The following is a 144,179-nucleotide window of genomic DNA, read 5'->3' on the forward strand; positions in this document are numbered from 1 at the left end:
GCCGTAAACTTATCCTTCCATGAGCATCTTAATGGACCCAGGACCTTAGCTCTCAATCTTTCACTTCATGGCTCACTTCACCATGGTTCTGTCCTCTGTCACTTCCCCTCCCAGGTGCCTAATACACTCACTTTACTTCCATTCAGACTTACACTCGACCAATTCTGTTTAATCTCCCTTCTGCAAATAATTTTAATTCTTCCTTTTGTACTATTCGCCATTTCCCGCGATAGCGAGGTAGCATTAAGAACAGAGGACTGGGCCTTTGAGAGAATATCCTCACCTGGCCCCCTTCTCTGTTCCTTCTTTTGGAAAATTGAAAAAAAATGAGAGGGGAGGATTTCCAGCCACCCGCTCCCTCCCCTTTTAGTCGCCTTCTACTACACGCATGGAATACGTGGGAAGTATTCTTTCTCCCCTATCCCCAGGGATAATTTTAATTGAGTTCATATTAACTTTCCATTTCCTCATTTCAAACAGTCCCAAACTCTATTGCTAGCTTCTGAAGTTATTGAGTCTGCCACAGAGCAGTGACACCTGCATGCAGCATCTGATTCGATTGCATGCTTCCCTACCTTCAGCATATTGCAGACCTGCCCCTTCCTCTGAAATCCTTGCATTTACCTCCCTTACCACCCTTTCCATAAACAGATTAAACAAAAATATCATATCCCACATTCTTGGTGCAGATGCACCTAAAAAAAAGAAAAAAAAAAAAAGGCCACCCTTTTTCCTTCCAACTCATATGCATGCCTTACTCTTTCAATAAAACCTCCATTTCATTTAGTAACTACCTATTAGCCCCATATACAGTATATGTAGCATCAGGCCTCTCTCTTAGCCTTTTCATGTGCTTTCTTAAAATCCATAAATGCTGCAATTTAATTTTCTTTCAATATTTCTTGTACAAATTCACACACCCTATACCTCTCCAGAGGCCACAGTGCACCTCCCAGTGAAATGTTCTATGTCACAACCTTTTCAATCACCAGCATCCCATACATCTTACCAGATAAACTCAACAAACGTATATTTCTGTAATTTGAGCTATTTTGTCTCCCTTGCCTTTGTGTAAGAACACTAGCGTCAATCCTTGAGCAACTTACCTTGGGCCATAAAAATATCGAACAGCCTATTTAACCAATCAACAATATTGTTATTCCCCAAAACTAAATTATTCTCTGACTTTTATGTAGCAAGCCAAACTTTGTGGCTATATTGTATTGAAGAACTTAATATTTTCTTACCACTGATGATCTACTCAGGCTGTAAGAGATGCATGTGAATAATGTATGTTAAATACTGTAAAATGAATTTTTTTTTTCACACGTACAAATATTGTGAACTTGTCAGTTCATTCAACTTGTAAGAAACTTTTTCAGTTTTTCTCAAAATATCCAATTAAAAACTGAATGTAAATGAGTATAATGAATTAGCTTGCTGTTACAGTGAATTCACTGACTAAATGTGAATCTTAAACTTACTTGGGTATAACAGTTTGTTTCTATTTTACAACTAACACATGGCACATTTACTTATCCAGCAGCTGTGATCCTTGTACAGTTAACATATATCTTTCCTCTTCATCTTTATATTAACATGAGAAATTAAAAACCAGACTCTCCAAAGAATGCAAAATACTTGGGTGAATGTTTCAGCCTTTTTAGCAAAAAATTGCCGCATGTCTCAAATGAAACTTAGTTTGATAGGTTATTAGTACTTGTGTACTTGATAGATATACTAATCACTCCAAGTCTTACAGTTATAGTTACTTATTGACTTTTATCTCCTATTATGTGAAGCACAGATGAGACTTTAGTGGTGACTGTAAATGGCACCATTTGTTGCTTTCACTGTAAAATCATGAAAGCTTCATGATCAACTTGTAAATGATAAGAATAACAGTTTTAATTAGCAGATACAAATTTACTTAAGCAATCTAACAATACACAGAGTTTTGTAAGTAAACTTTCTCTTCATGATCTAATGATGCAGCTGGTGACATCCTCTCCATTCTCAAATTGCATTCTACACTCAGTCAACTCAATTTTGTAGTTTGATGACTTTCATACAGGGAGTTATTAAAAGAAATAAATGTAATTCAAAAATACAGAAAAATAAGACATTCTTGGAATACACTTAGCATTAAGCACTTCCACAACCATTTCCTATGGTTTATGAAGGTTAGAATACTTTCAGGTATCACTGTTGCACACGAAAATACATACTGATATATATTTAACACATTTTGGAAGTTGCAGGCTTCCTCACTTAGCACATCTGGAAAATTTATCTTTATGAAACTGGAAGTAATGGTCATTTATCGTCATATTCAAAAGAAATAGCCTGGCCACTGAAGGCTAATTATTTTGTCATCAAGTGAAGATAAATAACTATTACTGAATTTGAAGAAGTTTGTACTTGAAGACCATCAGAGGATTTCTTCCTCCTAAGTGGTCTAATCTTAATCTAATGTGGCACAGAGAACCAACTGACTTTGAGGCCAGTATGTCCAATGAACTAAGACTTTTTTTAAGCATTCAGAGATTCTTATCATTAGGAACAATATCCCATTAGTTTAATTTTTGTCAGTAAGAATATAAACATCACAAATTAACCTACTACAACCTCCAATATATCTATCACAGGAAGAAAAAGTATATCTGGCTTTCTGGTCACTGAAATATCAGAATAAGCATTACAAGAGATTAGTAATAAATTCAATATAAATCTAACAAAATTATTATCATCTGGAGAAGTTTCTGTATGCATCACTGACTTTGAAAATGGGAAGCAGCTTACTCAACAGTCTGATATCCTCTTTACGACACATCCAGAAACAAATACCTAAACTCAGTGCTAAGTCATGTCGTAAAAATTAACACCTAAAATATCTTTCATGAACTAAAAAGAGCCTTCTATACGAGAAAGGTCAGCTACGCTAGGGCTTAACATTACAAGAGTGACCAGTTTTCATCTTACAAAGTGAATAATGCCCTGCCCATGCTTGAATATAGGTATCATGGGTTCTGAACTTTTGATAAAGATTTGCATAACTGTTTTACATGATATGACCTGCTATGTTCTCCAACTATGTACATACAAAAATCCTCAATCCTCACAAATATTTATACCCTCAGTCACAAGAAGACAGCATTCCCTGATCAAACTGTTGTGTTACAAACTATGGTTTGTATCAATAATAACTAAAATCCCATTATAACAAAATACTTTTGTCAAAATTAACACAAAATTATTGAGAGCTCTATGCTTAAAGCTGCCATAGCTTTTAGACTAGGATAATAAATTCTTGATTTGCAATTGTGTCTATACATGTACATTAATAAGTTAAAAAATATTATTTAAGTTCACCATCTATGAACCTCAAACCCGGGCTGAAAGTAGTAAAAAGCATAGTATCATGCTCTCCATACAAAGACCCAGACAAAACTATACTAAAATATTCTGGAATGTACAATGGTAAGCACAACCCTAATGCTCCACTCTGAAGTAGAAGCTTCATTTTATTTTCCCCATCACATCAAGACGAGATTCAGCACCTAATATTGGCAATTCATCATCAGTAGGAATAACTACTGTGTAAAACTTATGATTTCAATACATGGCACCCAGATTTAATAAAATATAACTATTTTGTCACCTTAACTTAACCCCTAAGCAATTCAAAAAAGTATTCTTGAAGAAACCAATGCCCTGATAAAATCCTACATGACTAAATCCAAGATTACAATCAACATAGATTTCTTTGCTATATGCAAAGTGAACTCTTCTTCCAATGTGGATGCTGGGCAGAAACAACAGATGTTGGTACATATCATAAAAAAAGTTTCATTCACTGCTCCCAAGTTATTTCTTTACTGCTGGAAGAAATTCCTGTTCACCAATGGAAGCTCTTCTGAAATTAATAACAAAATATCTTTATCACAGAAAAAAATCTCTAAATGAGTAACCACTTATGTTGAGACAAGAGTTTCTTATCACTAATTGTTTATACGAGCTTCCTTTTGAAAAGCAAGTATAGAAGCTACCAAATGCAGGCAAACAGAACCATTGTTTGTAAAGACTTTTTCTTCAGTGTCTGTCTAGTATGTTCACTGATGGAAGGTATTTTCTTTCATGCCAGCCATAAAATACGCTGGAGCTTCTAACATCTTCTGGCAGGATGGAATCTGATTCACAGGTGGTGGGGCCATGGACTGGTGAGGTTCTAGGTAGTGACCAGGGAAATATATTTCTCCATTAGGGATGTATGCATGAGGGGGCTCCTGCATGGAAGTAGCGTGAGCAGGTGGAGGGGGAGGGGTACAATGAGGATGGATATGACTCATTGGAGGAGGTGGTGGGGTGTACATGGGCTTATTCTCTAACTTGTTTTGCTTCTTTTTTGCGGAGCGGGGCTTCTTGGTTTTGTTGTCATTGTATGGTTCTGCATTTTGGGAGGGGTTCATCTGGTTGGGTGACTTGACTGGGCGCAAATGTTTCCCTCTTCTGTCTGGCTCAGGTACAAGTGCACCATCCTTAAATACAGCATAAACAAACAAAACGTTACAAAAAGATTGCAGTGTACAAAATGATCATTATTCTATATAACTAACTACCACTAGATACCAAAGAGTCTATCTGCTGAAATACCATATCACTGAAAATAAAAATCAATCACACCCTTCATGGGTAACAATCTGAACATTTGTTGAAATGAGCGTTAAATGTGAATTTATCCTGTGATTCCAGACTTTTGAAACACCCTGTACAATAAGACATTTTTTATTTCAAGACTTTTTATTTCAAAAGACTAACACATCATTAATCAAAGTTAAACTGGATCAAGTATTGTATTCTTTTCTCTAACATGATTTTTTTTATATTTATATATTGTTATTCCTAGGTACAGAAGAATAACACATGACAGGTAGAGAATGAGTGTCAGTGGATGTGGCCCTTCTTCATCTGTTTCCTGACGCCACCTTGTTAACACAAGGGGTGGCAATGCTGTTTCTTGTGGGGTGGGGTGGGGTGGTGCCAGGAATGGATGAAGGTGAACAAGTATGAATATGTATATGTTGCAAGGCATGGGCGATAGATAGAGTTGTGCGGAGGAGGGTGGATGTGCTGGAAATGAGATGTTTGAGGACAATATGTGGTGTGAGGTGGTTTGATCGAGTAAGTAATGAAAGGGTAAGAGAGATGTGTGGTAATAAAATGAGTGTGGTTGAGAGAGCAGAAGAGGGTGTTTTGAAATGGTTTGGTCACATGGAGAGAATGAGTGCGGAAAGATTAACAAAGAGGATATATGTGTCAGAGGTGGAGGGAACAAGAAGTGGGAGACCAAATTGGAGGTGGAAAGATGGAGTGAAAAAGATTTTGAGTGATCGGGGCCTGAACATGCAGGAGGGTGAAAGGCGTGCAAGGAATAGAGTGAATTGGAACGATGTGGTATACTGGGGTCGACGTGCTGTCAGTGGATTGAAGCAGGGCATGTAAAGCATCTGGGGTAAACCATGGAAAGTTTTGTGGGGCCTGGATGTGGAAAGGGAGCAGTGGTTTCAGTGCATTATACATGACAGCTAGAGACTGAGTGTGAACGAACGTGGCCTTGGTTATCTTTTCTTAGCGCTACCTCACGCACATGCGGAGGGAGGGGTTTTTCATTTCATGTGTGGCGGGGTGGCGACGGGAATGAATAGGGGCAGACTATGAATTATGTACATTTGTATATATGTATACGTCTGTGTGTATATGTATATGTATACGTTGAGAGAAGAGAGAGGCATTTGGACGATTTTTGCAGGGAAAAAATGCAATTGAGTGGGAGATGTATAAAAGAAAGAGACAGGAGGTCAAGAGAAAGGTGCAAGAGGTGAAAAAAAGGGCAAATGAGAGTTGGGGTGAGAGAGTATCATTAAACTTTAGGGAGAATAAAAAGATGTTCTGGAAGGAGGTAAATAAAGTGCGTAAGACAAGGGAGCAAATGGGAACTTCAGTGAAGGGCGCAAATGGGGAGGTGATAACAAGTATTGGTGATGTGAGAAGGAGATGGAGTGAGTATTTTGAAGGTTTGTTGAATGTGTTTGATGATAGAGTGGCAGATATAGGGTGTTTTGGTCGAGGTGGTGTGCAAAGTGAGAGGGTTAGGGAAAATGATTTGGTAAACAGAGAAGAGGTAGTGAAAGCTTTGTGGAAGATGAAAGCCGGCAAGGCAGCAGGTTTGGATGGTATTGCAGTGAAATTTATTAAAAAAGGGGGTGACTGTATTGTTGACTGGTTGGTAAGGTTATTTAATGTATGTATGACTCATGGTGAGGTGCCTGAGGATTGGCGGAATGCGTGCATAGTGCCATTGTACAAAGGCAAAGGGGATAAGAATGAGTGCTCAAATTACAGAGGTATAAGTTTGTTGAGTATTCCTGGTAAATTATATGGGAGGGTATTGATTGAGAGGGTGAAGGCATGTACAGAGCATCAGATTGGGGAAGAGCAGTGTGGTTTCAGAAGTGGTAGAGGATGTGTGGATCAGGTGTTTGCTTTGAAGAATGTATGTGAGAAATACTTAGAAAAGCAAATGGATTTGTATGTAGCATTTATGGATCTGGAGAAGGCATATGATAGAGTTGATAGAGATGCTCTGTGGAAGGTATTAAGAATATATGGTGTGGGAGGAAAGTTGTTAGAAGCAGTGAAAAGTTTTTATCGAGGATGTAAGGCATGTGTACGTGTAGGAAGAGAGGAAAGTGATTGGTTCTCAGTGAATGTAGGTTTGCGGCAGGGGTGTGTGATGTCTCCATGGTTGTTTAATTTGTTTATGGATGGGGTTGTTAGGGAGGTAAATGCAAGATTTTTGGAAAGAGGGGCAAGTATGAAGTCTGTTGGGGATGAGAGAGCTTGGGAAGTGAGTCAGTTGTTGTTCGCTGATGATACAGCGCTGGTGGCTGATTCATGTGAGAAACTGCAGAAGCTGGTGACTGAGTTTGGTAAAGTGTGTGGAAGAAGAAAGTTAAGAGTAAATGTGAATAAGAGCAAGGTTATTAGGTACAGTAGGGTTGAGGGTCAAGTCAATTGGGAGGTGAGTTTGAATGGAGAAAAACTGGAGGAAGTGAAGTGTTTTAGATATCTGGGAGTGGATCTGGCAGCGGATGGAACCATGGAAGCGGAAGTGGATCATAGGGTGGGGGAGGGGGCGAAAATTCTGGGGGCCTTGAAGAATGTGTGGAAGTCGAGAACATTATCTCGGAAAGCAAAAATGGGTATGTTTGAAGGAATAGTGGTTCCAACAATGTTGTATGGTTGCAAGGCGTGGGCTATGGATAGAGTTGTGCGCAGGAGGATGGATGTGCTGGAAATGAGAAGTTTGAGGACAATGTGTGGTGTGAGGTGGTTTGATCGAGTGAGTAACGTAAGGGTAAGAGAGATGTGTGGAAATAAAAAGAGCGTGGTTGAGAGAGCAGAAGAGGGTGTTTTGAAGTGGTTTGGGCACATGGAGAGGATGAGTGAGGAAAGATTGACCAAGAGGATATATGTGTCGGAGGTGGAGGGAGCATGGAGAAGAGGGAGACCAAATTGGAGGTGGAAAGATGGAGTGAAAAAGATTTTGTGTGATCGGGGCCTGAACATGCAGGAGGGTGAAAGGAGGGCAAGGAATAGAGTGAATTGGAGCGATGTGGTATACCGGGGTTGACGTGCTGTCAGTGGATTGAATCAAGGCATGTGAAGCGTCTGGGGTAAACCATGGAAAGCTGTGTAGGTATGTATATTTGCGTGTGTGGACGTATGTATATATATGTGTATGGGGGGGGTTGGGCCATTTCTTTCGTCTGTTTCCTTGCGCTACCTCGCAAACGCGGGAGACAGCGACAAAGTATAAAAAAAAAAAAAAAAATACGTTGAGATGTATAGGTATATATGTGTGCATGTGTGGATGTGTATGTATAAACATATGGATGTGGGTGGGTTGGGCCATTCTTTCGTCTGTTTCCTTATGGTACCTCGCTAACGCGAGAGACAGCGACAAAGTAAAATAATAATAATAAAAAATGAATTTATTTATTTATTATATTTTGTTGCTGCCTCCAGCGTCAGCAAGGCAGCGCAAGGAAACAGACGAAAGAATGGCCCAACCTACCCACATACACATGTATATACATGTTGAAAGTTGCTCACAGACAAACAAACAATCGCCGGTAAAAACGTAATCTCCTTGGTGGAGGTATCAAAAATAAAAAATATTGGTGTCATAAGTTTGGACGGGTGCAATTTCAGTGTTTGCCATAGGCACTGTTTCCCATAGATAAGCCCGTTTGAATCCTGTGGGGTTGTCTTTGTCTTCTGTTGTTAGTGTTTTTCTAGGTGTGCACCACCAGAATAATGCAGTTTCATATGCATTATACACCTGATCAGGACTGAGGTGCTTGTCAGCTACGAGTTTTGCAAATTCGTCCACATACTCAGCAGCTCCTTCATGTTTTGCAGACCGCTTTTTTCTAAACACTTTATTCATGGAAATTCCAATGATGCTTCTTGAATCTTTGAAGCCATCCTTCACTATAGTCATGGTCATTGTAATTTATGTTCTTTATGGAACAATTTAGCCTGTCCATTATCATGTTACATGACAAGTCCACTCCATCGCTCTAATGCTGTCGAAACCATTCCATCATCACTTGATCGTGCTCAGTGCTCTTACCATCTTTCATAGTTTTTATAATCATCATTTGCTTCTTGGAATTGCTGTCTGCATAGAATTTTAATATTTTCTCCCTTTGCTTCTTTATATCATAAACAGTTGATGAACCAGTGCTATAGATGTCACACAGCTTACCACAGTCCATTTTTTCAACAGTTCTACTTTATCTTGGATAGATATGGACCAGTGTTTACGTTTGACACCACGAATGACACTCATATGTCTAGGAAGCCATAGCTAGAGTTAGATTTAAGCAAAATAAGCTAAGAATCTCAGAATTGTGGTATCACCACCAGCAAGTGCAGTGTAAAGAACATAAATACGCATGCCCTACACACAACGCCATCTGTGGTCGCCCAGTAAACTAGTCTGGTGGCTGCGGTAATTTCAAGTTCCCTAACATAATTTCGTCCGGACCAAAGGAGGTGCCGAACCATCAGTTGCTGGAAAATCAGTGGTGTACTTGTAATAATAATAATAAAATAATTTGTGTGACATAGAAGGAGACTAAGAAGGGTGAGAGTGGGGGACTGGAAATTCTCCCCACCCATAAGTGGAGACATCGAAAACAGCCAAATGATTCTTTTTTTCTGTTCTGGATGCTATCTCATTTATGTAGGATATAGCAAACATATTTGAAAGAAAAGACTTGTTCGTCATTTCCTGCCAAGTGAGGTAATGCCAGAAGTGCACAAAGAATGGCCTCATTTGCTCACATACACTCTCTAATTGGAATGATAATGCACCAGAAACTCCTCCTATCCATAGTCATGCCTCAGAGACATATCTGTGGTTTCCCATGACTGCCATGGTTCAGCCTAGTGACAGCACATTATCCCATGTATACCACACTGTTCCATTTTGTTCTATTACATACACACTACATTTCTCCCCTGTATTTTCATGCCTCAATCACATACTATCCTTCACTCTATCCCTCCACATCTTCCTTGGTTTTCCCCTTCTCCTTGTTCCCTGTACTTCTCACATCTACATCCTCTTAGTCAGTCTCTCCTCAATTGTCCTTTCCAAAGCAATATACTATTTTGTCAATCTGAAAGCAGGCTCATTGACTAGCAACTTAGCTAACTGACTTTTCTCTGTAGTTACAGGAGCTGCTGCTCCTCTCGGAAGAAATAACATAATGGGTTAAAATGGAACCTGGTTGTGGCAGTCGTTCCTCAAGCCTCTGTAAAAAGGAAAAAGTGAGTGGGAAACTCATGGTAAGTATTCATTTCAGTCAAAAGTAACAATGTCACCCCAAGCTACATTTGAGCTTAGAATGCAAGGTAGTAGTTGGTAGGCAGCCACCCACCGTGGAAGTATATTACAGGTACTACCTGCCTGGGAATGGGGATGGTTAGTGCTTGCTTGAGCAATATGCTAGCACTTCAGTGGTTGTCAAGCTGCACTCAAATGACCTAGATAGCTGTCTTTTCTTTCTGCCTCACCCACAAGTGGACTGCTCACATTCTGTCTCCAAATATACAATCTCTCCTTGTCACACAAAACACTTGACAACTCACACAACTCATTCTTTGTAACTCTAGATTTCCCTGTGGTGAGTGCTATGCACTAGCCCTGCCTTTTGGCAAAATGGCAGGAGCAGTAATAGATAGAAGTAGGTAGGAACATTAGGCTGGAGCATTAGGTAACAGGAGTAGGTAGGAAAATTAAGCAGGAGCATCAGGTAGTAGTAGTTAGTAGGAACATTAGGTAGAAGTAGTCAGTAGGAGCATTTGGAAGCACTGCACTATAGTTGCTATCTTCAAGTGGCCTGTGAAGGGTGAGGTACTAATGGCTATGAAGCGGCACTGGAATTCACCAGTTATGGAGGCTTTTGCCATGGCCACCTACTTGAGGGAGTTCCAGGAGGGAACTGGTGTCAGAGATATAGATAGATGTTTAGATAGATTCACCTCCTACCTGAACAATAATTGCAAAACCTTTGTATAGATTTTTGTCATTTGTTTGAAGCTTCAGATGTTTCTGATCAGGTTTTACAGAGATATGGAAACTGTATTTTCTGGGCCATTTTAAAAGAAACTAGATATTGTAATGTTTTAGCAGTCTGTATTTAGACTTTAGGGTGGTCCAGAGAAGATAAGCATGCTCTCAGGGCAAGGATAATGTGCAAAATCTTGACATTTTTTCCACTCGAGAAATCACTAAATTCCTTCCTTGTACTTTCCCTTATGGAACCTCAGTTGTGTTTCGGTTGTATGATAGTATCTCACCTTTTTGCTAGGTTTCACAGATCCTCAGGTTTACTGACCCACACTGGAATTGTAATAGAGCTTTGGCTGTCTGTTGTGAACAACTTTATGGGTAGAACTAAAGAGGGAGGCATTGCCCAATTAAGTCAGGGCAATAGTTTTAGATCTGGACAAACACCTGTGGTGTACTGTTACTTTTAGTTTTGACAACTTTGGAGCCTCAGTGCCTCTGGAAACACTGTGCTGGCATTGCCCTCTGCCAGTGACCTGTCAAGGGTGAGGCACAAAAGGCTAAGAAGTGGCACTGGAGTCTATCAGGTATGCCAAGGGTTAAAAGGAATGCGCAAATGAAGGTGATGGTGCTAAATGTGAATGGAATGACTGGGAAGAATAAATGAAGGGAGATTGGGGAGACATTTAAAAGTTGTAGCAAAGATGTGCTAGGAAACCCATATCCTCAGGCAGGGTGTGTGGTGTGAAAATGGAAATGATGAATGCAAGTTATGGGATGGAATGGAAGGAGGTGTGGTATGCATGGGAATGAGTGAAAATTATGAGGGAAGAGAAAAAGAAGGATGTGCAATTCTGCTATCACCAAGAGTATGGGAAGGTGTTACATGTCATGTATGGAGTGGATCAAGAATATTGTGAGTGAAAGATTGGGATTGTAAAATATGCATGGGTATGTGTATATGCACCTGTGTATATGAAGACTATGAGGTAGGGATGAAATGAAACTTTTTTGGAGGAACTTGAATGACTGTATAAACGGTTTTGAGAAAGAGAGAAACATGGTCGTACAGGGTGATATGGATGCAAAAGTGGGATGTGATGGAATTGGTGAGATAGTTGGTAAATGGGGAGTTCCTGGAGTAAATGAGAATGGAAGCTATCTTGTGGATATTGGGGCTGAGAGAGGGGTTTATTCCTTGCAAACACCTTTTATCAGCACAAGATGATCCACAGATATACATGGATGAGGAATAATGAGAGAGAAGAGCAAAAGGCTTTGATTGACTACGTGGCACTGAATGAAAGACTGAGAAGGCTGACTTTGTGGCTGTGAATGAAAGATTGAGATGGGCTATACTGGATGCTAGAGACGTGAGAGGATTCTTTGGAGACTGTCCATTTTGTGGTTCTTGTGGGGATCAGGGAGAAGTGGATGGATAGAGTAAGGAAGAATGGAGAGGTAAAAGTATTGGCAAGGGAGAAGATGAATCAGGAAAAATACAGGGAAGATTATGAGAGGAAGGTAATTGAAAGCTCAGATGGAAGTGCATTGAATGTAGGAATGCAGTCATGTGAATGAGGTGTTTTAAAATGTTTAGAGAATTACTAGCAAATGTTGTAGAATCAGTCATTGGATACAAGGTAGTGAGATACAGGAGTAAATAAAAAGGGCAGTTCATGGTGGACAGAAGAGGTTAGAAATGCTGTGTCAGAGAAGAAAAAGGCATATGGTAGATTTCTCAATTGGAATGTACCAGTGGAAGTTCAGCAAAGGAGGAGGGAAGAATACAAAATATTTAAGCAGAATGTTGAGAAGCTGATAGAGGAAAGCAAAGAAAGAGTAGATGAAGATTTTGTGAAAAGTTAAGTGAAAAGTTTTGGGATAATAAGAAACTACACTGGAAGGAGGTAAAAATGGAAAAAGGTGGATGTAAGAGTTGAAAAGTTGATGTGAGAAGGAAGGAAGGGGAATTGCTGAATCAAAAGGAGGAAGTGAAAGGAAGACGGAAAGAGTATTTTGAAGTACTGAAGACCATGGGAGAAGGGGAGGCAGCAGTTGTTACATACATCGGTATGGAGGAAGGAAGGAAGAGGATATAAATGCAAGGGCCTATAGAAAAGAGGGAGGTAAGAAGAGCAATAATAAGGCTGAAGGTAGGAAAGGCACCTGGAGTGGATGGGATTACGGTTCAAATGCTACAGTATGGAAAAGAAAGTGTGATAGAGTGGATGCATCTTAAATGTAATTTAGCATGGAAAAAGAAAGTTGTGCCTGAGGATTGAGTGAAAGCTATTATTGCTCCTGTATACAAAGGAAAAGGTGCTAAGGATGTATGTAGCAATTATAGGGGAATGAGTCTGTTAAGTCTGCTGTGGTTTCGGAGCATTATTACTTGACAGCTAGAGACTGAGTGTGAACAAAAGTGGCCTTTGTTGTCTTTTCCTAGCGCTACCTCGTGCACATGAGGGGGGAGGGGGGTTGTTATTTCATGTGTGGCGGGGTGGCGATGGGAATGAATAAAAGCAGACAGTATGAATTATGTACATGTGTATATATGTATATGTCTGTGCGTGTATATATATGTATACGTTGAGATGTATAGATATGTATATTTGCGTGTGTGGACGGACGTGTATGTATATACATGTGTATGTGGGTGGGATGGGCCATTCTTTCGTCTGTTTCTTTGCGCTACCTCGCTAATGCGGGAGACAGCAACAAAGCAAAATAAATAAATGAAAATAAATGTCTGTTAAGTACACCATGAGAAGTGTATGCAAGAATATAAATTGACAGAGTGATGGATGAGACTGAATTCAGAATAAGTGAAGATCAAGGAGGTTTTAAGAAAGGTGGGGGATGTGTGGATCAGATTTTTGTCATAAATATGACTGAAAAAGTACTTAGCAAAAGGTGAGAAGTTGTATGCAGCTTTTATTGGTGAGGATAAAGCATATGACAGAGCCGAGTGGAAAGCTTTGTGGGATGTGTTAAGGATATGTGGTACAGGGGGAAAACTGTTGGATGGTGTAATAACCTTACATAGAGAAGCAAATGCATGTGTAAGAGTGGTTGGAGAGCTGAGCGAAAATTTTGGGATGCATGCAGGTGTGAGGCAATGCTGTGTGATGTCACAGTGGGGGGTAGTGATGCTATTTCCTGTGGGGCAAGGTAGCGACAGGAATGGTTGAAGGCAAGCAAATATGAATATGTGCATGTGTATATATGTGTGTGTCTCTCCTGCGTTAGCAAGGTAGTGCAAAGAAACACATGCAAGAATGGCCCAACCCACCCACATACACATGTATATACATACACGTCCTTACACATGCATATATACATACCTATACATCTCAACGTATACATATATATACGCACACAGACATATACATATATACAAATGTACATAATTCATACTGTTTGCCTTTGCCACCCCGCCACACATGAAATGACAACTCCCTCCCCCCCGCATGTGCGCGAGGTAGCGCTAGGAAAAGACAACAAAGGACACATTCGTTCACACTCAGTCTCTAGCTGTCATGTATAATGCACCAAAAGCACAGATCCCTTTCCACATCCAGGCCCCACAGAACTTTCCATGGTTTACCCCAAACGCTTCACATGCACTGGTTCAATCCAATGATAGCACGTCGACCCTGGTATACCACATCATTCCAGTTCACTCAATTCCTTGCACGCCTTTCACCCTCCGGCATGTTCAGGCCCCGATCACTCAAAATCTTTTTCACTCCATCTTTCCACCTCCAGTTTGGTCTCCCACTTCTCTTCGTTCCCTCCACCTCTGAAACATATATCCTCTTTGTCAATCTTTCCTCTCATTCTCTCCATGTGACCAAACCATTTCAAAACACCCTCTTCTGCTCTCTCAACCACACTCTTTTTATTACCACACATCTCTCTTACCCTATTATTACTTACTCGATTAAACCACCTCACACCACAAATTGTCCTCAAACATCTCATTTCCAGCACATTCACCCTCCTCCGCGCAACTCTATATATAGCCCACGCCTCGCAACCATATAACATTGTTGGAACCACTATTCCTTCAGACATACCCATTTTTGCTTACCAAGGTAATGTTCTAGATTTCCACACATTCTTCAACACTCCCAGAACTTTCGCCCCCTCCCCGACCCTATGATTCACTTCCGCTTCCATGGTTCCATCCGCTGCCAAATCCACTTCCAGATATCTAAAACACTTCACTTCCTCCAGTTTTTCTCCATTCAAACTTACCTCCCAATCGACTTGTCCCTCAACCCTACTGTATCTAATAACCTTGCTCTTATTCATATTTACTCTCAGCTTTCTTCTTTCACACTTACCTCCCAACTGACATGTCCCTCAATCCTACTGTACCTAATAACCTTGCTCTTATTCACATTTACTTTCAGCTTTCTCCTTCCACACACTTTACCAAACTCAGTCGCCTGCTTCTGCAGTTTCTCACCCGAATCAGCCACCAGTGCTGTATCATCAGCGAACAACAACTGACTCACTTCCCAAGCTCTCTCATCCACAACTGACTGCATGCTTGCCCCTCTTTCCAAAACTCTTGCATTCACCTCCCTAACAACGCCATCCATAAACAAATTAAACAACAATGGAGACATCACGCACCCCTTCTGCAAACCAACATTCACTGAGAACCAATCACTTTCCTCTCTACCTACATGTACACATGCCTTACATCCTCAATAAAAACTTTTCACTGCCTTTAACAACTTGCCTTCCACACCATATATTCTTAAAACCTTCCACGGAGCACCTCTATCAACTCTTATCATATTCCTTCTCCAGATCCATAAATGCTACATACAAATCCATTTGCTTTTCCAAGTATTTCTCACATACATTCTTCAAAGCAAACACTTGATCCAGACATCCTCAACCACTTCTGAAACCACACAGCTCTTCCCCAAGCTGATGCTCTGTACATGCCTTCACCCTCGCAGTCAATACCCTCCCATATAATTTCCCAGGAATACTCAGCGAACTTATACCTCTGTAATTTAAGCATTCACTTTTATCCCCTTTGCTTTTGTAAAATGGCACTATGCAAGCATTCCGCCAATCGTCAGGCACCTCACCATGAGTCATACATACATTAATTAACCTTACCAACTAGTCAACAATACATTCACTCCCTTTTTTAATAAATTCCACTGCAATACTATCCAAACCCGCTGCCTTGCTGGTTTTCATCTTCCGCAAAGCTTTTACTATTTTCTCTGTAAACCAAATCCTTCTCCCTAACCCTCTCACTTTGCACACCATCTCGACCAAAACACCCTATCTCTGCCACTCTATCATCAAACACATTCAACACACCTTCAAAATACTCACTCCATCTCCTTCTTACATCACCACTACTTGTTATCACCTCCCCATTTGCCCCCTTCACTGATGTTCCCATTTGTTCCCTTGTCTTATGCACTTTATTTACCTCCTTCCAAAACATCTTATTCTCCCTAAAATTTAATGATACTCTCACACCCCAGCTCTCATTTGCCCTCTTTTTTACCTCTTGCACCTTTCTCTTGACCTCTGCCTCTTTCTTTTATACCTCTTCTCCCAGTCATTTGCATTATTCCCCTGCAAAAATTGTCCAAATGCCTCTCTCTTCTCTTTCACTATTATTACTTCTTCATCCCACCACTCACTACCCTTTCTAATCTACCCACCTCCCACGCTTCTCATGCCACAAGCATCTTTTGCGCAATCCATCACTGCTTCCCTAAATACATCCCATTCTTCCTCCACTCCCCTTACGTCCTTTGTTCTCATCTTTTTCCATTCTGTATATTGTGTGTGTGTGTATATATATATATATATATATATATATATATATATATATATATATATATATATATATATATATATATATATATATATTTTTTTTTTTTTTTTTTTTTTTTTATACTTTGTCGCTGTCTCCCGCGTTTGCGAGGTAGCGCAAGGAAACAGACGAGAGAAATGGCCCACCCCCCCCCCCATACACATGTACATACACACGTCCACACACGCAAATATACATACCTACACAGCTTTCCATGGTTTACCCCAGACGCTTCACATGCCTTGATTCACTCCACTGACAGCACGTCAACCCCTGTATACCACATCGCTCCAATTCACTCTATTCCTTGCCCTCCTTTCACCCTCCTGCATGTTCAGGCCCCGATCACACAAAATCTTTTTCACTCCATCTTTCCACCTCCAATTTGGTCTCCCTCTTCTCCTCGTTCCCTCCACCTCCGACACATATATCCTCTTGGTCAATCTTTCCTCACTCATTCTCTCCATGTGCCCAAACCATTTCAAAACACCCTCTTCTGCTCTCTCAACCACGCTCTCTTTATTTCCACACATCTCTCTTACCCTTACGTTACTTACTCGATCAAACCACCTCACACCACACATTGTCCTCAAACATCTCATTTCCAGCACATCCATCCTCCTGCGCACAACTCTATCCATAGCCCATGCCTCGCAACCATACAACATTGTTGGAACCACTATTCCTTCAAACATACCCATTTTTGCTTTCCGAGATAATGTTCTCGACTTCCACACATTTTTCAAGGCTCCCAAAATTTTCGCCCCCTCCCCCACCCTATGATCCACTTCCGCTTCCATGGTTCCATCCGCTGACAGATCCACTCCCAGATATCTAAAACACTTCACTTCCTCCAGTTTTTCTCCATTCAAACTCACCTCCCAATTGACTTGACCCTCAACCCTACTGTACCTAATAACCTTGCTCTTATTCACATTCACTCTTAACTTTCTTCTTCCACACACTTTACCAAACTCAGTCACCAGCTTCTGCAGTTTCTCACATGAATCAGCCACCAGCGCTGTATCATCAGCGAACAACAACTGACTCACTTCCCAAGCTCTCTCATCCCCAACAGACTTCATACTTGCCCCTCTTTCCAGGACTCTTGCATTTACCTCCCTAACAACTCCATCCATAAACAAATTAAACAACCATGGAGACATCACACACCCCTGCCGCAAACCTACATTCACTGAGAACCAATCACTTTCCTCTCTTCCTACACGTACACATGCCTTACATCCTCGATAAAAACTTTTCACTGCTTCTAACAACTTGCCTCCCACACCATATATTCTTAATACCTTCCACAGAGCATCTCTGTCAACTCTATCATATGCCTTCTCCAGATCCATAAATGCTACATACAAATCCATTTGCTTTTCTAAGTATTTCTCACATACATTCTTCAAAGCAAACACCTGATCCACACATCCTCTACCACTTCTGAAACCACACTGCTCTTCCCCAATCTGATGCTCTGTACATGCCTTCACCCTCTCAATCAATACCCTCCCATATAATTTACCAGGAATACTCAACAAACTTATACCTCTGTAATTTGAGCACTCACTCTTATCCCCTTTGCCTTTGTACAATGGCGTGCGAAAGAGAGACTTTGGATGTTAATGTGCTGAGAGGTGCAACTGGAGGGATGTCTGATCATTATCTTGTGGAGGCTAAGGTGAAGATTAGTATGGGTTTTCAGAAAAGAGGAGTGAATGTTGGGGTGAAGAAGGTGGTGAGAGTAAGTGAGCTTGGGAAGGAGACCTGTGTGGGGAAGTACCAGGAGAGACTGTGTACAGAATGGAAAAAGGTGAGAACAATGGAAGTAAGGGGAGTGGGGGAGGAATGGGATGTATTTAGGGAATCAGTGATGGATTGCGCAAAAGATGCTTGTGGCATGAGAAGAGTGGGAGGTGGGCTGTTTAGAAAGGGTAGTGAGTGGTGGGATGAAGAAGTAAGAGTATTAGTGAAAGAGAAGAGAGAGGCATTTGGACGATTTTTGCAGGGAAAAAATGCAGTTGAGTGGGAGAAGTATAAAAGAAAGAGACAGGAGGTCAAGAGAAAGGTGCAAGAGGTGAAAAAAAGGGCAAATGAGAGTTGGGGTGAGAGACTATCAGTAAATTTTAGGGAGAATAAAAAGATGTTCTGGAAGGAGGTAAATAGGGTGCGTAAGACAAGGGAGCAAATGGGAACTTCAGTGAAGGGCGTAAATGGGGAGGTGATAACAAGTAGTGGTGATGTGAGAAGGAGATGGAATGAGTATTTTGAAGGTTTGTTGAATGTGTCTGATGACAGAGTGGCAGATATAGGGTGTTTTGGTCGAGGTGGAGTGCAAAGTGAGAGGGTTAGGGAAAATGATTTGGTAAACAGAGAAGAGGTAGTAAAAGCTTTGCGGAAGATGAAAGCCGGCAAGGCAGCAGGTTTGGATGATATTGCAGTGGAATTTATTAAAAAAGGGGGTGACTGTATTGTTGACTGGTTGGTAAGGTTATTTAATGTATGTATGACTCATGGTGAGGTGCCTGAGGATATATATATATATATATATATATATATATATATATATATATATATATATATATATATATATATATGGGATGTACTTCCCTAAGTACATCCCATTCCTCCCCCACTCCCCTTACCTCCTTTGTTCTCACCTTTTTCCATTCTGTACTCAGTCTCTCCTGGTACTTCCTCATACAAGTCTCCTTCCCAAGCTCACTTACTCTCACCACTCTCTCCACCACAACATTCTCTCTTCTTTTCTGAAAACTCTACAAATCTTCACCTTCACCTCCACAAGATAATGATCAGACATCCCTCCAGTTGCACCTCTCAGCACATTAACATTCAAAAGTCTCTCTTTCGCGCACCTATCAATTAACACGTAATCCAGTAATGCTCTCTGGCCATCTCTCCTACTTACATACGTAAACTTATGTATATCTCGCTTTTTAAACCAGGTATTCCCAATCACCAGTCCTTTTTCAGCACACAAATCTACAAGCTCTTCACCATTTCCATTTACAACACTAAACACCCCATGTATACCAATTATTCCCTCAACTGCCACATTACTCACCTTTGCATTCAAATCACCCATCACTATAACCCGTTCTTGTGCATCAAAACCACTAACACACTCATTCAGCTGCTCCCAAAACACTTGCCTCTCATGATCTTTCTTCTCATGCCCAGGTGCATATGCACCAATAATCACCCATCTCTCTCCATCCACTTTCAGTTTTACCCATATCAATCTAGAGTTTACTTTCTTACACTCTATCACATACTCTCACCACTCCTGTTTCAGGAGTAGTGCTACTCCTTCCCTTGCTCTTGTCCTTTCACTAACCCCTGACTTTACTCCCAAGACATTCCCAAACCACTCTTCCCCTTTACCCTTGAGCTTCGTTTCACTCAGAGCCAAAACATCCAGCTTCCTTTCCTCAAACATACCACCTATCTCTCCTTTTTACTCATCTTGGCTGCATCCACACACATTTAGAAACCCCACTCTGAGCCTTTGAGGAGGATGAGCACTCCCCGCATGATTCCTTCTTCTGTTTCCTCTTTTAGAAAATTAGAATACAAGGAGGGGGGCTGGAAATCCTCCCCTCTTGTTTTTTCAGTTCTCCAAAAGAAGGGACAGAGAAGAGGCCTAGTGAGGATATTACCTCAAAGGCTCAGTCCTCTGTTCTTAATGCTACCTTGCTAGTGTGCCCAAACCATTTCAAAACACCCTCTTCTGCTCTCTCAACCACGCTCTTTTTATTTCCACACATCTCTCTTACCCTTACGTTACTTACTCGATCAAACCACCTCACACCACACATTGTCCTCAAACATCTTATTTCCAGCACATCCACCCTCCTGCGCACAACTCTATCCATAGCCCACGCCTCGCAACCATACAACATTGTTGGAACCACTATTCCTTCAAACATACCCATTTTTGCTTTCCGAGATAATGTTCTCGACTTCCACACATTCTTCAAGGCTCCCAGGATTTTCGCCCCCTCCCCCACCCTATGATCCACTTCCGCTTCCATGGTTCCATCCGCTGCCAGATCCACTCCCAGATATCTAAAACACTTCACTTCCTCCAGTTTTTCTCCATTCAAACTCACCTCCCAATTGACTTGACCCTCAACCCTACTGTACCTAATAACCTTGCTCTTATTCACATTTACTCTTAACTTTCTTCTTTCACACACTTTACCAAACTCAGTCACCAGCTTCTGCAGTTTCTCACATGAATCAGCCACCAGTGCTGTATCATCAGCGAACAACAACTGACTCACTTCCCAAGCTCTCTCATCCACAACAGACTTCATACTTGCCCCTCTTTCCAAAACTCTTGCATTCACCTCCCTAACAACCCCATCCATAAACAAATTAAACAACCATGGAGACATCACACACCCCTGCCGCAAACCTACATTCACTGAGAACCAATCACTTTCCTCTCTCCCTACACGTACACATGCCTTACATCCTCGAGAAAAACTTTTCACTGCTTCTAAGAACTTGCCTCCCACACCATATATTCTTAATACCTTCCACAGAGCATCTCTATCAACTCTATCATATGCCTTCTCCAGATCCATAAATGCTACATACAAATCCATTTGCTTTTCTTAGTATTTCTCACATACATTCTTCAAAGCAAACACCTGATCCACACATCCTCTACCACTTCTGAAACCACACTGCTCTTCCCCAATCTGATGCTCTGTACATGCCTTCACCCTCTCAATCAATACCCTCCCATATAATTTACCAGGAATACTCAACAAACTTATACCTCTGTAATTTGAGCACTCACTCTTATCCCCTTTGCCTTTGTACAATGGCACTATGCACGCATTCCGCCAATCCTCAGGCACCTCACCATGAGTCATACATACATTAAATAACCTTACCAACCAGTCAACAATACAGTCACCCCCTTTTTTAATAAATTCCACTCCAGTACCATCCAAACCTGCTGCCTTGCCGGCTTTCATCTTCCGCAAAGCTTTTACTACCTCTTCTCTGTTTACCAAATCATTTTCCCTAACCCTCTCACTTTGCACACCACCTCGACCAAAACATCCTATATCTGCCACTCTGTCATCAAACACATTCAACAAACCTTCAAAATACTCACTCCATCTCCTTCTCACATCACCACTACTTGTTATCACCTCCCCATTTGCGCCCTTCACTGAAGTTCCCATTTGCTCCCTTGTCTTACGCACTTTATTTACCTCCTTCCAGAACATCTTTTTATTCTCCCTAAAATTTAATGATGCTCTCTCACCCCAACTCTCATTTGTCCTCTTTTTCACCTCTTGCACCTTTCTCTTGACCTCCTGTCTCTTTCTTTTATACATCTCCCACTCAATTGCATTTTTTCCCTGCAAAAATCGTCCAAATGCCTCTCTCTTCTCTTTCACTAATAATCTTACTTCTTCATCCCACCACTCACTACCCTTTCTATAGTCAACCCACCTCCCACTCTTCTCATGCCACAAGCATCTTTTGCGCAATCCATCACTGATTCCCTAAATACATCCCAATCCTCCCCCACTCCCCTTACTTCCATTGTTCTCACCTTTTTCCATTCTGTACTCAGTCTCTCCTGGTACTTCCTTACACAAGTCTCCTTCCCAAGCTCACTTACTCTCACCACCCTCTTCACCCCAACATTCACTCTTCTTTTCTGAAAACCCATACAAATCTTCACCTTAGCCTCCACAAGATAATGATCAGACATCCCTCCAGTTGCACCTCTCAGCACATTAACATCCAAAAGTCTCTCTTTCGCGCGCCTGTCAATTAACACATAATCCAATAACGCTCTCTGGCCATCTCTTCTACTTACATACGTATACTTATGTATATCTCGCTTTTTAAACCAGGTATTCCCAATCACCAGTCCTTTTTCAGCACATAAATCTACAAGCTCCTCACCATTTCCATTTACAATACTGAACACCCCATGTATACCAATTATTCCCTCAACTGCCACATTACTCACCTTTGCATTCAAATCACCCATCACTTACATTTTTCATATGTATATATATGTATATGTGTGTGTGTGTGTATATGTGCATATGTATGTGTTTATATATATATATATATATATATATATATATATATATATATATATATATATATATAATATATATATATATGGGTATATATGGGTAAAACTGAAAGTTGATGGAGAGAGGTGGGTGATTATTGGTGCATATGCACCTGGGCATGAGAAGAAAGATCAAGAGAGGCAAGTGTTTTGGGAGCAGCTGAATGAGTGTGTTAGTGGTTTTGATGCACGAGACCGGGTTATAGTGATGGGTGATTTGAATGCAAAGGTGAGTAATGTGGCAGTTGAGGGAATAATTGGTATACATGGGGTGTTCAGTGTTGTAAATGGAAATGGTGAAGAGCTTGTAGATTTATGTGCTGAAAAAGGACTGATGATTGGGAATACCTGGTTTAAAAAGTGAGATATACATAAGTATACTTATGTAAGTAGGAGAGATGGCCAGAGAGCGTTATTGGATTACGTGTTAATTGACAGGCGTGCGAAAGAGAGACTTTTGGATGTTAATGTGCTGAGAGGTGCAACTGGAGGGATGTCTGATCATTATCTTGTGGAGGCTAAGGTGAAGATTTGTATGGGTTTTCAGAAAAGAAGAGTGAATGTTGGGGTGAAGAGGGTGGTGAGAGTAAGTGAGCTTGAGAAGGAGACCTGTGTGAGGAAGTACCAGGAGAGACTGAGTACAGAATGGAAAAAGGTGAGAACAATGGAAGCAAGGGGAGTGGGGGAGGAATGGGATGTATTTAGGGAATCAGTGATGGATTGCGCAAAAGATGCTTGTGGCATGAGAAGAGTGGGAGGTGGGTTGATTAGAAAGGGTAGTGAGTGGTGGGATGAAGAAGTAAGAGTATTAGTGAAAGAGAAGAGAGAGGCATTTGGACGATTTTTGCAGGGAAAAAATGCAGTTGAGTGGGAGATGTATAAAAGAAAGAGACAGGAGGTCAAGAGAAAGGTGCAAGAGGTGAAAAAAAGGGCAAATGAGAGTTGGGGTGAGAGAGTATCATTAAATTTTAGGGAGAATAAAAAGATGTTCTGGAAGGAGGTAAATAAAGTGCGTAAGACAAGGGAGCAAATGGGAACTTCAGTGAAGGGCGCAAATGGGGAGGTGATAACAAGTAGTGGTGATGTGAGAAGGAGATGGAGTGAGTATTTTGAAGGTTTGTTGAATGTGTTTGATGATAGAGTGGCAGATATAGGGTGTTTTGGTCGAGGTGGTGTGCAAAGTGAGAGGGTTAGGGAAAATGATTTGGTAAACAGAGAAGAGGTAGTGAAAGCTTTGAGGAAGATGAAAGCCGGCAAGGCAGCAGGTTTGGATGGTATTGCAGTGGAATTTATTAAAAAAGGGGGTGACTGTATTGTTGACTGGTTGGTAAGGTTATTTAATGTATGTATGACTCATGGTGAGGTGCCTGAGGATTGGCGGAATGCGTGCATAGTGCCATTGTACAAAGGCAAAGGGGATAAGAGTGAGTGCTCAAATTACAGAGGTATAAGTTTGTTGAGTATTCCTGGTAAATTATATGGGAGGGTATTGATTGAGAGGGTGAAGGCATGTACAGAGCATCAGATTGGGGAAGAGCAGTGTGGTTTCAGAAGTGGTAGAGGATGTGTGGATCAGGTGTTTGCTTTGAAGAATGTATATGAGAAATACTTAGAAAAGCAAATGGATTTGTATGTAGCATTTATGGATCTGGAGAAGGCATATGATAGAGTGGATAGAGATGCTCTGTGGAAGGTATTAAGAATATATGGTGTGGGAGGAAAGTTGTTAGAAGCAGTGAAAAGTTTTTATCGAGGATGTAAGGCATGTGTACGTGTAGGAAGAGAGGAAAGTGATTGGTTCTCAGTGAATGTAGGTTTGCGGCAGGGGTGTGTGATGTCTCCATGGTTGTTTAATTTGTTTATGGATGGGGTTGTTAGGGAGGTAAATGCAAGAGTTTTGGAAAGAGGTGCAAGTATGAAGTCTGTTGGGGATGAGAGAGCTTGGGAAGTGAGTCAGTTGTTGTTCGCTGATGATACAGCACTGGTGGCTGATTCATGTGAGAAACTGCAGAAGCTGGTGACTGAGTTTGGTAAAGTGTGTGGAAGAAGAAAGTTAAGAGTGAATGTGAATAAGAGCAAGGTTATTAGGTACAGTAGGGTTGAGGGTCAAGTCAATTGGGAGGTGAGTTTGAATAGAGAAAAACTGGAGGAAGTGAAGTGTTTTAGATATCTGGGAGTGGATCTGGCAGCGGATGGAACCATGGAAGCGGAAGTGGATCATAGGGTGGGGGAGGGGGCGAAAATTCTGGGAGCCTTGAAGAATGTGTGGAAGTCGAGAACATTATCTCGGAAAGCAAAAATGGGTATGTTTGAAGGAATAGTGGTTCCAACAATGTTGTATGGTTGCGAGGCGTGGGCTATGGATAGAGTTGTGCGCAGGAGGATGGATGTGCTGGAAATGAGATGTTTGAGGACAATGTGTGGTGTGAGGTGGTTTGATCGAGTGAGTAACGTAAGGGTAAGAGAGATGTGTGGAAATAAAAAGAGCGTGGTTGAGAGAGCAGAAGAGGGTGTTTTGAAGTGGTTTGGGCACATGGAGAGGATGAGTGAGGAAAGATTGACCAAGAGGATATATGTGTCGGAGGTGGAGGGAGCAAGGAGAAGAGGGAGACCAAATTGGAGGTGGAAAGATGGAGTGAAAAAGATTTTGTGTGATCGGGGCCTGAACATGCAGGAGGGTGAAAGGAGGGCAAGGAATAGAGTGAATTGGAGCGATGTGGTATACCGGGGTTGACGTGCTGTCAGTGGATTGAATCAAGGCATGTGAAGCGTCTGGGGTAAACCATGGAAAGCTGTGTAGGTATGTGTATTTGCGTGTGTGGACGTGTGTATATGCATGTGTATGGGGGGGGGGCATTTCTTTCGTCTGTTTCCTTGCGCTACCGCGCAAACGCGGGAGACAGCGACAAAGAATAAAAAAAAATATATATATATATATATATATATATATATATATATATATATATATTGACGTTTGTGTAAATAAAATTAAACATTTCCTTTTTCCATAGCCAGAGGTTGAACCATTATGTGACATTCATTTTTTCATTTCATTTCAAGCTAGAAGTTTCAGTTTTCTAAATTGTTTCTTACATTTTTCATATGTATATATATGTATGTGTGTGTGTGTGTATATGTGCGTGTGTGTGTGTATGTGTATATATATATGTATATTATCCCTGGAGATAGGGGTGAAAGAATACTTACCACGCATTCCTCGCATGTCGTAGAAAGCGACTAGAGGGCACGGGAGCGGGGGGCCAGAAATCCTCCCCTCCTTGTATTTTTTTAACTTTCTAAAATGGGAAACAGAAGAAGGAGTCACGCGGGGAGTGCTCATCCTCCTCGAAGGCTCAGATTGGGGTGCCTAAATGTGTGTGGATGTAACCAAGATGTGAAAAAAGGAGAGATAGGTAGTATGTTTGAGGAAAGGAACCTGGATGTTTTGGCTCTGAGTGAAACAAAGCTCAAGGGTAAAGGGGAAGAGTGGTTTGGGAATGTCTTGGGAGTAAAGTCAGGGGTTAGTGAGAGGACAAGACCAAGGGAAGGAGTAGCACTACTCATGAAACAGGAGTTGTAGGAGTATGTGATAGAATGTAAGAAAGTAAATTCTCGATTAATATGGGTAAAACTGAAAGGTGATGGAGAGAGATGGGTGATTATTGGTGCATATGCACCTGGGCATGAGAAGAAAGATCATGAGAGGCAAGTGTTTTGGGAGCAGCTGAATGAGTGTGTTAGTGGTTTTGATGCACGAGACCGGGTTATAGTGATGGGTGATTTGAATGCAAAGGTGAGTAATGTGGCAGTTGAGGGAATAATTGGTATACATGGGGTGTTCAGTGTTGTAAATGGAAATGGTGAAGAGCTTGTAGATTTATGTGCTGAAAAAGGACTGATGATTGGGAATACCTGGTTTAAAAAGCGAGATATACATAAGTATACTTATGTAAGTAGGAGAGATAGCCAGAGAGCGTTATTGGATTACGTGTTTATTGACAGGCGCGCGAAAGAGAGACTTTTGGATGTTAATGTGCTGAGAGGTGCAACTGGAGGGATGTCTGATCATTATCCTGTGGAGGCTAAGGTGAAGATTTGTATGGGTTTTCAGAAAAGAAGAGTGAATGTTGGGGTGAAGAGGGTGGTGAGAGTAAGTGAGCTTGGGAAGGAGACTTGTGTGAGGAAGTACCAGGAGAGACTGAGTACAGAATGGAAAAAGGTAAGAACAATGGAAGTAAGGGGAGTGGGGGAGGAATGTGATGTATTTAGGGAATCAGTGATGGATTGCGCAAAAGATGCTTGTGGCATGAGAAGAGTGGGAGGTGGGTTGATTAGAAAGGGTAGTGAGTGGTGGGATGAAGAAGTAAGAGTATTAGTGAAAGAGAAGAGAGAGGCATTTGGACGATTTTTGCAGGGAAAAAATGCAATTGAGTGGGAGACGTATAAAAGAAAGAGACAGGAGGTCAAGAGAAAGGTGCAAGAGGTGAAAAAAAGGGCAAATGAGAGTTGGGGTGAGAGAGTATCATTAAATTTTAGGGAGAATAAAAAGATGTTCTGGAAGGAGGTAAATAAAGTGCGTAAGACAAGGGAGCAAATGGGAACTTCAGTGAAGGGCGCAAATGGGAAGGTGATAACAAGTAGTGGTGATGTGAGAAGGAGATGGAGTGAGTATTTTGAAGGTTTGTTGAATGTGTTTGATGATAGAGTGGCAGATATAGGGTGTTTTGGTCGAGGTGGTGTGCAAAGTGAGAGGGTTAGGGAAAATGATTTGGTAAACAGAGAAGAGGTAGTAAAAGCTTTGCGGAAGATGAAAGCCGGCAAGGCAGCAGGTTTGGATGGTATTGCAGTGGAATTTATTAAAAAAGGGGGTGACTGTATTGTTGACTGGTTGGTAAGGTTATTTAATGTATGTATGACTCATGGTGAGGTGCCTGAGGATTGGCGGAATGCGTGCATAGTGCCATTGTACAAAGGCAAAGGGGATAAGAGTGAGTGCTCAAATTACAGAGGTATAAGTTTGTTGAGTATTCCTGGTAAATTATATGGGAGGGTATTGATTGAGAGGGTACAGAGCATCAGATTGGGGAAGAGCAGTGTGGTTTCAGAAGTGGTAGAGGATGTGTGGATCAGGTGTTTGCTCTGAAGAATGTATGTGAGAAATACTTAGAAAAGCAAATGTATTTGTATGTAGTATTTATGGATCTGGACAAGGCATATGATAGAGTTGATAGAGATGCTCTGTGGAAGGTATTAAGAATATATGGTGTGGGAGGCAAGTTGTTAGAAGCAGTGAAAAGTTTTTATCGAGGATGTAAGGCATGTGTACGTGTAGGAAGAGAGGAAAGTGATTGGTTCTCAGTGAATGTAGGTTTGCGGCAGGGGTGTGTGATTTCTCCATGGTTGTTTAATTTGTTTATGGATGGGGTTGTTAGGGAGGTGAATGCAAGAGTTTTGGAAAGAGGGGCAAGTATGAAGTCTGTTGGGGATGAGAGAGCTTGGGAAGTGAGTCAGTTGTTGTTCGCTGATGATACAGTGCTGGTGGCTGATTCATGTGAGAAACTGCAGAAGCTGGTGACTGAGTTTGGTAAAGTGTGTGAAAGAAGAAAGTTAAGAGTAAATGTGAATAAGAGCAAGGTTATTAGGTACAGTAGGGTTAAGGGTCAAGTCAATTGGGAGGTGAGTTTGAATGGAGAAAAACTGGAGGAAGTGAAGTGTTTTAGATATCTGGGAGTGGATCTGGCAGCGGATGGAACCATGGAAGCGGAAGTGGAACATAGGGTGGGGGAGGGGGCGAAAATTCTGGGAGCCTTGAAAAATGTGTGGAAGTCGAGAACATTATCTCGGAAAGCAAAAATGGGTATGTTTGAAGGAATAGTGGTTCCAACAATGTTGTATGGTTGCGAGGCGTGGACTATGGATGGAGTTGTGCGCAGGAGGATGGATGTGCTGGAAATGAGATGTTTGAGGACAATGTGTGGTGTGAGGTGGTTTGATCGAGTGAGTAACGTAAGGGTAAGAGAGATGTGTGGAAATAAAAAGAGCGTGGTTGATAGAGCAGAAGAGGGTGTTTTGAAATGGTTTGGGCACATGGAGAGAATGAGTGAGGAAAGATTGACCAAGAGGATATATGTGTCGGAGGTGGAGGGAACGAGGAGAAGAGGGAGACCAAATTGGAGGTGGAAAGATGGAGTGAAAAAGATTTTGTGTGATCGGGGCCTGAACATGCAGGAGGGTGAAAGGAGGGCAAGGAATAGAGTGAATTGGAGCGATGTGGTATACCGGGGTTGACGTGCTGTCAGTGGATTGAATCAAGGCATGTGAAGCGTCTGGGGTAAACCATGGAAAGCTGTGTAGGTATGTATATTTGCGTGTGTGGACGTATGTATATACATGTGTATGGGGGGGGGGGGGGATTGGGCCATTTCTTTCGTCTGTTTCCTTGCGCTACCTCGCAAACACGGGAGACAGCGACAAAGTATAATAAAAAAATAATAATATAAAATATATATATATATATATATATTATCCCTGGGGATAGGGGTGAAAGAATACTTCCCACGCATTCTTCGCGTGTCGTAGAAGGCGACTAGAGGGGATGGGAGCGGGGGGCCAGAAATCCTCCCCTCCTTGTATTTTTTAATTTTCTGAAATGGGAAACAGAAGAAGGAGTCACGCGGGGAGTGCTCATCCTCCTCGAAGGCTCAGACTGGGGTGTCTAAATGTGTGTGGATGTAACCAAGATGTGAAAAAAGGGGGTGACTGTATTGTTGACTGGTTGGTAAGGTTATTTAATGTATGTATGACTCATGGTGAGGTGCCTGAGGATTGGCGGAATGCGTGCATAGTGCCATTGTACAAAGGCAAAGGGGATAAGAGTGAGTGCTCAAATTACAGAGGTATAAGTTTGTTGAGTATTCCTGGTAAATTATATGGGAGGATATTGATTGAGAGGGTGAAGGCATGTACAGAGCATCAGATTGGGGAAGAGCAGTGTGGTTTCAGAAGTGGTAGAGGATGTGTGGATCAGGTGTTTGCTTTGAAGAATGTATGCGAGAAATACTTAGAAAAGCAAATGGATTTGTATGTAGCATTTATGGATCTGGAGAAGGCATATGATAGAGTTGATAGAGATGCTCTGTGGAAGGTATTAAGAATATATGGTGTGGGAGGCAAGTTGTTAGAAGCAGTGAAAAGTTTTTATCGAGGATGTAAGGCATGTGTACGTGTAGGAAGAGAAGAAAGTGATTGGTTCTCAGTGAATGTAGGTTTGCGGCAGGGGTGTGTGATGTCTCCATGGTTGTTTAATTTGTTTATGGATGGGGTTGTTAGGGAGGTGAATGCAAGAGTTTTGGAAAGAGGGGCAAGTATGAAGTCTGTTGGGGATGAGAGAGCTTGGGAAGTGAGTCAGTTGTTGTTCGCTCATGATACAGCGCTGGTGGCTGATTCATGTAAGAAACTGCAGAAGCTGGTGACTGAGTTTGGTAAAGTGTGTGAAAGAAGAAAGTTAAGAGTAAATGTGAATAAGAGCAAGGTTATTAGGTACAGTAGGGTTGAGGGTTAAGTCAATTGGGAGGTGAGTTTGAATGGAGAAAAACTGGAGGAAGTGAAGTGTTTTAGATATCTGGGAGTGGATCTGGCAGCGGATGGAACCATGGAAGCGGAAGTGGATCATAGGGTGGGGGGAGGGGGCGAAAATTCTGGGAGCCTTGAAGAATGTGTGGAAGTCGAGAACATTATCTCGGAAAGCAAAAATGGGTATGTTTGAAGGAATAGTGGTTCCAACAATGTTGTATGGTTGCGAGGCGTGGGCTATGGATAGAGTTGTGCAGAGGAGGGTGGATGTGCTGGAAATGAGATGTTTGAGGACAATATGTGGTGTGAGGTGGTTTGATCGAGTAGGTAATGTAAGGGTGAGAGAGATGTGTGGAAATAAAAAGAGTGTGGTTGAGAGAGCAGAAGATGGTGTTTTGAAATGGTTTGGTCACATGGAGAGAATGAGTGGGGAAAGATTGACCAAGAGGATATATGTGTCAGAGGTGGAGGGAACGAGAAGTGGGAGACCAAATTGGAGGTGGAAAGATGGGGTGAAAAAGATTTTGAGTGATCGGGGCCTGAACATGCAGGAGGGTGAAAGGCGTGGAAGGAATAGAGTGAATTGGAATGATGTGGTATACCGGGGTCGACGTGCTGTCAGTGGATTGAACCAGGGCATGTGAAGCGTCTGGGGTAAACCATGCAAAGTGTGTGGGGCCTGGATGTGGAAAGGGAGCTGTGGTTTCGGTGCATTATTACATGACAGCTAGAGACTGAGTGTGAACGAATGGGGCCTTTGGTGTTTTTCCTAGCGCTACCTCGCACACATGAGGGGGGAGGGGGTTGTTATTCCATGTGTGGTGAGGTGGCATTGGGAACAAATAAAGGCAGACAGTATGAATTATGTACATGTGTATATATGTATATGTCTGTGTGTGTATATATATGTGTACATTGAGATGTATAGGTATATATATTGTGCATGGGTGGACATGTATGTATATACATGTGTATGTGGGCGGGTTGGGGCCATTCTTTCGTCTGTTTCCTTGCGCTGATTTTCCAAAAGAAGGAACAGAGGGGGCCAGGTGAGGATATTCCAAAAAAGTCCTCTGTTCTTAACGCTACCTCGCTAACGCGGGAAATGGCGAATAGTTTAAAAGAAAGAAATATATGTATATATATCTTTCTTTTTTTCATACTATTCGCCATTTCCCGCATTAGCGAGGTAGCGTTAAGAACAGAGGACTGGGCCTTTTAGGGAATATCCTCACCTGGCCCCCTTCTCTGTTCCTTCTTTTGAAAAAAAAAAAAAAAAAAAATATATAAATTGGTATCTAGCAGGAGTATGGATTCCTGCTGGGCCAGTACAGAGTATTTGAGTATTCCACCTCAGTGCCGTGTGTCAGTGATCGTGTCTGCGTCGATGTGTTCCGGATAGTGGCCTTATGGTCGGAGAAACGTCCTCGTAAAGAAAGTTGTGTCCTGTGCCACGGCATGTTTCATCGGTCAAGCAGAGGAGATGGAAAAATACTCCAAAGTAAGAACAGAACTTAGTTGATAATAGAAGCATCCTCCTCGAAGGCTCAGAGTGGGGTGCCTAAATGTGTGTGGATGTAACCAAGATGTGAAGACCCTTACTGGAAAAACAATCACTCTTGAAGTAGAACCTTCAGACACAATTGAAAATGTGAAGGAAAATAGTGAAATTGGAGAAAAATGTAGCTTAGACATTGAAGCTTATTGATACAGTGGTTAAATTGATGAGAACTGCTATTGATGTTTGTGTAAATAAATTATACATTTCCTATTTTTCCATAGCCAGAGGTTGAACCATTGTGTGACATTCATTTTTTTCATTCATTTCAAGCTAGAAGTTTCAGTTTTCTACATTTTTTCATATGTATATATATGTATGTGTGTGTGTGTGTATATGTGCGTATGTATGTGTATGTGTGTGTATGTGTATATGTATATATATATGTATATTATCCCTGGGGATAGGGGTGAAAGAATACTTCCCACGTATTCCTCGCGTGTCGTAGAAAGCGACTAGAGGGGACGGGAGCGGGGGGCCAGAAATCCTCCCCTCCTTGTATTAACTTTCTAAAATGGGAAACAGAAGAAGGAGTCACGCGGGGAGTGCTCATCCTCCTCGAAGGCTCAGAGTGGGGTGCCTAAATGTGTGTGGATGTAACCAAGATGTGAAAAAAGGAGAGATAGGTAGTATGTTTGAGGAAAGGAACCTGGATGTTTTGGCTCTGAGTGAAACGAAGCTCAAGGGTAAAGGGGAAGAGTGGTTTGGGAATGTCTGGGGAGTAAAGTCAGGGGTTAGTGAGAGGACAAGAGCAAGGGAAGGAGTAGCAATACTCCTGAAACAGGAGTTGTGGGAGTATGTGATAGAGTGTAAGAAAGTAAATTCTCGATTAATATGGGTAAAACTGAAAGTTGATGGAGAGAGGTGGGTGATTATTGGTGCATATGCACCTGGGCATGAGAAGAAAGATCAAGAGAGGCAAGTGTTTTGGGAGCAGCTGAATGAGTGTGTTGGTGGTTTTGATGCACGAGACCGGGTTATAGTGATGGGTGATTTGAATGCAAAGGTGAGTAATGTGGCAGTTGAGGGAATAATTGGTATACATGGGGTGTTCAGTGTTGTAAATGGAAATGGTGAAGAGCTTGTAGATTTATGTGCTGAAAAAGGACTGATGATTGGGAATACCTGGTTTAAAAAGCGAGATATACATAAGTATACTTATGTAAGTAGGAGAGATGGCCAGAGAGCGTTATTGGATTACGTGTTAATTGACAGGCGTGCGAAAGAGAGACTTTTGGATGTTAATGTGCTGAGAGGTGCAACTGGAGGGATGTCTGATCATTATCTTGTGGAGGCTAAGGTGAAGATTTGTATGGGTTTTCAGAAAAAAAGAGTGAATGTTGGGGTGAAGAGGGTGGTGAGAGTAAGTGAGCTTGGGAAGGAGACCTGTGTGAGGAAGTACCAGGAGAGACTGAGTACAGAATGGAAAAAGGTGAGAACAATGGAAGTAAGGGGAGTGGGGGAGGAATGGGATGTATTTAGGGAATCAGTGATGGATTGCGCAAAAGATGCTTGTGGCATGAGAAGAGTGGGAGGTGGGTTGATTAGAAAGGGTAGTGAAAGGTGGGATGAAGAAGTAAGAGTATTAGTGAAAGAGAAGAGAGAGGCATTTGGACGATTTTTGCAGGGAAAAAATGCAATTGAGTGGGAGATGTATAAAAGAAAGAGACAGGAGGTCAAGAGAAAGGTGCAAGAGGTGAAAAAGGGCAAATGAGAGTTGGGGTGAGGGAGTATCATTAAATTTTAGGGAGAATAAAAAGATGTTCTAGGAGGAGGTAAATAAAGTGCGTAAGACAAGGGAGCAAATGGGAACTTCAGTGAAGGGCGCAAATGGGGAGGTGATAACAAGTAGTGGTGATGTGAGAAGGAGATGGAGTGAGTATTTTGAAGGTTTGTTGAATGTGTTTGATGATAGAGTGGCAGATATTGGGTGTCTTGGTCGAGGTGGTGTGCAAAGTGAGAGGGTTAGGGAAAATGATTTGGTAAACAGAGAAGAGGTAGTGAAAGCTTTGCGGAAGATGAAAGCCGGCAAGGCAGCAGGTTTGGATGGTATTGCAGTGGAATTTATTAAAAAAGGGGGTGACTGTATTGTTGACTGGTTGGTAAGGTTATTTAATGTATGTATGACTCATGGTGAGGTGCCTGAGGATTGGCGGAATGTGTGCATAGTGCCATTGTACAAAGGCAAAGGGGATAAGAGTGAGTGCTCAAATTACAGAGGTATAAGTTTGTTGAGTATTCCTGGTAAATTATATGGGAGGGTATTGATTGAGAGGGTGAAGGCATGTACAGAGCATCAGATTGGGGAAGAGCAGTGTGGTTTCAGAAGTGGTAGAGGATGTGTGGATCAGGTGTTTGCTTTGAAGAATGTATGTGAGAAATACTTAGAAAAGCAAATGGATTTGTATGTAGCATTTATGGATCTGGAGAAGGCATATGATAGAGTTGATAGAGATGCTCTGTGGAAGGTATTAAGAATATATGGTGTGGGAGGAAAGTTGTTAGAAGCAGTGAAAAGTTTTTATCGAGGATGTAAGGCATGTGTACGTGTAGGAAGAGAGGAAAGTGATTGGTTCTCAGTGAATGTAGGTTTGCGGCAGGGGTGTGTGATGTCTCCATGGTTGTTTAATTTGTTTATGGATGGGGTTGTTAGGGAGGTAAATGCAAGAGTTTTGGAAAGAGGGGCAAGTATGAAGTCTGTTGGGGATGAGAGAGCTTGGGAAGTGAGTCAGTTGTTGTTCGCTGATGATACAGCGCTGGTGGCTGATTCATGTGAGAAACTGCAGAAGCTGGTGACTGAGTTTGGTAAAGTGTGTGGAAGAAGAAAGTTAAGAGTAAATGTGAATAAGAGCAAGGTTATTAGGTACAGTAGGGTTGAGGGTCAAGTCAATTGGGAGGTGAGTTTGAATGGAGAAAAACTGGAGGAAGTGAAGTGTTTTAGATATCTGGGAGTGGATCTGGCAGCGGATGGAACCATGGAAGCGGAAGTGGAACATAGGGTGGGGGAGGGGGCGAAAATTCTGGGAGCCTTGAAGAATGTGTGGAAGTCGAGAACATTATCTCGGAAAGCAAAAATGGGTATGTTTGAAGGAATAGTGGTTCCAACAATGTTGTATGGTTGCGAGGCGTGGGCTATGGATAGAGTTGTGCGCAGGAGGTTGGATGTGCTGGAAATGAGATGTTTGAGGACAATGTGTGGTGTGAGGTGGTTTGATCGAGTGAGTAACGTAAGGGTAAGAGAGATGTGTGGAAATAAAAAGAGCGTGGTTGAGAGAGCAGAAGAGGGTGTTTTGAAGTGGTTTGGGCACATGGAGAGGATGAGTGAGGAAAGATTGACCAAGAGGATATATGTGTCGGAGGTGGAGGGAACGAGGAGAAGAGGGAGACCAAATTGGAGGTGGAAAGATGGAGTGAAAAAGATTTTGTGTGATCGGGGCCTGAACATGCAGGAGGGTGAAAGGAGGGCAAGGAATAGAGTGAATTGGAGCGATGTGGTATACCGGGGTTGACGTGCTGTCAGTGGATTGAATCAAGGCATGTGAAGCGTCTGGGGTAAACCATGGAAAGCTGTGTAGGTTTGTATATTTGCGTGTGTGGACGTATGTATATACATGTGTATGGGGGGGGGTTGGGCCATTTCTTTCGTCTGTTTCCTTGCGCTACCTCGCAAACGCGGGAGACAGCGACAAATTATAATAAAAAAAATAATATAAAAAATATATATATATTATATCATACTTTGTCGCTGTCGCCCGCATTAGCGAGGTAGCACAAGGAAACAGATGAAGAAAGGCCAAACCCATCCACATACACATGTATATACATAAACATAAACATCCACACACGCACTTATACATACCTAAACATTTCAAAATATACATATATATACACATATATATATATATATATATATATATATATATATATATATATATATATATATATATATATATATATATATATATATTTTTTGCTTTGTCGCTGTCTCCCACGTTTGCGAGGTAGCGCAAGGAAACAGACGAAAGAAATGGCCCAACCCACCCCCATACACATGTATATACATACGTCCACACACGCAAATATACATACCTACACAGCTTTCTATGGTTTACCCCAGACGCTTCACATGCCTTGATTCAATCCACTGACAGCACGTCAACCCCGGTATACCACATCGCTCCAATTCACTCTATTCCTTGCCCTCCTTTCACCCTCCTGCATGTTCAGGCCCCGATCACACAAAATCTTTTTCACTCCATCTTTCCACCTCCAATTTGGTCTCCCTCTTCTCCTCGTTCCCTCCACCTCCGACACATATATCCTCTTGGTCAATCTTTCCTCACTCATTCTCTCCATGAGACCAAACCATTTCAAAACACCCTCTTCTGCTCTCTCAACCACGCTCTTTTTATTTCCACACATCTCTCTTACCCTTACGTTACTTACTTGATCAAACCACCTCACACCACACATTGTCCTCAAACATCTCATTTCCAGCACATCCATCCTCCTGCACACAACTCTATCCATAGTCCACGCCTCGCAACCATACAACATTGTTGGAACCACTATTCCTTCAAACATACCCATTTTTGCTTTCCGAGATAATGTTCTCGACTTCCACACATTCTTCAAGGCTCCCAGAATTTTCGCCCTCTCCCCCACCCTATGATCCACTTCCGCTTCCATGTTTCCATCCGCTGCCAGATCCACTCCCAGATATCTAAAACACTTCACTTCCTCCAGTTTTTCTCCATTCAAACTCATCTCCCAATTGACTTGACCCTCAACCCTACTGTACCTAATAACCTTGCTCTTATTCACATTTACTCTTAACTTTCTTCTTTCACACACTTTACCAAACTCAGTCACCAGCTTCTGCAGTTTCTCACATGAATCAGCCACCAGCGCTGTATCATCAGCGAACAACAACTGACTCACTTCCCAAGCTCTCTCATCCCCAACAGACTTCATCCTTGCCCCTCTTTCCAAAACTCTTGCATTCACCTCCCTAACAACCCCATCCATAAACAAATTAAACAACCATGGAGACATCACACACCCCTGCCGCAAACCTACATTCACTGAGAACCAATCACTTTCCTCTCTTCCTACACATACACATGCCTTACATCCTCGATAAAAACTTTTCACTGCTTCTAACAACTTGCCTCCCACACCATATATTCTTAATACCTTCCACTGAGCATCTCTATCAACTCTATCATATGCCTTCTGCAGATCCATAAATGCTACATACAAATCCATTTGCTTTTCTAAGTATTTCTCACATACATTCTTCAAAGCAAACACCTGATCCACACATCCTCTACCACTTCTGAAACCACACTGCTCTTCCCCAATCTGATGCTCTGTACATGCCTTCACCCTCTCAATCAATACCCTCCCATACAATTTGCCAGGAATACTCAACAAACTTATTTATTTATTTATTTTGCTTTGTCACTGTCTCCCGCATTAGCGAGGTAGCGCAAGGAAACAAAAGAATGCCCAACCCACCCACATACACATGTATATACATACACGTCCACACACGCAAATATACATACCCTTACATCTCAACGTATACATATATATACACACACAGACATATACATATATATACATGTACATAATTTATACTGTCTGCCTTTTTTCATTCCCATCGCCACCCTGCCACACATGAAATAACAACGCCCTCCCCCCTCATGTGCACGAGGTAGCACTAGGAAAAGACAACAAAGGCCACTTTCGTTCACACTCAGTCTCTAGCTGTCATGTAATAATGCACCTAAACCACAGCTTCCTTTCCACATCCAGGCCCCACAGAACTTTCCATGATTTACCCCTCACGCTTCACATGCTCTGGTTCAATCCATTGACAGCACATCTACCCTGGTATACCACATCGTTCCAATTCACTCTATTCCTTGCATGCCTTTCACCCTCCTGCATGTTCAGGCCCCAATCACTCAAAATCTTTTTCACTCCATCTTTCCACCTCCAATTTGGTCTCCCACTTCTCCTCATTCCCTCCACCTCTGACACATATATCCTCTTGGTCAATCTTTCCTCACTCATTCTCTCCATGTGACCAAACCATTTCAAAACACCCTCTTCTGCTCTCTCAACCACACTCTTTTTATTACCACACATCTCTCTTACCCTTACATACAAACTTATACCTCTGTAATTTGAGCACTCACTCTTATCCCCTTTGCCTTTGTACAATGGCACTATGCACGCATTCCGCCAATCCTCAGGCACCTCACCATGAGTCATACATACATTAAATAACCTTACCAACCAGTCAACAATACAGTCACCCCCTTTTTTTTATAAATTCCACTGCAATACCATCCAAACCTGCTGCCTTGCCGGCTTTCATCTTCCGCAAAGCTTTTACTACCTCTTCTCTGTTTACCAAATCATTTTCCCTAACCCTCGCACTTTGCACACCACCTCGACCAAAACACCCTATATCTGCCACTCTATCATCAAACACATTCAACAAACCTTCAAAATACTCACTCCATCTCCTTCTCACATCACCACTACTTGTTATCACCTCCCCATTTGCGCCCTTCACTGAAGTTCCCATTTGCTCCCTTGTCTTACGCACTTTATTTACCTCCTTCCAGAACATCTTTTTATTCTCCCTAAAATTTAATGATACTCTCTCACCCCAACTCTCATTTGCCCTTTTTTTCACCTCTTGCACCTTTCTCTTGACCTCCTGTCTCTTTCTTTTATACGTCTCCCACTCAATTTCATTTGTTCCCTGCAAAAATCGTCCAAATGCCTCTCTCTTCTCTTTCACTAATACTCTTACTTCTTCATCCCACCACTCACTACCCTTTCTAATCAACCCACCTCCCACTCTTCTCATGCCACAAGCATCTTTTGCGCAATCCATCACTGATTCCCTAAATACATCCCATTCCTCCCCCACTCCCCTTACTTCCATTGTTCTCACCTTTTTCCATTCTGTACTCAGTCTCTCCTGGTACTTCCTCACACAAGTCTCCTTCCCAAGCTCACTTACTCTCACCACCCTCTTCACCCCAACATTCACTCTTCTTTTCTGGACACCCATACAAATCTTCACCTTAGCCTCCACAAGATAATGATCAGACATCCCTCCAGTTGCACCTCTCAGCACATTAACATCCAAAAGTCTCTCTTTCGCGCGCCTGTCAATTAACACGTAATCCAATAACGCTCTCTGGCCATCTCTCCTACTTACATAAGTATACTTATGTATATCTCGCTTTTTAAACCAGGTAAACCAGGTATTCCCAATCATCATTCCTTTTTCAGCACATAAATCTACAAGCTCTTCACCATTTCCATTTACAACACTGAACACCCCATGTATACCAATTATTCCCTCAACTGCCACATTACTCACCTTTGCATTCAAATCACCCAACACTATAACCCGGTCTCGTGCATCAAAACCACTAACACACTCATTCAGCTGCTCCCAAAACACTTGCCTCTCATGATCTTTCTTCTCATGCCCAGGTGCATATGCACCAATAATCACCCATCTCTCTCCATCAACTTTCAGTTTTACCCATATTAATCGAGAATTTACTTTCTTACATTCTATCACATACTTCCACAACTCCTGTTTCAGGAGTACTGCTACTCCTTCCCTTGCTCTTGTCCTCTCACTAACCCCTGACTTTACTCCCAAGACATTCCCAAACCACTCTTCCCCTTTACCCTTGAGCTTCGTTTCACTCAGAGCCAAAACATCCAGGTTCCTTTCCTCAAACATACTACCTATCTCTCCTTTTTTCACATCTTGGTTACATCCACACACATTTAGGCATATATATATATATATATATATATATATATATATATATATATATAGTGGTTCCAACAATGTTGTATGGTTGCGAGGCGTGGGCTATGGTTAGAGTTGTGCGCAGGAGGATGGATGTGATGGAAATGAGATGTTTGAGGACAATGTGTGGTGTGAGGTGGTTTGATCGAGTGAGTAACGTAAGGGTAAGAGAGATGTGTGGAAATAAAAAGAGCGTGGTTGAGAGAGCAGAAAAGGGTGTTTTGAAGTGGTTTGGGCACATGGAGAGGATGAGTGAGGAAAGATTGACCAAGAGGATATATGTGTCGGAGGTGGAGGGAACAAGGAGAAGAGGGAGACCAAATTGGAGGTGGAAAGATGGAGTGAAAAAGATTTTGTGTGATCGGGGCCTGAACATGCAGGAGGGTGAAAGGAGGGCAAGGAATAGAGTGAATTGGAGCGATGTGGTATACCGGGGTTGACGTGCTGTCAGTGGATTGAATCAAGGCATGTGAAGCGTCTGGGGTAAGCTATGGAAAGCTGTGTAGGTATGTATATTTGCGTGTGTGGACGTATGTATATACATGTGTATGGGGGGGGGTTGGGTCATTTCTTTCGTCTGTTTCCTTGCGCTACCTCGCAAACGCGGGAGACAGCAACAAAGTATAATAAAGAAAAAAAATAATATATATATATTTTTTTTTTCAAACTATTCGCCATTTCCCGCATTAGCGAGGTTGCGCTAAGAACAGAGGACTGGGCCTTTGAGGGAATATCCTCACCTGGCCCCCCTTCTCTGTTCCTTCTTTTGGAAAAATTTAAAAAAATTAGAGGGGGAGGATTATATATATATATATATATATTATCCCTGGGGATAGGGGAGAAAGAATACTTCCCACATATTCCCTGCGTGTCACAGAAGGCAACTAAAAGGGGAATGAGCGGGTGGCTGGAAATCCTTCCCTCGTTTTTTTTTTTTTTTTTTTTTTTTTAATTTTCCAAAAGAAGGAACAGAGAAGGGGGCCAGGTGAGGATATTCCCTCTAAGGCCCAGTCCTCTGTTCTTAATGCTACCTCGCTAATGCAGGAAATGGCGAATAGTATGAAAGAAAGAAAAGATATATATATATTTGATATTATGCTTAATAACTGTTTCACGTGTCAGCGAGGTAGTGCAAGGAAACAGACAAAGAATGGCCCAACCACTCATATACACAAATATATACATAAATGCCCATACATGCACATATTCATACATATACATTTGTACATATACATACACAGACATATACATATATACACATGTGCATATTCATACTTGCTGCCTTCATCCATTCCTGTTGCCAACATGCCACACAGGAAATAACTATTTCAGAAGAGCATGTGCTTTGACTAGATGGAATGAAGATAAAATGAAAGGGTGTATGAGAGATGTGATATGGCAAGGAATGCAAAAGGAGATAATTGTGGAGTGGTAGAATGTGTGAAACGTAAAACTTTGAGGTGGTATGGACATGTGGAAAGAATGCAACTGGGAGTTTACATGGAGAGTGTATAATAGTACAGTTAAAGGGGTTGGTGTGAGTGTAAGACCACATGTTACATGGGCAAATAGGGTGGAGGAAGAGAAACAAAGGAAGACTGCATGGAATGATGTATGTGGGGAGGTGTGTAATGACAGGGACAAGTGGAGACTCTTTCTCTTGCCTTGGCCTCCCCTTGATGGGAGTTCTTGAAGGGAATGATTGTCAGAGATATGGGCAGATAGGATAGATATCCTCTGACGCTGGAAGGGTTTTTGGAACCTTAAGCCTCAAGGGCTGTCCTTCCCTCATAATAATAAAACAGGATTATGAGATGATCTTGTGCAAATATGAAGCACTAAATAACAACTTTTTATGTATTATGTACTGTAAATGCTATATCAAGATTACTACAATGGAAGAGTCCGATAGAGCATTACATGGACAACCTTTCCTTGTTAGAAACCCTTTAACTTGGCACACTGGCAGGGGCAAAGTAACCTTAGGCTTTGAGGTCTGCCTTTGCTTTCCTTATCAGTGCCAGAGGGTTAGGGGATAATCCTGACATGGAGAACTGAAGCAGTGTACCATCAATTGTTGAGGCTCTGTGTACTGGAAACAAACAGAGCCCCATAGAGATTACATGTAGGAAACTCCTACAAGATATTGGAAGGACTACCCCCAGGTTGACACCCTCTGATTTTCTTTCCCTGGTGTATCAATTGTACACTTGGGACAGGAAACAAAAATCTTGGGGTTTGTCTCCAACTTCAGTGTCAATTATACAAATTTACAAGATAATCTGAAGAAATGTCAAACAGTACACCAACAACTGCTGGTGTTATGTGAACTGAAGAAAATGGGTCTTGTAAAGGTTCCATAAAATAATAATCCCATGATATAAGGACTCCCTGCAGTTAGACAGCACCAACTTCGTCACATTAGTGTTTCATTAGTAAACCAGTCAAAGCATGGGACCTCAAGCCTCCAGGTCTGTCTCCACCTCCTCCATCAATGGACACAGGGTTATATGCTAATCTAGATACAAAAAAATGTAAAGCAGTCACACTAGAAAAGGCAATAAAAACAATGAAACTGGAAAAGGTTGCTGAAGGGTGAACTTTCCAAATGTGAAGCAAACCTATTTTCTGGTTAAGTAAGTGTCCCAACCCCTTACAATGCAGTTCCATATCATTCCCATGGAAACAGAACATCCATAACATGCCTCATCAATGACAATAAGTTTCCTAAATTCATACAAAATACCTTCACAATGACTATCTTCAAATGTCAGATATACTACTCAATTACCTTACTTCCAATAAGACAAGAAGGAAAAATATCCCTAATGAAAGACCAATGTAAAACACATTATACATGATGGGTAGGCTTCCCCAAACCAAACGTTAGTGATCTAATCAAAAACGTCCATGGTCTCCATCACAATTCAGCAATTGCTGTTACTGGTATCCTAATGTGCCCTTACTCTAAAGGACGAAGTATGTATGATTTGCGTCATGAGACATGAATAGAAATGACAAAGTATGTACAATTTGTTTCATGAGACATAAATAAAAGAAGATATAGATTGACATCCCTAGAGGCTGAAACTGAAGGTGAAGACCACATGGAGTCTCAGCCACACTCACATATATTCTAGAATACAAGTGCTCTTTCAGTCACTCAGAGAGCTTGTTCAGTGCTGAGAAAAACTTACCTTCATTTGATGAAAAAGTGTTCGTAATCTCTTATCACTTGTAAGTCCATGACAGCTCATAAATGCTCTTTTGCAAACCCGAAGATGCTTCCCACTGATACGGACAAAGTACTCAAATGTGTTCTGGCGTCGTGATTCTTCTGCAGGCTGGAAAGAAATATCCCAACTTGATACTGGTTTATCTTTATGTATGCTCTTTGATTCCTTTATGAGGGATTATTTTAATAGTTTATCATCAGTTGTGGGGAGAAAATATAAACAGTGGCAGATGTTTTGCTATTCCTTTAAGTGGAGGAATAAATTATTACAGTGCTATGCAAAGATTATCTTTTAATTAAGGCCTTCTTTTGTCTAAAATGTCTTATTCTCTCATTTCAGTACTGTACATATCAAATGAACAACAAAATTCATGCACAATGCAAGATTTCTAAAGATATGTTAAAACTGCTTCTGATCCCATCATCTTACAAACATCTTAACATGTAAGTGGGAGTAGAATTCCTATCATCAATACTCTGGGCATGAGGATATGTGTTTGTAAGTTACATGTACATGCACTTCATCCACTCATTGTAAATGATAAAAAGAGTCAAAGACAAGAGATTGATAAATGAACAGAACTCAGTTAGGCAACTGTGACTGTTAAGCATTTCCTTGCACTTCGGCATTCAACAGTCATGAGGTAAAGCAGTTTAAATGCAGATTATGGATAACATTTAAGAAACATACCTAAGATGAGAGATTTTTAACAGGCCTTGGTTTCATCTAAGAATACTAAGAATGACAAAAATGTATATTTCCTTCAAATGAAGCATATAACCCAAACACCATCAATTATTGTAACTAGAAGTATCACTTTTATAAACTACAGTGAACCCCATTCTAATAGACTATTTTGAACTGTTTTCTGTTAGAAACTGAATTCAGTCCCTTTCCAATATTTCCCAAGGAACATTAATAAATGAAATGTTAACATGTGACTACTGGCATTCTGTCCACACACAAACAGTCTTTCCTTGTCATACTTAACAATTGACAAAACTCAACTCACACTGCTCTTCCTTTGTAACTCTAAATTTTCCTGTAGTGAGCACTATGTGCTACCCCTGCCATTTGATGAAATGATAGGAGCAATAGATAGAATTAGCAGGTAGGAACATTTAAGCAGGAGCATTTAGGAGAAAGAGTATGTAGGAATATTTGGTAGAAGTAATCAGTAGGAACATTAGTAGGAGCCTCTGCAAACACTGTGCTAGAGTTGCCATCTGCCGGTGGCCTATTAAGGGTGAGGCACTACAGGCTAAGAAGTGGCAATGGAGTTCACCAGTTATGGAAACTCTGTTGCTGTGGCCACTCCCTTGTGGGAGTTCTAGCTGGGAAGAGGCATCAGAAATATATAGAGATATCTAACAGGTGCAGTGGAAACCTACCGTATTTCTTTGAGGCTGGAGGTGTTAAGGGAGTAGCAAAGACTACTCTGAATCAGAGGGAAATATTTCCAGGATCACGTGAATCTCATAGTAAGAAAAGGGGCTTCATGAGGCATAAGCTACCCTCCCCAATCTCAATCATTCTCAGTATATCAGCAATGTTGAAGTGTTTCTTGGATCATTTAGCACATGTAACACAGACAGCACTCTTAGCTGTTATGACTTAATACAAAAATACAGGCCTTTGTACCATAATGCAGTAGTTGCATGCGAACACATGCCTTGAGTTTATTTATGTGCCGACTAGCAGGCAGTGACCAAACCATGTCTTCTTTTGTCTTGAAATTTCTACGTATCTTTATAAGTGTGAATATACATAAGATAACACAGACCCATTAAATTATTGTAAATCTGTGTAAAACTGTGTTGTGTACAGAAAAACTGTATGTTATTGTAATAGATAAAAACTTTACTAAGTTAATGCACAACAGGTACATGTTCTGATGAATAGTGTCCCTGAACAAGGTCAGAAACTAATGGATTATGCTTTTAATCTAAAACTTTGTTTGATGGGTCCATTAATTACTAGACTAAATTGACAATTTAAGTTTTATGGAAATGTCCACTAGATCCCAAAGTTGGTCTGTTGAGGTCTGATAGGACTGTTAGAAGCCAAATTCTGACACACTGAAGTCTGTTAGAATGGGGTTTACTGTACATCCACCAATAGGTAGCAAAGAACACATACAGCCCAGAAAAAACTAAGTTCAATATTAATTGACTTTAATGTGTGTGACCAGGGTTTGCGCCCATACCTTGCTGGCTATTCCATGCTTATATTTATATATTCTTAAAGACAACTGCTTCTGCCTTAGCGAGGAAACATCAGGAATGGACAAACAGTAACTTCATTTATACACAATCATTCTCCAATTTTCTTGTATAATGTAACATTTACAATAGTAATCTAGTTAACCTCAATGTGTGGTGCGAGGTGGTTTGATCAAGTAAGTAATGACAGGGTAAGAGAGATGTCTGGAAATAAAAAATGTGTGGTTGAGAGAGCAGAAGAGGGTGTATTGAAATGGTTTGAACAAATGAAGAGCATGAGTGGGGAAAGGCTGACAAAGAGGATATATGTGTCAGAAGAGGAGGGAACAGGGAGAAGAGGGAAACCAAAATGAAGATGGAGGGATGGAGTGTAAAAGATTTTGAGTCATCAGGGCCTGAACATGCAGGAGAGTGAAGGCATGCACAGGATATAGTGTACTGGAACGATGTGGTATACTGGGGACAGTGGACTAAACCAGGGTATATGAAACATCCGGGATAAACCATGGAAAGGTCCATGGGGCCTGGCTGTGGATAAGGAGCTGTGGTTTCGGTGCATTACATGTGACAGCTCGTGTATGGATGGGAGCGGATGTGACCTTTCTTCGTCTGTTTCCTGGTGCTACCTCACTGACACGGGCGATGAATGAGTATGGGGGAGAAGAAAAGAATCTATACATTATCTCTCTTTCTTTTCCTTCATGCATTTGTGCTGTTTCCTGTGGGGCAGGGTGGCGTCAGGAATGGATGAAGGTGAGCAAGTATAAATGTGTACATGTGTATATATGTATGTGTATGTATATATACAGGTATATATACATGTGTTTGGGTATAAGTATATGTTTGTGTATGCTAGTGGATGTGTCTTTCTTCATATTTCCTGGCGCTACCTCGCTGATGCGGGAAACAGTGATCAAGTATGAAAAAAAAGACATGATTATTTACCCATGTATTTCCACTGACCTGATTTCCACATGAAACAGAAATGAAATCAGAATAAAAAATTATTAAACATTGAGTTTTATAGGCAACAATTAGTTTTCCAGAACCAGAACAGATAACATGAGTAATAATTCATCTTAACAGAGCATTCCCAATGTGGTTAAAGTTAAAGTTTATCAGATTCTGCAAACCAGTAGTGCAGATTAAATTTCTAGCCAATGCATATCTAAGATAAATATTAAGATATACTCTAAGAACTATTATATTAATATTCATGGAAGAGAACAGATAAAGAAGAGAACAGATAAAATCACCACAAGTACTAAAAATGTTATACTGTTGCCTTACATTTACCTTCTTGGTGTAACGACGCTTCACATCACAGAGTTTGAGGCAGGTAAAGAGATAGGAATTCTGAAGGTTGAAATCACTAAGATCCCAAAAATTGTTGAAAATTTCTAAGATTTTGGACCCCATTCGCTCCCAGCACTTCAAGGGGCAGTGACATGGTGGGCCAATCACCCTCGCTCCAACCACCTAAAATGAAATAACAATGGATTGCTATCATGAGGGACACCAGGTTCTTTGCATATAGTATGTAAGGGTGAACTGAAGTTCAATTTATCTAATGACCTTACAATAACATGGCATACAAACCAGGTACCCATTTAAGGCAAAGTGAAGTGTGGCAATATTTTTGAAGTAAAACTTAGCAAGTCAAGCCCACACCTCACAGATCAGCATTAGAGAACCCTAACTGACCTCTGTGCTATGATTTAAGAGTATTCCAAAAAATTCAGGTAATCAAAATCATCAAAAAATTCAGTGAGAGAATATGCATTATATCTTGTAACATCATGATGTCAACAAAGAGAGAAAGGAAGATTAGATTAAAGTTTTATATATAAATAAGTTTTTCCCTCTTTACAGCAATCAATGCTAAAATCTCCACTCACCTTTCCTAGGCGATTTACATATTCCCGACCAGAATTACGGTTTAATTTGATACGCTGTCGTTTTTGCTTCAGAGCATTGATAGCTTCCTCTGATTCTCTTTTAATCTGTGTCAATGCAGTGTCAATCTGTGAAAAAATGGACCATATATAATCAGCACATGACTATATAAATGAATTCATCAATAAAAAACAAATAAAATTTGAAATAAAATATGGTAAATTAGGTTTGTTCACTAGATTGGATCTACTTGGAAACTGGGAAGTTTAAGCAATATTTTTTTCTTGACATCAGAATCACTCACAATTAATTTCCAGTTTCCCCCCGTGTAAGCATTATCCTTTTGCAGTCTGTCTGCCCAATGAGTCTTCTACATCTGCTGTCATCCCACTTACTCTCCTCTTAAGGAGCAAAAATCCTTCAAACACAATGGTCAGATAAAATCTGGAGGAATGAATTCAAACAAAATGAGATTCACCTAAACATAACCTCAATATTTATGACATAGAAGTAAGATAAGCAGAAAGCCTTATTTACCTCAAGGAGTGCAATAATATAAGATGAAAACAGTGAAAAATAAGTAGTGAGAGGTATAACTTTGGCTTAAACAGCATTTTTGAAATTGAATACAGTGGGCAACTTCAAGGCAAGCATTTAAACTCGACTCATATTGAGGCATGCAATAATTATCTAATGCATACTCATATCTGAAACAACAATTAGTGCTTTTACTTGGTGCTGAAATCAAGGCAGTCAAATCCAACAAAAAGTTTATTTCAAATTTTCATGAAAACAAGAAATCAGATTACCATAGGCCCATTTCTTGGATCTATATGTACAATACTTTTCTTAGGGACAACAACACGCTTTCTTTTCACTCTCCGTGCTTTCTTTACTGGCTGCTTTTTTTCCCTTTCTTTCTTTTTCTTCCATGGGCGCCTCCAGGTACGCTTTACAGGCACTGGCTTCACCTGTAAATGATAATACTATTCAACTCACACATAATTTGTAACACATATTCTAATCAAACTACACAAGAATTCTTCTAAGTCCTTTAACTAACGGTTTAATGAACAAAGAAACATTCCTACTATACAAATCTCTCAAAAAGACACCTTTTCCACTCTGACAGCAAATCAGTTGATAACCGAAATCACCTGACCGGTGAAAGATTATTAAACTGGGACATGAAATTTATGTGGTGTTGTAATTGCAATACTCACATCTTCTTTATTTATGGTCCCATTTGTACTCGTGGCAGCAGTAGATGTGGTCGACATGCCACCCCTTGTGATAGCTACAGCATTGTTATTATCGGTGGTAACAATGCCAGTAAACACTATAAGTTGGGGAGATTGCGAGGCAGTATTAGCAGTCACTGCTACAGTTGCTGGAGTTTTTGACACACCAGAATGCTGCACTATGGGCATTTGTAACCCATTCACTAGTTGTACACTATTTACTGATGCTAATATTTGCTGCTGCTGCTGCTGCTGCTGTTGTTGTTGTTGTTGTTGTTGTTGTTGTTGTTGTTGTTGTTGTTGTTGTTGTTGTTGTTGTTGCTGCTGCTGCTGCTGCTGCTGCTGCTGCTGCTGTTGTTGTTGTTGTTGTTGAGTTTGACTCTGCTGTACCTGCTGTGTCTGTTGTGCTTGCTGCTGTTGTGTTTGTTGCTGCTGCTGCATTTGTTGTTGCATCTGTTGTTGCTGCTGAGATATCTGTTGCTGTGATGGAGCTTGTTGTAGAGGCTGCAAAGGTGGTGGCGGTGGCTGCTGCTGCTGCTGAAGTTGTTGCTTTGGTTGTTGCTGTTGTTGTTGAGACTGCGTTTGTAGTACTTGTTGTGAAGCCTGTTGTTGCACCTGCTGTTGAGCTTGTTGCTGTACTTGTTGCTGGGCTTGCTGCTGTACTTGTTGCTGTGCCTGTTGTTGGGCTTGTTGCTGGGCTTGCTGCTGAGCCTGCTGCTGTGCCTGTTGTTGGGCTTGTTGCTGAGCTTGTTGTTGGTGTTGATGGAGCAGCTGCTGCGGAGCAATAGGTTGAGGTGGTGTTTGCTGGACAGGCAACTGCTGCTGAAGCATCCTCGGCTGAGTGATGGACTGCTGTTGCTGGTGTTGAACGTGTTGGTGTTGCTGTACATGCTGATGTTGCTGTACCATCTGAGCCATGATTGGTTGTGCTTGAAGGTGTATGTGCTGTGTTGTAGTGGTTGAGGGCACGGATGTTGTTACCCCTGCCATGCTGACCAAAGATGTTACGGGTGCTGTGGATAGTGAGGTTGCCAGCTGTGCAGGCTGTGGTCGAGGGATCTCTTCCTTGACATGGTGGTGGCCTCCTTGACCTTCTTGAACTACTTCACAAAACTGTAGAGGTGAGAAAAGGTCCTGGGCAAAACTAGCTGCCTCTGAAGCTGGCTCAGCCATTTTCTTTGTGTTTCTCCTCTTTCTTCAAATGCTCGCCATACAGAAATCTCCCTGAAAAAGAAAAATTCTTGTAAGTTTCACTAAGATTATCAAACCTCAGGCAACCACTAACAGAAGAGTGGTAAACCAAAGCCAGCCAAAATTACTGGGTAAAAGAGGACAGAAATCACTGCAGAAATGCTAACCTGTCACAAGGTTGGTGGCTAAGTCCAATGTCACCTTCTCAGGTACGAACTTAAACCTTTAGCTTTGCTTTGAAACTCCTGCATGGTGCAAATGGAATGGCAACAAAGCCCACTATCTGCACTTTTTTAAACCAAATTTTATGATTTCTTAAGCAACTAGACATTGTGATATATGTAAAACAACATGCCATTTTTGTTTGAGAGACCTTCCTTGATTTACATAAATTATTTAATATCACAACTTTGATCATGATTTGACATGGTAAGAGTTTAATTTTTTCCCCTTCAGTACACAAAAAAAGTAGTTTTTCAACCCACATTTAAAAAAAAAATTCTTACAAAAACATTTACATTGAAACAAACGATAATATGAAACATCTCATAAGGATTTTTTTTACCTAAAATAAGTTTTGAAAAATATAAACTGTTGCATACCTTGCAGGCTTAATCTTTCTTTTGTCAATTTTAACCTCTTATGCATTGCTTATTTTCTCTAAGTAGTAAGTATTTGGAGACTTCATTGTGCTTACTGCATCATGGGCATGAAAGGTTCTGGGATGTGATGAATTGGAGTTTGTCGCAATGTAGGGATGGGTGATTTACACTGTGCAGATGGGAAAGTGACTTGTGTTTTTCTGGAGAGTGTGGTTTCAGATGGATAAATGTCTAATGGAATGGTTTTTATGATTGAGTTGAGAGGGTATTTGTTTAATGCCTATCAGTTAAGTGCGTATGTGTTTTGCCAGTGTTACATTAGCTAGGGGTGGATGAATGTGTGTCAAGATGTTGCAAAAGTGTGAGGCTGGGGTAGGTTTCTTATTTCTGCTGGGGGTTTAGTGGTTAGTTACGGAATGGTTTTGGGTAGGAGGGGGTCTAGTAACATCGCACAGAATTGTGTGACAAGCAGGAGGAGGCAGGATTGTACTGGAAGGATCTTTGTTTCATTGTGTTAGTGTTAATTGATTGTGGCTGCTAAGAAGAATGTTTTTACTTTGTGTGCTTTGTTTTGTATGATTTGCAGCTTCTTGTATTTGCTTTTGAGGAAGTGGAAGGGCAGGCAGGTGAGGTACAGTTTAGATATAAGTGCATGTATTGTTGTTTAGAATGAAGTGGATGTTTTGTTTGTTGAGGATGCTAAGGGAATCTTTTTCTTGTCCAAATCTAATGCTAATTAGTGATTTGAGAGAACTTAGTTTGTGTGTTGCTTTTGTGTTGATGTTACTGATGCAGGGTGTGAAAGTCATTCTGTTAAATGTGATTCCTAGGACAGTTGGTGTTTTGTTCAGTGGAAGTGATTGCCCATTCAAGGTGACTGGAGGGTATGAGCTGGATTTGTGTCTGTCTGGGGTTAAAAGAGTGATTGAATACCTCTGTGGAGATGCAAACATTCTTTTCACTCATACGCACACACACACACATACCTATTTATTTATTTATTTATTTATTTATTTTGCTTTGTTGCTGTCTCCCGCGTTAGCGAGGTAGCGCAAGGAAACAGACAAAAGAATGGCCCAACCCACGCACATACACATGTATATACACACACGTCCACACACACAAATATACATACCTATACATCTCAACATATACATATACATACACAAACAGACATATACATATATACACATGTACATAGTTCATACTGTCTGCCTTTATTCATTCTCATCGCCACTCCGCCACACATGAAATAACAACCCCCTCCCCCCGCATGTGCGCGAGGTAGTGTTAGGAAAAGACAACAAAGGCCACATTTGTCCACACTCAGTCTCTAGCTGTGATGTATAATGCACCGCAACCACAGCTCCCTTTCCACATCCAGGCCCCACAAAACTTTCCATGGTTTACCCCAGACGCTTCACATGCCCTGGTTCAATCCATTGACAGCACGTCGACCCTGGTATACCACATTGTCCAATTCACTCTGTTCCTTCATGCCTTTCACCCTCCTGCATGTTCAGGCCCCGATCACTCAAAATCTTTTTCACTCCATCTTTCCACCTCCAATTTGGTCTCTCACTTCTCCTCGTTCCCTCAACCTCTTACACATATATCCTCTTTGTCAATCTTTTCTCACTCATTCTCTCCATGTGACCAAACCATTTCAAAAATCCCTCTTCTGCTCTCTCAACCACACTCTATTTATTACCACACATCTCCCTTACCGTTTCATTACTTACTCGATCAAACCACCTCACAACACATATTGTCCTCAAACATCTCATTTCCAGCACATCCACCCTACTCCGCACAACTCTATCTATGGACCACATCTCGCAACCATATAACATTGTTGGAACCACTATTCCTTGAAACATACCCATTTTTGCTTTCCAAGATAAAGTTCTCAAGTTCCACACATTTTTCAACGCTCCCAGAACTTTCACACCCTCCCCCACCCTATGATTCACTTCCGCTTCCATGGTTCCATCCGCTGCCAAATCCACTTCCAGATATCTAAAACACTTCACTTCCTCCAGTTTTTCTCCATTCAAACTTACTTCCCAATTGACTTGTCGCTCAACCCTACTCTACCTAACAACCTTGCTCTTATTCACCTTTACTCTCAGCTTTCTTCTTTCACACACTTTACCAAACTCAGTCACCAGCTTCTGCAGTTTCTCACCTGAATCAGCCATCAGTGCTGTATCATCAGCGAACAACAACTGACTCACTTCCCAAGCTCTTTCATCCACAACAGACTGCATACAAGCCCCTCTTTCCAAAATTCTTGCATTCACCTCCCTAACAACCCATCCACAAACAAATTAAACAACTATGTAGACATCACGCACCCCTGCCGCAAATCAACAGTCACTGAAAACCAATCACTTTCCTCTCTTCCTACTCATACACATTCCTTACCTCCTCAATAAAAACTTTTCACTGCTTCTAACAACTTGCCTCCCACACCATATATTCTTAACACCTTCCATAGAGCATCTCTGTCAACTCTATCATATGCCTTCTCCAGATCCATAAATGCTACATACAAATCCATTTGTTTTCTAAATATTTCTCACATACATTCTTCAAAGCAAACACCTGATCCACACATCCTCCACCACTTCTGAAACCACACTGCTCTTCTCCAGTCTGATGCTCTGTACATGCCTTCACCCTTTCAGTCAATACCCTCCCATATAATTTCCCAGGAATACTCAACAAACTTATACCTCTGTAATTTGAGCACACACTTTTATCCTCTTTGCCTTTGTACAATGGCACTATGCAAGCATTCCGCCAATCCTCAGGCACCTCGCTATATTCATATTTTGTTTTATTTTGTTTTGTCGCTGTCTCCCATGTTAGCGAGGTAGTGCAAGGCAACAGACAAAAGAATGGCCCAACCCACCCACATACACATGTATATACATACATGTCCACACACGCAAATATACATACCTATACATCTCAACGTATACATATATATACACCCAAAGACTTATACATATATATACATGTACATAATTCATACTGTCTGCCTTTATTCATTCCCATCGCCACCCCGCCACACATGAAATAAAAACCCCTCCCCCCTCATGTGTGCGAGGTAGCGTTAGGAAAAGACAACAAAGGCCACATTCGTTCACACTCAGTCTCTAGCTGTCATGTAGTAATGCACCGAAACAACAGCTCCCTTTCCACATCCAGGCCCCACAGAACTTTCCATGGTTTACCCCAGATACTTCACATGCCCTGGTTCAATCCATTGACAGCACGTCTAACCTGGTATACCACATTGTTCCAATTCACTCTATTCCTTGCACGCCCTTTACCCTCCTGCATGTTCAGGCCCCGATCACTCAAAATCTTTTTCACTCCATCTTTCCACCTCCAATTTGGTCTCCCACTTCTCATGCCCTCCACCTCTGACACATATATCCTCTTGGTCAATCTTTCCTCACTCATTCTCTCCATGTGACCAAACCATTTCAAAACACGCTCTTCTGCTCTCTCAACCACACTCTTTTTATTACCACATGTCTCTCTTACCCTATTATTACTTACTCGTTCAAACCACCTCACACCACATATTGTCCTCAAACATTTCATTTCCAGCACATCCACCCTCCGCACAACTCTATCTATAGCCAACGCCTCGCAACCATATAACATTGTTGGAACCACTATCCCTTCAAACATACCCATTTTTGCTTTCCGAGATAATGTTCTCGACTTCCACACATTCTTCAACGCTCCTAGAACTTTCGCCCCCTCCCCAACCCTATGATTCACTTCTGCTTCCATGGTTCCATCCACTGCCAAATCCACTCCCAGATATCTAAAACACTTCACTTCCTCCAGTTTTTCTCCATTCAAACTTACTTCCCAATTGACTTGTCGCTCAACCCTACTGTACCTAATAGCCTTGCTCTTATTCATATTTACTCTCAGCTTTCTTCTTTCACACACTTTACCAAACTCAGTCACCAGCTTCTGCAGTTTCTCACCCGAATCAGCCACCAGTGCTGTATCATCAGCGAACAACAGCTGACTCACTTCCCTAGCTCTCATCCACAACAGACTGCATACTTGCCCCTCTTTCCAAAACTCTTACATTCACCTCCCTAACAACCCCATCCATAAACAAATTAAACAACCATGGAGACATCACACACCCCTGCCGCAAACCTACATTCTCTGAGAACCAATCACTTTCCTCTCTTCCTACACGTACACATGCCTTACATCCTCGATAAAAACTTTTCACGGCTTCTAACAACTTGCCTCCCACACCATATATTCTTAATACCATTCACAGAGCATCTCTATCAACTCTATCATATGCCTTCTCCAGATCCATAAATGCTTCATACAAATCCATTTGCTTTTCTAAGTATTTCTCACATACATTCTTCAAAGCAAACACCTGATCTACTTATCCTCTACCACTTCTGAAATCACACTGCTCTTCCCAAATCTGATGCTCTGTACATGCCTTCACCCTCTCAATCAATACCCTCCCATATAATTTCCCAGGAATACTCAACAAACTTATACCTCTGTAATTTGAGCACTCACTTTTATCCCCTTTGCCTTTGTACAATGGCACTATGCAAGCATTATGCCAATCCTCAGGCACCTCACCATGAGTTATACATATATTAAATAACCTTACCAACCAGTCAACAATACAGTCACCACCTTTTTTAATAAATTCCACTGCAATACCATCCAAACCCGCTGCCTTGCTGGCTTTCATCTTCCGCAAAGCTTTTACTACCTCTTCTCTGTTTACCAAATCATTCTCCCTGACCCTCTCACTTTGCACACCACCTCGACCAAAACACCCTATATCTGCCACTCTATCATCAAACACATTCAACAAACCCCCAAAATACTCACGCCATCTCTGTCTCACATCACCACTACTTGTTATCACCTCCCCATTAGCCCCCTTCACTGATGCTCCCATTTGTTCCCTTGTCTTATGCACTTTATTTACCTCCTTCTGAAACATCTTTTTATTCTCCCTAAAATTTAATGATACTCTCTCACCCCAACTCTCATTTGCCCTCTTTTTCACCTCTTCCACCCTTCTCTTGACCTGATGCCTCTTTCTTTTATACCTCTCCCAGTCATTTGCATTATTTCCCTGCAAAAATCGTCCAAATGCCTCTCTCTTCTCTTTCACTATTATTACTTCTTCATCCCACCACTCACTACCCTTTCTAATCTGCCCACCTCCCACGCTTCTCATGCCACAAGCATCTTTTGCGCAAGCCATCACTGCTTCCTTGAATACATCCCATTCCTCCCCCACTCCCCTTATGCCCTTTGTTCTCACCTTTTTCCACTATACTCAGTCTCTCCTGGTACTTCCTCACACAAGTTTCCTTCCCAAGCTCACTTACTCTCACCACTCTCTTCACCCCAACATTCTCTCTTCTTTTCTGAAAACCTCTACAAATCTTCACCTTCGCCTTCACAAGATAATGATCAGACATCACTCCAATTGCACCTCTCAGCACATTAACATCCAACAGTCTCTCTTTGGCGCTTCTATCAATTAACACATAATTCAATAACGTTCTCTGGCCATACATATACTTATGTATATCTCTCTTTTTAAACCAGGTATTCCTAATCACCAGTCCTTTTTCAGCACATAAATCTACAAGCTCTTCCTCATTTCAATTTACAACATTGAACACCCCATGTACACCAGTTATTCCCTCAACTGCCATATTACTCACCTTTGTATTCAAATCACCCATCTTTATAACCCAGACTCATGCAGCAAAACTACTAACACACTCACTCATCTGCTCCCAAAACACTTGCCTCTCATGATCTTTCTTCTCATGGCCAGGTGCATATGCACCAATAATCACCCATCTCTCTCCATCCACTTTCAGTTTGACTCATATCAATCTAGAATTTACTTTCTTACACTCTATCACATACTCCCACCACTCCTGTTTCAGGGGTAGTGCTACTCCTTCCCTTGCTCTTGTCCTCTCACTAACCCCTGACTTTACTCCCAAGACATTCCCAAACCACTCTTCCCCTTTACCCTTGAGCTTCGTTTCACTCAGAGCCAAAACATCCAGGCTCCTTTCCTCAAACCTACTACCTATCTCTCCTTTTTTCTCACCTTGGTTACATCCACACACATTTAGACACCCCAATCTGAGCCTTCGAGGAGGATGAGCACTCCCCGAGTGACTCCTTCTTCTGTTTCCCCTTTTAGAAAGTTAAAATACAAGGAGGGGAGGGTTTTTAGCCCCCACTCCTGTCCCCTTTAGTCGCCTTCTACGAGAAGTGAGGAATGCGTGGGAAGTATTCTTTCTCCCCTATCCCCAGGGATAATATTTATATACATATACACATACACATATATATATATACACACATACACATATATATATATATACACAGTCATATACATCAATTCATGTGTACCATAAAAATATTCTTAAATTATTGAAAATAAGGAAAATACTTTCATTAAATCAAAACATATGATGTAAATGCCTTACTTCACCAAATGTTAAGCATCAAAGGCAAAGGGGATAAGAGTGACTGGTTTGTAAGGTTATCCATTGTATGTATGATTCATGGTGAGGTGCCTGAGGATTGGCGGAATGCTTGCATTGTGCCATTGTACAGAGGCAAAGGGGATAAAAATGAGTGCTCAAATTACAGAGGTATAAGTTTGTTGAGTATTCCTGGGAAATTATATGGGAGGGTATTGACTGAGAGGGTGAAGGCATGTACAGAGCATCAGATTGGGGAAGAGCAGTGTGGTTTCAGAAGTGGTAGAGGATGTGTGGATCAGGTGTTTGCTTTGAAGAATGTATGTGAGAAATACTTAGAAAAGCAAATGGATTTGTATGTAGCATTTATGGATCTGGAGAAGGCTTATGATAGAGTTGATAGAGATGCTCTGTGGAAGGTATTAAGAATATATGGTGTGGGAGGCAAGTTGTTAGAAGCAGTGGAAAGTTTTTATCGAGGATGTAAGGCATGTGTACGTGTAGGAAGAGAGGAAAGTGATTGGTTCTCAATGAATGTAGGTTTGCGGCAGGGGTGTGTGATGTCTCCATGGTTGTTTAATTTGTTTATGGATGGGGTTGTTAGGGAGGTGAATGCAAGAGTTTTGGAAAGAGGGGCAAGTATGCAGTCTGTTGTGGATGAGAGATCTTGGGAAGTGAGTCAGTTGTTGTTCGCTGATGATACAGTGCTGGTCGCTGATTCATGTGAAAACTGCAGAAGCTGGTGACTGAGTTTGGTAAAGTGTGTGAAAGAAGAAAGTTGAGATTAAATGTGAATCAGAGCAAGGTTAGTAGGTATAGTAGGGTTGAGAATCAAGTCAATTGGGAGGTAAGTTTGAATGGAGAAAAACTGGAGGAAATGAAGTGTTTTAGATATCTGGGAGTGGATCTGGCAGCGGATGGAACCATGGAAGCAGAAGTGAATCATAGGGTGGGGGAGGGGGCGAAAATTCTGGGAGCGTTGAAGAATGTGTGGAAGTCGAGAACATTTTCTCGGAAAGCAAAAATGGGTATGTTTGAAGGAATAGTGGTTCCAACAATGTTGTGTGGTTGCGAGGCGTGGGCTATGGATAGAGTTATGCGCAGGAGGGTGGATGTGCTGGAAATGAGATGTTTGAGGACAATATGTGGTGTGAGGTGGTTTGATCGAGCAAGTAATAATAGGGTTAGAGAGATGTGTGGTAATAAAAAGAGTGTGGTTGAGAGAGCAAAAGAGGGTGTTTTGAAATGGTTTGGGCACATGGAGAGAATGAGTGAGGAAAGATTGACCAAGAGGATATATGTGTCGGAGGTGGAGGGAACGAGGAGAAGTGGGAGCCCAAATTGGAGGTGGAAAGATGGAGTGAAAAAGATTTTGTGTGATTGGGGCCTGAACATGCAGGAGGGTGAAAGGAGGGCAAGGAATAGAGTGAATTGGATCGATGTGGTATACCGGGGTTGACGTGCTGTCAGTGGATTGAATCAGGGCATGTGAAGCGTCTGGGGTAAACCATGGAAAGCTGTGTAGGTATGTATATTTGCGTGTGTGGACGTATGTATATACATGTGTATGGGGGTGGGTTGGGCCATTTCTTTCGTGTTTCCTTGCGCTACCTCGCAAACGTGGGAGACAAAAAAAAAAAAAAAAAAACATTATAAGGGTTATCGTTAAATTTAATACTAAATACACCAACTTTATGAGCTAGTAGCCCTGCCTAACCTTCTGCCAAAACTAAATCAATTTTCATGCTGTCCTCAACTTCCATGTTTTTTTGAAAGTCCTTGTAATTTTGATTTGTTTTGCTATTTCAGTTGATGACAGTACATATGAATTCTTCCGTAAGCTGCAGTGATGGGCATCTACTTAGTTAATTACATTTGACATGCCGGTGAGTGATTAAAGCCGTCTTCATAAACTGCTTTTATTTGCCTCTAATTACTATTATCTGTATAAATAGTAATAGATATTTCAGTTGTATTTACTGTTATCAGTATATATAGTCTTAGATATTTCAATTGTATTATGTTTTTGTAGGTGACCTTAAGAGTATTCATTATGGCTGCATGTTTGTCATTGTCAGTTTATAAATTCCTTTGCATAATATTTCAAATATTTCATTACAAATAAAACACTTAACAGAGATGATATTTCTAGTTATCTTTGTCGTTTCAAACAAATGAATATTCTACAAAAGTTTATTAAGTAACTAGAGTAGGAAGGGTACAACATAAAACATACATCTCTCAGTATCATTAAGCCCTCTTAAATGACAACTCTATAATATACATACAATCTTCATCAAGTAGAATACCACAACACCACACTGGTGTTGGAATATGCATTAAGACCAAAACCACATTCAACACTTCAATTTACTATGTGAACATTTCTTAGGGAGCGGCCTGTCTGTACTGATCAGTTATAAAAGTCGGATGTACATGAACAAACGAAAACAAAACGTCTTGGTGATGAAAGCATGGGCAAGAAATCTTTATATATACCAAAGAGTAAACTAAACTAACTTTAACATTTTTTGTACAGTACTTTGGGGACCCACAATATGAGGGGCCTGTGGTGCACTGACATTACTGCATCAATGTTAAATACATCTCTGATTGAGACGTGAAAGTAATGGATGAGAAAACATTAAAGTGACTGTGAAGGAGTGAAAAGTATGAAGGGGGTGAACAAGTGTACCATAAAAACACTTAAGGGTGCTGGATTTTTTTTTCCAGATTTCTGAGCATATTTTGAAACATACTAGTATATTCAGATAATCTAACTTGCTGTGCACTGAATAAGTTTGGCGTAAATCATCAGATTATCAGACCAGTACAACATTATACTTCTGTTTTGATATCTTTCTCTTACTACATAAAAGCAAAGTGTCACAATAAAGTAAACTTAATAGAAAAATGTCAAATAATGCGTGGAATCTGACATTTTAAGTTGACAACATTTTCCAGAATTCTGATGTCTGGGTATATGATGTGGTACCTCCAGCAAGATGCAATTCTTTCAGTGAAAATGACATTATTTAGTGACCACCTCCATATAAAGAAAAAGAACTCCAGGAAACTTACATGCCTCTACATACTTTGTTAAATTTTAAAAATATATGCATTAAGTCACTTCTTCCTCTTTGCTAAAGAACTTTTCAAGGTACATTCATACATCTGTCTTAATACATCTCATTTTATTTTTATTAAGCTTCAACAGCAATGTATATTCTCTGGGGGATGAGCCTTTTAGATAGGGGGGGGGGAAGGTTATTCATTATAGTTTAATATATCAACATTTTACAAAACATCAGTATGTAATTACACAAAAATAGTACCATGGTTTCAATGTAATCCTTGGGTCATATCACTGCATAATAATCCCATATGTGAGATTATCAGTTCACTATATTCCTATATCATATCACACACACACACACACACACTGCTGAAAACCTCTGTTTAATATGAATTACAATGTGTTAGAGAAATGAATTCTTACTAAGTCCAGTGGTTAGAACGTCCAACTTACACTGGCGTGCTTATTTCGCCCTATCACAGAGCCAATTACATGTGTGTTAAATTGGTAATAGGATTCTTGTGCTTTAATAACATAAAGTTCATTTTGACTCCACTTATTATCTCGGCATCAACCCCCATGATGGCTTAAGCCTCCACCACTAACTACCCAACCACTGCTCGAATTAGACGTCGGGAGGATTGTGTGGCCGTGGTACACAAGGTAATAGGTCCCCTGTGCTCTCTAACCATGGGTAAGGTTATTAACCATGCAAAGAACATTCAAACAAGGGTGATTTGCCGGGCGTCGTCCTTATGCCCTTGTGGTCCGCAAGCACCCCCCGCCATGATGCTTACCACCTTCTGCCGCCTCCCACGTCCCCCACCAACACCACATTATACTCATTTCCTCCCTCACCTCAACGGCCACGCTCACACTGATCCCAGAAATTCAAAATGCCAGCCTCTGCCGTCTTCCCACTCATGTCTAAGGGCCCGTGAGAGTCTTAGTCGGAGCATAATCGCCATTTAAAAAGTTAGTGCGAGTGGCCAGAGGGGCGCGAGCCAGCAGCAGCATCCACCACCACAAGCGGCCTGACCAACATAGTACACAAGCCACAACATTTTTCTCTCCTGCTGTTTGTTTCCTCCTCAAACTTCCCGTGATGGACGCCACCACACATCTCTCTCCGTTCCCACCGGAAAATGGGGATGTACTCGTTTCTTACCGTTTTAAATGGGCAATAATTGGCGGCGGCGAGCTGTGCCTTGACAAGGAACAAGAGGCGCTGGAGGGGATATGAAGATATTAACAAACCTCACGATAGCTATTTAATTTCTGTAACATAAGGAAATACTAACGTAATTTTCCTCATGGTTTCCGTGTGGAGCGAGGCACAAACATGTCCTCTACAGAAGGTGAGATAGTTTTCCACACACTCGCTCTGTTTTCAGAGACTGTAAATTCCTCTCTCTACTTATAACCAATAAACAATAGCCGTTCCAGTATTATATGTAGTGTCACAGGACGAGAGATTCCATAAACTGATTTCCTACACAAATAATGGTGGTCATATGTTATGAATGAACACCTCACCAGACACCACCCTTCCTTCCCTCGTTAATACATATGTATACATGGAATATAGTGATATATGAGCCATTTTCTTATTCCCCATTACCGTCCTTACATTTTTGTCCTTCCCACAGAATACTTAGGAAAGAAATAAATGCTGATGAAGAATAATGCAGGGTGATAACATCAAACACTGACTCTAAAATGAGCCATATATGATCAGATGTACGTGATAATGGCCGGCTCCAGGCTCCTTGATAGCCCTTTATCCTGCCCCCTCCACGTGTGTGTGTGTGTGTGTGTGTGTGTCTGTTCATATAATTATAACTTTACCTGTGGACATGACTTGAATGTATATTTATAGACCTTTTTTTTGGCATGGGTTTCCATTAGCTTCCCAAATAGTTGAACTTTTATCGGATTAAGGAGGAGTGGCTTAAAATAAGGAGGGTAGACCGCGCGTTTTTCTTTTCTTTTTTCTACTCTAGTCAATGTAGATTTATTGAATTCTCAAGGTCATATCTGCTGTGGGTTCGACATACCCCTGGGAATACCAATCAGACTTGAGCTGATGTAATACGTGTTCAGTAGCAGGAAGAACATTATGTATGCACACCTTTTTCAACCATATGTCTAAAGTATTACAAATATGACACCAGGAAACTCCAGCTACTAGATATTTTGTTGGACAGTTTATATATATATATATATATATATACTTTCAAACTATTCGCCATTTCCCGCATTAGCAAGGTAGCGTTAAGAACAGAGGACTGGGCCTCTGAGGAAATATCCTCACCTGGCCCCCTTCTCTGTTCCTTCTCTTGGAAAGTTAAAAAAAAAAAAAAAAAAACAAGAGGGGAGGATTTCCAGCCCCCCCGCTCCCTCCCCTTTTAGTCGCCTTCTACGACACGCAGGGAATACGTGGGAAGTATTCTTTCTCCCCTATCCCCATATATATATATATATATATATATATATATATATATATATATATATATATATATATATATACATATATATTTTGTCGCTATCTCCCGCGTTTGCGAGGTAGCGCAAAGGAAACAGACGAAAGAAATGGCCCAACCCACCCCCATACACATGTATATACATACGCCCACACACGCAAATATACATACCTACACAGCTTTCCATGGTTTACCTCAGACGCTTCACATGCCCTGATTCAATCCACTGACAGCACGTAACCCCGGTATACCACATCGATCCAATTCACTCTATTCCTTGCCCTCCTTTCACCCTCCTGCATGTTCAGGCCCCGATCACACAAAATCTTTTTCACTCCATCTTTCCACCTCCAATTTGGTCTCCCACTTCTCCTCGTTCCCTCCACCTCCGACACATATATCCTCTTGGTCAATCTTTCCTCACTCATTCTCTCCATGTGCCCAAACCATTTCAAAACACCCTATTCTACTCTCTCAACCACGCTCTTTTTATTTCCACACATCTCTCTTACCCTTACGTTACTTACTCGATCAAACCCACCTCACACCACACATTGTCCTCAAACATCTCATTTCCAGCACATCCATCCTCCTGCGCACAACTCTATCCATAGCCCACGCCATACAACATTGTTGGAACCACTATTCCTTCAAACATACCCATTTTTGCTTTCCGAGATAATGTTCTCGACTTCCACACATTCTTCAAGGCTCCCAGAATTTTCGCCCCCTCCCCCACCCTATGATCTACTTCCGCTTCCATGGTTCCATCCGCTGCCAGATCCACTCCCAGATATCAAAAACACTTTACTTCCTCCAATTTTTCTCCATTCAAACTTACCTCCCAATTGACTTGACCCTCAACCTTACTGTACCTAATTACCTTGCTCTTATTCACATTTACTCTTACCTTTCTTCTTTCACACACTTTACCAAACTTAGTCACCAGCTTCTGCAGTTTCTCACATGAGTCAGCCACCAGCGCTGTATCATCAGCGAGCAACAACTGACTCACTTCCCAAGCTCTCTCATCCCCAACAGACTTCATATATATATATATATATATATATATATATATATATATATATATATATATATTTTTTTTTTTTTTTTTTTTTTTTTATACTTTGTCGCTGTCTCCCGCGTTTGCGAGGTAGCGCAAGGAAACAGACGAAAGAAATGGCCCAACCCCCCCCCCCCCCATACACATGTACATACACACGTCCACACACGTAAATATACATACCTACACAGCTTTCCATGGTTTACCCCAGACGCTTCACATGCCTTGCTTCAATCCACTGACAGCACGTCAACCCCTGTATACCACATGACTCCAATTCACTCTATTTCTTGCCCTCCTTTCACCCTCCTGCATGTTCAGGCCCCGATCACACAAAATCTTTTTCACTCCATCTTTCCACCTCCAATTTGGTCTCCCTCTTCTCCTCGTTCCCTCCACCTCCGACACATATATCCTCTTGGTCAATCTCTCCTCACTCATTCTCTCCATGTGCCCAAACCATTTCAAAACACCCTCTTCTGCTCTCTCAACCACGCTCTTTTTATTTCCACACATCTCTCTTACCCTTACGTTACTTACTCGATCAAACCACCTCACACCACACATTGTCCTCAAACATCTCATTTCCAGCACATCCATCCTCCTGCGCACATCTCTATCCATAGCCCACGCCTCGCAACCATACAACATTGTTGGAACCACTATTCCCTCAAACATACCCATTTTTGCTTTCCGAGATAATGTTCTCGACTTCCACACATTTTTCAAGGCTCCCAAAATTTTCGCCCCCTCCCCCATCCTATGATCCACTTCCGCTTCCATGGTTCCATCCGCTGACAGATCCACTCCCAGATATCTAAAACACTTCACTTCCTCCAGTTTTTCTCCATTCAAACTCACCTCCCAATTGACTTGACCCTCACCCCTACTGTACCTAATAACCTTGCTCTTATTCACATTTACTCTCAACTTTCTTCTTCCACACACTTTACCAAACTCAGTCACCAGCTTCTGCAGTTTCTCACATGAATCAGCCACCAGCGCTGTATCATCAGCGAACAACAACTGACTCACTTCCCAAGCTCTCTCATCCCCAACAGACTTCATACTTGCCCCTCTTTCCAGGACTCTTGCATTTACCTCCCTTACAACCCCATCCATAAACAAATTAAACAACCATGGAGACATCACACACCCCTGCCGCAAACCTACATTCACTGAGAACCAATCACTTTCCTCTCTTCCTACACGTACACATGCCTTACATCCTCGATAAAAACTTTTCACTGCTTCCAACAACTTGCCTCCCACACCATATATTCTTAATACCTTCCACAGAGCATCTCTATCAACTCTATCATATGCCTTCTCCAGATCCATAAATGCTACATACAAATCCATTTGCTTTTCTAAGTATTTCTCACATACATTCTTCAAAGCAAACACCTGATCCACACATCCTCTACCACTTCTGAAACCGCACTGCTCTTCCCCAATCTGATGCTCTGTACATGCCTTCACCCTCTCAATCAATACCCTCCCATATAATTTACCAGGAATACTCAACAAACTTATACCTCTGTAATTTGAGCACTCACTCTTATCCCCTTTGCCTTTGTACAATGGCACTATGCACGCATTCCGCCAATCCTCAGGCACCTCACCATGAGTCATACATACATTAAATAACCTTACCAACCAGTCAACAATACAGTCACCCCCTTTCTTAATAAATTCCACTGCAATGCCATCCAAACCTGCTGCCTTGCCGGCTTTCATCTTCCGCAAAGCTTTTACTACCTCTTCTCTGTTTACCAAATCATTTTCCCTAACCCTCTCACTTTGCACACCACCTCGACCAAAACACCCTATATCTGCCACTCTGTCATCAGACACATTCAACAAACCTTCAAAATACTCATTCCATCTCCTTCTCACATCACCGCTACTTGTTATCACCTCCCCATTTACGCCCTTCACTGAATATATATATATATATATATATATATATATATATATATATATATATATATATATTTTTTTTTTTTTTCATACTATTCGCCATTTCCTGCATTAGCAAGGTAGCGTTAGGAACAGAGGACTGGGCCTTTGAGGGAATATCCTCACCTGGCCCCCTTATCTGTTCCTTCTTTTGGAAAATTAAAAAAAAAAACGAGAGGGGAAGATTTCCAGCCACCCGCTCCCTCCCCTTTTAGTCGCCTTCTACAACATGCAGGGAATACATGGGAAGTATTCTTTCTCCCCTATCCCCAAGGATATGTGTGTGTATATATATATATATATATATATATATATATATATATATATATATATATATATATATATATATATATATATATATATATATACTTTCATACATGCTCACCATTTCCCACATAAGCGAGGTGGCATTAAGAACAGATGACAAAGCCTTAGAGGGAAAACTCCTCTCTTGGATCCTTGCTCTGTTCCTCTTTTGGAAATTAATATAGGAAGGGAGGATTTCCAGCCAACTGCTCCTGCCCCTATTAGCAGCATTCTCTTTTTGAACTGTCAGAAAAGCACTTCTTCCCTGGACACAAGCAAAGGATATGGTCCTGATGGCATCCATCCCTGTGTACTGAAAGTGTGCCTCTGAACTTGCACCTGTGCTTGCTCATGTGTTCAGTTTGTTTAAAAACCAAACCTTTTCCTTCTCCTTGTAAGCACGCATTGATACATCCCATCCCTAAGAAGGGTGACTGTTCTGACCCCTTTAAATATCAACTTATTGCTTTGATATCTACCAGTTCCATAGTCTTTGGATCCCTCCTCAACTCCCATATCCTTAAACACCTTGAAAATCACAATATGACTTCCATAAGGTGAGATCCACTGGTGATATTCTTTCCCATCTTAATAATGTCTGGTCATCATACCTGAAAGATTTTAGGGAGTCGCATAGTTGCCCTTGACATAGCCAAAGCTTTTAAAAGGATGTGGCATCAGGGTCTCATCTCTAAAAGCTCCCCTCTTTTGGCTTCCCTCCCTCACTTTGCTCCATGTCAAGCTTCCTCTAGCCCAATCTTCTCTCTGATTGTTGACTAATCAGCCTCCCCATTTTCTCCATCAACAGTGGTGTCCCTCAAGGCTCTGTCCTGTCCCCTACACTTTTTCTGCCTTTTATCAACAATCTCCTACCCTGCACAAATAATCCAATGCAATCATAAAATGACGACTAAACAATGCATTCATCCACATCTTTCAATTCTGCTCCTTCTTCTCTCTCTCAACATGTATGTCTTGACAGAGCTTCTTCAACAAACTCGGACAGGATATCTCAATGGAAGACAAAACCTTGTTAAGTTTAATGCCTCCAAGATCCAGTCTCTACCCATCTGTCAAAAACTCCTCACAACACTCGTATATATATATATATATATATATATATATATATATATATATATATATATATATATATATATATATATATATATATATATATATATATATATATATATATATATATATATATATATATATATATATATATGTGTGTGTGTGTGTGTGATTCTTGATATACACTTCAAGAACTACTCATAATCTTTCAGTAGACCATTGATATTTCACTGGCTTTGTTCATATCTCCATATGTTCTTTCATATTTATTGATTGTCACACGTAGACCTTTTCAAATTGCCTCCAAACCTCACATCTTTTGAATACGGACATTTAATTTGCTCCTTAAACATCTTTTTTTCTTTAGTCTTAAGTCCATTTCTCTCACGATAGGGTTGCCATACTGCATGACTAGCCTCACAAATATTGTATGTAGTATCGGGACATTTTCCTTGTCTGTGTAAGTATAAGGACACATTATTATCCTTCCTTCAACTGAATTCTTCGTATATGTCGTCTTAAAATGTTCAACGTTTCTCTTTTTCAAGTCGAAGATTCTTTTCTTTCTTTGTTTTATCCAGTGGTATGTTATTTGGCGTAGACACACACACACACACACACACACACATATATATATATATATATATATATATATATATATATATATATAGAGAGAGAGAGAGAGAGAGAGAGAGAGAGAGAGAGAGAGAGAGAAATATATATCACGTACTTGCACACTACTAACAGGGCATACATAGGAACTGAAGCAGCATAGTAACTTGTTATGAATCATTTCTGTTCAACTACAGACCTGAAGTGAACACTGTTCTGTTCTTCAGTTTCAGTGTTGCAGCCGTCGGCCGCCAGCGTTACCACTGGCTGTAACAGGGAGGCCAGCTGTTTGATTGGTCAGACCAGACGACGCCCAGTGTGTCTGAAGGGAGAAAGTTGGACCATCAACCCCCCCCCCCCAAAAAAAAAAAAAAAAAAAAAAAATATCAGGTATTGCAGAGACTTGTTGATGACTCTGGTCCAGTCAACAGACCCAGTCCGATATCTGCTGGACAACAGAATAAACATGGAACATTCTTGGTTCCCTCAAAGATCTCTCGCAGGCTCCAGTCATCCATGTGTGTACGTACACAATGAACAACATTAACCTTAGCTTGATGATTTACAAAATGTACAAGATACAGCACGAATACATACACACACTCTTGTCTCCTGAGTGTATTATATAGATAACTCATCAAAAACACGTTGTTGGACGATCACCCAACATGCACCTTAGCTTAGCCTCGCACCATACACACCACAGTCTTCCATTAGAAACGGCCACTTCCTCTGTGCCACATCATCTTCCTCCTCTCTTGTAACCTGACTGTTCACATATGATGGAATGTCCCGTCTCAGAGTGGGTTTAACACATGACAGCGAGTTGGTAGAGGCAGTGGAATGGGGCGGGGAGAAGGTTGTGGGGCGGGGGGGCTACCCAGGAAGGTGTGTGTGTGTGTGTGTGTGTGTGTGTGTGTTGCTGGTGATGGGGAGGTGGGGGAGTGTGATATTGGCTGGGCTGGGCTGGGGAGGAGGCAGCCTTGGGGATTTATCTGTCCCTCTCATGGGAGCGAAGTGTCACATAGATGAAGAGATAGATCGGTGATCATTATTAATCTGTCTGTATTAATGACATAATTAATCATTAGTTTCTATTAATGAGATAATTACCATTCATCAGGGTGGTCCACCGTCTTCCATGGTCTTACACCATTAAGTCTGTCTGGGACGTCCAGACGTCCCTGTGTTCACCTGACGTGACCTGGGTTCACCTGTCGTGACCTGTGTTCACCTGACGTGACCTGGGTTCACCTGACGTGACCTGGGTTCACCTGACGTGACCTGGGTACCAAAGCCCTCGTCCCCCCCCCCTCCCTTCCCCAGCCTGGCCTCACACATAACGTCAGAAGTGAACTATATCGGTTTTCTTCCTCCTTCCCTCCGTCCCTCCCCACGCCCTCCTCCCCACCCCACCCCACGCCCTCCTCCCCACCCCACCCCACGCCCTCCTCCTCACCCCACCCCACGCCCTCCTCCTCACCCCACCCCACGCCCTCCTCCTCACCCTACCACACGCCCTCCTCCCCACACAAGAGCTAACATGGACTGATAGTTTCATTTAACCCCCCCCCCCCACCCCCCACTCCCTCCGGCTGCGGAAGGAGGAGGGGGTTGGTGGCTTTGATGACATGGCGAAGATCTGTATTTATTGATGGCCAGACAAGTGGCATATATGTAAACTATATACATTATGACGACTTGAGGTGTTGAGAGATTATGAATATTTTTTTTTTAACGATTATGTCTATACAGACCCGTAACACAACATGAATGATGACTTTTTTATCTTAGTTTTGTACAGAATTTATGTTTTTCTCGAATTTATTGCGTAATGAAGGGGTAATCAGTCTCCCAGTGGACAGATGATATGTATGTGTATATATATATATATATATATATATATATATATATATATATATATATGGAGAGAATGAGTGAGGAAAGATTGACCAAGAGGATATATGTGTCGGAGGTGGAGGGAACGAGGAGAAGAGGGAGACCAAATTGGAGGTGGAAAGATGGAGTGAAAAAGATTTTGTGTGATCGGGGCCTGAACATGCAGGAGGGTGAAAGGAGGGCAAGGAATAGAGTGAATTGGAGCGATGTGGTATACCGGGGTTGACGTGCTGTCAGTGGATTGAATCAAGGCATGTGAAGCGTCTGGGGTAAACCATGGAAAGCTGTGTAGGTATGTATATATGCGTGTGTGGACGTATGTATATACATGTGTATGGGGGGGGGGTTGGGCCATTTCTTTCGTCTGTTTCCTTGCGCTACCTCGCAAACGCGGGAGACAGCGACAAAGTATAATAAAAAAAATATATATATATATATATATATATATATATATATATATATATATATATATATATATATATATATATATATATATTCCTAGGGATAGGGGAGAAAGAATACTTCCCACGTATTTCCTGCGGGTCGTAGAAGGCGAATAAAAGGGAAGGGAGCGGGGGGGCTGGAAATCCTCCCCTCTCGTTTTTCATTTTCCAAAAGAAGGAACAGAGAAGGGGGCCGGGTGAGGATATTCCCTCAAAGGCCCAGTCCTCTGTTCTTAACGCTACCTCGCTAACGCGGGGAATGGTGAATAGTATAAAGTAAATATATATATATATATATATATATATATATATATATATATATATATATATATATATATATATATATATATATATATATATCAGAGCATACAAACCTCCAACAGCCAGGTTCGAACCAGAGACCCCTCTGTGGCATATGCACTTTGTTCGTGTGTATATATATATATATATATATATATATATATATATATATATATATATATATATATTTATTTATTTATTTATTTAATATCCCTGGGGATAGGGGAGAAAAAATACTTCCCACGCATTCCTCACGTGTCGTAGAAGGCGACTAAAGGGAACGGGAGCGGGGGGCCAGAAACCCTCCCCTCCTTGTATTTTGACTTTCTAAAAGGGGAAACAGAAGAAGGAGTCACGCGGGGAGTGCTCATCCTCCTCGACGGCTTAGATTGGGGTGTCTAAATGTGTGTGGATGCAACCAAGATGAGAAAAAAGGAGAGATAGGTAGTAGGTTTGAGGAAAGGAACCTGGATGTTTTGGCTCAGAGTGAAACGAAGCTCAAGGGTAAAGGGGAAGGAGTGGTTTGGGAATGTCTTGGGAGTAAAGTCAGGGGTTAGTGAGAGGACAAGAGCAAGGGAAGGAGTAGCACTACTCCTGAAACAGGAGTGGTGGGAGTATGTGATAGAGTGTAAGAAAGTAAATTCTAGATTATTATGAGTAAAACTGAAAGTTGATGGAGAGAGATGGGTGATTATTGGTGCATATGCACCTGGGCATGAGAAGAAAGATCATGAGAGGCAAGTGTTTTGGGAGCAGCTGAATGAGTGTATTAGTGGTGTTGATGCACGAGACCGGGTTATAGTGATGGGTGATTTGAATGCAAAGGTGAGTAATGTGGCAGTTGAGGGAATAATTGGTATACATGGGGTGTTCAGTGTTGTAAATGGAAATGGTGATGAGCTTGTGGATTTGTGTGCTGAGAAAGGACTGGTGATTGGGAATACCTGGTTTAAAAAGCGAGATATACATAAGTATACGTATGTAAGTAGGAGAGAAGGCCAGAGAGCGTAATTGGATTACGTGTTCATTGATAGGCGCATGAAAGAGAGACTTCTGGATGTTAATGTGCTGAGAGGTGCAACTAGAGAGATGTCTGATCATTATCTTGTGGAGGCGAAGGTGAAGATTTGTAGGGGTTTTCAGAAAAGAAGAGATAATGTTGGGGTGAAGAGAGTGGTGAGAGTAAGTGAGCTTGGGAAGGAGACTTGTGTGAGGAAGTACCAGGAGAGACTGAGTACAGACTAGAAAAAGGTGAGAACAAAGGAGGTAAGGGGAGTGGGGGAGGGATGGGATGTATTTAGGGAAGCAGGTGATGGCCTTGCGCAAAAGATGCTTGTGGCATGAGAAGCGTGGTAGGTGAGTTGATTAGAAAGGGTAGCGAGTGGTGGGATGAAGAAGTAAGATGATTAGTGAAAGAGAAGAGAGAGGCATTTGGACGATTTTTGCAGGGAAAAAATGCAAATGACTGGGAGATGTATAAAAGAAAGAGGCAGGAGGTCAAGAGAAAGGTGCAAGAGCTGAAAAAGAGAGCAAATGAGAGTTGGGGTGAGAGAGTATCATTAAATTTTAGGGAGAATATAAAGATGTTTTGGAAGGAGGTAAATAAAGTGCGTAAGACAAGGGAGCAAATGGGAACTTCAGTGAAGGGGGCTAATGGGGAGGTGATAACAAGTAATGGTGATGTGAGAAGGAGATGGAGTGAGTATTTTGAAGGTTTGTTGAATGTGTTTGATGATAGAGTGGCAGATATAGGGTGTTTTGGTCGAGGTGGTGTGCAAAGTGAGAGGGTTAGGGAAAATGATTTGGTAAACAGAGAAGAGGTAGTAAAAGCTTTGCGGAAGATGAAAGCCTGCAAGGTAGCAGGTTTGGACGGTATTGCAGTGGAATTTATTAAAAAAAAGGGGGTGACTGTATTGTTGACTGGTTGGTAATGTTATTTAATGTATGTATGATTCATGGTGAGGTGCCTGAGGATTGGCGGAATGCTTGCATAGTGCCATTGTACAAAGGCAAGGGGGATAAGAGTGAGTGCTCAAATTACAGAGGTATAAGTTTGTTGAGTATTCCTGGGAAATTATGTGGGAGGGTATTGATTGAGAGGGTGAAGGCATGTACAGAACATCAGATTGGGGAAGAGCAGTGTGGTTTCAGAAGTGGTAGAGGATGTGTGGATCAGGTGTTTGCTTTGAAGAATGTATGTGAGAAATACTTAGAAAACAAATGGATTTGTATGTAGCATTTATGGATCTGGAGAAGGCATATGATAGAGTTGATAGAGATACTCTGTGGAAGGTATTAAGAATATATGGTGTGGGAGGCAAGTTGTTAGAAGCAGTGAAAAGTTTTTATCGAGGATGTAAGGCATGTGTACGTGTAGGAAGAGAGGAAAGTGATTGGTTCTCAGTGAATGTAGGTTTGCGGCAGGGGTGTGTGATGTCTCCATGGTTGTTTAATTTGTTTATGGATGGGGTTGTTAGGGAGGTGAATGCAAGAGTTTTGGAAAGAGGGGCAAGTATGCAGTCTGTTGTGGATGAGAGAGCTTGGGAAGTGAGTCAGTTGTTGTTCGCTGATGATACATCCCTGGTGGCTGATTCATGTGAGAAACTGCAGAAGCTGGTGACTGAGTTTGGTAAAGTGTGTGAAAGAAGAAAGTTAAGAGTAAATGTGAATAAGAGCAAGGTTATTATGTACAGGGTTGAGGGTCAAGTCAATTGGGAAGTAAGTTTGAATGGAGAAAAACTGGAGGAAGTAAAGTGTTTTAGATATCTGGGAGTGGATCTGGCAGCGGATGGAACCATGGAAGCGGAAGTGAATCATAGGGTGGGGGAGGGGGCGAAAATCCTGAGAGCCTTGAAGTATGTGTGGAAGTCGAGAACATTATCTCGGAAAGCAAAAATGGGTATGTTTGAAGGAATAGTGGTTCCAACATTGTTGTATGGTTGCGAGGCGTGGGCTATGGATAGAGTTGTGCGCAGGAGGGTGGATGTGCTGAAAATGAGATGTTTGAGGACAATGTGTGGGGGAGGGGGCGAAAATCCTGAGAGCCTTGAAGAATGTGTGGAAGTCGATAACATTATCTCGGAAAGCAAAAATGGGTATGTTTGAAGGAATAGTGGTTCCAACAATGTTGTATGGTTGCGAGGCGTGGGCTATGGATAGAGTTGTGCGCAGGAGGGTGGATGTGCTGAAAATGAGATGTTTGAGGACAATGTGTGGTGTCAGGTGGTTTGATTGAGTAAGTAATGTAAGGGTAAAAGAGATGTGTGGAAATAAAAAGAGAGAGAGCAGAAGAGGGTGTTTTGAAATGGTTTGGTCACATGGCGAGAATGAGTGAAGAAAGATTGACCAAGAGGATATATGTGTCAGATGTGGAGGGAATGAGGAGAAGTGGGAGACCAAATTGGAGGTGGAAAGATGGAGTGAAAAAGATTTTGTGTGATCGGGGCCTGAACATGCAGGAGGGTGAATGGCATGCAAGGAATAGAGTGAATTGGAACGATGTAGTATACCGGGGTCGACGTGCTGTCAATGGACTGAACCAGGGCATGTGAAGCGTCTGGGGTAAACCATGGAAAGTTCTGTGGGGCCTGGATGTGGAAAGGGAGCTGTGGTTTCGGTGCATTATTACATGAGAGCTAGAGGCTGAGTGTGAACGAATGGGGCTTTTGTTGTCGTTTGTTGTCTTTTCCTAGCGCTACCTCGCACACATGAGGGGGGAGGGGGTTGTTATTCCATGTGTGGCGAGGTGGCGATGGGAATAGATAAGGGCAGACAGTATGAATTATGTACATGTGTATATATGTATATGTCTGTGTGTGTGTATATATGTGTACATTGAGATGTATAGGTATGTATATTTGCGTGTGTGGACGTGTATGTATATACATGTGTATGTGGGCGGGTTGGGCCATTCTTTCGTCTGTTTCCTTGCGCTACCTCGCTAATGCGGGAGACAGCGACAAAGCAAAATAAAATATATAGATAAATGAATATATATATATATATATATATATATATATATATATATATATATATATATATATATATATATATATATATATATCTTGTGGAGGCTAAGGTGAAGATTTGTATGGGTTTTCAGAAAAGAAGAGTGAATGTTGGGGTGAAGAGGGTGGTGAGAGTAAGTGAGCTTGGGAAGGAGACTTGTGTGAGGAAGTACCAGGAGAGACTGAGTACAGAATGGAAAAAGGTGAGAACAATGGAAGTAAGGGGAGTGGGGGAGGAATGGGATGTATTTAGGGAATCAGTGATGGATTGCGCAAAAGATGCTTGTGGCATGAGAAGAGTGGGAGGTGGGTTGATTAGAAAGGGTAGTGAGTGGTGGGATGAAGAAGTAAGAGTATTAGTGAAAGAGAAGAGAGAGGCATTTGGACGATTTTTGCAGGGAAAAAATGCAATTGAGTGGGAGATGTATAAAAGAAAGAGACAGGAGGTCAAGAGAAAGGTGCAAGAGGTGAAAAAAAGGGCAAATGAGAGTTGGGGTGAGAGAGTATCATTAAATTTTAGGGAGAATAAAAAGATGTTCTGGAAGGAGGTAAATAAAGTGCGTAAGACAAGGGAGCAAATGGGAACTTCAGTGAAGGGCGCAAATGGGGAGGTGATAACAAGTAGTGGTGATGTGAGAAGGAGATGGAATGAGTATTTTGAAGGTTTGTTGAATGTGTTTGATGACAGAGTGGCAGATATAGGGTGTTTTGGTCGAGGTGGTGTGCAAAGTGAGAGGGTTAGGGAAAATGATTTGGTAAACAGAGAAGAGGTAGTAAAAGCTTTGCGGAAGATGAAAGCCGGCAAGGCAGCAGGTTTGGATGGTATTGCAGTGGAATTTATTAAAAAAGGGGGTGACTGTATTGTTGACTGGTTGGTAAGGTTATTTAATGTATGTATGACTCATGGTGAGGTGCCTGAGGATTGGCGGAATGCGTGCATAGTGCCATTGTACAAAGGCAAAGGGGATAAGAGTGAGTGCTCAAATTACAGAGGTATAAGTTTGTTGAGTATTCCTGGTAAATTATATGGGAGGGTATTGATTGAGAGGGTGAAGGCATGTACAGAGCATCAGATTGGGGAAGAGCAGTGTGGTTTCAGAAGTGGTAGAGGATGTGTGGATCAGGTGTTTGCTTTGAAGAATGTATGTGAGAAATACTTAGAAAAGCAAATGGATTTGTATGTAGCATTTATGGATCTGGAGAAGGCATATGATAGAGTTGATAGAGATGCTCTGTGGAAGGTATTAAGAATATATGGTGTGGGAGGCAAGTTGTTAGAAGCAGTGAAAAGTTTTTATCGAGGATGTAAGGCATGTGTACGTGTAGGAAGAGAGGAAAGTGATTGGTTCTCAGTGAATGTAGGTTTGCGGCAGGGGTGTGTGATGTCTCCATGGTTGTTTAATTTGTTTATGGATGGGGTTGTTAGGGAGGTGAATGCAAGAGTTTTGGAAAGAGGGGCAAGTATGAAGTCTGTTGGGGATGAGAGAGCTTGGGAAGTGAGTCAGTTGTTGTTCGCTGATGATACAGCGCTGGTGGCTGATTCATGTGAGAAACTGCAGAAGCTGGTGACTGAGTTTGGTAAAGTGTGTGAAAGAAGAAAGTTAAGAGTAAATGTGAATAAGAGCAAGGTTATTAGGTACAGTAGGGTTGAGGGTCAAGTCAATTGGGAGGTGAGTTTGAATGGAGAAAAACTGGAGGAAGTGAAGTGTTTTAGATATCTGGGAGTGGATCTGTCAGCGGATGGAACCATGGAAGCGGAAGTGGATCATAGGGTGGGGGAGGGGGCGAAAATTCTGGGAGCCTTGAAGAATGTGTGGAAGTCGAGAACATTATCTCGGAAAGCAAAAATGGGTATGTTTGAAGGAATAGTGGTTCCAACAATGTTGTATGGTTGCGAGGCGTGGGCTATGGATAGAGTTGTGCGCAGGAGGATGGATGTGCTGGAAATGAGATGTTTGAGGACAATGTGTGGTGTGAGGTGGTTTGATCGAGTAAGTAACGTAAGGGTAAGAGAGATGTGTGGAAATAAAAAGAGCGTGGTTGAGAGAGCAGAAGAGGGTGTTTTGAAATGGTTTGGGCACATGGAGAGAATGAGTGAGGAAAGATTGACCAAGAGGATATATGTGTCGGAGGTGGAGGGAACGAGGAGAAGAGGGAGACCAAATTGGAGGTGGAAAGATGGAGTGAAAAAGATTTTGTGTGATCGGGGCCTGAACATGCAGGAGGGTGAAAGGAGGGCAAGGAATAGAGTGAATTGGAGCGATGTGGTATACAGGGGTTGACGTGCTGTCAGTGGATTGAATCAAGGCATGTGAAGCGTCTGGGGTAAACCATGGAAAGCTGTGTAGGTATGTATATTTGCGTGTGTGGACGTATGTATATACATGTGTATGGGGGTGGGTTGGGCCATTTCTTTCGTCTGTTTCCTTGCGCTACCTCGCAAACGCGGGAGACAGCGACAAAGCAAAAAAAAAAAAAAAAAATGTATATATATATATATATATATATATATATATATATATATATATATATATATATATATATATATATATAATCGTTTTTTCACTGTCTGGAGGAGGAAAGTAGAGAGGATTAATTCTTTGGGGGAGACGTGATGTGTTATGACATGGTCGTCCCAGGTGAGGTCAGACCGGCCACAAGGGATCATGCGCCCTACCCTGACCCCACCAGGTCTGCACGCCTGGTCAGTTGACCGTACGCTTCCGGATTAGGTCAGAGGCCGTGGGCCTTCATAACCCGGCTGGTGGATATAGAGAGGAGTGAAGAGATTTGTTTCTTTATTAATAACAGTTTTACAGCAGGACTGTGTCTCCATTACCCGTTATATGAGGGGGGCGTAGGGAAAGAGCTTTCTCATTTCCATACGTACATATTTGGTGTCCATGGGAGCCACGCATTATCTACACACACACACACTTGTAATATGTATCTGGTTTGCTCATTCACCTGTGTCTTGTCACACTAAGCGATGTACATTTAGTACAATTAGAATAACAGTCGTTCATGTACACCTGAGCACGAACTGTGGATCACTTGCCGCCACAGATGGAGGTTGTGTACAGACTAGCGGCTCTGTGTTCTCTTGATCCAAGTCTATACGTAAACTTCAGTGTTGTTGGTGACCCAGCGGGTAAGATGAGGGAGGGCGTGGGTGGAGTCATTCCTAGCGTTGTTATTAATGCCGCGGGTGTGGTGAGGGAGGGCGTGGGTGGAGTCGTTCTTAGCGTCGTCATTGATGCCGCGGGTATGGTGAGGGAGGGCGTGGGTGGAGTCGTTCTTAGCGTCGTTATTGATGCCGCGGGTGTGGTGAGGGAGGGCGTGGGTGGAGTCGTTCCTGGCGTCTTTATTGATGCCGCGGGTGTGGTGAGGGAGGGCGTGGGTGAAGTCGTTCCTGGCGTCGTCATTGATGCCTCGGGTATGGTGAGGGAGGGCGTGGGTGAAGTCGTTCCTGGCGTCGTCATTGATGCCTCGGGTATGGTGAGGGAGGGCGTGGGTGAAGTCGTTCCTGGCGTCGTTATTGATGCCGCGGGTATGGTGAGGGAGGGCGTGGGTGGAGGCGTTCCTGGCGTCGTGGACGAGATGTGAGTGTTGAGGAGGCTGGCCCGACACGGCTGCTGAGGGAGGCCCTGATGATCCGCCGTTGGTTTCTCGTGTGTGCGGGGTCTTGCGCCCGTCTCGCGAGGCATGCAGAGGAGGACCAAGATGACAAACGTGGTAGCGGAGGGAGTCCTCCGCGGCCCTCAGGGCGTCACAAACACCGGCGGTATCATCTAGGGCGCCACCCAGGGCATCGCAGGTAATGCCGAGGTCTCTCACGACCCCACCCAGGACATGAGAAGCATTACCGAGGACCTGAAGGACACCACAGAGTTCGGCCGGCCACTGTGGGAGGGCGGGCGTCCACCGCTGGTAGGGAGGAGCCACGTCAGTAGAACAGCTCTGACGGAGGCGCGGGTCGCGGCACTGGGTGGAGGCCTCCGGCGGCGCTGGACGGAGCGGTTCCACCGGGGGATCGTGGGGCATGTGGCGAGGAGCAGCCCCGGGGGGCGGGGCAGGCTGGAGAGGGGGCGCTGCAGACCCACACTCTCCCAAGGATGACGAAGGTGCTGGCGCTGGGGCCTTTTTCTGTAGGAGAACAGAACAACAATATGGTTTAACGGCATCGGAGGACATGTCAGAAACATCATGTCTACCTAAACTGATGAAATGATTATGGATAAACAAGGAATTTGGTTAATGAGTCATTATGGGCAAGTTGACGTAATGACTACGTCACCGATGATTTAGTCAGGGACCAGCCATCACAACGTAGCCTCGCACCTGTACAAACTCCACTTTAATCTAGATTTGTAGAAACTTGATGTCGGCTGGGGACGTACCTCGCTCGTTGTCAAACAAAATGTACAAACCGTGAGTCAGTATAGCAGGTACCGAGGCCGACTTGAAGGGTAGCATCCATGAGCTGGCCAGACTTTATACTCACTGAGGCGAAGCAGGACAGCAGAATTACGATCCCCAGCAACGCCAACACCCCCGGCGCCAGCACCAACCACAGCAGCAGCTCCTCGGACATCACCGAGGTGAGGGGACGGGTTGCAATACAAGCCTCACTGAGTCACTCAGCAAGAGCAATGGACACGGTAACTTCTCACGAACACCGCTGAACACTGCGTTGACCCGCAGCGCTGAACACTGCGTTGACCCGCAACGCTGAACACTGCGTTAACCCGCAGCGCTGAACACTGCGTTAACCCCGCTGAACACTGTGTTAACCCCGCTGAACACTGTGTTAACCCCGCTGAACACTGCGTTGACCCGCAGCGCTGACCCATTAGGTGTGTAGGTAGACGTCTTGCCGCGGGGATGGTGTTACAGCTGGGACGACGCCTGGTGGTGTGTGGTGTAGCAGTCAGTCAGTACCTCACCCTGCGGGATCCCTCCCTCCCTCCCTCCTCACCCCTTGCCGACACTCTCCTCTTAATGCCGTGTGTGACTTTCTGTCTACTTGTTTATATAACGTTCAATATGTCAAGCAAAATGTGACTTGAAGCGATCTTCAGTTGTTTTGCGTACGTGCTAAAGTTTAGTATATGTCTATCTGGTAATAGTAAGAATGGTGATAATAGATGTCTGTCTGCTAATAGTAATTATCTTCATGATAATTACGTGTTAGAGGTGACAAACCAATTACGTTATAATCTGTTTTGTATTTGGTCTAAAACAAAAATGGTTCTTCCCATAATGATTTTATTTTTTATTTCTGATTAAATGATAAACAACTATTAATATTGTAGGTGCATGACACTTAAGGTTCCTGCTCATTATATTTCCATAGTGAAATACACCCGTGTGATGTCTATTTCAGAATTATGATTTGTCGTTGGAAAATTAAAAGTGGGCATAATAGCCAGATATGACCTGGGCTGAGTCTGATTCAGGTCAAGGTCAGGTCAACGGTGGCCTGCGAGACAGGTCATGATGTCATTACAACTGAACCTTACGTTTCTTCAACTGGAATATATATCTATCTATCTATCTATCTATCTATCTATCTATCTATCTATATATATATATATATATATATATATATATATATATATATATATATATATATATATCTTTCAACCTATTCGCCATTTCCCGCATTAGCAAGTTAGTGTTAAGGATATATATTTATTTATTTATTTATTTTGCTTTGTCGCTGTCTCCCGCGTTTGCGAGGTAGCGCAAGGAAACAGACGAAAGAAATGGCCCAACCCACCCCCATACACATGTATATACATACACGTCCACACACGCAAATATACATACCTGTACATCTCAATATACACATATATATATACACACACAGACACATACATATATACCCATCACACAATTCACACTGTCTGCCTTTATTCATTTCCATCGCCACCTCGCCACACATGGAATACCATCCCCCTCCCCCCTCATGTGTGCGAGGTAGCGCTAGGAAAAGACAACAAAGGCCTCATTCGTTCACACTCAGTCTCTAGCTGTCATGCAATAATGCCCGAAACCACAGCTCCCTTTCCACATCCAGGCCCCACACAACTTTCCATGGTTTACACCAGACGCTTCACATGCCCTGATTCAATCCACTGACAGCACATCAACCCCGGTATACCACATCGATCCAATTCACTCTATTCATTGCCCGCCTTTCACCCTCCTGCATGTTCAGGCCCCGATCACACAAAATCTTTTTCACTCCATCTTTCCACCTCCAATTTGGTCTCCCACTTCTCGTTCCCTCCACCTCCGACACATATATCCTCTTGGTCAGTCTTTCCTCACTCATTCTCCATGTGCCCAAACCATTTCAAAACACCCTCTTCTGCTCTCTCAACCACGCTCTTTTTATTTCCACACATCTCTCTTACCCTTACATTACTTACTCGATCAAACCACCTCACACCACACATTGTCCTCAAACATCTCATTTCCAGCACATCCACCCTCTTGCGCTCAACTCTATCCATAGCCCACGCCTCGCAACCATACAACATTGTTGGAACCACTATTCCTTCAAACATAGCCATTTTTGCTTTCCGAGATAATGTTCTCGTCTTCCACACATTCTTCAAGGATCCCCGGATTTTCACCCCCTCCCCCATCCAATGATTCACTTCCGCTTCCATGGTTCCATCCGCTGCCAGATCCACTCCCAGATATCTAAAACACTTTACTTCCTCCAGTTTTTCTCCATTCAAACTCACCTCCCAATTGACTTGACCCTCAACCCTACTGTACCTAATAACCTTGCTCTTATTCACATTTAATCTTAACTTTCTTCTTTCACACACTTTACCAAACTCAGTCACCAGCTTCTGCAGTTTTCACATGAATCAGCGACCAGCACTGTATCATCAGCGAACAACAACTAACTCACTTCCCAAGATCTCTCATCCACAACAGACTGCATACTTGCCCCTCTTTCCAAAACTCTTGCATTCACCTCCCTAACAACCCCATTCATAAACAAATTAAACAACCATGGAGACATCACACACCCCTGCCGCAAACCTACATTCACTGAGAACCAATCACTTTCCTCTCTTCCTACACGTACACATGCCTTACATCCTCGATAAAATCTTTTCACTGCTTCTAACAACTCGCCTCCCACACCATATATTCTTAATACCTTCCACAGAGCATCTCTATCAACTCTATCATATACCTTCTCCAGATCCATAAATGCTACATACAAATCCATTTGCTTTTCTAAGTATTTCTCACATACATTCTTCAAAGCAAACACTTGATCCACACATCCTCTACCACTTCTGAAACCACACTGCTCTTCCCCAATCTGATGCTCTGTACATGCCTTCACCCTCTCAATCAATACCCTCCCATATAATTTACCAGGAATACTCAACAAACTTATACCTCTGTAATTTGAGCACTCACTCTTATCCCCTTTGCCTTTGTACAATGGCACTATGCAGGCATTCCGCCAATCCTCAGGCACCTCACCATGAGTCATACATACATTAAATAACCTTACCAACCAGTCAACAATACAGTCACCCCCTTTTTTAATAGATTCCACTGCAATACCATCCAAACCTGCTGCCTTGCCGGCTTTCATCTTCCGCAAAGCTTTTACTACCTCTTCTCTGTTTACCAAATCATTTTCCCTAACCCTCTCACTTTGCACACCACCTCGACCAAAACACCCTATATCTGCCACTCTATCATCAAACACATTCAACAAACCTTCAAAATACTCACTCCATCTCCTTCTCACATCACCACTACTTGTTATCACCTCCCCATTAGCGCCCTTCATTGAAGTTCCCATTTGCTCCCTTGTCTTACGCACTTTATTTACCTCCTTCCAGAACATCTTTTTATTCTCCCTAAAATTTAATGATACTCTCTCACCCCAACTCTCATTTGCCGTCTTTTTCACCTCTTGCACCTTTCTCTTGACCTCCTGTCTCTTTCTTTTATACATCTCCCACTCATTTGCATTTTTTCCCTGCAAAAATCGTCCAAATGCCTCTCTCTTCTCTTTCACTAATAATCTTACTTCTTCATCCCACCACTCACTACCCTTTCTAATCAACCCACCTCCCACGCTTCTCATGCCACAAGCATCTTTTGCACAATCCATCACTGATTCCCTAAATACATTCCATTCCTCCCCCACTCCCCTTACTTCCATTGTTCTCACCTGTTTCCATTCTGTACTCAGTCTGTCCTCGTACTTCCTCACACAAGTCTCCTTCCCAAGCTCACTTACTCTCACCACCCTCTTCACCCCAACATTGACTCTTCTTTTCTGAAAAACCCCTACAAATCTTCACCTTAGCCTCCACAAGATAATGATCAGACATCCCTCCAGTTGCACCTCTCAGCACATTAACATCCAAAAGTCTCTCTTTCGCGCGCCTGTCAATTAACACGTAATCCAGTAACGCTTTCTGGCCATCTCTCCTACTTACATACGTATACTTATGTATATCTCGCTTTTTAAACCAGGTATTCCCAATCACCAGTCCTTTTTCAGCACATAAATCTACAAGCTCTTCACCATTTCCATTTACAACACTGAACACCCCATGTATACCAATTATTCCCTCAACTGCAACATTAGTCACCTTTGCTTTCAAATCACCCATCACGATAACCTGGTCTTGTGCATCAAAACCACTAACACACTCATTCAACTGCTCCCAAAACACTTGCCTCTCATGATCTTTCTTCTCATGCCCAGGTGCATATGCACCAATAAATACCCATCTCTCTTCATCAACTTTCAGTTTTACTCATATTAATCGAGAATTTACTTTCTTACATTTTATCACATACTCCTACAACTCCTGTTTCATGAGTAGTGCTACTCCTTCCCTTGCTCTTGTCCTCTCACTAACCCCTGACTTTACTCCCAAGACATTCCCAAACCACTCTTCCCCTTTACCCTTGAGCTTCGTTTCACTCTGAGCCAAAACATCCAGGTTCCTTTCCTCAAACCTACTACCTATCTCTCCTTTTTTCACATCTTGGTTACATCCACACACATTTAGACACCCCAATCTGAGTCTACGAGGAGGATGAGCACTCCCCGCGTGACTCCTGTTTCTCATTTTTAGAAAGTTAAAATACAAGGAGGGGAGGATTTCTGGCCCCCCGCTCCCGTCCCCTGTATTTTGCTTTGTCGCTGTCTCCCGCGTTAGCTACGTAGCGTTAAGAACAGAGGACTGAGCCTTAGAGGGAACATCCCTCGCTTGGTCGGCTGTGATGGTTGATACAAGTTCCTCATACTCTTGTAATGAATCATTAAATTATTTACACAACAGAAACTATGAAACCTTTATTTTAATCTGATGTTCGTAAGATTCACAGCAGAGCGCGTGGGAGACAACGCGAGAGATGACTTCACAGAGGTAGGCTATCAGTTCAACGTAATCTGGCAATAATACACATCCACCTTGATAACTTTTTTATCATTAGTTCATAGGTACGGAATATTTGGTAGTGAATAGGTATACATACGTACGATTATCTTAGGTTGAAAAGAGAAATCTGGAATATCACGATAAGACCAGAATATCAATACATTGAACGGGCGTTCTTCTGTGCGGTTCACAGTAATGTACGTCAACTTATGCTTGGGTTTTCTCTTTGATTTTATGTGATTCAATCCACTTTCAGTTCCTTCTCAAATTGACGTTCGAGTGTGTTTAGACTGCTTTTGTAGTGGCGGCTGAAGAGGAAACATTGGCATACAGTGGTGGATTAGGGTATATGATTTTACAGCCGCGGGAATCTGAATCTTCATTAAAAGAGATCATACTCTGTTGGTACCGCTCCCGCCTGCCACATAGGAGCTCTCGTGTGTTGAAGTTTTCCTCCCCTCGTTTTTTAATTTTCCAAAAGAGGAACAGAGAAGGGAGCCAAGTGAGGATGTTTCCTCACACACGTCCATATATATGGACGTCTGTGGACGTGTTCACTCCATCCATATATATATATATATATATATATATATATATATATATATATATATATATATATATATATATATATATATATGGATGGAGTGAAAAAGATTTTGAGTGATCGGGGCCTGAACATGCAAGAGGGTGAAAGGCGGGCAAGGAATAGAGTGAATTGGATCGATGTGGTATACCGGGGTTGACGTGCTGTCAGTGGATTGAATCAGGGCATGTGAAGCGTCTGGGGTAAACCATGGAAAGCTGTGTGGGGCCTGGATGTGGAAAGGGCGCTGTGGTTTCGGGCATTATTGCATGACAGCTAGAGACTGAGTGTGAACGAATGAGGCCTTTGTTGTCTTTTCCTAGCGCTACCCCGCACACATGAGGGGGGGAGGGGGATGGTATTCCATGTGTGGCGAGGTGGCGATGGGAATGAATAAAGGCAGACAGTGTGAATTTTGTGCATGGGTATATATGTATGTGTCTGTGTGTGTATATATATGTGTATATTGAGATGTATAGGTATGTATATTTGCGTGTGTGGACGTGTGTGTATATACATGTGTATGGGGGTGGGTTGGGCCATTTCTTTCTTCTGTTTCCTTGCGCTACCTCCCAAATGCGGGAGACAGCGACAAAGCAAAATAAATAAATAAATATATATATATTATCCCTGGGGATAGGGGAGAAAGAATACTTCCCACGTATTCCCTGCGTGTCGTAGAAGGCGACTAAAAGGGGAGGGAGCGGGGGGCTGGAAATCCTCCCCTCTCATCATTTTTTTTCTTTTTTAATTTTCCAAAAGAAGGAACAGAGAAGGGGGCCAGGTGAGGATATTCCCTCAGAGGCCCAGTCCTCTGTTCTTGACGCTACCTCGCTAACGCGGGAAATGGCGAAGTTTGAAAGAAAGAAATATATATATATATATATATATATATATATATATATATATATATATATATATATATATATATATATATATATACACAGAAGAAAGTATTTTTTTTTTCGTTTTTCTAGTTGGTCTTTTCCTCCTACCATCATTTACGGTACTTATATAAGTTACCTTCTAAGCGTGCACTTGGTTTTTAGTCCTTTACTGTAGTATTGGAAGGAAACATGTAAGAGAATTGTTGAGACATATAAGATTTAGTTTGAAATGCGCGACCAAAGGGACTTTAAGAGTAAAACTTCACTCTGGCACTTGGCTTCTGGATGCCGCCATGCCACTCTAATGGCCTTTGGCGCCGCAAAATGGGCTTTGAAGTAAACCTTTAATTTGGCTAGTTGATTCTGGATGCTGCTACGCCACTCTAATGGCCTATGGTGCCGCCAAAGCTCCTTTCAATTAAACCTTCAATTTGGCACTTTTTCTTTGGTTACCGCCAACGCCCCTATAATGGCCTTTGGCACCAGCAAACTGGCTTTAAAGCGTACCTTTTATTTGGCACTTTGTCTGTGCATCCCTCTTGTGGCCTTTGTTGCCGCGTAAGGGGTTTTAAGGATTCCTTCAATTTGACATTTTGACTCTTGATGCCGCCACGCCACTCAAACAACCTTTGGAGGCGCTAAAGAGTCTTGAAATTAAACCTTCAATTTTCCTCTTCGTATCTGGATGCCGCCACGGACTGTAATCCCCTTTAGCGCCGCCAACGGGTTTTTAGATTAAACCTCCCATTTGCCTCTGTTTTTTTATGCCTCCACGTCACTGTAATGGCCTTTCGCGCCGGTAATGGGGCTTTGAATTAAACCTTCAAGTTGCTTTTTTGGTTCTGGATGCCGATACGCCACTCGAATGGCGTTTGTTGCCGCCAAAGAGGCTTTAGATTAAACCTTCAATTTTCGTGCTTGGTTCTAGATGGCGCCACGCCACTCTGATGGCCTTTGACGCCTCCAGAGGGGCTTTGAATTTAATCTTCAATTTTCGTCTTTGGTTCTGGAAGCTGCCACGCTACTGTAATGGCCTGTAGCGCCGCCAAAGGGCCATTAAATTAAGGAGTGAGCTACCGACGTCTGTCAGTTGGTGAACAGTGTTTTTAGTGTGTCTGGTAGGAAGCCACCGCGGTGTAAGTTAGAGAAAGAATCGAATGTGTTTGCCATGAAGTGAGCTACCGACGTGTGTGAGAGACGAAGCTCATCGATGAGTGTTGGAGAGTGAGCTGAGTTTTCTTTTTGAGTTCGTCGAAGTAATGTGTGGTGAAGTAAGCTACCCAAGTGTATCAGAGACTGAGCCACCGACGGCTGTCGAGAGTGAGTAACGCTTTCTTTTCACCTTTGTAGTGTGTAAGTGAGGCAGGAAGCCGCAATTAGTCGAAGTAGATTGTCGTGGAATGAACCAAGGACGTCAGACTTAAGTATCCCTTTAGGACATTTGTTCTACCTAATACCAGACGAGTATTTTCAGCTTGCATGCTTTATGGATCGTCAAAGTAAAGTTACACTTTGAGAGTTTTCCTGTGGCAAACACTTGTGTAGGGCTACGTGGGTCATCAGGGTAAAACTTCACTTTGGTAACTCTATTCTGGCCGAAGCCAGACGATTTTATTCAGCTTTTGAGGGCTCTACAGGTAATCAAAGTGAAGCTTCCCTCTATGAAGTTTGTTCTGAGAGACGCTAGACGATTTGATGCAGCTTCTGCGGGCTATAAGGTCGTCAGAGTCAAGCTTAAGGTAGTGAAGTATGTTCTGGTCGACGCCACATGACTCTCCTCAGCTTCTGCGGGCTCCACTGGCGGGCCATCACTGTAGTAATTCACGTTAGGGAAATGTATTCCATCTGATGCCAGACGAGTTTATTCAGTTTTTAAGGATTCCAATGTTTATCAAAGTAAAGCTTTACCTTGGGAGTATTATTTAGGCCGACGCCAAACTATTTCATCTAGCTTTAGCTTTAGCTGCTGTACGGGTCATCAGAGTAAAGCTACACTCTCTGAATTTTATCCTGGGGGAAACCTTACCATTGTATTCAGCATATGTTGGCTTCAAAGGTCATCAAAGTATAGCTTCACTGTGGGACTTTTTTTTATTTCAGCGAACGCAAGACAATTTGGTTTAGTTTTGAGGTGTCCATGTGTCGTCAGACTGAAGCTTCACTTTTGGACTTTTCTCCTGGCTGATGCTGGACGACTTTAATTAGATGTTACAGTGTGCACGGGTCATCAAACTTAAAGCTTCCCTTTACGATTTTTCTGTTCTGGCTCACGCCAAACCATTTTAATCTGGTTTCGAAGGGCGCACGGGTCACCAAACTTCAAGCTTCACTCAGGAACTTTATTCTACCTAACCCCAAACTAGTCCAGGGATCGCCAAACTTAATGCTTCAACCTGGAACTTTTCTTCTGGCTAACATCAGACGATTTAGATAAGTGTTTTGCTGGGCCCATGCACGGGTCGTTAAACCTAAAGCTTCACTCTGGGACTTTTAATTCAGCCTAAGAGAACTACGCCATATGAAACTTATGTACTTGTCTACATAAATCAATGTTCCTTGCCTACATACATTTATAGAAGTCAGTTACTTTTTGCATTATAATTTCCTTACCCCCAAGCTTCAAGCTGTTACCTGTAATTATTCGTGGGAAACGAAGAGGGACAATGTGGCTTTATGGATATAAAAATATGATTGATGAGTAATTTGACAGATCACAAAAGTGCCAAGTTAAACCAGAGAGTTACAAGGACGTTTGTGGATGTTATAAAGTTAAATCATTAACTTCACTAATTATTACATCCTTGTATAAATAACACCGCTATCTATTGAGCTGTTCCAGCAGTTGAGAAGCCAATGATCACAGGGTTTCATTCAGTTCCATGTTTACCGTATGTATAGTTTTGGATAATAGATAAAGACTTGTGGTACAAATCTTTTCCGCGCTTGGAACAAACTTGCTCTGTTCCCATGTCATATTGTATGGTGGAAGTCTTGTAATTTGGTGTTTCTCTTCTGAATTTCAGAAAAGCTGTCGGGCAAAATACATCGTCATCTGTTCTCAGATATGCGAGGAGTTGCATTCTAACTTTCACTTGAGAATGAGACATTTCAGCTGCAGTCGTCTGAGGAAAACTTCCTATCCTAGACTTTGTCAATACTGGTGAGAGACGATGTTGAGTTGACTTTCATATATGTGTAGTTAATACTTCACCATTTACTGTGTTTTACACCATTCTCTGGTGTTGTCTCTGGGGATTCTTATTATTAATACTTTTGGTTTTCGATGTTAAATGTAAACATGATTTTATACAGATTTATACTGGAAGAAATGCTCTTTCGCGCATGCTCGGCCAGAGATCCTCTTTTGCGCATGCCGAGTCACTTCACCTCTTGCGCATGGACGGCAAACATTTTCCTTTAGCGCATACTCAGATAAGATTCACCCCTTGCGCATGCTCATCGTAAGTTTTACGTCTTGCACGTGCTCGGCCTGAAGAATTAGTGGCGCGAAATAGCTCAGTGAAAGTGAAGGCGGCTCCTTCAGTGTTCATGATTTGACGGTCAATATCCTTGAAGATCGGTGTGGCGAATATTTCTTCTCATGATGGTGCAGTGCAATACCTGAACTTCAGGTGTCGATGAATACATCATAAATTCCTTAAGACAAAATGATAAAGAAACATTTATTTCTACGGACGATGGCTTCCCTGCCATAGCTCTCGCCTCAGGTTGTGTGGCAACAGTGGGTGAGTGACCGTATCTTCCCTGCAGTAGTCTCAGCTAAGTATGGCCTCTTGCATTGTGACCGGCGAAACCTCACCCAAGAATCTTAAATATTGTTGAAGAGGTGTTAGTTGTATGATTATCGTGTCACTTGACAGCTACCAGCACGCTATGACTACATGGCTGGCTGACTCGGGGTTACAAATATACATATATGATAATAACAGCTCTGAGATACAAACCTTTCCATAAACACTAAAAAGAAAAAAAATATTCTATGAATATATATGTTCAGAGTGGATCTGGCAGCGGATGGAACCATGGAAGCGGAAGTGGATCATAGGGTGGGGGAGGGGGCGAAAATTCTGGGGGCCTTGAAGAATGTGTGGAAGTCGAGAACATTATCTCGGAAAGCAAAAATGGGTATGTTTGAAGGAATAGTGGTTCCAACAATGTTGTATTGTTGCGAGGCGTGGGCTATGGATAGAGTTGTGCGCAGGAGGATGGAAGTGCTGGAAATGAGATGTTTGAGGACAATGTGTGGTGTGAGGTGGTTTGATCGAGTGAGTAACGTAAGGATAAGAGAGATGTGTGGAAATAAAAAGAGCGTGGTTGAGAGAGCAGAAAAGGGTGTTTTGAAGTGGTTTGGGCACATGGAGAGAATGAGTGAGGAAAGATTGACCAAGAGGATATATGTGTCGGAGGTGGAGGGAACGAGGAGAAGAGGGAGACCAAATTGGAGGTGGAAAGATGGAGTGAAAAAGATTTTGTGTGATCGGGGCCTGAACATGCAGGAGGGTGAAAGGAGGGCAAGGAATAGAGTGAATTGGAGCGATGTGGTATACCGGGGTTGACGTGCTGTCAGTGGATTGAATCAAGGCATGTGAAGCGTCTGGGGTAAACCATGGAAAGCTGTGTAGGTATGTATATTTGCGTGTGTGGACGTATGTATACACATGTGTATGGGGGGGGGGGGGTTGGGCCATTTCTTTCGTCTGTTTCCTTGCGCTACCTCGCAAACGCGGGAGACAGCGACAAAGTATAATAAAAAAATAATAATAATAATAATAATATATATATATATATATATATATATTTTTTTTTTTTTTTTTTTTTTTTTTATTTTGTCGCTGTCTCCCGCGTTTGCGAGGTAGCGCGAGGAAACAGACGAAAGAAATGGCCCAACCCCCATACACACGTACATACACACGTCCACACACGCAAATATACATACCTACACAGCTTTCCATGGTTTACCCCAGACGCTTCACATGCCTTGATTCAATCCACTGACAGCACGTCAACCCCTGTATACCACATCGCTCCAATTCACTCTATTCCTTGCCCTCCTTTTCACCCTCCTGCATGTTCAGGCCCCGATCACACAAAATCTTTTTCACTCCATCCTTCCACCTCCAATTTGGTCTCCCTCTTCTCCTCGTTCCCTCCACCTCCGACACATATATCCTCTTGGTCAATCTTTCCTCACTCATTCTCTCCATGTGCCCAAACCATTTCAAAACACCCTCTTCTGCTCTCTCAACCACGCTCTTTTTATTTCCACACATCTCTCTTCCCTTACGTTACTTACTCGATCAAACCACCTCACACCACACATTGTCCTCAAACATCTCATTTCCAGCACATCCATCCTCCTGCGCACAACTCTATCCATAGCCCACGCCTCGCAACCATACAACATTGTTGGAACCACTATTCCTTCAAACATACCCATTTTTGCTTTCCGAGATAATGTTCTCGACTTCCACACATTTTTCAAGGCTCCCAAAATTTTCGCCCCCTCCCCCACCCTATGATCCACTTCCGCTTCCATGGTTCCATCCGCTGACAGATCCACTCCCAGATATCTAAAACACTTCACTTCCTCCAGTTTTTCTCCATTCAAACTCACCTCCCAATTGACTTGACCCTCAACCCTACTGTACCTAATAACCTTGCTCTTATTCACATTTACTCTTAACTTTCTTCTTCCACACACTTTACCAAACTCAGTCACCAGCTTCTGCAGTTTCTCACATGAATCAGCCACCAGCGCTGTATCATCAGCGAACAACAACTGACTCACTTCCCAAGCTCTCTCATCCCCAACAGACTTCATACTTGCCCCTCTTTCCAGGACTCTTGCATTTACCTCCCTAACAACCCCATCCATAAACAAATTAAACAACCATGGAGACATCACACACCCCTGCCGCAAACCTACATTCACTGAGAACCAATCACTTTCCTCTCTTCCTACACGTACACATGCCTTACATCCTCGATAAAAAACTTTTCACTGCTTCTAACAACTTGCCTCCCACACCATATATTCTTAATACCTTCCACAGAGCATCTCTATCAACTCTATCATATGCCTTCTCCAGATCCATAAATGCTACATACAAATCCATTTGCTTTTCTAAGTATTTCTCACATACATTCTTCAAAGCAAACACCTGATCCACACATCCTCTACCACTTCTGAAACCGCACTGCTCTTCCCCAATCTGATGCTCTGTACATGCCTTCACCCTCTCAATCAATACCCTCCCATATAGTTTACCAGGAATACTCAACAAACTTATACCTCTGTAATTTGAGCATTCACTCTTATCCCTTTGCCTTTGTGCAAGCATTCCGCCAATCCTCAGGCACCTCACCATGAGTCATACATACATTAAATAACCTTACCAACCAGTCAACAATACAGTCACCCCCTTTTTAATAAATTCCACTGCAATACCATCCAAACCTGCTGCCTTGCCGGCTTTCATCTTCCGCAAAGCTTTTACTACCTCTTCTCTGTTTACCAAATCATTTTCCCTAACCCTCTCACTTTGCACACCACCTCGACCAAAACACCCTATATCTGCCACTCTGTCATCAGACACATTCAACAAACCTTCAAAATACTTACTCCATCTCCTTCTCACATCACCACTACTTGTTATCACCTCCCCATTTGCACCCTTCACCTATATATATATATTTTTGTTTTGCTTAGTCGCTGTCTCCCGCGTTTGCGAGGTAGCGCAAGGAAACAGACGAATTAAATGGCCTAACCCACCCACATACACATGTATATACATACACGTCTACATACGCAAATATACATACCTATACATCTCAACGTATACATATATATACACAACACAGACACATACATATATACACATGTACATAATTCATACTGTCTGCCTTTATTCATTCCCATCGCCACCTCGCCACACATGAAATAACAACCCCTCCCCCCTCATGTGCGCGAGGCAGAGCTAGGAAAAGACAACAAAGGCCACATTCGTTCACACTCAGTCTCTAGCTGTCATGTACTAATGCACCGAAACCACAGCTCCCTTTCCACATCCAGGCCCCACAGAACTTTCCATGGTTTACCCCAGACGCTTCACATGCCCTGGTTCAATCCATTGACGGTACGTCGACCCCGGTATACCACATCGTTCCAATTCACTCTGTTCCTTGCACGCCTTTCACCCTCCTGCATTTTCAGTCCCCGATCACCCAAAATCTTTTTCACTCCATCTTTCCACCTCCAATTTGGTTTCCCACTTCTCCTCCTTCCCTCCACCTCCGACACATATATCCTCTTGGTCAATCTTTCCTCACTCATTCTCTCCATGTGCCCAAACCATTTCAAAACACCCTCTTCTGCTCTCTCAACCACGCTCTTTTTATTTCCACACATCTCTCTTACCCTTACGTTACTTACTCGATCAAACCACCTCACACCACACATTGTCCTCAAACATCTCATTTCCAGCACATCCATCCTCCTGCGCACAACTCTATCCATAGCCCACGCCTCGCAACCATACAACATTGTTGGAACCACTATTCCTTCAAACATACCCATTTTTGCTTTCCGAGATAATGTTCTCGACTTCCACACATTTTTCAAGGCTCCCAAAATTTTCGCCCCCTCCCCCACCCTATGATCCACTTCCGCTTCCATGGTTCCATCCGCTGACAGATCCACTCCCAGATATCTAAAACACTTCACTTCCTCCAGTTTTTCTCCATTCAAACTCACCTCCCAATTGACTTGACCCTCAACCCTACTGTACCTAATAACCTTGCTCTTATTCACATTTACTCTTAACTTTCTTCTTCCACACACTTTACCAAACTCAGTCACCAGCTTCTGCAGTTTCTCACATGAATCAGCCACCAGCGCTGTATCATCAGCGAACAACAACTGACTCACTTCCCAAGCTCTCTCATCCCCAACAGACTTCATACTTGCCCCTCTTTCCAGGACTCTTGCATTTACCTCCCTAACAACCCCATCCATAAACAAATTAAACAACCATGGAGACATCACACACCCCTGCCGCAAACCTACATTCACTGAGAACCAATCACTTTCCTCTCTTCCTACACGTACACATGCCTTACATCCTCGATAAAAACTTTTCACTGCTTCTAACAACTTGCCTCCCACACCATATATTCTTAATACCTTCCACAGAGCATCTCTATCAACTCTATCATATGCCTTCTCCAGATCCATAAATGCTACATACAAATCCATTTGCTTTTCTAAGTATTTCTCACATACATTCTTCAAAGCAAACACCTGATCCACACATCCTCTACCACTTCTGAAACCGCACTGCTCTTCCCCAATCTGATGCTCTGTACATGCCTTCACCCTCTCAATCAATACCCTCCCATATAGTTTACCAGGAATACTCAACAAACTTATACCTCTGTAATTTGAGCACTCACTCTTATCCCCTTTGCCTTTGTGCAATGGCACTATGCACGCATTCCGCCAATCCTCAGGCACCTCACCATGAGTCATACATACATTAAATAACCTTACCAACCAGTCAACAATACAGTCACCCCCTTTTTTAATAAATTCCACTGCAATACCATCCAAACCTGCTGCCTTGCCGGCTTTCATCTTCCGCAAAGCTTTTACTACCTCTTCTCTGTTTACCAAATCATTTTCCCTAACCCTCTCACTTTGCACACCACCTCGACCAAAACACCCTATATCTGCCACTCTGTCATCAGACACATTCAACAAACCTTCAAAATACTCATTCCATCTCCTTCTCACATCACCACTACTTGTTATCACCTCCCCATTTACGCCCTTCACTATAATATATATATTATTTATTTATTTAGTTTGCTTTGTCGCTGTCTCCCGCGTTAGCGAGGTAGCGCAAGGAAACAGACGAATTAAATGGCCTAACCCACCCACATACACATGTATATACATACACGTCTACATACGCAAATATACATACCTATACATCTCAACGTATACATATATATACACACACACAGACACATACATATATACACATGTACATAATTCATACTGTCTGCCTTTATTCATTCCCATCGCCACCTCGCCACACATGAAATAACAACCCCCTCCCCCCTCATGTGCGCGAGGTAGCGCTAGGAAATGACAACAAAGGCCACATTCGTTCACACTCAGTCTCTAGCTGTCATGTACTAATGCACCGAAACCACAGCTCCCTTTCCACATCCAGGCCCCACAGAACTTTCCATGGTTTACCCCAGACGCTTCACATGCCCTGGTTCAATCCATTGACGGTACGTCGACCCCGGTATACCACATCGTTCCAATTCACTCTGTTCCTTGCACGCCTTTCACCCTCCTGCATTTTCAGTCCCCGATCACCCAAAATCTTTTTCACTCCATCTTTCCACCTCCAATTTGGTTTCCCACTTCTCCTCCTTCCCTCCACCTCTGACACATATATCCTCTTTGTCACTCTTTCCTCACTCATTCTCTCCATGTGACCAAACCATTTCAAAACACTCTGCTCAACCACACCTTTTTTATTACCACACATCTCTCTTACCCTATTATTACTAACTCGATCTAACCACCTCACACCACATATTGTCCTCAAACATCTCATTTCCAGCACATTCACCCTCCTGCGCACAACTCTATCCATAGCCCACACCTCGCAACCATACAACATTGTTGGAACCACTATTCCTTCAAACATACCCATTTTTGCTTTCCGAGGTAATGTTCTCAACTTCCACATATTCTTCAAGGCCCCCAGAATTTTCGCCCCCTCCTCCACCCTATGATTCACTTCCGCTTCCATGGTTACATCCTCTGCCAAATCCACTCCCAGATATCTAAAACACTTTACTTCCTCCAGTTTTTCTCCATTCAAACTTACCTCCCAACTGACTTGACCCTCAACCCTACTGTACCTAATAACCTTGCTCTTATTCACATTTACTCTCAACTTTCTTCTTTCACACACTTTACCAAACTCAGTAACCAGCTTCTGCAGTTTCTCACATTAATCAGCCACCAGCGCTGTATCATCAGCGAACAACAACTGACTCACTTCCCAAGCTCTCTCATCCACAACAGACTGCATACTTGCCCCTCTTTCCAAAACTCTTGCATTCACCTCCCTAACAACCCCATCCATAAACAAATCAAACACCATGGAGGCATCACACACCCCTGCCGCAAACCTACATTCACTGAGAACCAATCACTTTCCTCTCTTCCTCCACGCACACATGCCTTACATCCTCGATAAAATCTTTTCATTGCTTCTAACAACTTGCCTCCCACACCTTATATTCTTAATACCTTCCACAGAGCATCTCTATCAACTCTATCATATGCCTTCTCCAGATCCATAAATGCTACATACAAATCCATTTGCTTTTCTAAGTATTTCTCACATACATTTCTCAAAGCAAACACCTTATCCACACATCCCCTACCACTTCTGAAACCACACTGCTCTTCCCCAATCTGATGTTCTGTACATGCCTTCACCCTCTCAATCAATACCCTCCCATATAATTTCCCAGGAATACTCAACAAACTTATACCTCTGTGATTTGAGCACTCACCTTTGTTCCCTTTGCCTTTGTACAATGGCACTATGCAAGCATTCCGCCAATCCTCAGGCACCTCACCATGAATCATACATACATTAAATAACCTTACCAACCAGTCAACAATACAGTCACCCCCTTTTTTAATAAATTGCACTGCAATACTATCCAAACCCGTTGCCTTGCCGGCTTTCATCTTCCGCAAAGCTTTTACTACCTCCTTTCTGTTTACCAAATCATTTTCCCTAACCCTCTCACTTTGCACACCACCTCGACCAAAACACCCTATATCTGCCACTCTATCATGAAACACATTCAACAAACCTTCAAAATACTCATTCCATCTCCTTCTCACATCACCACTACTTGTTATCACCTCCCCATTAGCCCCCTTCACTGAAGTTCCCATTTGTTCCCTTGTCTTACGCACTTTATTTACCTCCTTCCAAAACATCTTTTTATTCTCCTTAAAATTTAATGATACTCCCTCACCCCAACTTTCATTTGCCCTCTTTTTCACCTCTTGCACCTTTCTCTTGACCTCCTGCCTCTTTCTTTCATACATCTCCCACTCATTTGCATTATTTCCCTGCAAAAATCGTCCAAATGCCTCTCTCTTTTCTTTCACTAATAATCTTACTTCTTCATCCCACCACTCACTACCCTTTCTAATCTGCCCACCTCTCACGCTTCTCATGCCATATATATATATATATATATATATATATATATATATATATATATATATATATATATATATATATATATATCCATCCAGGTAATGTGGGTGATGAAGCTAGTGGTTATTGTATTCTTGTGGATGATCAATACAGCAAGTAGTGAGGGGGGGTTTCAAAAGTCAGTTGGGCTACAGTTGTCATCGAGGCCGGTACGCTGCATATCTTGGTGCCCCTCATCACTTCGTTGTACCTGAAGTATGGAAAGGAAACTTTTTTTTCTGAAAGTCCTTTTAGTTTGTCTTATACATAATGAAGTGTTTACGCTTGGAAGACGAAGTTCGTACGACTGGAAGATGGCGGTTATGTCACAAGTGTTGTCAGGGCCGTTGCGAGGCGGGACGATGGTAGTTTACCTGGACGATGCCATCCCAAGAGTCGTCCAGGAAGCAATAATGACCCTGGAAGCGGTGCAGGAGACGCCTCACGTGACTCTAAGTCTTGGTGCCAACCAGACGTGGTGGCCAGACCAGCAAGCACCGGCCTTCATCCATGGTGGCTCCTTCGTGCTCCATCTTGTGCTCTTTCTCACAAACCCAACCAAGTTCCTCCAGTCGCTGTGGACGAACTGGAAGCCCCGGTACCTCCTGCTCTTCAGCCTGGCGTCGTCGAGCTCCGACGCCACTGTCCTCAACCATGACGTGTTCAACAGCGTTCAGAAGGTGGCATTAATCATGGTACTACCAGATGAGCTACGTGGAAGACCTCGTACAATGGGTGTATATACCCTCCAGCCCTTCTCATCAAGCACTCCCCTGTTCCTTGGTGAGTGGAATAAAGAGCAGTATAGTGAGTGGGACAGTGTATTCATAGACCGATACCCGAACTTTGGCGGCTACAGGTTTGAGCTAGCCACCTGGTACAATAATCCTCCCTTTTTATACCAGAAAGACCCAGCCTCTGATGGCTCCAGGGAGGGGGTCACACTGAAGATGTTGGACGCCATGGCATCAAAGATGAATTTTACATACACCACAACACTGAGGTCTCCTGATCTAAAGTGGGGAGGATTAGAAAACGGCACCTGGGATGGGGTCTTAGGCGTTGTTCAGAGAAAGGAAAAGAACTTCACCGTCAATCACTTTTATCAAACACCAGATCGCTTGAGGGACTTCGATATATCAACCTCTTGTTGGAACGATGGTTTTGGTGTCTTCCTGCTGAGGCCACAGCCGTTGCCACAGTGGGTTAACATATACCGACCCTTCCAACCTCAGGTGTGGGCTGTCCTCCTGGCCACTTCCCTCCTTGCTATGGGACATATGACCTTCATGGTGAGTGATCTTGTTACATCTGGACGTATTCAGTAGACACACACACACACACACACACACACACACACACACACACACACACACACACACACACAAGTACAAATTCAGAAGAAAACGAGGACCAACATTCTCTCTCTCTCTCTCTCTCTCTCTCTCTCTCTCTCTCTCTCTCTCTCTCTCTCTCACACACACACATACATGAATATAAACATGTACACCTTCACATTCTATGTATCATTTACAAATCTGGATGTGACTTGCAATATGCATAGAAGAGACTCCTGTATTTACATCCAACGTGTTATTTCCATCCTTAAATCATAACTCGTGTCAATACCATTGCTCTTTTCGTCATGTGTTATGTTTATGTCATTCATAAATGATCTCATCAAGACCTGCTGCTGGTCCTGTCTAAATGCTACAAACTCAGCAAATCACTTTTATGTCAATTTTTCTGGAATACATTACAATAGCATTAGAAAAGTGTGACTCTGAACCTACAAGGTTGTGTCTACTTGTGCAGGAGCGGGTCCAGAGAGAGCGCTTCCTGGGCGGTTGTGTGGTGGGCACCTGGCTGTATCTGCAGCGTGGAATGTTTGGCCAGGGCGTCCCGGCTCTCCCTCGGGCGCTGTGGCAGAGGATGTTCCTGGCCGTCTGGTACCTCTACTGCCTCCTCGTCAGTATCTACTACACCAGCAACCTCGTAGCCATCTTCACCAGCCCCGCCAACCCGCAACGCATCCACACCCTCCAACAGCTGGCTGATAGTGGCTACAGGTACAGTGTCCACCATCCACACCCTCCAACAGCTGGCTGATAGTGGCTACAGGTACAGTGTCCACCATCCACACCCTCCAGCAGCTGGCTGATACTCCCCAAGGTAAAACATTACCTTGCAGACCTATTTATTTTCATTCATTACCTAATTTTCTGCGAGATTAAAATCTCTTACGTACACTCTCCCTAAAAAGTATCCTTCCCCCTGGCCTCCACTTTCTAATAATGCTCAACTGGCCGACCGAGATTAGACCTTGACTTCTCTGACATCTTGATGCAATTGCAAACTACATCATGGTGGCAGTAAACTCAAGTTGTCATCTCAGTTAACCAGTTGTAGATTATTAGAAGTTTCTGGCCAGGGTGGGAGGCAGATACTTTTTTGGGAGTGTGTACCTCACCAGGGCTTCTGTGGTCCTAGACGCATGAATTACCTTATCAGCTTTACACTCGAACTTTTAATGTCACTAACATATACACCACAGAACAAACCAGACCAATATTGGGCGAACATTTTGAGGTATACTAGACTGGCCAGTTACTTCTGGAATACGACAACAGTTTACCCGGCAGACTTGCCAAGGTTTACATAAAAAAGTAAATTCGAATCTACAAATACCACTTAGAAAGTCTACCTTACTGATGAGGTGTGACATGGATACCTGGCACCTTGTGTTGTGGGTCATAAGGAACCTTTGAAATACCAATTAGATAATACACGAAATTAATGACAGACGTTATACCTATGTATATGAAATTTGATAGACTTAATTATTGAAGTTAAAAACAATGTGCATTTCTTATTTGAACATGAATTATAATGATGATAATAGTAATAATAATGATAATTATAATGATATCCGCTATGTAGTGCCTTAGTAGTTCAGTGGATAAAATGCTTGAAAGCTAAATCAGAACATTGTAGAATGGAATATGGTTCATAAAAGAGTCAGATATACATATAGTTAATTCACTTATCTGGCTCCATTAGGCAAATATTTCTAGCAGGCTGTGTGGGTGGATGTGTCACTATCCTCTGCATGTAACCAAAGGCTGGCGATGGTTGACGACGGTGCAAGTCTACCGTCCGTACTGAGGCGGTCAAGGGACGACGTGTACATGAGGTTGTACACCAAGCTGGACCTGCTCCCGCTGGAGGAGGAAGCTGCAGCATCCATGCTGGCAGGAACCCACGCCTTGGTCCACACTACAGCTTATGTGATCACTCGTTTAACAGGTCACTACAAGGTAAGGTGGCAGGACTCTCTCTCTCTCTCTCTCTCTCTCTCTCTCTCTCTCTCTCTCTCTCTCTCTCTCTCTCTCTCTCTCTCTCTCTCTCTCTCTCTCTCTCTCTCTCATTAATACAAATTATAACTCTAGTTCTGAGTCTGTGGTGCAGATAGACTAGGATTTCTTTGAGAAAGTGTCATGGAACATAATAGCCAGGTACTTAACCAACACTTGCAGGTATTTAACTGGTACTTGGTGAAGGAGCAATTTCAACAAAGCTACATATCATGGTGCTTCCCTAAGCACACTCCCTGGAAGTACAAGTTTGACCAGGACCTCCAGCGGATGGTGGGGGGTGGCCTCGTCCAACACTGGTTCAAGGTGAGGCACCAGGGGTGAGGCACTTACTGTGAGGTACCCAGGATGAGGCACTTATTGTGAGGCATCCAGGGTGAGGCTCTTATTGTGAGGCACCCAGGGTGAGGCACTTATTGTGAGGCATCCAGGGTGAGGCACTTACTGTGAGGTACCCAGGATGAGGCACTTATTGTGAGGCATCCAGGGTGAGGCTCTTATTGTGAGGCACCCAGGGTGAGGCACTTATTGTGAGGCATCCAGGGTGAGGCACTTACTGTGAGACACCCAGGGTGAGGCACTTATTGTGAGGCACCCAGGGTGAGGCACTTACTGTGAGGCACCAGGGGTGAGGCACTTACTGTGAGACACCCAGGGTGAGGCACTTACTGTGAGGCACCAGGGGTGAGGCACTTATTGTGAGGCACCCAGGGTGAGGCACTTACTGTGAGGCACCAGGGGTGAGGCACTTACTGTGAGGCACCCAGGGTGAGGCACTTACTGTGAGACACCCAGGTTGAAGCACTTACTGTGAGACACCCAGGGTGAGGCACTTATTGTGAGGCACCCAGGGTGAGGCACTTACTGTGAGGCACCAGGGGTGAGGCACCCAGGGTGAGGCACTTATTGTGAGGCACTCAGGGTGACGCACTTACTGTGAGGCACCAGGGGTGAGGCACTTACTGTGAGGCACTTATTGTGAGGCATCCAGGGTGAGGCACTTATTGTGAGGCATCCAGGGTGAGGCACTTACTGTGAGGCACCAGGGGTGAGGCACTTACTGTGAGACACCCAGGGTGAGGCACTTATTGTGAGGCACCCAGGGTGAGGCACTTACTGTGAGGCACTAGGGGTGAGGCACTTACTGTGAGGCACCCAGGGTGAGGCACTTATTGTGAGGCACCAGGGGTGAGGCACTTACTGTGAGGCACCCAGGGTGAGGCACTTATTGTGAGGCACCAGGGGTGAGGCACTTATTGTGAGGCACCCAGGGTGAGGCACTTATTGTGAGGCACCAGGGGTGAGGCACTTATTGTGAGGCACCAGGGGTGAGGCACTTACTGTGAGGTACCCAGGGTGAGGCACTTACTGTGAGGTACCCATGGTAAGGCACTTATTGTGAGGCACCCTGGGTGAGGCACTTATTGTGAGGCACCCAGGGTGAGGCACTTACTGTGAGGTACCCAGGGTGAGGCACTTACTGTGAGGTACCCAGGGTGAGGCACTTACTGTGAGGCACCCAGGGTGAGGCACTTACTGTGAGGCACCCAGGGTGAGGCACTTACTGTGAGGTACCCAGGGTGAGGCACCAGGGGTGAGGCACTTACTGTGAGGTACCCAGGGTGAGGCACCCAGGGTGAGGCACTTATTGTGAGGCACCCAGGGTGAGGCACTTATTGTGAGGCACCAGGGGTGAGGCACTTACTGTGAGGTACCCAGGGTGAGGCACCCAGGGTGAGGCACTTAGTGTGAGGCACCCTGGGTGAGGCACTTATTGTGAGGCACCCAGGGTGAAGCACTTATTGTGAGTTTTCCAGTGTGAGGCACTTATTGTGAGGCACCCAGTGTGAGGCATTATTGTGAGGCATCCTGGGTGAGGCACTTATTATGAGGCACCCAGGGTGAGGCACTTATTGTGAGGCACCCAGTGAGGCACTTATTGTGAGGCACCCAGGGTGAGGCACTTATTGTGAGGCACCCAGGGTGAGGCACTTATTGTGAGGCACCCAGGGTGAGGCACTTATTGTGAGGCACCCAGGGTGAGGCACTTATTGTGAGGCACCCAGGGTGAGGCACCCAGGGTGAGGCACTTATTGTAAGGCACCCAGGGTGAGGCGCTTATTGTGATGCTCCCAGGGTGAGGCACTTATTGTGAGGCACCCAGGGTGAGGCACTTATTGTGTTGCACCCAGGGTGAGGCACTTATTGTGAGGCACCCAGGGTGAGGCACTTATTGTGAGGCACCCAGGGTGAGGCACTTATTGTGAGGCACCCAGGGTGAGGCACTTATTGTGAGGTACCCAGGGTGAGGCACTTATTGTGAGGCACCCAGGGTGAGGCACTTATTGTGTTGCACCCAGGGTGAGGCACTTATTGTGAGGCACCCAGGGTGAGGCACTTATTGTGAGGCACCCAGGGTGAGGCACTTATTGTGAGGCACCCAGGGTGAGGCACTTATTGTGAGGCACCCAGGGTGAGGCACTTATTGTGAGGCACCCAGGGTGAGGCACTTATTGTGAGGCACCCAGGGTGAGGCACTTATTGTGAGGTACCCAGGGTGAGGCACTTATTGTGAGGCACCCAGGGTGAGGCACTTATTGTGAGGCACCCAGGGTGAGGCACTTATTGTGAGGTACCCAGGGTGAGGCACTTATTGTGAGGCACCCAGGGTGAGGCACTTATTGTGAGGCACCCAGGGTGAGGCACTTATTGTGATGCACCCAGGGTGAGGCACTTATTGTGAGGTACCCAGGGTGAGGCACTTATTGTGAGGCACCCAGGGTGAGGCACTTATTGTGAGGCACCCAGGGTGAGGCACTTATTGTGAGGCACCCAGGGTGAGGCACTTATTGTGAGGCACCCAGGGTGAGGCACTTATTGTGAGGCACCCAGGGTGAGGCACTTATTGTGAGGTACCCAGGGTGAGGCACTTATTGTGAGGCACCCAGGGTGAGGCACTTATTGTGAGGTACCCAGGGTGAGGCACTTATTGTGAGGCACCCAGGGTGAGGCACTTATTGTGAGGTACCCAGGGTGAGGCACTTATTGTGAGGCACCCAGGGTGAGGCACTTATTGTGAGGCACCCAGGGTGAGGCACTTATTGTGAGGCACCCAGGGTGAGGCACTTATTGTGAGGCACCCAGGGTGAGGCACTTATTGTGAGGTACCCAGGGTGAGGCACTTATTGTGAGGTACCCAGGGTGAGGCACTTATTGTAAGGTACCCAGGGTGAGGCACTTATTGTAAGGTACCCAGGGTGAGGCAATTATTGTAAGGTACCCAGGGTGAGGCACTTATTGTAAGGTACCCAGGGTGAGGCACTTATTGTAAGGTACCCAGGGTGAGGCACTTATTGTGAGGTACCTAGGGTGAGGCACTTATTGTAAGGTACCCAGGGTGAGGCACTTATTGTGAGGTACCCAGGGTGAGGCACTTATTGTAAGGTACCCAGGGTGAGGCAATTATTGTAAGGTACCCAGGGTGAGGCACTTATTGTAAGGTACCCAGGGTGAGGCACTTATTGTGAGGTACCCAGGGTGAGGCACTTATTGTAAGGTACCCAGGGTGAGGCAATTATTGTGAGGTACCTAGGGTGAGGCACTTATTGTAAGGTACCCAGGGTGAGGCACTTATTGTGAGGTACCTAGGGTGAGGCACTTATTGTAAGGTACCCAGGGTGAGGCAATTATTGTAAGGTACCCAGGGTGAGGCACTTATTGTGAGGTACCCAGGGTGAGGCACTTATTGTGAGGCACCCAGGGTGAGGCACTTATTGTGAGGCACCCAGGGTGAGGCACTTATTGTGAGGCACCCAGGGTGAGGCACTTATTGTGAGGCACCCAGGGTGAGGCACTTATTGTGAGGCACCCAGGGTGAGGCACTTATTGTGAGGCACCCAGGGTGAGGCACTTATTGTGAGGCACCCAGGGTGAGGCACTTATTGTGAGGCACCCAGGGTGAGGCACTTATTGTGAGGCACCCAGGGTGAGGCACTTATTGTGAGGCACCCAGGGTGAGGCACTTATTGTGAGGCACCCAGGGTGAGGCACTTATTGTGAGGCACCCAGGGTGAGGCACTTATTGTGAGGCACCCAGGGTGAGGCACTTATTGTGAGGCACCCAGGGTGAGGCACTTATTGTGAGGCACCCAGGGTGAGGCACTTATTGTGAGGCACCCAGGGTGAGGCACTTATTGTGAGGCACCAGGGTGAGGCACTTATTGTGAGGCACCCAGGGTGAGGCACTTATTGTGAGGCTACCCAGGTGAGGCACTTATTGTGTGCACCCTAGGGTGAGGCACTTATTGTGAGGCATCCCATGGTGAGGCACTTTTTTGAGAGGTCACCTGGGTGAGGCACATATTGTGAGGGCACCCAGGTTGAGGCACTTATTGTGTGAGGCTTCCAGGGTGACGGGCACTTATTGTGTTGCACCAGGGTGAGGCACTTATTGTGAGGCACCCAGGGTGAGGCACTATTGTGAGGTACCCTGGTGAGGCACTTATTGGGAGGCACCAAGGGTGAGACACTTATTGTGAGGCACCCAGTGGGAACTTATTGATGTGGCACCCAAGGGTGAGGGCTCTTATGTAGAGGCACCCAGGGTGAGGCACTTATTGTAGAGGCACTCCAGGGGTGAGGCACTTATTGTAATGGGCACCCAGGGTGAGGCACTTATTGTGAGGCACCCAGGGTGAGGCACTTATTGTGAGGCACCCAGGGTGAGGCACTTATTGTGAGGCACCCAGGGTGAGGCACTTATTGTGAGGCACCCAGGGTGAGGCACTTATTGTGAGGCACCCAGGGTGAGGCACTTATTGTGAGGCACCCAGGGTGAGGCACTTATTGTGAGGCACCCAGGGTGAGGCACTTATTGTGAGGCAACCCAGGGTGAGGCACTTATTGTGAGGCACCCAGGGTGAGGCACTTATTGTGAGGCACCCAGGGTGAGGCACTTATTGTGAGGCACCCAGGGTGAGGCACTTATTGTGAGGCACCCAGGGTGAGGCACTTATTGTGAGGCACCCAGGGTGAGGCACTTATTGTGAGGCACCCAGGGTGAGGCACTTATTGTGAGGCACCCAGGGTGAGGCACTTATTGTGAGGCACCCAGGGTGAGGCACTTATTGTGAGGCACCCAGGGTGAGGCACTTATTGTGAGGCACCCAGGGTGAGGACACTTATTGTGAGGCACCCAGGGTGAGGCACTTATTGTGAGGCACCCAGGGTGAGGCACTTATTGTGAGGCACCCAGGGTGAGGCACTTATTGTGAGGCACCCAGGGTGAGGCACTTATTGTGAGGCACCCAGGGTGAGGCACTTATTGTGAGGCACCCAGGGTGAGGCACTTATTGTGAGGCACCCAGGGTGAGGCACTTATTGTGAGGCATCCAGGGTGAGGCACTTATTGTGAGGCACCCAGGGTGAGGCACTTATTGTGAGGCACCCAGGGTGAGGCACTTATTGTGAGGCACCCAGGGTGAGGCACTTATTGTGAGGCACCCAGGGTGAGGCACTTATTGTGAGGCACCCAGGGTGAGGCACTTATTGTGAGGCACCCAGGGTGAGGCACTTATTGTGAGGTACCCAGGGTGAGGCACTTATTGTGAGGCACCCAGGATGAGGCACTTATTGTGAGGCACCCAGGGTGAGGCACTTATTGTGAGGTACCCCATGGCGTGAGGCACTTATTGTGAGGCACCCAGGGTGAGGCACTTATTGTGAGGCACCCAGGTGAGGCACTTATTGTGAGGCACCCAGGGTGAGGCACTTATTGTGAGGCCGGTGAGGCCACTTATGGAGTCCAGTAGGCACTTATTGTGAGGCACCCAGGTGAGCATTATTGTGAGGCACCCAGTGGGTGAGGCACTGATTATTGATGAGGCACCCCAGGGTGAGGCACTTATTTGTGAGGCACTGGTGAGGCACTATTGTGAGGCACCCAGGGTGAGGCACTTATTGTGAGGCACCCAGGGTGAGGCACTTATTGTGAGGCATCCAGGGTGAGGCACTTATTGTGAGGCACCCAGGTTGAGGCACTTATTGTGAGGCATCCAGGGTGAGGCACTTACTGTGAGGCACCCAGGGTGAGGCACTTATTGTGAGGCACCCAGGGTGAGGCACTTATTGTGAGGCATCCAGGGTGAGGCACTTATTGTGAGGCACTGTATTGTGAGGTATCCAGGGTGAGGCACCCAGGGTGAGGCACTTATTGTGAGGCATCCAGGGTGAGGCACTTATTTTGAGGCATCCAGGGTGAGGCACTTATTTTGAGGCATCCAGGGTGAGGCACTTATTGTGAGGCACCCAGGGTGAGGCACTTATTGTGAGGCACCCAGGGTGAGACACTTATTGTGAGGCACCCAGGGTGAGGCACTTATTTTGAGGCGTCCAGGGTGAGGCACTTATTGTGAGGTACCCAGGGTGAGGCACTTATTGTGAGGCACCCAGGGTGAGGCACTTATTGTGAGGTACCCAGGGTGAGGCACTTATTGTGAGGCACCCAGGGTGAGGCACTTATTGTGAGGCATCCAGGGTGAGGCACTTATTGTGAGGCACCCAGGGTGAGGCACTTATTGTGAGGCACCCAGGGTGACCCTAATTACGAAACAGGTGGTCCTCAGAGGTATGGTTGTGTATTTAAAAGGCCTGTGATAAATTCGTGTAGTGTAAATCCACTTTCGGCAATATTTTATATGTAATAGAAAGACAATTATTGTCACCAAATCAGATCTTAATGATTGCTGGAAACCTTCAGTTTACACCAAATCCTAATCAAAGAAGTTAACAAAAGGGAATCACCTATGAAAGATCCACTCACGCCTCTTGAGCTGAAAGGTTCTGCGTTTATAGGTGGAGATGGAGACACTGAAGGACTGGAAGCGGCAGCAACAGGAGTCGTTGGGGCAGCCCACCAACATGTTCCTCACCCTCCAGCACCTCCAGGGGATCTTCTACATCCTCATCCTCGCCTGGGCCGCCAGCGTCGCCGTGTTCCTGCTGGAGCTGCTCAGGCACCGCTGCTCTCGCCGCTAAGAGCCAGGCACTGCTGGAGCTGCTCAGGCACCGCTGCTCTCGCCGCTAAGAGCCAGGCACTGCTGGAGCTGCTCAGGCACCGCTGCTCTCGCCGCTAAGAGCCAGGCACTGCTGGAGCTGCTCAGGCACCGCTGCTCTCGCTGCTAAGAGCCAGGCACTGCTGGAGCTGCTCAGGCACCGCTGCTCTCGCCGCTAAGAGCCAGGCACTGCTGGAGCTGCTCAGGCACCGCTGCTCTCGCTGCTAAGAGCCAGGCACTGCTGGAGCTGCTCAGGCACCGCTGCTCTCGCCGCTAAGAGCCAGGCACTGCTGGAGCTGTTACGGCATAGTTGTGTTGATGCTAAGAGCCAGACACTGGTAGTGTTGCTCAGGCATCACTGTTCTCACTGTAAGAAGGCAGGCACTACTGTACCAGCACCAGTGCTGATAGGATCCTCACACAAAGCTGTATAGGTCATGTTTCTCTCATCTCCAGGTGTCCATCAGTGGTGGAGTTGCTCAGGTACCAGTGCTCTTGCCTCTGCCACCAGCGAGAGGGAGAACATAGGTAGTAGTGTACTGGCTCCTCCCATGACCCCTGCAAATTGAAGGCGTACTAATCTGACTACACTTTATTGTGTGACTCTGCCACCAGTGAGAGGGAGGGCTCAGGTGGTAGTGTCTTGGCCCCTCTCAGTACCCCAGCTAACTCAAGGGTTATCCCGTTAAGACATCGGCACTTCTCTGATATTTAAGGCACTGTTACCCTCATATACCAAGCACTGCTCACTGCTTTTATGCTTGGCGTGTCAAACATTGTTCCTCCACAGACCACTGGAAATATGGGACTCTGGTGGTAGAAGGTCACATATCCTGGACTTTGTAATAATCAATAATCAGCATAAAACACTTTTATGTCGGTCCATACGTGTGTCACAACGTCCTGCTCCTTTTTTTAAGTCAAGATTTCCATATTGTTACATTCCAGCACGAGTTACAACTTTCAGAAATCAGTATGATTAACAAATACAAATTATTATATCAACAAAAATATTCAGGTAAGGATTAACTATAGCACATTTTAACTGTCAAATCCCATAGTATTAGGTTTACAGTAGTTATGTACTTGAGTGTTCTAATGTCATAAAGTTCACTGTCTCTATCAACTATATATGTGCTTGTGAGAAAACCTTAAGGGGCACGACCACGAAAATTAATTAAGGTTGCTGTGTAGGATTGGATAATAGCAGGTGAAGAAAGGCACTGGAGTACCACTGTGATATTAAGAAGCACACACTTAATGTAGATCTGGTGTGAACTGTGATCAATGGTGGGTGGGCAAACCAAGCCACACTTGGCTAGTACACTAAACATGGGTTTGCTCCCGTATACACTGGTTAAGGTGTGCTGGTCAGTACACAAAGAGTAGTGGGTCATCCTCTACACAGGTGAGGGTGGCTGGTCAGTGAGGGTGGGCTGGTCTGTACACTAAGAGCGGTGGGTCATCCTTTACACAGGTGAGGGTGGGCTGGCCAGTGCACTAAGAGTAGTGGGTCATCCTCTACACAGATGAGGGTGGGCTGGCCAGTGCACTAAGAGTAGTGGGTCATCCTCTACACAGGTGAGGGTGGGCTGGTCAGTACACAGGCATGAATGGATCAACCATAACACAGACAGTGACTCTCCTTGACCACTCCGACTGTCACTCTAAGCCAATAAACTTTAGTTTAATATAAAGCACATCATTCTCCTGTTGCGAGAAACATTGTCATAATACACTGTGATGATTGTACTTTAGATAAATATCAGCATTTATTTCTTGGTAAATAAACAGGTAAGTCAGTAAGTCAGGATGTACTCGTCTCTGTAAGAGAATTTGATTTTCTCAAGATTATCCAAGGGCCTAATATCCTGGGTGGCTCTGAAAATGAGATGATCCGACTTTCCTTTGATTATCATTCCTTTATAATTTCGTGATTTTGTTAAACAACCAGGTATTTGGAAATGTTCCAAGCTTGTGTAGTTACATTTAGAAATAGATACTGTGCATATTAGACATAGTCTCATTATATCCTTAAAAGAACCCAAGGAAGGTGAGCGGAAGGTGAGCAAGAATATTCTGGCCTCAGGATCCTACAGTCTTTAATACGCCATTGATTACAGGAAGCTGTTGCAAGTGAAGATCTGTACACTTATAACCTGTACTAAAGTGTACGACATTCCTGGCATGATAAGAGAAGTTCATTCTCAGTTTTGCAGCTACGAACGAGAAGGTGAGTTGTTAGTGGAAGGTAAGGTGTATTAAGGAAAATATAAACCCATCTTTACGTCTGTATATATGTATATGTCTGTGTATGTATATGTGTGTATACGTTGAAATGTATAGGTATGTATATATGTGTGTGTGTGTGGGCGTTTATGTATATACATGTGTATGTGGGTGGGTTGGGCCAATTTTCCTTCTGTTTCCTTGCGCTACCTCGCTAACGCTGGAGACAGCGACTAAGTATAATAATAATGAAACTATAAGCACAACTCAGCCACAGTCAGCACGAAACCACTATCACATCAAGTGTCTTGTACACCATCGTTTATCATCTGACTGCAGAATTGGAACTTTTGGGAAAAGGTTTGTATTAAGTTATCAATACCAGTGTCGGTGTACTGACTGACGTGAGCATTGTTGAAGGAAATTGTATCACTGAAATACGTCAAAGGTCTGCAAGGTTGCAACTGGCATATCCAGAGGACCTGGAGGGCTGCTTCCCTGATGAATTCCTTCGTTATGTTCAGTGCACAAAGGGCACGTCACATGTGACGACAAGACCCTTTGAATAAACTTCGTGAACTAGACACTTCACAACTGGATATGCTTTTGCCCAACAGATGAGTTGCTTTGAATATTTATGTGACTATTATGGCGTCAAATGCTGGAGGGGATCGAGCTATTAAAATATTTAGAAACATAAATTCTTACACAGTGTTATAGTTTCATGCTTATTTCTAAGTGTGAGGAATTGATGGTTTTAATATAGTGCTGGAGGGGGGGGGGGGATGGGGGCTCACGGTAGCTAAACTCTCACAGGGGTTCCACAAGTGAACGGAGGTATGAGGTGTCATGTGTTAAGTTGAATTCTGGAATTATTTTGTATCACTGTTTTTCATACGTGTTATCTGCGTATGTAGAGGATGGAACTTTGATCATACGGCTGGCATATCCGTCCAATCGAGGAAAATCTGTTTGGGAAATATTACTCTCCCAGACTAGTGTGGTGCCAGTCTATCACGAAAGTGATTTATAGCACTGTACCTCAGCAATCAGATAGCGTCATAATAATCACCTGCTCTGCGTCTGACATCTCTGATGACATTTTGTTTTGATAGTTTCGGCAAAGAGGATACGTTTCACCGAAATTTGAAAGATTTTAAAAGGTGGGCACATTAACACCATAAAAGATCGTATACATATTAATACAATGATCAAAATCAAAGCACATAATTATCAGGATAAAATCGCTTTCCCATTAAGCACGAGAAAGTTTAGTTTGCCGTTAATGTTTTCTACACGTTCTCCTTTACAAGTTACGAGCTTATGCACAAGATGGCGTTAGTGGTGGCAATATTTGACGTCTTCATAAAACCATTGGTAATCTAGGGTAGTTACCCTTTTTGAATACAGTCTCATTGGTTCAAATACGTGACGTCAGATGTTTGTTTGTGTCAGTTAACCCAGAGCACTGGTGGCTTAAGGATGTATCCAGTGTGTGTCTGTGTTTGTACAATGGTTCTAAACCCGTTTTTTAGACAGTGTTACGGTGTGAGAACTGTTGACATACCAGTGGATATAAGAACAACGGCTAATTATCCTAAAGTGTCTCCATCTTGGTGTACAGACATTCAGAGAGTGTAAACATTCAGTTGTCGATGCCATGAAGATCATGCACACACACACAAGCGTTCGTCACAAGAGGCAGCCAAATGGAGGTCAAAGTATTATACTGCTATACATTTGGATAGAGAAGTCATACTCAGTATGCTGCATGACCTAGACGAGGTAAGCAAGTTTTCGTTGAAATCATAAGACATGTTTGACGCAAGTGGGTGGAGCTGTTGCCGTATGATTCAAATCCTTATTCATGATCCTTATTTATGATTCAAATCCTTATTATGCTTTACTTCTGGTGAAATTTATAGACTATGTGAGTGAATAGCTATTTTATCTATACATTACGGAGAAGCTATACATTTTTACATATGAACATAAAGAATGTACTTTGATTACGTGATTGCGTATCGAGATATTTAGCTTTTTTTTTTTTTTTATACTTTGTCGCTGTCTCCCGCGTTTGCGAGGTAGCGCAAGGAAACAGACGAAAGAAATGGCCCAACCCCCCCCCCCCCCCCATACACATGTACATACACACGTCCACACACGCAAATATACATACCTACACAGCTTTCCATGGTTTACCCCAGACGCTTCACATGCCTTGCTTCAATCCACTGACAGCACGTCAACCCCTGTATACCACATGACTCCAATTCACTCTATTTCTTGCCCTCCTTTCACCCTCCTGCATGTTCAGGCCCCGATCACACAAAATCTTTTTCACTCCATCTTTCCACCTCCAATTTGGTCTCCCTCTTCTCCTCGTTCCCTCCACCTCCGACACATATATCCTCTTGGTCAATCTCTCCTCACTCATTCTCTCCATGTGCCCAAACCATTTCAAAACACCCTCTTCTGCTCTCTCAACCACGCTCTTTTTATTTCCACACATCTCTCTTACCCTTACGTTACTTACTCGATCAAACCACCTCACACCACACATTGTCCTCAAACATCTCATTTCCAGCACATCCATCCTCCTGCGCACATCTCTATCCATAGCCCACGCCTCGCAACCATACAACATTGTTGGAACCACTATTCCCTCAAACATACCCATTTTTGCTTTCCGAGATAATGTTCTCGACTTCCACACATTTTTCAAGGCTCCCAAAATTTTCGCCCCCTCCCCCACCCTATGATCCACTTCCGCTTCCATGGTTCCATCCGCTGACAGATCCACTCCCAGATATCTAAAACACTTCACTTCCTCCAGTTTTTCTCCATTCAAACTCACCTCCCAATTGACTTGACCCTCACCCCTACTGTACCTAATAACCTTGCTCTTATTCACATTTACTCTCAACTTTCTTCTTCCACACACTTTACCAAACTCAGTCACCAGCTTCTGCAGTTTCTCACATGAATCAGCCACCAGCGCTGTATCATCAGCGAACAACAACTGACTCACTTCCCAAGCTCTCTCATCCCCAACAGACTTCATACTTGCCCCTCTTTCCAGGACTCTTGCATTTACCTCCCTTACAACCCCATCCATAAACAAATTAAACAACCATGGAGACATCACACACCCCTGCCGCAAACCTACATTCACTGAGAACCAATCACTTTCCTCTCTTCCTACACGTACACATGCCTTACATCCTCGATATACGTTTATTTCAAAGAAACTCGTATACGAGTTTTTCAAGATCATTTTGGTGAAGAAAATAGATAATTCTATCTGAGATAGATGGTATATTATCAGAAAAGATGTAAACATGTTTGTTAGTAGCGTGAAGTACATGGAGACCCGGAAACGCTGAGCGGGTGGGCGTCACCCGGCCTAAGACCCGAGTGTTAACAACACGCCTCTGGATTCCAGCCGAAGTTTTCACATTAACTTTTCCACGTTGTAGTTATATATTTTGTGACGTCTCCTGATATTACCTTTTTGTTCCAAGATAGGTCTCCCATCTGACGTATACTTCAAATTGGTCTGATGTAAGCACAGATATGTACGAAAATTTGAGCATTTTACAGTTCACTCTAAGCAATGTATTTCTCTGGATGCTGCCACCCTAATCTAACTGCCTTTCGTGAAGCCAAAGTGGCTTTGAATTAAGCCTTCAATTTGCCTCTGTGGTTCTCGATTCCGCCACAACACACTAATGGCCTTTGACGCCGCCAAGGGCGCTTTGAATTAAGCCTTCAATTTTCCTCTTTGGTTCTTGATACCGTTACGCCACTTTAATGCCTTTGGCACGGAGGAAGGGGCTTTAGATTAAACCTTCAATTTGCCTTTTTCATCTTGGATGCCGCCACGCCACTCTAATGGCCTTTACCGCCGCCAAAGTGGCTTTGAATTAAACTTTTAATTTGTCTCTTTGTTTCTGGATGCCACAACGCCAAAGGGGCTTCAAGTTAAACCTTCAAATTGCTGCCTTCCCTCTGGATGCCGCTCTCCCCCTGTAATGACCTTTGGTGCCGCCAAAGAGGCTTTGGTTCTGGATGCCGCTGATGTACTCTAAGTGATATAATACAGGGAAGAAAGTAACACTTAAAGTGACAATGAAAATGTATTGAGTGTGGAAAAGTGAAGAAAAAAAGAATGAATTCGTGAATGAACCAAGGAAACTGAACGAAATGCCTTGGGTATACAACAAATGACATCCTACATTACAGAGGGCAGAAACGAGGGGGCCAGTGAGTATCAGGTCAGCATAGTGACAATTTGCATAGCCCAAGGGGCATAGCATTAACATGTACCACCATCCCGGAAACCAGTCATCCATCCCTCGCTCGGTCATATCAGGACGTCTTCAGGTGTGTCAGACTCGTCCCTTGTGAGGATAACGAGCCGATAGTAATATGTTTGCAAGAGACACTCATGACTTCACCTTCAGCAGGGCAACAGGAAGGGGCCGAGTGCCCAGCGGGAGAGAGAGAGAGAGTTATGATAGCGTAGAGACGGCAACATTGAGCCGTACCGAGGACATGCGCAGGGCGCCCCTCGCCGCTGTGCGCAGTGCACGTTCAGCCCGATCTGACCTGGCTCCACACACACACACACACTGGACCTGGCTGAACATGGGTGACCCCGCACGATCGGACTCCCGTCTTACCAGTCGTCACTACGAGGTCATTTCAAGGTCATGTGTGACCACTTGATGCTGCCGTAAGTGAACATTTACGAGACGAAGCGGAGACGCTGTTCAATATGCTCCCGTGCTGCAGGTTACCACACTGTGCTGCAGGTTACCACACTGTGCTGCAGGTTACCACACTGTGTTGCAGGTTACCACACTGTGCTGCAGGTTACCACACTGTGCTGCAGGTTACCACACTGTGCTGCAGGTTACCACACTGTGCTGCAGGTTACCACACTGTGCTGCAGGTTACCACACTGTGCTGCAGGTTACCACACTGTGCTGCATTTCCCTCCGTCATTTTTTTTTTTTTTTTTTTTTTTTTTTTTTTTTTTTTTTTTTTTTTTTTTTTTTTTTTTGTGCTGCAGGTTACCACACTGTGCTGCAGGTTACCACATTGTGCTGCAGGTTACCACACTGTGCTGCAGGTTACCACACTGTGCTGCAGGTTACCACACTGTGCTGCAGGTTACCACAATGTGCTGCAGGTTACCACACTGTGCTGCAGGTTACCACACTGTGCTGCAGGTTACCACACTGTGCTGCAGGTTACCACACTGTGCTGCAGGTTACCACACTGTGCTGCAGGTTACCACATTGTGCTGCAGGTTACCACACTGTTCTGCAGGTTACCACACTGTGCTGCAGGTTACCACACTGTGCTGCAGGTTACCACAATGTGCTGCAGGTTACCACAATGTGCTGCAGGTTACCACACTGTGCTGCAGGTTACCACACTGTGCTGCAGGTTACCACACTGTGCTGCAGGTTACCACACTGTGCTGCAGGTTATCACACTGTGCTGCAGGTTACCACACTGTGCTGCAGGTTACCACACTGTGCTGCAGGTTACCACACTGTGCTGCAGGTTACCACACTGTGCTGCAGGTTACCACACTGTGCTGCAGGTTACCACACTGTGCTGCAGGTTATCACACTGTGCTGCAGGTTACCACATTGTGCTGCAGGTTATCACACTGTGCTGCAGGTTACCACACTGTGCTGCAGGTTACCACACTGTGCTGCAGGTTACCACAATGTGCTGCAGGTTACCACACTGTGCTGCAGGTTACCACACTGTGCTGCAGGTTACCACACTGTGCTGCAGGTTACCACACTGTGCTGCAGGTTACCACAATGTGCTGCAGGTTACCACACTGTGCTGCAGGTTACCACACTGTGCTGCAGGTTACCACACTGTGCTGCAGGTTACCACATTGTGCTGCAGGTTACCACACTGTGCTGCAGGTTACCACAATGTGCTGCAGGTTACCACACTGTGCTGCAGGTTACCACACTGTGCTGCAGGTTACCACATTGTGCTGCAGGTTATCACACTGTGCTGCAGGTTACCACACTGTGCTGCAGGTTACCACACTGTGCTGCAGGTTACCACACTGTGCTGCAGGTTACCACACTGTGCTGCATTTCCCCTCACGTTCCTTTCAACATCAGTTCTACCTTGCAGGACGTAACTTGCTTGTGCTTAAGGTGTGTGATTTTTTTTTTTTACTAACTTCCTTACACTTGTGTGTTAGTGTGTTAGTTATTATGAGCAGACGTGTAACGGTACTTGCCATACTCTTTCCACTGCTGTTACAATTACATATTGAAGATAAGAATGTTAAGTGGCCTTTCCTTATAACGTACAGGAAAGTGAGTGATCACGGTACGCTTGCCAGCCCATTACCCTGGTTGGGTCATTATATATATTCATTTATTTATTTATTACACTTTGTCGCTGTCTCCCGCGTTAGCGAGGTAGCGCAAGGAAACAGACGAAAGAAATGGCCCAACCCACCCCCATACACATGTATATACATACACGTCCACACACACAAATATGCATACCTATACATCTCAATGTACACATATATATACACACACAGACACATACATATATACCCATGCACACAATTCACACTGTCTGCCTTTATTCATTCCCATCGCCACCTCGCCACACATGGAATACCATCCCCCTCCCCCCTCATGTGTGCGAGGTAGCTCTAGGAAAAGACAACAAAGGCCTCATTCGTTCACACTCAGTCTCTAGCTGTCATGCAATAATGCCCGTGTGTATATATATATATATATATATATATATATATATATATATATATATATATATATATATATATATATATTTGCTTTGTCGCTGTCTCCCGCGTTTGCGAGGTAGCGCAAGGAAACAGACGAAAGAAATGGCCCAACCCACCCTCATACACATGTATATACATACGTCCACACACGCTAAATATACATACCTACACAGCTTTCCATGGTTTACCCCAGACGCTTCACATGCCCTGATTCAATCCACTGACAGCACGTCAACCCCGGTATACCACATCGATCCAATTCACTCTATTCCTTGCCCTCCTTTCACCCTCCTGCATGTTCAGGCCCCGATCACACAAAATCTTTTTCACTCCATCTTTCCACCTCCAATGTGGTCTCCCACTTCTCCTCGTTCCCTCCACCTCCGACACATATACACACAGACATATACATATATACACATGTACATAATTCATACTGTCTGACCTTATTCATTCCCATCGCCACCCCGCCACACATAAAATAACAACCCCCCTCCCCCTGCATGTGTGCAAGGTAGCGCTAGGAAAAGACAACACTTCACTTTCTCCACCCCTTCCCCACTCAAACTTACCTCCCAATTGACTTGACTCTCAACCCTACTGTACCAAACAACCTTGCTCTTATTCACATTTACTCTCAACTTTCTTCTTTCACACACTTAACCAAACTCAGCCACCAGCGCTGTATCATCAGCGAACAACAACTGACTCACTTCCCAAGCTCTCTCATCCACAACAGACTGCATACTTGCCCCTCTTTCCAAAACTCTTGCATTCACCTCCCTAACAACCCCATCCATAAACAAATTAAACAACCATGGAGACATCATGCACCCCTGCCGCAAACCAACATTAACTGAGAACCAATCACTTTCCTCTCTTCCTACACGTACACATGCCTTACAGCCTTGATAAAAGCTTTTCTCTGCTTCTAACAACTTGCCTCCCACACCATATATTCTTAGTACCTTCCACAGAGCATCTCTATCAAGTCTATCGTGTGCCTTCTCCAGATCCATAAATGCTACTTACAATTCCATTTGCTTTTCTAAGTATTTCTCACATACACCCTATTTACCTCCCTCCAAAACATCTCTCTACCCTCCCCAAAATTTAATGATACTGTCTCCGCAACTCCCACCTGCCCTCCCTTTCACCCCTTGCACCTTTCTCTTGACCTCCTGCCTCTTTCTTTTATACATCTCCCACTCATTTGCATTATTTCCCTGCAAAAATCGTCCAAGTGCATCTCTCTTCTCTTTCACTAATAATCTTACTTCTTCATACTACCACTCAATGTCCTTTCTAATCTGCCCACCTCCCACACTTCTCATGCTACAAGCATCTTTTGTGCAAGCTATCACTGTTTCCCTAAATACATCCCATTCCAATCCCACTCCCCATACTTCCTTTGTTCTCACCTTTTTCCATTCTGTATTCAGTCTCTCCTGGTACTTCCTCGCACAGGTCACCTTCCCAAGCTCACTTACTCTCACCACTCTCTTCACCCCAACATTCTTCTTTTTTGAAAACCTCTACAAATCTTCACCTTCGCCTCCACAAGATAATGATCAGACATCCCTCCAGTTGCGCCTCTCAGCACATTAACATCCAAAAGTCTTTCTTTCGCGCGCCTATCAATTAACACGTAATCCAGTAACACTCTATGGCCATCTCTCTTACTTACATACGTATACTTATGTATATCTCCTTTCAAACCAGGTATTCCCAATTACCAGTCCTTTTTCAGCACAAGCTCTTCCTCATTTCCATCTACAACATTGAACACCCCATGTACACCAATTATTCCCTCAACTGCCACATTACTCACCTTTGCTTTCAAATCACTCATCACATTAACCCGGTCTCGTGCATCAAAACTGCTAACACACTTTCTCGGTTGTTCCCAAAACACTTGTCTCTCATGATCTTTCTTCTCATGCCCAGGTGCATATGCACCAGTAATCACCCATCTCTCTCCATCCACTTTCAGTTTTACCCATATCAATCTAGAGTTTACTTTCTTACACTCTATCACATACTCCCACCACTCCTGTTTCAGTAGTGTTACTCCTACCCTTGCTCTTGTCCTCTCTCTAACCCCAACTTTACTTCCAAGACATTCCCAAACCACTCTTCCCCCTTACCCTTGAGCTCCGTTTCACTCAGAGCCAAAACATCCAGGTTCCTTTCCTCACACATACAACCTATCTCTCCTTTTTTTTTTCATCTTGGTAACATCCACACACATTTAGAACCTCAATCTGAGCCTTCGAGGAGGATGAGCACTCCCCGCGTAACTCCTTCTGTTTCCCCTTTTAGAAAGTTAAAATACGAGGAAGGGAGGGTTTCTAGCCCCCCGCTCCCCGTGATTAACGTGATTTAACTGGATTAACGCCATTTCAGTTATTAACTCTAACTCTATTACCAAGAGAAATATCATTGAATCTTCTATTATTGAATACACAAAGAATTATAATCTTAATATTAGTGGTGGTCATTACAAATTAGATAACTATTGATAAAATTTGTAAAATGATAAGTTTATGAACGCTCGTTGTATGTTTTGGACAATCACATGTTTACCAAATGGCGTCCTAGCTTCGTCTCTTCGATGTATATCAACTGACTTATATTTCTCTCTTGTGTCTCCCCTGATGATGTGAGTATTACGCGAAAGTGCACTTGGGAACTTATCGTGTTTCATTTTCCCCGTGGACTCATAGGAATATCTTGATCACGCGCAAAATTGTGATCCTTTTCTACATGTATATACATATATATACACACACAGACATATACATATATACACATGTACATAATTTATACTGTCTGACTTTATTCATTTCCATCGCCACCCCGCCACACATGAAATAAGAACCCCCTCCCCCCGCACGTGCACGAGGTAGCGCTAGGAAAAGACAACAAAGGCCACATTCGTTCACACTCAGTCTTTAGCTGTCATGTATAATGCACTGAAACTACAGCTCCCTTTCCACATCCAGACCCCACAGAACTTTCCATGGTTTACCCCAGACGCTTTACATGCCATGTTTCAATCCATTGACAGCACGTCAACCCGGTATACCACATCGTTCCAATTCACTCTGTTCCTTGCGCGCCATTCACCTTCCTGGTATGTTCAGGCCCCGATCGCTCAAAATCTTTTTCACTCCATCTTTCCACCTCCAATTTGGTCTCCCACTTCTCGTTTCCTCCACCTCTGACACATATATCCTCTTTGTCAATAATTCCTCACTCATTCTCTCCATGTGACCAAACCATATCAATACACCCTCTTCTGCTCTCTCAACCATACTCTTTTTATTACCACGCATCTCTCTTACCCTTTCATTACTTACTCGATCAACTCACCTCACACCACATATTGTCCTGAACCATTTCGTTTCCAACACATCCACCCTCCGCACATCCCTCTATATAGCCCATGCCTCGCTACCATATAACATTGTTGGAACCACTATTCCTTTAAAAACACCCATTTTTGCTCTCCGAGATAACGTTCTTGCCTTCCACACATTCTTCAACACTCCCAGAACCTTCGCTCCCTTCTCCACCCTGTGACTCACTTCCGCTTCCATGGTTCCATCCGCTGCTAAATGGACTCCCAGATATCTAAAACACTTTACTTCCTCCAGTTTTTCTCCGCTCAAACTTACCTCCCAATTGACTTGTCCCTCAACCCTGCTGAACCTAATAACCTTGCTCTTATTCACATTTACTCTCAGCTTTCTTCCTTCACACACTTTACCAAACTCAGTCACCAACTTCTGCAGTTCCTCACCCGAGTCAGCCACCAGCTCTGTATCATCAGCGAACAACAACTGACTCACTTCCCAAGCCCTCTCATCCACAACAGACTGCATACTTGCCCCTCTCTCCAAAACTCTTTTATTCTTCTCCCTAACAACCCCATCCTTAAGCAAATTAACACCCCTGCCTCAAACCGACATTCACTGAGAACCAATCACTTTCCTCTCTTCCTACTCGTACACATGCCTTACATCCTCGATAAAAACTTTTCACTGCTTCTAACACTTCCCTCCCACACCATATATTCTTAATACCTTCCATAGAGCATCTCTATCATCTCTATCATATGCCTTCTCCAGATCCATAAATGCTACATACAAATCCATTTGCTTTTCTAAGTATTTTTCACGTACATTCTTCAAAGCAAACATCTGATCCACACATCCTCTACCACTTCTGAAACCACACTGCTCTTCCCCAATCTGATGCTCTGTACATGCCTTCACCCTCTCCATCAATACCCTCCCATATAATTTCCAAGGAAAACTCGACTAACTTATACCTCTGTAGTTTGAACACTCACCTTTGTCCCCTTTGCCTTTATACAATGGCACTATACATGCTTTCCACCAATCCTCAGGCACTTTACCATGAACCATACATACAATGAATATCCTTAACAACCAGTCAAGAACACAGTCACCCCATTTTTTTTTTATTTTTGATGTAAATTCCTCTGCAGTACCATCCGCCTTGCCGGCTTTCATCTTCCCTAAAGCTTTTACTACCTCTTCTCTGTTTACCAAACCATTCTCCCTAACTCTCACACTTCGCACACCACCTCGACCAAAACACCCTATATCTGCCACTCTGTCATCTAACATTCAACAAACATTCAAAATACTCACTCTATCTCCTTCTCACTTCACTGCTACTTGTTATTACTTCCCCATATATATATATATATATATATATATATATATATATATATATATATATATATATATATATATATATTATATATATATATATATATATATATATATATATATATATATATATATATATATATATATATATATATATATATATAGTATGTTTGAGGAAAGGAACCTGGATGTTTTGGCTCTGAGTGAAACGAAGCTCAAGAGTAAAAAGAGCTTGGGAGTAAAGTCAGGGGTTAGTGAGAGGACAAGAGCAAGGGAAGGAGTAGCACTACCCCTAAAACAGGAGTGGTGGGAGTATGTGATAGAGTGTAAGAAAGTAAATTCTAGATTGATATGGGTAAAACTGAAAGTTGATGGAGAGAGATGGGTGATTATTGGTGCATATGCACCTGGGCATGAGAAGAAAGATCATGAGAGGCAAGTGTTTTGGGAGCAGCTGAGTGAGTGTATTAGTAGTGTTGATGCACGAGACCGGGTTATAGTGATGGGTGATTTGAATGCAAAGGTGAGTAATGTGGTAGTTGAGGGAATAATTGGTGTACATGGGGTGTTCAGTGTTGTAAATGGAAATGGTGAAGAGCTTGTAGATTTATGTGCTGAAAAAGGACTGGTGATTGGGAATACCTTGTTTAAAAAGAGAGATATCATAATTATACGTATGTAAGTAGGAGAGATAGCCAGAGAGCGTTATTGGATTACGTGTTAATTGATAGGCGCGTGAAAGAGAGACTTTTGGATGTTAATGTGCAGAGAGGTGCAACTGGAGGGATGTCTGATCATTATCTTGTGGAGGCTAAGGTGAAGATTTGTAGAGTTTTCAGAAAAGAAGAGAGAATGTTAGAGTGAAAAGAAAGGTGAGAGTAAGTGAGCTTGGGAAGGAGACTTCCGTGAGGAAATACAAGAAGAGACTGAGTACAGAATGGAAAAAGGTGAGAACAAAGGAGATAAAGGGGAGTGGGGGAGGAATGGGATGTATTTAGGGAAGCAGTGAAGGCTTGCGCAAAAGATGCTTGTGGCATGAGAAGCGTGGGAGGTGGGCAGATTAGAAAGGGTAATGACTGGTGGGATGAAGAAGTAAGATGATTAGTGAAAGAGAAGAGAGAGGCATTTGGACGATTTTTGTAGAGAAATAATGCAAATGAGTGGAAGGTGTATAAAAGAAAGAGGCAGGAGGTTAAGAGAAAGGTGCAAGAGGTGAAAAAGAGGGCAAATGAGAGTTGGGGTGAGAGAGTATCATTAAATTTTAGGGAGAATAAAAAGATGTTTTGGAAGGAAGTGAATAAAGTGCGTAAAACAAGGGAAGAAATGGGAACTTCAGTGAAGGGGGCTAATGGGGAGTGATAACAAGTAGTGGTGATGTGAGAAGGAGATGGAGTGAGTATTTTGAAGGTTTGTTGAATGTGTTTGATGATAGAGTGGCAGATATAGGGTGTTTTGGTCGAGGTGGTGTGCAAAGTGAGAGGTTTAGGGAAAATCATTTGGTAAACAGAGAAGAGGTAGTAAAAGCTTTGCGGAAGATGAAAGCCGGCAAGGCAGCAGGTTTGCATGGCATTGCAGTAGAATTTATGAAAAAAAGGTGGTGACTGTATTGTTGACTGGTTGGTAAGGTTATTTAACGTATGTATGACTCATGGTGAGGTGCCAGAGGATTGGCGGAACGCTCGCATAGTGCCATTGTACAAAGGCAAAGGAGATAAGAGTGAATGCTCAAACTACAGAGGTATAAGTTTGTTGAGTATTCCTGGTAAATTATATGGGAGGGTATTGATTGAGAGGGTGAAGGCATGTACAGAGCATCAGATTGGGGAAGAGCAGTGTGGTTTCAGAAGTGGTAGTGGATATGTGGATCAGATGTTTGCTTTCAAGAATATATGTGAGAAATACTTAGAAAAGCAAATGGATTTGTATGTAGCATTTATGGATCTGGAGAAGGCATATGATAGAGTTGATAGAGATGCTATGTGGAAGGTATTAAGAATATATGGTGTGGGAGGGAAGTTGTTAGAAGCAGTGAGAATTTTTATCGAGGATGTAAGGCATGTGTGCGTGTAGGAAGAGAGGAAAGTGATTGGTTCTCAGTGAATGTAGGTTTGCGGCAGGGATGTGTGATGTCTCCATGGTTGTTTAATCTGTTTATGGATAGGGTTGTTAGGGAGGTGAATGCAAGAGTTTTGGAAAGAGGGAGAAGTATGCAGTCTGTTGTGGACGAGAGAGCTCAGGAAGTGAGTCAGTTGTTGTTCGCTGATGATACAGCTCTGGTGACTGATTCATGTGAGAAACTGCATAAGCTGGTGACTGAGTTTGGTAAAGTGCGTGAAAGAAGAAAGCTGAGAGTAAATATGAATAAGCAAGGTTATTAGGTACAGTAGGGTTGAGGGACAAGTCAACTGGGAGGTAAGTCTGAATGGAGAAAAACTTGAGGAAGTGAAGTGTTTTAGATATCTGGGAGTGGATTTGGCAGCGGATGGAACCATGGAAGCGGAAGTGGATCATAGGGTGGGGGAGGGACGAAAGTTCTGGGAGCGTTGAAGAATGTGTGGAAGTCGTGAACATTATCTCGGAAAGCAAAACTGGGTATGTTTGAAGGAATAGTGGTTCCAACAATGTTATATGGTTGCGAGTCGTGGGCTATGGATAGAGTTGTACGGAGGAGGGTGGATGTGCTGGAAATGAGATGTTTGAGGACGATATGTGGTGTGAGATGGTTTGATCGAGTAAGTAATAATAGGGTAAGAGAGATGTGGGGTAATAAATAGAGTGTGGTTGAGAGAGCAGAAGAGGGTGTTTTGAAATGGTTTGGTCACATGGAGAGAATGAGTGAGGAAAGATTGACCTAGAGGATATATGTGTCAGAGGTGGAGGGAACGAGGAGAAGTGGGAGACCAAATTGGAGGTGGAAATAATGGAGTGAAAAAGAATTTGAGTGATCGGGGCCTGAACGTGCAGGAGGGTGAAAGGCGTGAAAGGAATAGAGTGAATTGGAACGATGTGGTATACCGGGTCGACGTGATGTCAATGGATTGAAGCAGGGCATGTGAAGCGTCTAGGGTAAACCATGGAAAGTTGTGTGGGGCCTGTATGTGGAAAGGGAGCTGTAGTTTCGGTGCATTATTAAATGACAGCTAGAGACTGAATGTGAACGAATGTGGCCTTTGTTGTCTTTTCCTAGCGCTACCTCACGCACATGAGGGGGGAAGGGGGTTGTTATTGCTTGTGTGGCGGGGTGGCGACGGGAATGAATAAAGGCAGACTGTATGAATTATGTACATGTGTAAATATGTATATACCTGTGTTTGTATATATATATATATATATATATATATATATATATATATATATATATATATATATATATATATATATATATATATAATTTGCTTTGTCGCTGTCTCCCGCGTTTGCGAGGTAGCGCAAGGAAACAGACGAAAGAAATGGCCCAACCCACCCCCATACACAATGTATATACATACACGTCCACACACGCAAATATACATACCTATACATCTCAATGTACACATATATATACACACACAGACACATACATATATACCCATGCACACAATTCACACTGTCTGCCTTTATTCATTCCCACCGCCACCTCGCCACACATGGAATACCATCACCCCCCCCCCCCTCATGTGTGCGAGGTAGCACTAGGAAAAGACAACAAAGGCCCCATTCGTTCACACTCCGTCTCTAGCTGTCATGCAATAATGCCCGAAACCACAGCTCCCTTTCCACATCCAGGCCCCACACAACTTTCCATGGTTTACCTCAGACGCTTCACATGCCCTGATTCAATCCATTGACAGCACGTCAACCCCGGTATACCACATCGATCCAATTCACTCTATTCCTTGCCCTCCTTTCACCCTCCTGCATGTTCAGGCCCCGATCACACAAAATCTTTTTCACTCCATCTTTCCACCTCCAATTTGGTCTCCCACTCCTCCTCGTTCCCTACACCTCTGACACATATATCCTCTTGGTCAATCTTTCCTCACTCATTCTCTCCATGTGCCCAAACCATTTCAAAACACCCTCTTCTGCTCTCTCAACCACGCTCTTTTTATTTCCACACATTTCTCTTACCCTTACATTACTTGCTCGATCAAACCACCTCACACCACACATTGTCCTCAAACATCTCATTTCCAGCACATCCACCCTCCTGCGCACAACTCTATCCATAGCCCACGCCTCGCACCCATACAACATTGTTGGAACCACTATTCCTTCAAACATACCCATTTTTGCTTTCCGAGATAATGTTCTCGACTTCCACACATTTTTCAACGCTCCCAGAATTTTCGCCCCCTCCCCCACCCTATGATTCACTTCCGCTTCCATGGTTCCATCCGCTGCCAGATCCACTCCCAGATATCTAAAACACTTTACTTCCTCCAGTTTTTTCCATTCAAACTCTGTCTGATGACAGAGTGGCAGATATAGGGTGTTTTGGTCGAGGTGGTGTGCAAAGTGAGAGGGTTAGGGAAAATGAGTTGGTAAACAGAGAAGAGGTAGTAAAAGCTTTGCGGAAGATGAAAGCCGGCAAGGCAGCAGGTTTGGATGGTATTGCAGTGGAATTTATTAAGAAAGGGGGCGACTGTATTGTTGACTGGTTGGTAAGGTTATTTAATGTATGTATGACTCATGGTGAGGTGCCTGAGGATTGGCGGAATGCGTGCATAGTGCCATTGTACAAAGGCAAAGGGGATAAGAGTGAGTGCTCAAATTACAGAGGTATAAGTTTGTTGAGTATTCCTGGTAAATTATATGGGAGGGTATTGATTGAGAGGGTGAAGGCATGTACAGAGCATCAGATTGGGGAAGAGCAGTGCGGTTTCAGAAGTGGTAGAGGATGTGTGGATCAGGTGTTTGCTTTGAAGAATGTATGTGAGAAATACTTAGAAAAGCAAATGGATTTGTATGTAGCATTTATGGATCTGGAGAAGGCATATGATAGAGTTGATAGAGATGCTCTGTGGAAGGTATTAAGAATATATGGTGTGGGAGGCAAGTTGTTAGAAGCAGTGAAAAGTTTTTATCGAGGATGTAAGGCATGTGTACGTGTAGGAAGAGAGGAAAGTGATTGGTTCTCAGTGAATGTAGGTTTGCGGCAGGGGTGTGTGATGTCTCCATGGTTGTTTAATTTGTTTATGGATGGGGTTGTAAGGGAGGTAAATGCAAGAGTCCTGGAAAGAGGGGCAAGTATGAAGTCTGTTGGGGATGAGAGAGCTTGGGAAGTGAGTCAGTTGTTGTTCGCTGATGATACAGCGCTGGTGGCTGATTCATGTGAGAAACTGCAGAAGCTGGTGACTGAGTTTGGTAAAGTGTGTGGAAGAAGAAAGTTGAGAGTAAATGTGAATAAGAGCAAGGTTATTAGGTACAGTAGGGGTGAGGGTCAAGTCAATTGGGAGGTGAGTTTGAATGGAGAAAAACTGGAGGAAGTGAAGTGTTTTAGATATCTGGGAGTGGATCTGTCAGCGGATGGAACCATGGAAGCGGAAGTGGATCATAGGGTGGGGGAGGGGGCGAAAATTTTGGGAGCCTTGAAAAATGTGTGGAAGTCGAGAACATTATCTCGGAAAGCAAAAATGGGTATGTTTGAGGGAATAGTGGTTCCAACAATGTTGTATGGTTGCGAGGCGTGGGCTATGGATAGAGATGTGCGCAGGAGGATGGATGTGCTGGAAATGAGATGTTTGAGGACAATGTGTGGTGTGAGGTGGTTTGATCGAGTAAGTAACGTAAGGGTAAGAGAGATGTGTGGAAATAAAATGAGCGTGGTTGAGAGAGCAGAAGAGGGTGTTTTGAAATGGTTTGGGCACATGGAGAGAATGAGTGAGGAGAGATTGACCAAGAGGATATATGTGTCGGAGGTGGAGGGAACGAGGAGAAGAGGGAGACCAAATTGGAGGTGGAAAGATGGAGTGAAAAAGATTTTGTGTGATCGGGGCCTGAACATGCAGGAGGGTGAAAGGAGGGCAAGAAATAGAGTGAATTGGAGTCATGTGGTATACAGGGGTTGACGTGCTGTCAGTGGATTGAAGCAAGGCATGTGAAGCGTCTGGGGTAAACCATGGAAAGCTGTGTAGGTATGTATATTTGCGCGTGTGGACGTGTGTATGTACATGTGTATGGGGGGGGGGGGTTGGGCCATTTCTTTCGTCTGTTTCCTTGCGCTACCTCGCAAACGCGGGAGACAGCGACAAAGTATAAAAAAAAAAAAAAAAAAAAAAAAAAATATATATATATATATATATATATATATATATATATATATATATATATATATATATATATATATATATATAATATATATATATATATATATATATATATATATATATATATATATATATATATATATTTTTTTTTTTTTTTTTTTTTTTTTTTTTTTTCTTTCAAACTATTTGCCATTTCCCGCGTTAGCGAGGTAGCATTAAGAACAGAGGACTGGGCCTTTGATGGAATATCCTCACCTGCCCCCCCTTCTCTGTTCCTTCTTTTGGAAAATCAAAAAAAAAAAAAAAAAGAGATGGGAGGATTTCCAGCCCCACTCTCCCTCCCCTTTTAGTCGCCTTCTACGACACGCAGGGAATACGTGGGAAGTATTCTTTCTCCCCTATCCCCAGGGATATATATATATATATATATATATATATATATATATATATCATACAAACCTCCAGCAGCCAGGATCGAACCTGGGACCCCTGTGCAAGAGGCAGGCATGCTAACCGCTAGGCTATGGGACTGTATAATAGGAGACAACTATTCGAAATACTGAGTACTCGAATACCCTTCGTCTCACAATGGTGAGCAACGGGGTCTATACTTGGTTGTTTCCGAACAGACGCACATAGCCAGCTGATAGCGTTTTACCGAACCTAACTGTTCAGCGGTAAGGTATATGAATACGAATAAAGTGCATATGGACGCGCACCTTCATAGAACATACAAACCTCCAACAGCCAGGATATATATATATATATATATATATATATATATATATATATATATATATATATATATATATATATATATATTTTTTTTTTTTTTTTTTATACTTTGTCGCTGTCTCCCGCGTAAGCGAGGTAGCGCAAGGAAACAGACGAAAGAAATGGCCCAACCCCCCCCCATACACATGTATGTATATACGTCCACACACGCAAATATACATACCTACACAGCTTTCCATGGCTTACCCCAGACGCTTCACATACCTTGATTCAATCCACTGACAGCACGTCAACCCCGGTATACCACATCGCTCCAATTCACTCTATTCCTTGCCCTCCTTTCACCCTCCTGCATGTTCAGGCCCCGATCACACAAAATCTTTTTCACTCCATCTTTCCACCTCCAATTTGGTCTCCCTCTTCTCCTTGTTCCCTCCACCTCCGACGCATATATCCTCTTGGTCAATCTTTCCTCACTCATCCTCTCCATGTGCCCAAACCACTTCAAAACACCCTATTCTGCTCTCTCAACCACGCTCTTTTTATTTCCACACATCTCTCTTACCCTTACGTTACTCACTCGATCAAACCACCTCACACCACACATTGTCCTCAAACATCTCATTTCCAGCACATCCATCCTCCTGCGCACAACTCTATCCATAGCCCACGCCTCGCAACCATACAACATTGTTGGAACCACTATTCCTTCAAACATACCCATTTTTGCTTTCCGAGATAATGTTCTCGACTTCCACACATTCTTCAAGGCCCCCAGAATTTTCGCCCCCTCCCCCACCCTATGATCCACTTCCGCTTCCATGGTTCCATCCGCTGCCAGATCCACTCCCAGATATCTAAAACACTTCACTTCCTCCAGTTTTTCTCCATTCAAACTCACTTCCCAATTGACTTGACCCTCAACCCTACTGTACCTAATAACCTTGCTCTTATTCACATTTACTCTTAACTTTCTTCTTCCACACACTTTACCAAACTCAGTCACCAGCTTCTGCAGTTTCTCACATGAATCAGCCACCAGCGCTGTATCATCAGCGAACAACAACTGACTCACTTCCCAAGCTCTCTCATCCCCAACAGACTTCATACTTGCCCCTCTTTCCAAAACTCTTGCATTTACCTCCCTAACAACCCCATCCATAAACAATTTAAACAACCATGGAGACATCACACACCCCTGCCGCAAACCTACATTCACTGAGAACCAATCACTTTCCTCTCTTCCTACACGTACACATGCCTTACATCCTCGATAAAAACTTTTCACTGCTTCTAACAACTTTCCTCCCACACCATATATTCTTAATACCTTCCATAGAGCATCTCTATCAACTCTATCATATGCCTTCTCCAGATCCATAAATGCTACATACAAATCCATTTGCTTTTCTAAGTATTTCTCACATACATTCTTCAAAGCAAACACCTGATCCACACATCCTTTACCACTTCTGAAACCACACTGCTCTTCCCCAATCTGATGCTCTGTACATGCCTTCCCCCTCTCAATCAATACCCTCCCATATAATTTACCAGGAATACTCAACAAACTTTGTGATTTGAGCACTCACTCTTATCCCCTTTGCCTTTGTACAATGGCACTATGCACGCATTCCGCCAATCCTCAGGCACCTCACCATGAGTCATACATACATTAAATAACCTTACCAACCAGTCAACAATACAGTCACCCCCTTTTTTAATAAATTCCACTGCAATACCATCCAAACCTGCTGCCTTGCCGGCTTTCATCTTCCGCAAAGCTTTCACTACCTCTTCTCTGTTTACCAAATCATTTTCCCTAACCCTCTCACTTTGCACACCACCTCGACCAAAACACCCTATATCTGCCACTCTATCATCAAACACATTCAACAAACCTTCAAAATACTCACTCCATCTCCTTCTCACATCACCACTACTTGTTATCACCTCCCCATTTGCGCCCTTCACTGAAGTTCCCATTTGCTCCCTTGTCTTACGCACTTTATTTACCTCCTTCCAGAACATCTTTTTATTTTCCCTAAAATTTAATGATACTCTCTCACCCCAACTCTCATTTGCCCTTTTTTTCACCTCTTGCACCTTTCTCTTGACCTCTTGTCTCTTTCTTTTATACATCTCCCACTCAATTGCATTTTTTCCCTGCAAAAATCGTCCAAATGCCTCTCTCTTCTCTTTCACTAATACTCTTACTTCTTTATCCCACCACTCACTACCCTTTCTAATCAACCCACCTCCCACTCTTCTCATGCCACAAGCATCTTTTGCGCAATCCATCACTGATTCCCTAAATACATCCCATTCCTCCCCCACTCCCCTTACTTCCTTTGTTCTCACCTTTTTCCATTCTGTATTCAGTCTCTCCGGTACTTCCCCACGGGTCCCCTTAAAGTCACTTACTCTCACCACCCTTTTCCCCCCAAACATTCTTTTTTTTAAAAACCCCTTTCAAATTTCACTTTGCCCCCAAGATAATGATCAGAACCCTCCATTTGCCCTTCGCCTTAAACCCAAAAGTCTTTCTTTCCCCCTTAAATTTAACACGAAAATCCAAAACCCTTGGCCATTTATCATACTAGTATACTTATGTATATCCCCTTTTTTAAACCAGGTTTTCCCCAAATTCCAAACCTTTTTAGCCAAAGCTCTTCCCATTTCATTACAACAGAACCCCCATGAACCAATTATTCCCCAACTGCACTTTACCCCACCTTTGTTTAAAATCACTCCACTTAAACCCGGTCCGTGCATAAAAACCCTTAACCACTTTTTCTTTGTTCCCAAAACATTTGCTTCTGATTTTTTTTGCCCAGGTGCATATCACCATAATCCCCCACTCTCCCATCACTTTATTTTTTACCCATATTAAGAGTTTACTTTTTTACACTCTATCACATACTCCCACACTCCTGTTTCAGTATGTTACTCTACCTTGCATTTTTCCTCGTCTAACCCAACTTTACTTCCAAGACTTTCCCCAAACCACTCTTCCCCTTACCCTTAAAGCTCCGTTCACTCAAACCAAAACATCCAGGTTCCTTTCCTACACATACAACCTATCTCTCCTTTTTTTTTCCTTGGTACACCCACACACTTTTAGAACCTAAATCTGAGCTTCGAGGAGGATGAGCACTCCCCGCAAACTCCTTCTTTTCCCCTTTTTTTTAGAATTTTAAAATACGGGGAAAGGGGAGGGTTTCTAGCCCCCCGCCCCGTGATTAACGTGATTTAATGGTTTAACGCTTTTTCAGTTATTAACTCAAACCCTCTATTACCAAAAAAAAAAAAAAAATATCATTGAATCTTTGTTATTGAATACACAAAAAAATATAATCTAATTTTGTGGGGTCATTACAATTAGAAAAATTGATAAATTTGAAAAATGATAAGTTTTATGAACGCTCGTTTTATGTTTTTGGACAATACATGTTTACAAATGGCGTCCTAGCTTCGTCTCTTCGATGATATCAACTGACTTATTTTTCTCTCTTGTGTCTCCCCTGATGATGTGAGTATTACGCGAAAGTGCACTTGGGAACTTATCGTGTTTCATTTTCCCCGTGGACTCATAGGAATATCTTGATCACGCGCAAAATTGTGATCCTTTTCTACATGTATATACATATATATACACACACAGACATATACATATATACACATGTACATAATTTATACTGTCTGACTTTATTCATTTCCATCGCCACCCCGCCACACATGAAATAACAACCCCCTCCCCCCGCACGTGCACGAGGTAGCGCTAGGAAAAGACAACAAAGGCCACATTCGTTCACACTCAGTCTTTAGCTGTCATGTATAATGCACTGAAACTACAGCTCCCTTTCCACATCCAGACCCCACAGAACTTTCCATGGTTTACCCTAGACGCTTCACATGCCATGTTTCAATCCATTGACAGCACGTCAACCCGGTATACCACATCGTTCCAATTCACTCTGTTCCTTGCGCGCCTTTCACCTTCCTGGTATGTTCAGGCCCCGATCGCTCAAAATCTTTTTCACTCCATCTTTCCACCTCCAATTTGGTCTCCCACTTCTCGTTTCCTCCACCTCTGACACATATATCCTCTTTGTCAATAATTCCTCACTCATTCTCTCCATGTGACCAAACCATATCAATACACCCTCTTCTGCTCTCTCAACCATACTCTTTTTATTACCACGCATCTCTCTTACCCTTCATTACTTACTCGATCAAATCACCTCACACCACATATTGTCCTGAACCATTTCGTTTCCAACATATCCACCCTCCGCACATCCCTATATATAGCCCATGCCTCGCTACCATATAACATTGTTGGAACCACTATTCCTTTAAAAACACCCATTTTTGCTCTCCGAGATAACGTTCTTGCCTTCCACACATTCTTCAACACTCCCAGAACCTTCGCTCCCTTCTCCACCCTGTGACTCACTTTCGCTTCCATGGTTCCATCCGCTGCTAAATGGACTCCCAGATATCTAAAACACTTTACTTCCTCCAGTTTTTCTCCGCTCAAACTTACCTCCCAATTGACTTGTCCCTCAACCCTGCTGAACCTAATAACCTTGCTCTTATTCACATTTACTCTTAACTTTCTTCCTTCACACACTTTACCAAACTCAGTCACCAACTTCTGCAGTTCCTCACCCGAGTCAGCCACCAGCTCTGTATCATCAGCGAACAACAACTGACTCACTTCCCAAGCCCTCTCATCCACAACAGACTGCATACTTGCCCCTCTCTCCAAAACTCTTTTATTCTTCTCCCTAACAACCCCATCCTTAAGCAAATTAACACCCCTGCCTCAAACCGACATTCACTGAGAACCAATCACTTTCCTCTCTTCCTACTCGTACACATGCCTTACATCCTCGATAAAAACTTTTCACTGCTTCTAACACTTCCCTCCCACACCATATATTCTAAATACCTTCCATAGAGCATCTCTATCATCTCTATCATATGCCTTCTCCAGATCCATAAATGCTACATACAAATCCATTTGCTTTTCTAAGTATTTTTCACGTACATTCTTCAAAGCAAACATCTGATCCACACATCCTCTACCACTTCTGAAACCACACTGCTCTTCCCCAATCTGATGCTCTGTACATGCCTTCACCCTCTCCATCAATACCCTCCCATATAATTTCCAAGGAAAACTCGACTAACTTATACCTCTGTAGTTTGAACACTCACCTTTGTCCCCTTTGCCTTTATACAATGGCACTATACATGCTTTCCACCAATCCTCAGGCACTTTACCATGAACCATACATACAGTGAATATCCTTAACAACCAGTCAAGAACACAGTCACCCCATTTTTTTTTATTTTTGATGTAAATTCCTCTGCAGTACCATCCGCCTTGCCGGCTTTCATCTTCCCTAAAGCTTTTGCTACCTCTTCTCTGTTTACCAAACCATTCTCCCTAACTCTCACACTTCGCACACCACCTCGACCAAAACACCCTATATCTGCCACTCTGTCATCTAACATTCAACAAACATTCAAAATACTCACTCTATCTCCTTCTCACTTCACTGCTACTTGTTATTACTTCCCCATATATATATATATATATATATATATATATATATATATATATATATATATATATATATATATATATATATATATATATATATATTTATATATATATATATATTATGTTTGAGGAAAGGAACCTGGATGTTTTGGCTCTGAGTGAAACGAAGCTCAAGAGTAAAGGGGAAGAGTGGTTTGGGAATGTCTTGGGAGTAAAGTCAGGGGTTAGTGAGAGGACAAGAGCAAGGGAAGGAGTAGCACTACCCCTAAAACAGGAGTGGTGGGAGTATGTGATAGAGTGTAAGAAAGTAAATTCTAGATTGATATGGGTAAAACTGAAAGTTGATGGAGAGAGGTGGGTGATTATTGGTGCATATGCACCTGGGCATGAGAAGAAAGATCATGAGAGGCAAGTGTTTTGGGAGCAGCTGAGTGAGTGTATTAGTAGTGTTGATGCACGAGACCGGGTTATAGTGATGGGTGATTTGAATGCAAAGGTGAGTAATGTGGTAGTTGAGGGAATAATTGGTGTACATGGGGTGTTCAGTGTTGTAAATGGAAATGGTGAAGAGCTTGTAGATTTATGTGCTGAAAAAGGACTGGTGATTGGGAATACCTTGTTTAAAAAGAGAGATATCATAATTATACGTATGTAAGTAGGAGAGATAGCCAGAGAGCGTTATTGGATTACGTGTTAATTGATAGGCGAGTGAAAGAGAGACTTTTGGATGTTAATGTGCAGAGAGGTGCAACTGGAGGGATGTCTGATCATTATCTTGTGGAGGCTAAGGTGAAGATTTGTAGAGTTTTCAGAAAAGAAGAGAGAATGTTAGAGTGAAAAGAAAGGTGAGAGTAAGTGAGCTGGGGAAGGAGACTTCCGTGAGGAAATACAAGAAGAGACTGAGTACAGAATGGAAAAAGGTGAGAACAAAGGAGATAAAGGGGAGTGGGGGAGGAATGGGATGTATTTAGGGAAGCAGTGAAGGCTTGCGCAAAAGATGCTTGTGGCATGAGAAGCGTGGGAGGTGGGCAGATTAGAAAGGGTAATGACTGGTGGGATGAAGAAGTAAGATGATTAGTGAAAGAGAAGAGAGAGGCATTTGGACGATTTTTGTAGAGAAATAATGCAAATGAGTGGGAGGTGTATAAAAGAAAGAGGCAGGAGGTTAAGAGAAAGGTGCAAGAGGTGAAAAAGAGGGCAAATGAGAGTTGGGGTGAGAGAGTATCATTAAATTTTAGGGAGAATAAAAAGATGTTTTGGAAGGAAGTGAATAAAGTGCGTAAAACAAGGGAAGAAATGGGAACTTCAGTGAAGGGGGCTAATGGGGAGTGATAACAAGTAGTGGTGATGTGAGAAGGAGATGGAGTGAGTATTTTGAAGGTTTGTTGAATGTGTTTGATGATAGAGTGGCAGATATAGGGTGTTTTGGTCGAGGTGGTGTGCAAAGTGAGAGGTTTAGGGAAAATGATTTGGTAAACAGAGAAGAGGTAGTAAAAGCTTTGCGGAAGATGAAAGCCGGCAAGGCAGCAGGTTTGCATGGCATTGCAGTAGAATTTATGAAAAAAAGGTGGTGACTGTATTGTTGACTGGTTGGTAAGGTTATTTAACGTATGTATGACTCATGGTGAGGTGCGTGAGGATTGGCGGAACGCTCGCATAGTGCCATTGTACAAAGGCAAAGGGGATAAGAGTGAATGCTCAAACTACAGAGGTATAAGTTTGTTGAGTATTCCTGGTAAATTATATGGGAGGGTATTGATTGAGAGGGTGAAGGCATGTACAGAGCATCAGATTGGGGAAGAGCAGTGTGGTTTCAGAAGTGGTAGTGGATATGTGGATCAGATGTTTGCTTTCAAGAATATATGTGAGAAATACTTAGAAAAGCAAATGGATTTGTATGTAGCATTTATGGATCTGGAGAAGGCATATGATAGAGTTGATAGAGATGCTATGTGGAAGGTATTAAGAATATATGGTGTGGGAGGGAAGTTGTTAGAAGCAGTGAAAAGTTTTTATCGAGGATGTAAGGCATGTGTGCGTGTAGGAAGAGAGGAAAGTGATTGGTTCTCAGTGAATGTAGGTTTGCGGCAGGGATGTGTGATGTCTCCATGGTTGTTTAATCTGTTTATGGATAGGGTTGTTAGGGAGGTGAATGCAAGAGTTTTGGAAAGAGGGAGAAGTATGCAGTCTGTTGTGGACGAGAGAGCTCAGGAAGTGAGTCAGTTGTTGTTCGCTGATGATACAGCTCTGGTGACTGATTCATGTGAGAAACTGCATAAGCTGGTGACTGAGTTTGGTAAAGTGCGTGAAAGAAGAAAGCTGAGAGTAAATGTGAATAAGCAAGGTTATTAGGTACAGTAGGGTTGAGGGACAAGTCAACTGTTAGGTAAGTCTGAATGGAGAAAAACTTGAGGAAGTGAAGTGTTTTAGATATCTGGGAGTGGATTTGGCAGCGGATGGAACCATGGAAGCGGAAGTGGATCATAGGGTGGGGGAGGGACGAAAGTTCTGGGAGCGTTGAAGAATGTGTGGAAGTCGTGAACATTATCTCGGAAAGCAAAACTGTGTATGTTTGAAGGAATAGTGGTTCCAACAATGTTATATGGTTGCGAGTCGTGGGCTATGGATAGAGTTGTACGGAGGAGGGTGGATGTGCTGGAAATGAGATGTTTGAGGACGATATGTGGTGTGAGATGGTTTGATCGAGTAAGTAATAATAGGGTAAGAGAGATGTGGGGTAATAAATAGAGTGTGGTTGAGAGAGCAGAAGAGGGTGTTTTGAAATGGTTTGGTCACATGGAGAGAATGAGTGAGGAAAGATTGACCAAGAGGATATATGTGTCAGAGGTGGAGGGAACGAGGAGAAGTGGGAGACCAAATTGGAGGTGGAAATAATGGAGTGAAAAAGAATTTGATGGAATATCCTCACCTGCCCCCCTTCTCTGTTCCTTCTTTTGGAAAATCAAAAAAAAAAAAAAAAGAGATGGGAGGATTTCCAGCCCCACTCTCCCTCCCCTTTTAGTCGCCTTCTACGACACGCAGGGAATACGTGGGAAGTATTCTTTCTCCCCTATCCCCAGGGATATATATATATATATATATATATATATATATATATATATATATATATATATATGTATATATATATATATCATACAAACCTCCAGCAGCCAGGATCGAACCTGGGACCCCTGTGCAAGAGGCAGGTATGCTAACCGCTAGGCTATGGGACTGTATAATAGGAAACAACTATTCGAAATACTGAGTACTCGAATACCCTTCGTCTCACAATGGTGAGCAACGGGGTCTATACTTGGTTGTTTCCGAACAGACGCACATAGCCAGCTGATAGCGTTTTACCGAACCTAACTGTTCAGCGGTAAGGTATATGGACGCGCACCTTCATAGAACATACAAACCTCCAACAGCCAGGATATATATATATATATATATATATATATATATATATATATATATATATATATATATATATATATATTTTTATACTTTGTCGCTGTCTCCCGCGTAAGTGAGGTAGCGCAAGGAAACAGACGAAAGAAATGGCCCAACCCCCCCCCCCCCCCCCCATACACATGTATGTACATACGTCCACACACGCAAATATACATACCTACACAGCTTTCCATGGCTTACCCCAGACGCTTCACATACCTTGATTCAATCCACTGACAGCACGTCAACCCCGGTATACCACATCGCTCCAATTCACTCTATTCCTTGCCCTCCTTTCACCCTCCTGCATGTTCAGGCCCCGATCACACAAAATCTTTTTCACTCCATCTTTCCACCTCCAATTTGGTCTCCCTCTTCTCCTTGTTCCCTCCACCTCCGACGCATATATCCTCTTGGTCAATCTTTCCTCACTCATCCTCTCCATGTGCCCAAACCACTTCAAAACACCCTCTTCTGCTCTCTCAACCACGCTCTTTTTATTTCCACACATCTCTCTTACCCTTACGTTACTCACTCGATCAAACCACCTCACACCACACATTGTCCTCAAACATCTCATTTCCAGCACATCCACCCTCCTGCGCACAACTCTATCCATAGCCCACGCCTCGCAACCATACAACATTGTTGGAACCACTATTCCTTCAAACATACCCATTTTTGCTTTCCGAGATAATGTTCTCGACTTCCACACATTCTTCAAGGCTCCCAGAAATTTCGCCCCCTCCCCCACCCTATGATCCACTTCCGCTTCCATGGTTCCATCCGCTGCCAGATCCACTCCCAGATATCTAAAACACTTCACTTCCTCCAGTTTTTCTCCATTCAAACTCACTTCCCAATTGACTTGACCCTCAACCCTACTGTACCTAATAACCTTGCTCTTATTCACATTTACTCTTAACTTTCTTCTTCCACACACTTTACCAAACTCAGTCACCAGCTTCTGCAGTTTCTCACATGAATCAGCCACCAGCGCTGTATCATCAGCGAACAACAACTGACTCACTTCCCAAGCTCTCTCATCCCCAAAAGACTTCATACTTGCCCCTCTTTCCAAAACTCTTGCATTTACCTCCCTAACAACCCCATCCATAAACAATTTAAACAACCATGGAGACATCACACACCCCTGCCGCAAACCTACATTCACTGAGAACCAATCACTTTCCTCTCTTCCTACACGTACACATGCCTTACATCCTCGATAAAAACTTTTCACTGCTTCTAACAACTTTCCTCCCACACCATATATTCTTAATACCTTCCATAGAGCATCTCTATCAACTCTATCATATGCCTTCTCCAGATCCATAAATGCTACATACAAATCCATTTGCTTTTCTAAGTATTTCTCACATACATTCTTCAAAGCAAACACCTGATCCACACATCCTCTACCACTTCTGAAACCACACTGCTCTTCCCCAATCTGATGCTCTGTACATGCCTTGACCCTCTCAATCAATACCCTCCCATATAATTTACCAGGAATACTCAACAAACTTATACCTCTGTAATTTGAGCACTCACTCTTATCCCCTTTGCCTTTGTACAATGGCACTATGCACGCATTCCGCCAATCCTCAGGCACCTCACCATGAGTCATACATACATTAAATAACCTTACCAACCAGTCAACAATACAGTCACCCCCTTTTTTAATAAATTCCACTGCAATACCATCCAAACCTGCTGCCTTGCCGGCTTTCATCTTCCGCAAAGCTTTCACTACCTCTTCTCTGTTTACCAAATCATTTTCCCTAACCCTTTCACTTTGCACACCACCTCGACCAAAACACCCTATATCTGCCACTCTATCATCAAACACATTCAACAAACCTTCAAAATACTCACTCCATCTCCTTCTCACATCACCACTACTTGTTATCACCTCCCCATTTGCGCCCTTCACTGAAGTTCCCATTTGCTCCCTTGTCTTACGCAATTTATTTACCTCCCTCCAGAACATCTTTTTATTCTCCCTAAAATTTAATGATACTCTCTCACCCCAACTCTCATTTGCCCTTTTTTTCACCTCTTGCACCTTTCTCTTGACCTCTTGTCTCTTTCTTTTATACATCTCCCACTCAATTGCATTTTTTCCCTGCAAAAATCGTCCAAATGCCTCTCTCTTCTCTTTCACTAATACTCTTACTTCTTTATCCCACCACTCACTACCCTTTCTAATCAACCCACCTCCCACTCTTCTCATGCCACAAGCATCTTTTGCGCAATCCATCACTAATTCCCTAAATACATCCCATTCCTCCCCCACTCCCCTTACTTCCATTGTTCTCACCTTTTTCCATTCTGTACTCAGTCTCTCCTGGTACTTCCTCACACAGGTCTCCTTCTCAAGCTCACTTACTCTCACCACCCTCTTCACCCCAACATTCACTCTTCTTTTCTGAAAACCCATACAAATCTTCACCTTAGCCTCCACAAGATAATGATCAGACATCCCTCCAGTTGCACCTCTCAGCACATTAACATCCAAAAGTCTCTCTTTCGCACGCCTGTCAATTAACACGTAATCCAATAACGCTCTCTGGCCATCTCTCCTACTTACATAAGTATACTTATGTATATCTCGCTTTTTAAACCAGGTATTCCCAATCATCAGTCCTTTTTCAGTACATAAATCTACAAGCTCTTCACCATTTCCATTTACAACACTGAACACCCCATGTATACCAATTATTCCCTCAACTGCCACATTACTCACCTTTACATTCAAATCACCCATCACTATAACCCGGTCTCGTGCATCAAAACCACTAACACGCTCATTCAGCTGCTCCCAAAACACTTGCCTCTCTTGATCTTTCTTCTCATGCCCAGGTGCATATGCACCAATAATCACCCACCTCTCTCCATCAACTTTCAGTTTTACCCATATTAATCGAGAATTTACTTTCTTACACTCTATCACATACTCCCACAACTCCTGTTTCAGGAGTATTGCTACTCCTTCCCTTGCTCTTGTCCTCTCACTAACCCCTGACTTTACTCCCCAGACATTCCCAAACCACTCTTCCCCTTTACCCTTGAGCTTCGTTTCACTCAGAGCCAAAACATCCAGGTTCCTTTCCTCAAACATACTACCTATCTCTCCTTTTTTCACATCTTGGTTACATCCACACACATTTAGGCACCCCACTCTGAGCCTTCGAGGAGGATGAGCACTCCCCGCGTGACTCCTTCTTCTGTTTCCCATTTTAGAAAGTTAAAAAAATACAAGGAGGGGAGGATTTCTGGCCCCCCGCTCCCGTCCCCTCTAGTCGCTTTCTACGACACGCGAGGAATACGTGGGAAGTATTCTTTCACCCCTATCCCCAGGGATAATATACATATATATATACATATACACATACACACACATACACATACACACGCACCTATACACACACACACACATACATATATATACATATGAAAAATGCAAGAAACAATCTAGAAAACTGAAACTTCTAGCTTGAAATGAATGAAAAAAACGAATGTCACACAATGGTTCAACCTCTGGCTATGGAAAAAAGGAAATGCACAATTTATTTACACAAACGTCAATAGCAGTTCTCATCAATTTAACCACTGTATCAATAAGCTTCAATGTCTAAGCTACATTTTTCTCCAATTTCACTATTTTCCTTCACATTTTCAATTGTGTCTGAAGGTTCTACTTCAAGAGTGATTGTTTTTCCAGTAAGGGTCTTCACATCTTGGTTACATCCACACACATTTAGGCACCCCACTCTGAGCGTGAGAACATTGGGTTGAATCAGTATGTTGGAGCCTCTGGAAACACTGTGATAGAGTTGCCCCTCTGCCAGCATTTAAGGAGCAGCACTGGAAAGAGGGGCAAGTATGAAGTCTGTTGGGGATGAGAGAGCTTGGGAAGTGAGTCAGTTGTTGTTCGCTGATGATACAGCGCTGGTGGCTGATTCATGTGAGAAACTGCAGAAGCTGGTGACTGAGTTTGGTAAAGTGTGTGAAAGAAGAAAGTTAAGAGTAAATGTGAATAAGAGCAAGGTTATTAGGTACAGTAGGGTTGAGGGTCAAGTCAATTGGGAGGTGAGTTTGAATGGAGAAAAACTGGAAGTGAAGTGTTTTAGATATCTGGGAGTGGATCTGGCAGCGGATGGAACCATGGAAGCGGAAGTGGATCATAGGGTGGGGGAGGGGGCGAAAATTCTGGGAGCCTTGAAGAATGTGTGGAAGTCGAGAACATTATCTCGGAAAGCAAAAATGGGTATGTTTGAAGGAAAAGTGGTTCCAACAATGTTGTATGGTTGCGAGGCGTGGGCTATGGATAGAGTTGTGCGCAGGAGGATGGATGTGCTGGAAATGAGATGTTTGAGGACAATGTGTGGTGTGAGGTGGTTTGATCGAGTAAGTAACGTAAGGGTAAGAGAGATGTGTGGAAATAAAAAGAGCGTGGTTGAGAGAGCAGAAGAGGGTGTTTTGAAATGGTTTGGGCACATGGAGAGAATGAGTGAGGAAAGATTGACCAAGAGGATATATGTGTCGGAGGTGTAGGGAACGAGGAGAAGATGGAGACCAAATTGGAGGTGGAAAGATGGAGTGAAAAAGATTTTGTGTGATCGGGGCCTGAACATGCAGGAGGGTGAAAGGAGGGCAAGGAATAGAGTGAATTGGAGCGATGTGGTATACCGGGGTTGACGTGCTGTCAGTGGATTGAATCGGGGCATGTGAAGCGTCTGGGGTAAACCATGGAAAGCTGTGTAGGTATGTATATTTGCGTGTGTGGACGTATGTATATACATGTGTATGGGGGTGGGTTGGGCCATTTCTTTCGTCTGTTTCCTTGCGCTACCTCGCAAACAAGGGAGACAGCGACAAAGCAAAAAAAAAAAAAAAAAAAAATATATATATATATATATATATATATATATATATATATATATATATATATATATATATATATATATATATATATATATGTATACGTTGAGATGTATAGGTATGTATATTTGTGTGTGTGGAGGTGTATGCATATACATGTGCTTGTGGGTGGGTTTGGCCATTTCTTTCGTCTGTTTCCTTGCGCTACTTCGCTAACGCGGGAGATAGCGACAAAGCAATATATATATATATATATATATATATATATATATATATATATATATTTATATATATCTTTCATACTAATCGCCATTTTCCGCGTTAGTGAGGTTGCGTTAAGAACAGAGGACTGGGCGTTAGAGGAATATCCTCACTTGGTCCCCTTCTCTGTTCCTTCTTTTGGAAAATTATATATATATATATATATATATATATATATATATATATATAATATATATATATATATATATATATATATATATATATATATATATATATATATATATATACTGATAGCCATAAAGAAAGTGAAACAAGTTCCCAAGTGCACTTTCTTGTAATGATCGCATCGTCAGGGGAGATACATGAATGAGATGGAACTCACGTGCAGCAGATTACCTTAGAGGGTAAGATGTCCCTTAGTCATTTTGTTTCAAAGAATTCTATCTTAAGATCACATGATATTGGTACTAGGTTGTCATCCATCGTCATATTCTTCATTAGATTTAAAGGAGAATATTATGCAAGGGATGCGCTACTTCTGATAGCAGGGAAATTTTGACACCTTTGGAGAGAGAAGTTCTTTAACTAGACTGTAATCCCAGTGATACAGCCTCGCTGAAGCGGACTTTTCACTGACAGCATAACCTGGAGAACGTCTAGTCCGGTAACACCTGTACTGTTTTCAGAGTAATTATTTCATATAGATACTCTAGCGTTTTTCCACATACCAGGGAATGGAGCTTCACTGATGTGATGTCATCTGACGACCAGGAATGCACAGGGACCTTTTTTTTTTTTCTATTTGAGGAATTAAAATGTCGTAACTAGATGTGCTGCTGGGTGAGCAGTGGTCCAGTTTTCGTTCGAAAGTTGTGGAGTTGTGCATCAGAGTAAGCATCAGCATTTGTATTTGTCGTTGCCTTACCTCAGTGTCATTTCACCTAGAATGAACCTCAAACGGCGAGATAAATCATCGTTAATTACCATATTTAATTGTCCCAGACTCTTATCATTATATTTTTCTTTACCTTGGACGGTAAATATGTGGGAGAATTTGAGCATGCACGGTCAAAATGTAAGGTATGATACCTCTATTTCTGTTCATCTTTTTTAAAAGGATATTATAGTTGTATATGACAAAGTAATTGATTTCAGTTGCCACATATATTTTTCCCAGTTGCTTTTGTAGCTGTATCATAATGTATCATCATTACTTTCTCGGTATGTCCGTGCCGATACTATCATAATTCATTTATACTTATTAATTTGGTAGGTTTTTTAACATTAATATCTTCCCCTCTCATCATTTAGCTTGCAGCGATGTGTACAATTGCTCAAATAATTTTTCTAGTTCGACGAGAACAATGGGTCAGAAGATTTATGATAGTCCACCATATTGTTGTGCTAAAATCGACCGTTTTCTCTTACGGACTCGCACCCATTTTCTGTCACGGAGGGTTTTGTTTATGTGTATTTTTGTTGACCAATGAGGAGGTCGGGCGGGCCGCCGGCCAGCCAATCAGCTGCTCCCCAGCACAGGTTAGGAGTGTGAGTGTTGTGTTCGGTGTGTTTGGTTGCGGTGTGAGTGAGAAATTACCGTGTATTTTGACGGGACTCTTCCACCCAGAGAGGATTTAAACCGCCCAAATCAAGTTTTTGAGTTAGGTGAGTAACGTCGGCCATTTATGAGGTAGTGAGTTTCAGTCATTGGTGGGATATATAGAGAGGAGTAATGAGTGAGTGAGAGATCGCCTCCTTACCACCACCACCCCCCTGCAAAACTTGACTGTGGGGGGGAGGGGACGTGTTGTGTCAGAAGTTGTGATGGACTCAGTCTGAACTACTCATGATGGTCCAGACCCCATAGGTGGGAAGGTCTGGCCTAGGGGGTGATGGTTTATGAGAGATGTTACTCATTTGCAAAGCAAGTTGGGCTCTGTGAGTTAGTATGAGGCTCGGCTTTGGAGTGGCTTGTGAGGAATTTACTCATAATTGATCATATCTGTGGCCAGGTTGTGGCCCTCAGTGTTGTATTTCCATATATGTCAACCCTAAGGCTCACATCACGGGGAACACTACATACTTATGTTGTGGGATGACCAGAATATTGGTTGTTGATGTTGTAGGCTTTGTTTGAATATTTGAATATTGTTATATTAAGTAACTCTAGTTACAGTTATTTGTATCTGTAATATCAGTCTTAAACATAATTGTTTATTGTTTAATTCATTATTGAGCGGATGTGATAGAATGAAAATAAATATGAGAGTTTCTTGAGAGTATTTAAAATAATTCTGTCTTTGCCATATTGACATACAGGAGAATGTTTTCTGAAGAAACTGGTATTTGATATTTTGTAAGTTAATATGTGAATTTATTATCGTTGTTGACAAAGCATGTCACACATGCATTGATTTTTATTAATTATTGTCATTATTATTTATGAAACTTTGGAACATGGTCGAGCAGCATTATACCCCGGCAATTAATTAGTCGATGCATTAAATTGCTGATGAAAGAACTGCTTTGGTGGTTTACTCTAAACCCAAAACATTGAAAATTTAATACTAAAAATTATTATTGTGATGTCACTGAATAGTATAATAACTGATGTTACGAAAGAGCCATAATGATGAAAGGAAACAGTATCTACTCCATGATCTGTATACTGCATTTAAAGTATGAAATTATATGACACTGCTTTTTGAAAAGGTAACTGTGGTATAGTCAGATAATGTAGATAAGCTAGTTTATATCTAGATTTTATTGAATTTTTTATTGAAGATAGATGATTTTGGTTTTTGGTCGAGGTGGTGTGCAAAGTGAGAGGGTTAGGGAAAATGAT

At 42.9% G+C, this 144,179-nt stretch overlaps 4 protein-coding genes across 10 annotated transcripts in view; 2 read left to right on the forward strand and 2 right to left on the reverse strand.

The window, feature by feature from the left end:
* Positions 1 to 1,905: 1,905 nt before the first annotated feature.
* LOC139748230 (uncharacterized) lies at positions 1,906 to 61,034 on the reverse strand. Of its 5 annotated transcripts, none has more exons than XM_071661092.1 (7): positions 60,955 to 61,034; positions 48,222 to 49,463; positions 47,808 to 47,969; positions 47,001 to 47,126; positions 46,393 to 46,581; positions 42,842 to 42,988; positions 1,906 to 4,538 (listed from the first exon to the last, which is right to left on the reverse strand). In XM_071661092.1, the coding sequence occupies exons 2-7, from the start codon at positions 49,410 to 49,412 to the stop codon at positions 4,113 to 4,115; spliced, it is 2,241 nt and encodes a 746-aa protein (XP_071517193.1). In that variant the 5' UTR covers positions 49,413 to 49,463; positions 60,955 to 61,034; the 3' UTR covers positions 1,906 to 4,112. The 5 variants fall into 5 exon arrangements, with proteins under 5 accessions (XP_071517193.1, XP_071517194.1, XP_071517190.1 ...); XM_071661093.1 differs by lacking the exon at positions 60,955 to 61,034 and adding an exon at positions 60,822 to 60,895 and having other exon boundaries at positions 46,399 to 46,581; XM_071661089.1 differs by lacking the exon at positions 60,955 to 61,034 and adding an exon at positions 60,822 to 60,895.
* A 15,879-nt stretch (positions 61,035 to 76,913) lies between these two features.
* LOC139748291 (uncharacterized) lies at positions 76,914 to 78,714 on the reverse strand. The gene is made up of 2 exons (XM_071661278.1): positions 78,304 to 78,714; positions 76,914 to 77,945 (listed from the first exon to the last, which is right to left on the reverse strand). Exons 1-2 carry the CDS (start codon positions 78,391 to 78,393, stop codon positions 76,914 to 76,916), a joined length of 1,122 nt encoding a protein of 373 aa, XP_071517379.1. The 5' UTR covers positions 78,394 to 78,714.
* A 17,648-nt stretch (positions 78,715 to 96,362) lies between these two features.
* Positions 96,363 to 144,179, forward strand: part of LOC139748292 (ionotropic receptor 21a-like) — a 111,108-nt gene continuing 63,291 nt past the window's right edge. The window contains exons 1-5 of the mRNA XM_071661279.1: positions 96,363 to 97,340; positions 97,864 to 98,117; positions 99,170 to 99,365; positions 99,585 to 99,728; positions 106,275 to 106,412. Coding sequence (XP_071517380.1) covers positions 96,363 to 97,340; positions 97,864 to 98,117; positions 99,170 to 99,365; positions 99,585 to 99,728; positions 106,275 to 106,412 — 1,710 coding nt within the window. The remainder of the gene's footprint in view (positions 97,341 to 97,863; positions 98,118 to 99,169; positions 99,366 to 99,584; positions 99,729 to 106,274; positions 106,413 to 144,179) is intronic.
* LOC139748197 (uncharacterized) overlaps positions 142,866 to 144,179 on the forward strand; it is a 588,267-nt gene continuing 586,953 nt past the window's right edge. For all 3 annotated transcript variants that reach the window (XM_071661016.1, XM_071661020.1, XM_071661021.1), the window contains exon 1: positions 142,866 to 142,999. The gene's annotated coding sequence lies outside the window, so the exon portion shown is untranslated. The remainder of the gene's footprint in view (positions 143,000 to 144,179) is intronic.

This window comes from Panulirus ornatus, chromosome 73 (genome assembly GCF_036320965.1).
Source record: "Panulirus ornatus isolate Po-2019 chromosome 73, ASM3632096v1, whole genome shotgun sequence".
In the NCBI taxonomy this organism is placed as follows: domain Eukaryota; kingdom Metazoa; phylum Arthropoda; class Malacostraca; order Decapoda; family Palinuridae; genus Panulirus; species Panulirus ornatus.

Coding starts and splice junctions, on each gene's coding strand:
- LOC139748230 (XM_071661092.1), bottom strand. CDS start 49,412: ATGGCTGAGCCAGCTTCAGAGGCAGCTAGTTTTGCCCAGGACCTTTTC. Junction 47,127..47,807: donor ATCCAAGAAATGGGCCTATG/GTAATCTGATTT, acceptor ATTTTTTCACAG/ATTGACACTGCATTGACACA. Junction 46,582..47,000: donor ATGTAAATCGCCTAGGAAAG/GTGAGTGGAGAT, acceptor ATTTCATTTTAG/GTGGTTGGAGCGAGGGTGAT.
- LOC139748291 (XM_071661278.1), bottom strand. CDS start 78,393: ATGTCCGAGGAGCTGCTGCTGTGGTTGGTGCTGGCGCCGGGGGTGTTG. Junction 77,946..78,303: donor TGCTGTCCTGCTTCGCCTCA/GTGAGTATAAAG, acceptor GTTCTCCTACAG/AAAAAGGCCCCAGCGCCAGC.